This window comes from Blennius ocellaris (assembly GCF_963422515.1).
Source record: "Blennius ocellaris genome assembly, chromosome: 20".
Lineage (NCBI taxonomy): Eukaryota > Metazoa > Chordata > Actinopteri > Blenniiformes > Blenniidae > Blennius > Blennius ocellaris.
The window spans coordinates 3,531,906-3,665,259 of NC_137669.1; the positions used below are offsets into that span (position 1 = coordinate 3,531,906).

The following is a 133,354-nucleotide window of genomic DNA, read 5'->3' on the forward strand; positions in this document are numbered from 1 at the left end:
TGTGAAATTCTGTCCTGTAATCATTTTCCTAACGTAAATACAGCCTTTCTCCACAAGTGTGCGGCTGCTTGAGGCCAACCCGACCCCGCCATCAACCCCACCGCCATCAGCCCCACCCCCACCCCCCACCTCCACCACCATCAGCCCCACCCCCACCCCCCAACTCCACCACCATCAGCCCCACCCCCACCCCCCACCTCCACCACCATCAGCCCCACCCCCACCCCCCACCTCCACCACCATCAGCCCCACAGGGTGGCTCCGCTGCGGCTCTGACAGCGGACAGTCCAGGCAGTCGCCAAGAAGCCAACTCCTTTTCTTCAACACTTCAGAAGGGTGCAGCCTGAGAGAAGAAAGACGGAGAGAGAGAGAGAGAGAGAGAGAGAGAGAGAGAGAGAGAGAGAGAGAGAGAGAGAGAGAGAGAGAGAGAGAGAGAGGAAAAAAAGAGGGACAAAAATATCCAGAAAGTTGGGCCTATAATTGGCTGCATGCTTTTTATATGTGCGAGCACAACCCTGTCGAGAAGAGAAGCCACCTCGTCCCCCCCTGTGAAACCCAACACTCCCCCCCCACTTTTTTCTTTCCCTCCCAGTTCCCTCCCTCTCTTCATCACACAAGGTTGCTGAATCTCACCTCAGTTCACTTTGTAACACCACCGTACACTGGATTGTCATCCGCCCCTCCCGGATTGCTCCATAAACCTGCTCCTTGCCGGCCCGCAGGAGCGACTTTACTTTGGAGGGGGGGGGATTATTTGAGCCTGATAACGATGTCTCCACGGTGCTGATTGGAGGTGTGAGGGCTGGAGGCTGAGGACGAGACACCTCTGGAGAAACCGAGTGAGCGAGTGAGTGACAGGCCAGGTAAGACAGACGAAAAGACAATCGACAAACAACCACTTGCTCTTTGAAATCTCTGAGGTACTTAGAAAGTCTTGAAGAAACTCGTTCGGTTTTAAATTGTTTGGCATTTTCTTCCTCCTTCACCCACTTGTTTCGTCTTCCTCTCTTTTTCTCATCTTCTTGGGTTGCGCTTGGAGGAAAAAAAAGACGAAAAAAAAGAACAGTCTGTTTTTCTCATTTTGGGGAATGATAAACGCGGAGCTTCTGTTTTTGACATCCACATCCTGGTCCCAGGTCTGCCATTGAGACAGGAAGTGGAAATGGGCCCCGGTGATACAGAGGTGCAGTTTGTAAGGAATCTGGCCTCGGGTTCGCATGTTGACAGAGACGAGCCAGCTTGCGTTTAGCTTCTCCCTCGGATACTGTGTCTGCTCGTAAAACCGCGGATTAGCCGCGGCGCAGGAGCTGGAAGCGGCAGCGCAGCACATTTAAATGCAATCAGTGATGAAAGAGAGACTAATTGGAATATGTTCGACTTGTGCAAAGTTGGGTAAAGAGGATTACGAGCATGAATTCAAATCTTGTTCGGCTGCTTTCATCGGGTGGCTGAGATGGGTTTTTTTTTTTTTTCTTGCACTGAAGTGCTTGCTGGGTTGCATTTCTACGATTTTAAAAGCACACTAATTGGGGCAATTAGAGCGATTCAGAGAGCGTGCCTATTCTGCTTATTAATAGCTACAGTGAGACTAAGTCGTGGAAACAGCCCAGTGGAGAATCAGATAGGGAAATTAGTGTCTGGAGGCTAAAGCACTTTGCCATTACCCTCAGTAAATAATGCATTCTCTATTTCACAGAGTACACATGGGGAACTACAGTGAGAAGGCTGTTGGTTTCGAAAAGTTTCCCCCTTTATAACCTTAAGAAATAGTTTTATGTTTAAATTATGTTTTTTGTGCTAATTGCATATATTAATCCCAATAATTCTCAACATAAGACTTTTAAAAGCCCCCTGAAATTTTTTATTTGATGTTTTGAGCATCAATTATTACCTTTTTAGGCTTTAATTTTAAGGGTTGGACAAGAAGAGTGGGGAAAAAATGGTCATTAAAGACATACTTAGCTTAGCTTAGCATAATGAGCTTGACTCTTTGAATGCAGCAATACCCACATACCAATATTTATCCTCTTGAGCTCTCATATTAGTAAATTATCTGTTGTTAGTTTATAAGGAGAAGTGTGTAGTAGTGAGAATTTTTGGAATTAAAGGTGTTACTGTAGCTTGTGGATCTAGACAGCAGAGGCTAGCATAATGTATGATGATTAGCTGAGGTTTGAACCTTTAACACTGGTATGGAAGCTGGATATCAACCAATGAAATATTTTCTCTTTAAAGCATGGCAAATGGAAACTCCACAATTTAAAACAATTTAATGTTAAAATCGATTCAACAATTTCACAATAGCTTTCAATACAAACATGAGCAGTTTTGGAGAATGAAGCATTTGTAGGATGTGTTTCTTACCAGGGAAATAGTTGTATCCCGCCAGTCATAAACTGTGAATGCTAATTAGCTCTTAAACTGGGCCTGAGATCCTGTTAGCCAACAAAACCAAATCATGCGTTGATTTCTTATACATTCCTTACACCTGCTAAAACAAGGCTTTGTCACACATAGAGAAGATTGGCAAATGGCGAAACACATATTAGATCAAAACTTCAGATTGTCACTCACCACCCGGTGTTGTCGACATTAAACATCACTGTTTTCTTTATGTATCGTTTCATATTGAGTCAATCATAATGTGTGAACCAAGCAGGTGAGGCCATCAACTATTTAAATACTTAAATAAAGGGAAATAGAAACAAGTTTCTATCTGTTGTTGGGTCACATGATAATTAGCTGGTTACTTAATAAGGAACTAAACTAAATATATTAATAGTGTTGTGGTCAAGACCACTAAACCCGAGATTGGGTCAAGATCAAGACCAGAGCATCTGAAGACCAAGACAAGCCCAAGATTATCACAATGTGGTTCCTGACCGCTCTCGGGTGCAGGTAACAAAACAAACCAAACCAAACCAAATGAATGTCTTGTAGCTTCCTTACATTGTCCAAATGTTTCAAACTTGGAGGAAAAATATGCTTTGAAAAAAGTTTGTTATGTTTGAAGAACATTTTACAACTAAAGCCAATTTATTAATATTATTTGAACCATTATCCTCAAACTTCTCTGCCTCGGTTACAAGTTCAGCACGTTGAGCACAGACACTCCCAGTATCTTAGTAGATATGATTTTATTCCATCTGCCATAAAAATGGAAAATGTTATCAATGTGTTTCAATGTGCAATAAAAAAATTTTTAGTTTCCCAAGCAAGAACGTCTTTCGTATGAGCATTTCTATGTATTGATAAATCAGGTCTGTGCTTAACATGCTGCCAAATGTACTTTTCAGTCAAAACGTTGCCGTGTGAACGGGGACTCATTCTGAACAATAACATAAGTGAAGTCTTTCATAAACTTGAAATATAAGACACATAATTTGAAACTATCTAAGGCAGTGACTGTCGGTAAAGATCTCTTCAGGTCAGGACATATAATTGCTTCCCAGGTTTTGCACGACTCAAACTTTCCTGCACCGCCCCCCGTTGACCCCCCGCAGGCAGGATGAGCCGGTGTTATGGCTACGGTCAGTCACACATCAGGCATCACAACCACCGGTGTACAAAACAGAGCAGGACTAGGTTTGTGTTTATAAGGCAGCACTGTCTGGAGTGACAAGCCTCATGAATGAATCCGGCACAGACAGATGAGTGTTTTGAGGCGAGATCGGGCCTGTTCAGATTTCGCTTGAGCAGTTCAATCATAGGAATACATGTGAGATTCAATTTAAAAAGAAAAAAAGAAAGAAAGAAAAGCCCACTGTGGAGGAATCCGACTGTAAACTGCTCACTCCTGACGTTCTTTTACAATCTTGTGGGTGGAGATGCTGAAGGAAAAAAACTGTCTGGCAGCAAGTTTCCAGCAAACTCTGGTGAGTCGATTGTTCACATGCTGCAGAGAGACGTTGCATTATCAAATAACGGCTTCAATTATCACATCCAATAGAAAATCTGGACAATAGAGCTTGAGAATTCACCTTGCTGGAGCCCAAGTCACTTCATGCATATAAAGTTTCTCGTGCAATTTCAATTCAGATTTCCACCCTGATTTACTCAAATGAAGAGAATCTCCACTCGAATCATTTGGTAGACGAACTATGTTGATGTTTTCTTTGCCTTTCCAGACTGGGCAGCTTGATGGTGGTAATAAGATAAACAAAACAGACCCAGGCTGAGATGGAGTTACGACTGGGCTTCAGGGTGTCCCTGGTCTTGGTAATCCTGGCCTTGACTCTTTCCAGTGAGACAGTGGAAGCGCAGAGGGCAGGTAGGAGCCATCAAATCAAACACATCAAAACAATATCAGTTTGAAAGCTTGTGCGTGACTAAATCATCCCTTCATCCATCTTGCAGGCTGTAAGAATGTCCACTATGACCTGGCGTTTATTCTGGATACCTCGTCCAGCGTGGGGAAGGAGAATTTCGAGAAGATTAGGCAGTGGGTGGCCAACCTGGTCGAGTCTTTTGACGTAGCGCCCGACAAGACGAGAGTGGCAGTGGTCCGGTACAGCGACAGACCCACCATTGAGTTCAACCTGGGGCGACACAGGACCCTGGAAGACGTAAAGAGAGCGGCTCGCAACATACGCTACCTGGGCGGAAACACCATGACTGGCGACGCCATCAGCTACACAACCAACAACATCTTCACGGAGCGAAACGGAGCGCGGCCCACAGCCAGAGGGATTCAGAGAGTGGCCATCCTCCTCACGGATGGCCGAAGCCAGGATTACGTTCTGGAGCCCTCGAAGGCGGCTGCCAAGGCCGGCATCAGGATGTTCGCCGTGGGCATTGGGGAGGCCCTGAAGGTGGAGCTGGAGGAGATCGGCGCCGAGCCGAAGAACGCCCACGTCTTCCACGTGACGGACTTCAACGCCATCGACAAGATCAGGGGCAGGCTGAGGAGGCGGCTGTGTGAGAGTAAGTCCCTGGTTGAGGCTCATGGCCAAAACGTCGCTCGCACTTCTTTTTGAAGTCCATTTAAAGAGGCTGCCTCACCCTCAGCATGCACTTAATCAAATTAGACTCTTATTTTAACCTCGAACCGCCGTGCGGAGGAAAGACCCTGACCACCAAACCCCACCCCGACCACAAGTAGCTGCACATGCTGCGCTCTGCTATCATGACTCCGTTTCATTGAATATGAAGTGTGTGAAGGGGGCTGTTTAAAAAAATAAAAAAAATTGGGGCTTGTAAATGATAAGTTTCCTATAACCAAGGCATATCTGTGGTGGAGCTGCTTTTGTGACTCCTCTGTTGCAGAGGCGTTTAGCACTGGAAAGCCTGTCTTATTCTGACCTCAGTGGTTTCTTTCCACTGGTGCACTTTGAAGAACTCCTTCAACACGAGCACACAGCCTTAGAAAGTACATCGACGGTCAAATAAATTAGCTGAAAACGACTAGAAAATAAACAAAAGTTCCAACAGCTTCCACGCCGTCCGGTCGCTGAGCGCGGAGAAAAGGGGGAGTGTCTCTGCGCGTGTTTACGTGGAGAAGATGGATGCTTTGCACGCCAACGCATGAAATTCCTGCCTAAAATTAGCCGTACAGGAAAGAAAAGGATGCCACGAGTCTTCACCACCAACATTAAATACAGAAATGGGGATGACATGATTACACGGTGCGATCAAAGATGAGCAAGCACCCAACTTCTACTTCAACCTGGCTTGTAAGTTTTTGGCTTGTAAGTAAGTCTCGCAGGGCAAAACCAGAGGTTCCTGTCGAAACCAAGTGTGTGCTCAGTCTCTAAAATGGCTTTACAGCTCACCAAGGGCACATCCGCTCACAGTCACACGCCTCTTGTGCTTTAAAAGACGCTTGTAGAATCATTTTAAGGTTCCCGAACTGTGACCTTGCTCCTTGACTCTTCAGACCTTCAATCTGCCAGCCAGCAATGCAGTGCGGCTGTGCTCCGAGGAACAAGCTGTGCAGCGAGTGTGTAGACTTGAACTGACCGAAAGGCTAAATTTACTTTGAAAGAAAAGAGAGAGAGAGAAAAAAAAGCTACTTCTTGTGTTTTCTTTTTCTAATCTCCAAAATCTCCACGGGTGAAGTCTCCAAGTCAGCACAACTGGCTCCCTGAGCGACGCAAGAAGTTATTTTCACCCAGAAAATTATAGCTGTGATATTTCAAGTGGGTCCGAACAGCCCGCTTCATGTTTTCACCTTTTAATCTGCAGGTTTAAAAATGGACGCTATGTGTGGCCTCACCTTGTGGCATCTCGCACTTGACCCGACGTGACCCTGGAGACCAACAACCAGCACCTGGGGCAGGTTTTAAAAAAGCAGTCATAATGGTGAAAGACAGGGAGTGGAGGGATTAAACAATTACCGAGGTGTGCAACGCTGAAACTTCTGCCAATGCTTTGAACCTGACGTTCATTTTCAAAGGTTTTTACGCTGCTTCCAATTTAGATCGCAGCCGGATCCTTAAATTATAGCTTCAGGGCCACAAGTGCAGGGAGGAGCGCGGCTATCGAGCATGCTAACGCCACCTTTAAAAAAAAAAAACCATGACGCACTTCATCTCATTCACACAAATGCAATAACTACTTGATGCACCGGCTTCACAAGGAACAAAAAACCCAAGAATCTTTCTTTTATTTCAACAATATCATCTATACCTACATTTATGATATAAAAATTGTTATTGCCACTTTCTACCAAAAAACCCCTTTGAAATGAGACAATACAGCTTATGAAGCTTATATAATTTTGATGTTCGTACAAAAACTGCATCTTGTGTTTATTTTATAAAGTATTTATAGATTCAATTAAAAATAATTACATCTTTAGGTTTTGTGGACATTTGTTTTACTACTTTGTAAATGATTTGCTTGTGAGTATTTTTTCATTTTCTATTCTTTTAGCGTTTTTAGCCATTTGAAGCACTTGAGTGACTGTGTCCATTTTTCTCGTGCAGAAACTTAAGGCCTGCAGGTTCAGTCTGGACCCCATGTTATATTATGAATCTGCGAAAAACCTGACACGCATGTGTTTGTTCTAATATAAAAGTCTATCTTGCTGCGCCGTCCAATACAATAACCTGCACCGACAGAAATGCACGTTGACTTTGTGAGAAGCATCTTGATCAAGGTAAAGCAAAACCAAAAATCCCAACATGTCCAGGAAGAAAACAAAATCACAGAGACAGAAGACAGGAAAACAAAATCATGTTTGTTGATGTAAATGTAGCCTCCAAGACAAAATTCAAATTCTCCAACAGAGTGAAGGAAAAGAGAAAAAGACGACAGCAGAATATCTTTCTTTGTTCACTTTCTTCATATTTAATTCTCACGAGGCTCGAAAATGTTGAGAGATTTAAAACATTTGTTTTAATAACAATGATATGTCCTTTCACATAATTCCACATAAACAATTAATGAGACAAACTATAGAAAAACATATTCACCTCTTTGTCACTCTATGATAATTAACTTTAATGCTTCATTTGCACAACATTTCCAGTGAAAACACATCATTTTTGCATTTTCATTTCAGAAAAGTACAGCAAGTAGCACAACACATTTTTGAAAATGATGTCCAATGATGAAAAGGAGTTGGACGCCACTGTTTTGGTATTTTAGTCATGTGACCTGTTAATCAATAATTTGAGCTGTTCAGTTTATTTCAGTAATTGTAGAATATCAGCCATTTTAGTGGTTTTAACTTAAAGATTTCGGCTTCTTTTCCAGTCATTTTTGCTATTTTAACACTTTTCTCTCCCCACTATGTCAGTCTTACTTGGGCAAGTCATTCTTGGCTTTTTTTAAAAGTTCTTTATCCCTTTTCATACATGTTTTCGAAGACATTTTCAAAAATAGTGATACAAATTCCAGAAAGCTTGAGGGAGCCACTGCAGAGAGTCTGAAGGTTTAACACCGATTAATATGGTCAAGAACACGGAGATCCAGTTAAAATTAGATCTAAAGCAGAGAGAAATGAGACAGGATTATTTCTTTGAAAAAAATAAAATAAAGAAGAAAAAAAGTATTGAAACGCTCACAAGTTAAATCAATCTCTTAGATTTTCTCATTAAGCGTGTCGGCTTGTGTCCACTGAAGTCGTCGTCACAATCAACAATCAACACCACAGAGGATCAAAGCCTTCCTGATGTGATGATTTATTTTTATTTTTTTCACGGTGGTGATTTAAGAAAATTGCAGGGTTTGATAACAGTCGTTTGGCACATACTTGATCTACGAGGGACGTTGGACTGTCTCACTGGGATATTTTGAGCCACGGATGATATTTAGGAGTGGCAGTTGGGCAAATTGCTGGGCTAATAATAGACTTAATGAGTAGTTCCTCCAACAGATTGATTTAATGATGACGGGATCCTGACACACTCCACTGGTTTCAATCATCGTTCCCTTTTCAGTTGTAAAATGAAAGCAAGTGAACAGATCACACGGATTTGTATAGATGGTTTGAAAAGTGGGAATTTATTTAGGGGAATACTGCAACCTGCTGCATTAGGTCATTTTAAACTGAAAGTAACTGTAATCTCATGAAGAAATCTTACTTTATGTTCTGAAAAAGAACAACATCCCCATTGGATTTTTGCTCAAAACCAGACAATTGTTCTTTATTGTGCTTACAGTGCTATTGGGTTACATGTATTATGTAAAAGTTTAGCTTTATTTGCATTGTTAACTGAATGCTTGTTTTAGAATACAAACATTTTCTCAGAAACGTATGATGATGATATTTTGACTTCTGAAAAAGAATACATTCGGCCACGTTTACACTTTTGAAGTGACATAATTGTTTTTGCCTGTTTGTTTCAGAAATGTTTCACATGTAGACGACTTTGTGAAAACAATGTCAGTTTACATTGAAACTTCAGAACCACTGAAAACAGTCTATGTCATGAGTAAGTGCTGTTGTTTGTAATTGTAATGAAGCCACACACACACACACACAGGCACTGACATTTACAGACAGAAAGTTGGATTGTTATTTCTGGTGACTCGTAACTATAAAACCTGAACATGTACTGGAGGCCATTCTTGTTACCGTACAGCTACTGAGCATGTGCAGAAGAACAATTTACTACGGCCGTGGTGCGCATGCACAGTAGCAGTGTTTCAGAAAAGTTGCTTTCCACTTGTTTCCACGGAAACGGAGTCAGAGCTTTTTCAAAGAGTCCCACCTCAAAGACACCCGAAACACAAACTTTATTCAAAGATGCCTTATGATTCATGTAATCAAAGCCTGCCTCCAATGTATGGATGGAAAATGTGATATGTGATTTAAAAAAAAAATTATAATAATAATCTGATTCACAAACCTGCTTATGATGAGTTAAACATATCTACCAACAAGTTGAACTTAAATATACAAGTTAAAGTTAAAAAATAATGAAGACTGGGCTTTTGTCCCAAGAATTTTAGGATTGGATGTAAAAAGACAACTTGTTTAAAAAAAAAAAAAAAAAAGTCCCCAAAAGAAACACATCCAGTACGTTGATTCTTTAATTGTTTACTTAAGAATTAACCATAAACCTTCAAAACACTTTCTTTCAGAGTTATAGATACAGTATGTTTGAAGAGACCGCCTCATCAGAACCCCGTCATTACTTTCTGTACGAACAATGTAAATAAACATGTGATGGTTGAGTTAATTTAAGGCCTTAAAACCAAATGAGGTGTTTCTTTGATGAGGGCTGGTTCAACTGAAGGCTTCCTTCAAACACCTACAAACATGTGTTCTGCTTCAGAGACGTTCCAGGATCTGACAGACGGATCCTTCACAGCCTCGCCGACATTCACAACACGAAATAATCACAACAGTGTGTTTGACTTACGCAACATGGCAGCCAGCATCCAGACAACACACCCCGTCGATCATGATCCACCAGAGGAAAACACCTTGAAACAAGAGGATTGGTTTTCTGAAATAATCACAAATAACCCTGATAAATGTTTATCTTTTAACCCAAATGACAGCTCTTCGTTGCATCTGTCATAACTACCACGACCACCAGAGGGCTCTCGTCATCTTACTATGTGTGTCTCGTGATTGTTATAGTGTCCTTTTCAATTATTTATTTTTAAACTAATCCAAAAACAAGCCAAAAACCTTGACATTGAATATCAATGATCAAACCCTGAGAATAAAGCAATTGGTCCCCATGTGTCAAATTATCATTATACATACATTTATTCCCTGGTGTGCTTGTCATATGATTTGCTGATGATGAAGTTTAATAGGAAAAGCAGTGCTGATAAACTTCCTCCTATGGGAAACATGGAAGTTCTTGCTGCAGTTCTCGCCAATCCAATCAATCATTGTTAAAACATTCCCCTAAAAATTCACTGTGACGCTGGAGGACGAGTTCGGGAATCACCTAGATGACCTGAATCACTACAATCTCTCCAAAGAAAACATTGTAGTCATCAACATCTGCACTAGTTATTTAGATATTTCAACATGGAAATAGACCGACAGACCAGTGAAATGATTCAGGCAAAGCGTAAGTCTGTCATTCTCCATTAAGTCCACAGACGTCACAACCAAGAAGAATTCCACGTATTATTTACTGCTACGAGAACCATAAATAAAAATCACAACCTTCTAGGCTACAATCTTGTTTTTGTACTCAAAGTAAAACAACTCTCTCAAGATGTGATTCATATTGAGTCAACATTTACATCTATTAAATTAAGCAGTGTCACTGCTGCATTCTTCAATTCTGAAGTGGGCACCTTGATACAAATAGAAAAATACTACGCCTGCCAATGAAAACTCAGCCTGAAGGTGTTGCCTTTCCCACTGTCATCGCCTTCACTGAAATACGCGCCTGTGGAAATATAAAACTGCTGGTGGTGGGGACCTGCCCGGCCTTACTACGTGCTGCTGGGGGAACCTCAGCCATCGTCACCCGTTCACACACTGGGGGGGTCCCTCCTGACCGCGGTTGCCAGACCCTGTTAAAAAAAAACAAAAAACAAAAACAAGCATTAAGGTTTCTGAAAACAAGAGGATATAGAAATGAAAAACTAACCAGCCTGATTTCAAAAGGGACTTGCTGAGTATCTTGAGTCCTTTAAAACACTTATCTAAAAATAATATTTGCAAATCAAATTCAGGCCTCATTATTACATTTTCATTTTCGCTTCAACGTCAACGATGTCTGTTTACATGGAAACGGCAAAAAGGCTGTATACAGTGTAGTTAGCATGTTGGGCCACAAGTTGGCGCTGTTGGGTGTTTCAGTGATGAAAACACAAACATGTGCGCAACTGGACTCTCAACTATCAAAGTGACCTCTATATGAGAAGAAGATCTATTAACTACAACTGTGGTGTGCATGAGTCCAGCAGAGTCCCCGAAAGGTTGTGAATCCTCCGTCTACATGGAGCGTTTTCAAAAAGTCGTGTCTTTAGTGGCTCCGAGCCTGATTGTCCCATAAACCCCCAAAACGCCATGCAACGTTTCCGTTTTCACATCTGAATGTTGTCGTGTAAACGGAGCCTCAGACTCTTGTATGAAACACTTTAAATCCACAAAGACCTCTGTTAGTTACACCCAATTTCCCTTTTCCAGGACTTTAAACCAATATTTCTCGCTTTGAGTTCCAACTCTTCACCAAAACGCACAGCAGAAGTAACTTAAGCATTTTTATTCAGGCACGTCTTGGAACCATTGCAGAGACTGTGCAATATCCCATTTTGAGTTAAAAATAATCAAAGTGAAATAAAATGGTGTGTAAATGTATATTTTGCCCAGTTTGATCCTGACATTTCTCATTGAAAGGTGAGAAGAAGAAAAACTCTGAATTCAAATTACAATAAAGTACGTTGATTTACTCTGGAACCAATTCAATGTCACTGGTTTCAATGAAAATCAAAAATATCTTGTTGAGGGGAAAGCAATTCAAAATTTGAAGCAAAGAAAAAAAGACCACAAACACATAAAACAACTATTAAGCCACTAATATTTGCATGTTTTGTTTTTTTCATACAAAAAACCCCCTAAATTTCAGTCCACAAAATGTGGTTTGATAATCTCAATGTCAACGACAAGATTGCCATGAGGATGTCTGAACTTTTTGCTGCTGACTTAGCATAATCACATATTCCCTTTCCTGTGTCTCACTGAACTGAACGACTGTCCTTTCTCCTCAGACGTCCTGTGTCCAAACATGAAGGTCCAGCCGGATCGCTTCCAGCCCAACAGCAGCAGTTATGGTCTGGAAGAGGTTCCAGGTATGTACAAACCTGCTGCTCTGCCAACGGCGTCACGCAGCGCCGGCTATATCCGGAAACCCCAAAGCTTTTAATACACTTAAGCAGACAGAATCATATGTTTTACATGCTTTGTGTTGGGAGCGCTCCCGCACAGTTCTTCTCTCTGTCAGATGCTTTCAGAGTGTTTTCAGACAGGAAGTTGCCACTTTTCATGTTGAAAGCTGATTCACTTTCTCTGAGTGTTAATGTACATCCATTTCTATGTTCTCCTGAAAAAGCTAATCCATTATACTTAAAAGATGTTTGACACTTTGAAAATCCCACATATTTAACTTCACATTTTGCGACAGATACGTCACGTGTGCGACTTGTGTTCATAGTTTATCTGCTGTGACACCGGATGCTGCTAAAGCTGCGCTTGTTTTTAATGTTTGTGCAAAATTGTTTGAAATTTACAATCACAAAAGCTGGAGCAGAGGCTTGATGCTTCTCGTCATACTGCCACCTACAGGTCTGGCATGCTCATAGGAGCTCTTAACCATATTTAAATACATTTTGAAAACGATCTGATGTAAACAATTTTATTTTTGAAGCAATGTTTAAACTGCATGTAAAAGTGTTCTGAAAGTTGACAGTGACCCGTAGTGGCCTTGCAACTTGCTCGCCTGTCCAGACAAAGACTTACCGTTGTCATGGCTGCATCTGCGTGTGGTCTCATTACAAAAACAACCAACAGCGCCAACTCGTGGCCACGCATGCTAGCTACATCATTTTCAGAATTTCTGCCAGTGTCACCAGACATCGTCTTCAGAATGTTGCCTCGTGAAACAATAAAAGGAAAAACAATGAATTTTGACTGAAACGTCACGTAAACTGAGCCTTAGTTGTAATTAATGATCAGTGTTTTTATGAGAAGCAGGTAGAAGATCACAAGACAGAGTATCAATGTTTTCTTACAGCCTCGACTCAGAACACAATTCTGAAAATGTCAGCAGATTGTTTTGTTTGCGTCTGAAGCACATTACTAATCACTTGATGGTTTTATTTCATGCATTCCAAAGCTGCCGTGTTAAAAGCTTCTTTTTTCTTTTTTTTTTACTCAGAAGTCTTGAATAGCGTTTATCCAGAAAGGTCGGATGTTGTTATAAGAGTGTCTTTTGGGGGATCTGAGTTCCTGTCTGTGTCTCCCACCCACATCCATCACTCTGAGAGAAAAAACAGATGCATTGGCACGGCTGCTCGGACTCCTGCTATGATCAAGTTCAAGCAGAAAGAGATGTCGGCGCGATGGATCTGTGTGTTTTAGCCCCGTGGAAGGAGATGTTGACTCCTTTTAAGCTTGACTGGCACAGAGAAAGCTGATATTTTGGTTCCTGAAAGCACGATACTAGGATTTTGCCTGTCACTACACAGGCAGATTGATTGGCAAAATAGATTCAATTTGTCTCTGGGTTCTAAATAAGTGTAGTTGTTCACTGATAAATTGATCGAAATGCATCGGAAAAGTAAGAAAATCAACATTTGAAGAGTTTTCCCTGAAGCCAGAACGATCAAAGCTTCTTGCTTTCGCCTGTTTTACCTCGAGTTTATGTTCGTGTCACCAGGGTGCCGCAGGACGGTGCAGCAGAAGGAACAGGTTTTCCGATCTATGACAGCTCGCACGCGTAGACAAACAAACACATCTCCCCTGTGGGCAATTTGGAGTTTCCACTTCATCCAACTTAACTGTCTTGGACCGGATGAGGAAACCAAAGCAGCTGGAGGAAAAACTACAGGCAAAAACATATGGACTCTATAGAGAAAGACCCCAAAGAAGAAGTCAGTCGAAAACCTTCAAGCACCGTAAAGTCACGGCCTCGTGAGAAATGAAGGAAGATAGCTTTGGAACGAGCGTAAATGTCTACGTGAGGTTCAACCTGTGGTGAAGTTGGTTTGGTGTAATGTAATTGCGATGACTTCAAATGAACAAATAAAATGTTTTGATAAATATCAGTGGGAGGTCATACAATTACAGTTAGAACATGTCAAATGAACATTTCAAAAGATCAGACATTCTTCAGACAATATGTACCATGTTGCTATTGTGCACGTTTTGGTATTTTTCTGACATTTAAAAGGCCTTAGTTCAATGAAAATAGCCTATGGCTCTATAATCCGATCAGTTCTGACTTCTGGTGGCCATAATCATAAAAACAAAAACAAACGTGGAGAGGCAGGATAGGGGGCATCGAAAAGAGAAAGTCCATTTTAGTGTCTGTTTTTTTTTGCATGTATATAAATTCATTCTAAAAATACAAATGATTTACTTGTAAATTGAATATTAAATACCTATAGAAGGGGTGGGCACCATGCGACTCTTTACTCTGTATTAGCTCCCAGAAGCTTTCACAAAATCTTGTCTTCATTATATTTGCTCACCATCTTTCAAAACAACTGATGCATCCTGATAAAAGAAAGCGAGAATCGCTGAAATGACCAGAATTGCATAAAATGACTATAAAAGGAAAAAGAGCCAAAATTGAATTTACAAACAGCAGAAATAAGAGTCAAGTAGACGAAATCAACGGCAACTGCTAAAATCACCAAACTGGCCAACAAGCTGTCAAAACTTGTCAAGTAAAACCACCAGTAAAACAGCTAAAATTGCCAGAAACTGCAAAATCAACTAAAAATACATTAAATCACCAGAAATTGCACAACAAGCTAAAACTGCTGGCTGCAATGGCTTAAACTGGTTAAAAAAAAACTTGAAACATGTAAAACCACTAAAATGGCTAAAAATGGATAGGCAAGTTAATACAGCTTAAAGAGTTGTTACAAGTAAAACTGCTAAAGTGGCTAAACCACTTAAAATGGCTAACAAAACAAAAACTAGAAACTGTTCAAATAACTAAAAGAGTAAAAACAAATAAAATGACAAAAAACAGCAAAAAACTGTTAAACTTAAAATGCCTAAAACTGTTAAAATGCATAAAATCACAATGAAGGGTGAAATAATAATAATAAAAAGGCTAAAATACATAAAAGTGCTACACCAACAAGTACCAGCCAAAGAAATGAAAATAGCCAAAATGGCGAAAAGATTCATAATAAATAAAACTGCTAAAATGGCAAAAAGTCACATCGCCCCAAAAACAAAACAAAAAACAAAGGCTAAAACAGGCACTACAGAAGGAAAAGAGCTTAAATGACATCTCCAGAATTAATAGATGTAAATCAAGATGCATTTTCTTTAATATAAAACCTCATGAACAGTTTTATCCTTGATTTTAAGGTTGAACAAGTTTGTGGCTCCAGATGAATTTTATTTGGTGGAAATGGTGAAAACCTCCTGAAAGTTGCAGACTCCTATCTTGTACAGTCAGAGTCTGCTAATGAAGAGGAACATTTATATTTATCATATGTTTAACAGTTGCTTGTATTTGAGTTGAAGTAACTTTTCAGTGTAATTTCAGCTCTGAGTTGAAGAGAAGTCCTTCGTGACCCAAGACGACGGCGTCACTCTGCATTTTCACACCCTGGTCGCTGAGCAAGTGCTAATTATGTGGTTTCCCTCTCTGCTGCAGCAGACATTAGAACATACTGTCGATACGTCAGAGAGTCAGTCCGCTGAGCTGCAAGCACTTGTGTTTGTTATTCTTGGTTCCGTCCAAAACTCCAAAAGAGTCTCTGGGAAATGAAACAAGGATCGGCTATCTGCTATTGTGGAGCCGACCATAAATACAGTGCAGGCCGGTTTGTATCTCTTGTACATTTAGCTCCCAGCGCCACAAATGAGACGGCGCTCTCGCGGGGCTCCTCTAATCTTTTCAAACCCTTCATTCAGATGGCTAATTCAGTGGATTTCTGTTTTTCGTGGGGTTCACGGACCACCAGCAGATCGCCAAGACGCGAGGGAAACTATTGTTGATTCCTTGTAGCTTCAGTGTCTCGCGTCAGACGGTGGCAAAGTGGGAAAGACGTGTCCAAACCCCGCTGTGGGTCCCACTTAGACCGGGTTAGAATGTTATCAAACAGCGGTTTGAGGTTTGAAGCTTCATGACGGGACAAATACGATTTGGGAGTTTCCAAGCTTGCGGGTTCACTTCGGCACGTACGTTGTCAGAGTCCCTCTGGAGTAAGTGAGACAAACGGTGTTTATCGTGGTTCTGCCAGCGATCCTGCTCAGAATCAGACTCTCTTTGAGGAAATGTCAAGACCGTTCAGAACTGATTACCATTTGACAGGCAAGAGATCTACGGTTTGTCGCAGACGCCCACTTATCATGAGCCGTCTAGTCGGACCCCCGGGGGTGGGGGAGGGGGGAGGGGGGTAGCGGGGGAGGGGTGGGTGTCTCAAAACCTCCTCACCGTTATCTGCAGTGCAAATGCTGCCGTCTGCCTCAATCAAAAGAACGCTGCTCCTCCTCAGTCGCTGAACTCATCTGGCTCTCGCCACTAAACACGGGCCCTTCTGTCATTTTTTTTTTCGGCCGTCCAAAATAACTTTTTTTTTCTTCTTCTTCTTCTTCTCTGGGGTTGATTATACGCTCGCCACTGCCAGTGCAAATTACAGCCCTGCAGTGGGATTGGGCCCCAGCAGAGGCCACAGAGGAGTTTGCTCAGCGACACGAGCCTGGCGACTGAAGGGAGGAAGGCCAGTAAATCTGCGACGTCGTCCTCCAACAGCCGAGGACAGAGTTCACCATTCCTCCGTTTTTTGTCATTCACTAGAAAATAAAACAAAAACAAACACCTGGATGACGGTACAGAGTGGAAAGCTGGCAGGCTTCATCCATAAACATCAATATTTCACGTTTTAGGGATCCGAGCTTAAATGCATGTTGCAGGTTCAATTCTCTATCTGTCTTCTTGTCGAAGTGTTCTTGAGCAAGGCACGGAAGACCAAATGGATGGATTCGGCGCCGTGCATGGCAGCCACCTTCTCTGGTGTGTGAGAATGTGTGAATGTGATTACCGATGTAAAGCTCTTTGGGGACTGCTTACGCTTTGGAAAAGCTTCATATAAGTGAACTCCATTTACCATTTTAGTCATTTTAAATGTTGTTTCGAGTCCTAATTTTAGGTGATTTTAATAAGCTTTTGCTTTACGCTGTAAAAAAGGGCATTCAAAATATAAGGGTAGGGAATAATCTTATGTTATGTTCTTCTTTAAATCTTTAGCGTTTTACTTTGAGGAACTCTGGACTTCACAGCTAAAAGTGTCTCTGTTTTGCGTTTCATTGCCATCTTGCTATGGTGTTGGAAGACGAACTACCATTTGTTTTTCCTTTATTCTTTTAAGCTTTTTTTTGTACTTTTGCGTTTGTTTGCAGTTTTTCTAACATCAACATCAGATATCAGATGGATTACGTTGCTTTAATATTGTCCTGTCGCTTGTGTTTTAAGTCATTTGTAGCTTTTTGGAGAAGACTCTGTGGCCCCCTGGTGGTCAGATTATGTGCAAGTGCTAGAATGAAGCTTATGATCTTTGCTGTAAACACCAGTTCCTCACATTGATTGTGATTGTGAACAAGATTATATATATATATATTAAAAAAAACAAACCTTATTAGGCTCAAAATAAATGAACCCTGCTACATCTGGAGCCTGTAAAGAAACGGCACCTTCTCTTGATTGGCAGAGAAATAATCACAAAAAAAAAAAAAAAGCACACGGCCGACACAAAGTGTGTTTCCTCTCAATGCTTTTTGCGAACTCACCAACCAGCTCATACCAACCCTGGACGGTGCCGAGTGTAGAAAATAGCCCGCTGTGGCGAACAGTCCATCTGAGACACTTTACTGACAGACCGCGTATCAGCGGCGGATGTCTGGCGGGCCGATCCTCTCCATTTTGCATTCTGTTATGACGCCTTTCTGTTTTTAATGTTATTTTTTGCTCTGGAGCTAATGGGAGTGTGTGTGTGGGTGGGGGGGGGGGGGGGGGTGGTTCTTTGGCCTGCTTACCACCTGTTTCCAGGCTGCTTTTAAAAACATCCACTCAGCTTTGGCCGGACTCTCACATTACCACCTTAATGCCCCACTTTCCTCTCTGAACGATGACTGCACTAGTGCTAATATCACTGCCGGAAACATTACATTACTGAGATTTTTTTTTTTTTTTTTTGGTCTGTAGTCGTGCCGTTGGCCTCCTGGAGAGCTCCATCCGATCCAGGCTATAGAACCATCAGTTCTTTAGCTGTTTCTGGTGCTGCACATACAGCTGGCATCGCCATAGCGACAGCACTTGTTTGTTGTACTAGGGAGTGTCCCGTCTAAACCGCCTAAATATGGTCTGTGGTCACACCACTTCAAATCGCATGCTGCAGGGCAGCGTACGCACACACGTGCACACATGCTCAGACTCGCACCAGTAAGTCGTCCCCCCCCCCCCCCCCCCCTCTACTCTGGAAGCAAATCTAAGAAATATTTAATGGCCCAACAAATGGCTTTATTGTCCAGTCACATGATGATTTTTTTAAATCTCTCCCTGCGAAAAGCCGCAAAAGCAGTGGCAGCTGGGTGTGGTGGGACTGACCCAGTTAAATCTCAGTGTCCCCTTAGAAATCTTGCAAAAACACACCATGGGCCCCGTAACTGGATAACTGAGTTTCTATGTCTGTGAGCACATGTGTTAAGGTTCCTTATTGCAAACAGGGATGAGAGAAAAAATCAGTGGCTGTGAGAGAAATATAGGAGGTTCAAGACAAAGGGTTTATAAACAATGTGATGGAGGAAGTGATGTAGCAGCTGCGCCAAATGGGTGAAAATTATACAACAGACCAAGGCTGATGTGTTCTACTGTGGAATGGAAAAGAGAACTCCTTGTCTATATGTCAGAAAACTCATCATAAAAATGAGGCACCAACCAATAAACTGGTGTCTTTAACATAAAACGACCTTCATGGTAGCAGAAACTTACCTGTTCTGCAACTTCTCTCCACAAACAATTTATTTTTCACGAAAGCATCAATGCCTCCAAGAAGATAAAACAAAAAAAGTATCTTGACTCCTGCTGAGTTCCTTTTTCTTTGAGAAGTTTGGAATATTTTATGGCAACTGGCTCCTGAGACACCACAGGTGGACGGCAGTCAACCCTTAAGACATCTACACCTGGTGACGGAGAGACAGAGACAATGAAGGCTCAGCCATGGCTGGCACATAACTACGTGTTTTCTTTCTTTCAATAATCCACCTGAATGATTTCCCCGTGTTGCCCCAGGGTTCGACCTGATGGACTACTTCAATGTGCGACAGATTCTGGGGACCAGAGATGACGACGGTCAAAGTGCGTACGTTCGTCTTGGCACCATGCCCATTGTGCAGCAGACAGAGTAAGTGACAATGCAATTTCTTACCAATACTTTAATGTACTTTATTATACTAGAAAAATCACCCTTGATGATCCTGATGAACGACAGTGATTTCCAACTTGGGTGTCTTATTAAAAACAAACAGAAGAAAAAACACAGAAAAAAGCTTTTTAATACCAAGAGACGACTAGAAACTGTGCATTAGTTTTATTTGTAAGGTTCCTGCTTGTGTGTTTTCTAGAATATTGGCGGCACTGAATTGTTTTAGTAAATCATTTATGGGAAATTGAGTCTAGAGCCTTTGTTAGGCCATATTTAATGTTTTCCAATTAAAATTAACAGCTTTGGACAACTGTTTCCACGGCAACCGTGCTTGGAACCACTGAAAATGCAACTTTTTGGGAAACGCTGCTAATACACAGAAGCACCACGGCCATAGCAAACAGTTCTTCTTTACATGCGCAGTCGATGGACAATAAAAACAATTCCTACAAATTTTGCTGCTATGGTGGAGCTGAGTGGAATTATTCTGTTAATACATTTTGGACAACAGTCAATGCTGCCATCACCAATGGAGACCAGGACAAAGTTGCATTCAGCAGGTTTTTATTGGTGTCTTCAGTCGTCACATTCCTGCTTTTTACTTGACTCCATATGTTTGTAAAAGTCAGCTGCTGTATAAAAGCTACCCACCACAATAATCCCATGAGCTCATTGCGTTGTTGTGGAAGTTATGGAAGTGCAACGAGTTCACTGAAAAGAAAATAGGCTGCCTCATTAAAGCCGACTCACAAAAGTCTGGGTTGCCGTCCGAAGATGTTCTGGTGATGATTGAAGGTGGGAGGGACCAAAACAAAGGAGGGAAATATGACAAATGGAAAAGAGAGTGATTACATTTCATGAAATGTTGAATGAAAAGCAGATAGTATAGTGTACTGTAGTATGGTATGGTATGGTATGGTATGGTATGGTATGGTATGGTATGCATATCCTTATTTCAAAAAATATTTTCAAAAGAAAATGATGCCATTTATAATAAATTTAAAAGACAATGATACAATATGTTTGTAGCAACAATAATGTGGCATTGAGAAGAAAGAAAAACTGAACAAATACTATATTAATGTTATTAATACTCAAGACAATACTAACAACAACAACCACAAAAACAATAATAATAATATTAATAGTCAATAATTACTCATCAATCATTTCAAAAAGAAATAGACGAAAGGAACTTTCTTATTTCGCCCTCCTCATATTCAAGGATCAGTTTACTAAAAGCCCATTTACACGAAAATGTTTCATATGAAAATACATCGACGTTGTGCTTTCTGTTCTGCTGAAAAACAAAGATGTTGTCACGTCTCGATGACATTAAAGCCTGCATGGCTTTTAACTTTTTAAATATTAGATAAAAAGTGAAGCGATGGTGTTCAGGCCCAGTGGCTCCCGTTCTAATCTATGGCAGCTTCTTTCCACCTGTCTGACCAAACTTTTCTACAGGACAACCATCTGCTCAGATTAGTAGGTGATGAGCCACACCAGAAGTGGCTCTATTCTTTTACAGCTCTATTGCATACCAACATCACCTTTGTGATCAAATTACAAAAAAAAAAAAAAAACAAGGGAGAAAGTCTTTGTTGTGGTGTTTTGTGGATTGTCTTCTGGTGGTGTTGTTCTGCTGAGGGCGAAGAAAAAAAAACAGTGGGTAGAAACAGAGCGGTTGGTAAGTAAAGCCTGTGTTTAATTCAGGGTTTCTACATTAATATTTAAACTGTTCTGCAGCCACTGCAACTGTGTTTATCACATCCTGTACACAGAATAAAAGTCAGTGTTACCAAAGTGTTTTCTTTCCACAGGGAGGTGTTTCCTCAAGGCCTGCCTGATGAATATGCCTTTGTGACGACGTTCAAGTTCAGAAAAACCTCAAGACGTGAAGATTGGTACCTCTGGCAGGTTTTTGACAAATATGGAATCCCACAGGTGCGTCAGTCCAGTGGAAATACTAAGAATTATATGATTTTATGGTCAAAATGGACTTGGCTAACTTGCTCTTTAATTTGTTCCACTGGAAGGAGTGTGACAAACAGGCAACCAAGACATTTGATTTGAGCGATTTATTTACACATTGTCAAAATGAACCCTCACAGTTGTTCTTTAACACAATATTTCTGGTAATATGATTATCGCTGTCCTACTTCTAACCCACCAGGTGTCCATCCGTCTGGACGGAGAGAACAAAGCAGTGGAGTACAACGCTGTCGGACTTACCAAAGACGCCGTCAGAGCTGTGTTCAAGAACGCCGAGGTCGACAACTTGTTTGACCGCAACTGGCACAAGATCGCCATGAGCGTGGAGGCCAAGTCTGTGTCTCTGTACCTGGACTGCAAACACATCCAGACCCTGCCCATCGAGGACAGGGAGGACATCGACATCCAAGGGAAGACGGTCATCGGGAAGAGGCTCTACGACAGCGTCCCCATTGATGTGAGCTTTTTAAACCCAACCGCAGACATGGGGCGTTTTCTCCAATTTGCTTTATTGACACGTGTTACATCCGCATTTTTTGCAGTTCGACCTCCAGAGGATGATGATTTACTGCGACTCCAAGCACGCCGAGCTTGAGACCTGCTGCGATCTACCAACGGGACCTGTGAGTATTTTTCCTACATTAAACACGGGGGCCACAGCTTTCTAAAGACTGTATTATCATTGCTGTTGTGTTATGTGTTTAGAATAATGGTTATCGACAAGTAAAACCCACGAATAGGTCAGAAAACCAAAGGTGGAAGGGAAGGGAAATAGAGGCTTGGAGGTTTTTGTGTGTTGTGCATAGGGATAAATATCGGTCCATTGAGTTTCATTTGATGGAAGGTCACAGAAACGGACCAATGGAGCAGTAGCAGATTAGAAGTGAATGACAAACACGGAATGACCTCAAAGTGATAAGCCTTTAACTCTAGAGTCACCGAAATAACGATCCAACTTGGTCGTCCGTCCTGATGAATATCCCTGTATTCACCATTATTCTTGTTTATAGCGTATTGTTCTCGACACGCATGTTTGTGTGGCTTCTTTTCAAAAACAACCAACAGCACTAGCCTGTGGCCAGGCGTGGTAACTACATTCTGCTCAGTGTTTCTGCCGTTTCCATGTCAATGGACGGACATTGTTTTCAAAACACTGCAAATCATTTCCAAAACCAGAGCAGCAAAGCAATGTTTTTTCACTTTAAACTTCATGTGGTTCTGGGTCTTACAGTAAATTGATTTCTCTCATGTCGCGCTGTTCAACCTTCAGCAGCGCCGAAAGCGTTTTAAACTGTTACTCACATTCACCCACACATTGATGGGGCTCAATCCATCCATGGGCAGCAGATGGGGAATTTAATTTGCAACCTCCTGATTGATAGACCAGCCTTGTTTCCCTGTTGATCTTCAAAAGAGTCTAAACATAGGGGGTTATTTCCTCAACCTTGTGTTTCAGTGCCCGAGGAAGGTGGTGACGGAGGCGCCCCCTGTGGCGATCCCCACCCCGACCCCCACCAGCGTGGAGCAGAAGAGGGGCCCTCAGGCCAACTGCTCGTGTCCCGCAGGAACAAAGGTAGAACCAGGCTGCTGCTGTCGCTGTGCTCCCCCCCATTACTCCCACAGATGAGTGGGGATGCTTTTCTTTAACGGCTCTCAATAGGTAGATGTTTCTTTCTTCTTCCCTGGCAGGGGGACATCGGTGCGCCCGGTGTCGCCGGTCCTCGGGGCGAAAAGGTCGTCTAACGTTACCTTTCAGTTCAGCTTTGTGTTTGTGACAAAGACTCCCAGCTTCATTTGTGTGGCTTTTTTTTTTTTTTTTTTGAACATGTGTACTTTTACAGGGTGAGACTGGTCCTCAAGGTGCTAATGGACAGCCGGGCATCAGAGGAGAGAAAGGAGAGACTGTATGGAAACGTCCACATTCACACCATCCACACATAGAAATAGAATCAGCTCACAGATACTGTGTTCAAGTTACTTGACATCAGATGCAAAGCTTTTCTCTTTGAAGTAATCCATCAAACAAAGATGTTGTTTGACACTGCATGCCTTCCAGCTGCTCTACTTCTCATCCCGCCTCGATAATAATTGATCCTCATCGATTGATTATTTGCAGGGCAAAGTAGTCTCTGTCAGAGGAGACAGAGGTGAGAAGGTAAGTAAACCTGCTCCTCCTCCTCCGCTCTGCATGTGCGATCTGCCCGCATTTCATTCTTTATGCATGTTGGGAAAACGTTCGGATCTGCTTTGTGGGCTCAATAATCCTACTCCCAGAAGTTAGGGCCTTAAAACTAAACAAAAGTGCTTAATACTCATTATTGAATTAATTTCATTGACACATTATGACATGTTTAGGCTCAAAAACGTACATAAGTGATATTATTGTATAAAATGTTTGGAATAGATTTACTGCCGTGCCAGTCTGTACGATAAAATCCATTCCCTCAACTGAAACTTAATAAGTAAATGCCTGTATGCAACAAATACAATAGAATACAACTGTCCCAACTGTTTTGGAACTTTAGTCCACCTTCCCTTGTTGTTTATCCATTTTATCCTCTATTTTGAGTGGACTCTGTCAGAAAGACAGTTTACCACAGATCAGTCCATTAGCTTCATGACGTCTTTCTTCTCCTCACTGCTGGACGAACCAAAAAAACAAAAAAAACCAGCCACTTTGACATCAGCACATTAAAACAAACTTTAATGTGCCCCGTCCCTGTTGCTTTTTTCTATTTCTTGCTTCCTGCTCGAGGCTCAGTCTTCAGCCTGCTTTGCCACAGAATGCAGCCTAAACCTGATGACCTAAGTCAACTTAAAGCAGCAGTTAAAAATGGCCACTTTGGTCATCGAGTACGTATGTGGAGAAAGTGAAATCATCCCTCTCCGATTGCCCCTAATTGCATCTTGAACAGAACAGAACTACAACCATCTGCCCTGTTAGTGTTTTTATTGTAGATGAAGCCTGTTTTTTTGTTGGTTTTTTTTGTCGGGTGCGTCCTCCTAATCTCTGCAATGAAGGACATGACGGTGGTTAATGAGATATGAGGCTAAAATAATCTTCTGGAACTTGTAAAGTGGTTTCTTGAGGAGAGGGGAAGGCCTGCGGTGGTTTTTTAACCATGTAATTTACCAGCCGTTACTGTTTGCTTGGACCAGCTTGCAAATCCTGTGGGATTCAATGAGCAAAAGAGGATGACTTCAAGTGTATGAACCAACAACACAACAGGAAGTCCTTCAGATTCAAGACTCAACAACCTTCTGTTCCCGTCAGAAGTCATTAGTAGGAGAAGAAACTGAACTGGAAACAATCACAAGCTGCCACATTCAAACACTTGTCGTATCCATCAAATAATTTGTGGAATCAGAGCATCGGGGGAATAACAATGGCTGCCGAGTACAACACCAGTACCACGAGTTGCAATAACCTGCAAACGCTTCAAATTTACAGAAGGGATTTCTATCTTCATATGGTTAAAGCATAGCTCTACAATATGAGGTCTTACCTCGACATAAATACCAGGGTTTTGCACGCAGACCATCTGAGAATACATGGGGACTGAGAAATCAGATTTTCACATTTGTTCATATTAAAACTGCATCAAACTCCATGTTAACAGCGTCCCAATGCAGAAAGATGCCATTCAACTGCCATTCAAAAATATTTTGCACATTCACTATATTACACCAGGTTATAGTTGGACCAGGACGACTTTTAGGAGATTGGAAGACAGGAAGCAGCCTAAGCACAGAAAGAAATGGCAAATCTGTCTTCAATACATTCAATGTAATTTCATATTCAGATTGAAATGGGTGGAACTTTATGACAGTCGCTCAGAGCCACCTCTGAAGCTTTAGCCACCTTTTGATATTTTTTCTTAGCAACAAAAGAAACTATTTTCTAAGCATCTATTGGGTTTATGTATGTGAGCCCTACTTTTCTTTTGTTTTAACACACATTTATTCAGCTTTCTCAACAAATTTTGGACTTTTTGTGGTTGCTATGGCGTTGCTATGGTGTTGCTACTGACGCTGTCAACAACAAATCGGAACCTTGTTTATGTCACACTTTTGTGTTCTGTGTGTAACTTGCACGTCTCATTGTGATTCCAATAATTCATCTCTAACATTTGGTCTTCCACCTTCATTCGTCACCAATGTGTACTTAACACGTCTTCCCGTGACGCTACCAGGATGTTCCTCTGACAGCACGCCATCGCCGCCGGTCCCGGGCCCCCCCTGCATGCCGGAGCGTCACCAAACCTTCCGACTAAACACGTCTTTTCTGTTTTCAGGGTGATAGGGGCAGCATAGGATTGTCTGGTGCTCCTGGACAAAAAGGAGAGAAGGTGTGATCCCAGAGAAGTGGAGTTCTCTCGCCCTCCCTTCGTCTTTTAATGGTATTAATCGTACGTTTCTCGTCGTCCGACAGGGACTTGGCGGTGTGCCGGGTATCGATGGCCTGCAGGGTGATAAAGGAGACCAAGTAAGAAACAATGCAACTTCAAAACATCGACTTTGTAATGTGGAAAAATGTGCAAAAATGTGGATGCTCTCTTCCTCATTAGGGTGAAGCAGGACTGCCTGGTGATCAAGGGCTGCCCGGTCCAGCTGGACTGAAGGTAGGCTGAGGCCACCGTCCAGCGTTTAATCCATCCATGAGCCAATGCACAGTCTCTTGAATCCATGTCAAAGGGATTTTTAGATAAATTGCAGGCAGCAATACAGAGGGAAAAAAATAATAATAAATGAGAGTCTTTAGTCATTCTGGTTTTGGCGCTGCGCTCAGAGACGCATTGGTTCTGTTAAGAGGTTGTGTATGTACATTTATTTTCTGGACAATTACCTCTCAGCTTGATATTGATTTCCTGGGGGAAGCAGGGGAAGTTTGGTCGAGTCTCCTGTTGGATGAAGCAGCAGCAAGCGAAAAGAGCCAGGAAGTGGAGGGTTGGCGGTGGTGCTGGGGGGGTCAATGCTGCTGCTGCTGCTGCTGCTGCTGCTGCTGCTGCTGCTGCTGCTGCTGCTGCTGCTGCTGGCTCGCATTGAGCTAACAGACTGTGACAAGCTGCCGGAGCCACGACTGGAGAGAATGATTGCCCCCTTTTGATGCAACATCGGAAGTGTTTGGGAAAAAAGCTCACCGAAAAGCTTGTAGCTGCGTAAATACAGTGGGGATGGAAAAGCAGCGAGAGGAACAAAATAAATAAATGTTTGTTTGCTATCGTATTATTAATGTGAAACATTAATGAAATAAAATATCGTTTAGATATTTTTTTTCTTCATTTACAACTTGCTTTGTTTTGTTTTATTGAACAGGGACATACATTTGATTCCCCTTTATTGCTCATAAATGAATAAATGATAACTCAGAACAGATTAACGACTGCTTTAAGCTAGCCAACATGTTAGCAACTGCAAATTAAAACTTTTAAACTTAGCCTGCTAGCTGTTTGAAGAGCTTTTTTTTTTCCCTTGACATTTTTCTTTAAGTTAAGCCAGAATGCTTTCAGCCCTGATTACCAGATTTCAGTTTTGTTTTTGCAAAGATGCCATCAGTAACACTATTACCAAATTCAAGCATCCCAGAGTTCAGTGGACTTGTGGCGTCAGCATCACAGTATTGCTCTTGTTAATCTGTAATCTGTAGTCAGTTTGGAAGAAGAGTGAAATAAGTACATTTTCAAGCTTCTTTTGAGTAGTTTGGTACCATAATATTACTTTACCAATATTTCACACTGTAATCAAAGCTTCTTTGAAGCAATTATTAATATTAAACTTTTTTGGTGAAGTATTTCAAGGATTGCGCAACTCACATGTGGTCCAATACCCATCAGCATCCATTATAACATTAAGACCACCTGCCTACTAATAATGTAGATCCACTTTGCTACCGACGCTGTCCTGATACCGTGACCTTTGGCCTCTATCAGTCGTCTGACAGTGTCTACAGATCTGCTATTTAGTGCCAGATAAAGTCCGAGGAGTTATAGTTTAGGTTTCATTTAGAGCTCATGGATCATTTAGCTTTGGCCGGCCATTGTTTTTCCTTCCTTAGAGACCTTTTTGACAGATACTGACCACTGCAGACAGGAAACGCCCATCAACAGCTGCAGTTCTGGAGATGCTCGGCCCCAGTTATTGCGCTGCAGTTTGTTTTTTGTCAAACTTGCATAAATCGATGGGGTTGATCGTGTTTCCTGTTTTTAAAGCAGCAGTGACCAGACAAAATGTTAATTCGTTGCCTAACAAGTGTCATGATGAGAGACAATCAATGTTGTTCACTTCTTATTGGCTATAATGTAAATATTCTCCAGCTCCACTTAGAAAACTAGATGAATTTGCCATCACAGACCCTATTAAGGCATTTTCTCTTGAAACGTATAATTTCGCATTTATAGGGCAATGTTTTGAAATTGAAGTCTGTTTACACAGAAACAGTAGAAAGATTGAAAATAATTACCATTATCGTCAGGGTGAGCTATTCCAGTGGCTCTGAGTACCGTTGTCATGTGCACGGGGTCGCATGCATGAAATCATGTATAGACGGTGTGCTCACACTTTGTGTGAAAATAGTAGGAAATTACCATTTACAGTAGATTGTGGCCTGGGATCGGTCCTGTTTTAATTAAGCCACATCATTAAACTTCTACATGACTACTCTGACATCTGATTCTATTTTCAATGGTTTACAACAAAATAAGGCTAATTAATGAAAATTGCTTCTGCTCGGGAGCAAAAATTGACTGAACCAAAGAAACAAAGACAGAAAAATTCTTGTGCTTATTATGGATTTCTTTATGTGGCCTTCAGTGTAAAAGCCTCTGGTTTAAAACCTCTGTAGCGTCTGTAGTTGATTATCTAAACGCATGAATATTATTAGTGTAGATATTCATATTAATTTATCCCAGGGGCTGGGATCAATCAAACATAAGGACAGATAGATAGATAGATAGATAGATAGATAGATAGATAGATAGATAGATAGATAGATAGATAGATAGATAGACCAGCCCACAAACCACCAAGCAAATTGTTAAAAATATTAAGGAAGACAATGATTTTGAAGACGGTGCTGAGATATCAGTGATGCGACCTCGAAAGCTAATGAAGTAGCATTGGCCTCAGAGCCATGTTGTCATGTATTTTGCATCAGAATGTTTCATTAAAATTGGCTTCATGTTGACATTGTAGTCTTTTTCTGTAGTAATTGTTTAGTTTCTATGAAAATACAGACCTTTTCATCTGGATAATGTGCTATTTTACTGGTCTGACCCACTGAATATAAAAAGTGGGATCCATGTGGCCTCTGAGCTAAAATGCCTGCTATATTCTGAAAAATAAATGCAGAGTGTCATGGCTCAAAAAAAAATTAAAGTAAGATCAGAGGTCAAAGTTCTCCCATTCCTGTGGTGGTGTGTGTGGGGGAGGGGGGGGGGGTGTCTCACCACCAACAGCTGTCATTTATTATTTGGGGGAGGTTCAGGTTTCTTTCTTGCAGTGATTCAGGTCTGACTCAGCAGCTTCCACTTGACCCACGGTAAACCGCCGAGTCAGCAACATCGGCTCTCTACTGAGATTCTAATAAAAGCTGTTTGTTGTCTGTCATGAAGGGAATTCAAGGAGACGCAGGAGGTCCTGGTGCACCTGGACTACATGGCGCCATTGTGAGTATCAACCATCAATACGTTCTCGTAAACATTCATTGTGAGGCTAGTTTTGTTAATCATTCAATAACGATGCCGTGTTTTACTCGATAGGGTGATGGTGGGGTAAAAGGTGAAAAAGGAACATCAGGACCCAGAGTAAGTCTTTCACTTTCCACATAAACTAACCTGAAGCATGTTTGCTACAAGTACTAATATTCACCTGTTGCTGATAGTCCGTGTTGATTGACAGGTGGGAGGAACCCCTTCACTCTCACGGAACATGTTTCCCCAGCATGTCCTGGGGTTTGACCCAGCAGAGCTTATACAGCAAAATCGTGTTTATGGGGTTAACTTCATACAGAGAAAGAGTGGGACCCTTTCTTCTGAGAACTGAGGGGCGTAATTGCGCAAACAGATGTTGGCTTTCCTCGATTCACTCCGCTCACTTCCTGTCTGGACTGGCGTGGGGGCGTTCGAGGCTACAATGCATCTCACTCAGGTCTCGCAGGACCTTCTGTTGATGTCTGGAGCGAAACACGTTATTACCTCTTTTATCAGTCTGGCGATGTCGGGTGGCCAAAGGAGGTTATATCCAGGCGTCAGGAGCGGTTGTCCACTCGAGTTTCATGAAGTATCTTGATGATTACTTTGAACTTGAAAAAAAAAAAAAAAGACTAGAACCAACGGCTACAAGCACTTTTACAGTCTGCAGAGTGTCAGAGGACTTTAACAGGTGTTGTGTATGACTATAAACATGGAAGCAGGACATGGATGAGTTGTGCAGATGGGTTGAGGATGTGGAGCAGGTTGTAGAAACACTCAGACATCCTGATGCCAGGTTCAGAGCTGTCTCACAGCCACTCACTCATCCTGAAGTCATTTCCTGGACTGGAAAAGTACTTTTCTCAGTAAAGTGTTAACATGAGTGGACGGCTTAGAGGAGTAATTCAGACGACGACCAACTCTAAAGATTTGGTGATGTTGATAGGTTAAACATTAGTCCAATTGTCAATCATTCTGGTGATATATGACGTAAGCCCGTCGTACGTGCTCGTCCCTGCGCGCAGTTCACTCCACATGGTTCTCATCATGCCGGTGGCCGACCCGACGCATTATTCTCGGACATTTTTACACAGTTTCACCCCCTCTGGTGCAAATCTTCTTGTAAAGTGAGCTTATGTGAGCGATGCCGACTTGTGACTTGTCAACAGAGCGTGCACGAGGAGAACTGGGCTCGTGCACGTCTCTCGCACGCGTTTTAGTAGGCGTTCCGTCTCGGGAGCAGGTACAGCGTTGCGCATGCGCATTTTTTTTCAAACGGTGGAGAGGGCGGTTCTTTCCTAAAATTCCTGAAAATCCTCCTGTATACCTTTAACAAAAGCGACTACAGGTATGGACAGATGACATAATTGGATTACAAGTCTCAGGAGACTCTCTGGAAGCCGCCATGTTGTTGTTCTTGTTCTTGTCCATTTTCCATTTTCATGTGCAGAAGAACTATTTACTACAGTCATGGGGCACATGCACAACCTTTCTGCCTTTTCCATGGAGACGAGACACGTGTTTCCAAAAGTTCCACCTTGAGTTTTCAGTGGCAATGTTGTCGTTTAAACGGACACTCAAAACACTGCCAAAGTTTTCGGCCTTCACTTGAAAATATTGTGTAAACTGGGCCTTTTTTAAATCATGCGTGTCTTAAAATCTTCTGTACAAACACTGGAGTGAAGACAGCGAGGTCTAAAATGAAACATTTTTATCCACCGCACACTTTAAGAAGAAACTGGTCAAAGAATGTGAAGGCTCCAGACCTACGATCCAGTGTTATGTTGAAGTCGGTTTCACACTCATAGTGATGCTGTAGCTCAAAGTCACAGAGATTAAAAGGTACAAGTACATAAGACATATAGTACAGGGATTATTTCAAATCTTTACCTTCTCAACAGAATCTTCAGTCACTACTTTTTTAGTTGTAAAAAAAAAAAATTAAAAATAAAAAGTCGGTTTTATGTATTTTTAAAAAGGAAAAGAGAAATTTATTTTTTTTTTCATATGAGGAAAGTAAACTAAAACCATAAAAAGATGAGATGATGTCATGGAGGGAAAAAATTACATAAATCGCTTCAAGATTCTCACTTTTCATGTGTAAAAGTTAAATTTTACTCATGAAGATTGAATTATGTGTATGAAATTTATTTCAAAATGTCAAGAGATTCTATCTAATAGTTTTTGTTCCTGTAGTGAAGAAACATCAAATTCATTTTCACAGACAAGGAGTTGCCTTTTAAAGGTCTGGCTGTAGCTGTAACATTAAATAACAATAAAATAGGTTTGAAATTATCGCTTCAATTATTGTCTTTATTTGTTTGTATGCAAAAAAAATTAAAATATTTTGGCTTCGACCCACATTTTAACTTCCAAAGTGAATTACAGAGACACATATCAATTAATTCTATTCTGTTGTGAAGCTTTCTATCTTTTAAATTGTTGTAGAATTTGATCTTTTTCTCTGTGGCTGAATTTCATAAACCTCTCTGTGTTTTGTGACATAAATCTATATTACTTAACACTGCTTCAAAACACAGATGTGCTGTTTTAGTCTCTCTGAAGCTTGTATTTACTTTTCATCTAACATTGAACGGCGCTCTGTGGATCAGTGTTTTTCTTCCGGGACATGTTGAGATTTTATTGTCGATCTATTTCATCACTTGTTAGAAAACCACCAAAAGGTAAACATGGCTTTTTTAATTTCAGGCCTTTGTGGTCGCAGAGTCAACATGTATTTCCGTAGATGCAGATTATTGTCACTTCACAGAGTGTACAAGCATAACATTTAATTTCAAGGCAATTACATGCATTTCAAGCCTCTGTGAGACACTAAAACTGACATGGCCAGCCAAGAGCTTGACACACATGGGATGTAGATTTTTTTTCTTCTTTTCTATCACAATGTGGATCTGAAAGGGAAATGAGAAGTGTCCTAAAGTGCATTTCACTGATAAAATCACGTTTTCAAGTGAAAATGGAAAAGTTGTTGCGTCTTGGGCGTCTGTCTTACTGTACTGTACTGGGAGCCACTCAAAATGCATTTTCTATGAAAACACATCCAAAGAAGGAATTTTTCGAAAACACTGACACCATCTCCCTGGAAACAGGGGGGGGGGGGGGAACACAACTTTTTGAAAAGGCTGCTCATGTGCACCACGGCTGTAGTAAATCACTCATCTGCACATGCCCAGTGGATGGACAATAACGTCTGCCTCCAGAGTGTCACGACTCCCAGTAAATATTCTCCTGGGACTCGGTAGTTTTATTGTTGACAAAATTGTTTGTTCACTTTTGACATCAGATGACGTATCAATAGACAAAACCCCCCCCCCCAAAAAACTATGTTTATTGCCACCTATTAAGTCAAACACATGTTGAGGGATTTTGACCAAATATGGCAGATTGACAGATAATGTGCAACGTAGGAAGGTGATGGGACTTTAAGAGAGCTCAGGATTATATTCTGGGTGCTATCTCGCTATACTCTTCAATTATTGTTTTTTTCTCAGGTGAATTGATTTTGTGCTCTTGTGACACAAGTTGCTGTTTCCATGTGTTTCAGGGTGAACCAGGTCTGGATGGATTTCCTGGAAAACCTGGCGTTTCTGGGAAAGATGTAAGTCTTGATTTCTTGGTCTTTTAAAGCAATCTGTTTTCATAATTTGTTCCTAACCTGTATTTCTATTTCTTGTCCTATTTTTTCTCCCACAGGGTCTGAGAGGACTCACTGGAGCACCAGGGCCAAGTGGAATCAAAGGTGGCAAGGTAAGACGGCTGATCTCTGTTGATCTGCCCACAAAACTGCATGATTGCACAATAGAAGACACTCGAGCGAGACAGTAGAGTGAGATACTAGAGCGAGGCCATGGCCTTGAGCATGAAGGAACGCAGCGATCCAATCATGTCAGAAAGGTATTATCAGACCCCGTCTGCTCGCTCCAGACATTCCTCAGTCCCCGCCGCTCCGCTGAAGCCCGCCCACTCATTTCTCTGAGAAAATAATATGCGCAGATCATTCTTCTGCCTGTAATTACGCACTTTGACGACTCTCCCTGTGGCGCACACCCAGGCCACGCCCCTCACAACCGTCATGGCGCCCAGTCCACATGTTTCACTTTCCTTTAACCCACAATGAGCGCACACATTTTAACATGAATTATGGTGGAATCATTACCACAGTGCCCAAGGAGAGGGAGGGAGGGAGGGAGGGAGGAGTTTATTTTGAAAGTCGTCTAATGACGGGGTGTTTCACCTTTGTTGTGTGAACTGTGTCGCAGGGCGAGCAAGGCCTTCCCGGACTACCTGGGGATGTGGTGAGTACCAGAAATACACCAGGAGACTGGAAGCATTATATTTGAAGCAATTACAGGCTTGTGTGGTGAAGAGACTGGAGCTAACATGATGGGCGGCTGTTAAAGAAGTGATTACTGTTCATTTCCTGTGTTTTAAACTGAATTGTTGTGATTATAGATGCAGGTAACAATTGTATTCATGGTTTTAATTCCAGGTGCAAAAAGATGGTTTGAGGGGTGAAAAGGTGAGTAAATGTCCTCAAACAATTATATCAGTAGGTTTCTACAATAAATTTGAATATTTGTCAAATCTCTACAGTGATGTTGCATAACTGATTATTTATGGTTCAAAACTAAAAATTTACACGTTTTGCTTGTTTGTAAAAATATAACACAAAAGAACAAATACTTATAGACGGCAGTCACTGAAAACACAACTTTTTGAAAAGAACTCCAACTTCGTATAAATGGGGGAAAGTTTTATATTTAAGTCAATCATAATAATCCAACTTTGCCATCTGTCTATACGAACAGCTGCATACTTAATTACAAAAACAGACAACAGCCCCCACTAGTGCTATTTACATGGATCTCAGTGTTTCTGCAGTTTCCATGTAAATGAACATCGTTTTCAAAACATTTCTGTGGAAACGCCAAACGTTTCTTTAACAAAAATGCAAAGTCAATGAGTTTTCACTTGAAAGTTGTCATGAACCCTTAGTCACTGCAACAATTTCGTCAAAGCACTTCCAGGCTTTTGTCATCACGGTGAACCAAGCAAGTAGGCTAGTTGAATTCCTACAATGCCATTTAATCGACAAGTAATTGATTATTACGATGTATATTAACACAGTTAAAAACAATACGTTTCAGTGAACAACAATCGAGCTGTCGTCTCACTTCATCTGCGAGTTAGCTTTCGTATTAGTTGAAGCTTTTCACCTTGTTGCTAAATCAAAAAGTGCTGAATCATTATTGCGCTAGCTTGAAGGTAGCATTAGCTTGTATCAACAGTAATAGATGCGATTCAAAGATTTGCATGACTTCTGAAAGGCTTTTCTTTTTTTTTTAACCTTTGAATACGTCTCATATCAGCTTTTTGGTCACTGAATATCCTGATTCATGAACAGTAGTTTTGATCGTACGGCAGATCAGAGTGAATACTCAACACATTAAGTTGGATCTTTTTAAAACCAAAAATGCGAAATGCATTTAGGCACTATTTACAACATTTTTGTGTTTTCTTTCTGGAAAGGTTTTGTGTTTACACAACAACATTTTAAAACAAAAAGATGAGCCTGTACAGCCACTAGTAAGAACTGGAGCGCATCCACTGTAGCAGCATTTTTCGAAAAGCATTTTCTTTTATTTCCATGGACACAGAACATTGGAATGTTTTCAAAAGTTCTACCTGGGGAGCAGTTTTCAAAAAGTTCCATTCTCAGTGGCTCCAAGCACCAAACACAATCCAAGTTTTCCTTTTTCACTTTGAGTAAATAAACTGAGCCTAAATTGTGCTTCATTGTTCCACTGCAGAACCAAGAAAGTTATTGTTGTTGTTTAGTTTGTTTTAACGGTGAAGCAGCTTTTTCTGCTCTTACACTGATAAAAAAAAGAGGGAAAAAAACCCCCAAAACTCCATAGAATATGTAAATGAAGGTTGAAAACGCAGAACTATAGATTGAATTGCAGATTCAGTTTTAATGTTTTGTGTTTGTTCCAATGCAATTTCAGTAATGTCCATTATTCGCTCTTAAATTTTTAAAAAGCCTTCTTTAAAAGTTTGTTTTGACATTTTCTTTTTAATTATTCTGTGGAATTGCACCGGGAAGCCCTTTGATTAGCCTGAATTGTTCCATATAAACAAAGTGTCCTTTCCTCTGCATTGCAGGTCAAATAAAACAGGTATTAACTATATATTAAAGTGTTTGACCTGTTTCAGGGACAAGCCGGACTGTCGGGGCCTCCGGGACCTGAAGGCCCCCCAGGGGCTCCTGTGAGTAATCCACATTTATCTCTTCCACCACGTTTCCTCTTTCCTCCTGTTTGGCGTTTGATATTTAGATGTTGTTAAACAAACAAACTACTTTCTCTTCAGGGTCCCCCGGGTGTTCAAGGCCTACCTGGTGAGCCTGGAGAGTTTGGCCAGCGGGTAAGAACTTCAGTTTGATGTGAGACTGTCCGGATGAGGCTGATGTGAATGTCCCATGAAATACTGAAACACAGCAAGCTGCTGAAATCCATCATTCTTACTTTGCTGCGACGTTAGGGAAGCAATATCAGTGTTTGAATGTCTCTTTTATGAAAAATATATACGACTGATTGCTTATAGTGCATCATGCTTCCCTCAGGCAAAGTATTGTTTGATTGTAAAAGTTGAATTATTCCGTCTAACAGGTTTTTTGGATGGGCCCTCAATAAGCTCAACCTCAATACCTTCAAGTACTCTATGCATTGAGCTGCTGTACCCTTGGGTTGGGGTCATCAAGTGTCTAGGTCAGGGGAGGCCACCTCGCGGTTCGTAAATTCATTAACTGAAATCATTGCCTAAATAGTTCTCGTATGAAACTCAGAGTTCTGATTTTCTTAAGTTGTACACAAATGCATCACTCAGAGCACTGTGCCAGGATGTGTTGTCAAAGTTTAACACAGACCCTGCCTGACCAGGGTGATAATGATGGGAACAGTAAAGGAACGACACACTCCACAGTATTAACACTCTCCACAGCTTTAGAACCCTCGACAGCATTAACACACTCCACAGCATTAACACACTCGACAATGTTAGATCCCTCCACAGCGTTAGAACTCTCCACAGCATTAACACCCTCCACAGTGTAAAAACACATTCCACACTGTTAACACACTCCACAGCATTAGAACCCTTCACAGCATTAACACAGCGTTAATGCACTCCACAGCGTTAGAACCCTCCACAGCAGGGGTGGGGAACCCTGGTCCTCGAGAGTCACAGTCCTGCATGTCTTAGATGTTTCCCTGCTCAAACACACCTGAGTTTTCATGATTGACAACGAGCCACTAATTGCTGTCAGCTGTGTCGGTGTGAGGACACAGAAACCGTGCAGGACTGCAGCTCTCGAGGATCAGGGTTCCCCACCCCACAGCGTTAACATACCCCACACCGTTAACATACCCCACACCGTTAACACACTCTACAGCATTAACACACTCCACAGCGTTAACACACCCCACAGCATTAGAACCCTCTACAGCATTAACACATTCTACAGCATTAACACACTCTATGGCATTAACACACTATATAGCATTAACATACTCCACAGCATTAACACAATCCACAGCGTTAACACACCCCACAGCATTAGAACCCTCTACAGCATTAACACACTCTACAGCATAAACACACTCCACAGCGTTAGAAACCTCTACAGCATTAACACACTCCACAGTGTTAACACACTCCACAGTGTTAGAACCCTCTATGGCATTAACACACCCCACAACATTAGAACCCTCTACAGCATTAACACATTCTACAGCATTAACACACTCCACAGCGTTAACACACTCCACAGTGTTAGAACCCTCTACAGCATTAACACACTCTACGGCATTAACACACTCCACAGCGTTAACACACTCCACAGTGGAACACACTCCACAGCGTTAACACACTCCACAGTGGAACACACTCCACAGCGTTAACACACTCCACAGTGGAACACACTCCACAGCGTGAACACACTCCACAGTGGAACACACTCCACAGCGTGAACACACTCCACAGCATTAACACACTCCACAGCGCTAACACACTCCACAGCCGGTGCTACAGTGTATTTGGCAGGTTGGGCTGGTTCGAGCCACAGTAGCAAGTAAACAAAGGCTCAGGTGCGTGTTGCCTCATCAACACAAAGCCCCGCCTCCTTCCCATCGGTGTGAGGCAGGCAATATGCTACCAGCAGGACAAACATTGTTCTCAATGAGCAGCTGCCAAAGCGAGAAGAAATACCACAAAAATACCTGATAACCAGCCTGGAATTCACTGTGTCACCAGAATCACTGCAGCTTTGGTCTCACTACAACTGTCGTACCTGTTGGAGCTTTTCAGCAGTTTGCAGACGGTCCCTGAACATTATTGTGGCTGAGGGTGAACTTATTCCTGTTAATGCTGTAAATCCAGGCCTTGTGACTACTTTCTGACTCTCGTGTTTCCATATGGAAATGTATCAAATGTTATGTGTGTATTTTCACTTTGTCATTTCGTGTCTGTGAAAGAGAGTTTGTTTAAAAGTCCACATGATGCGGCTCCTTGTCGTGCTGTTGTCATTTTTGAGTCTCTTGGTCTGGAACTGGTTTCCCCCCCAATGATTTTCAAACAAGCAGCTAAAAACTGAAGCACATTGGAAAAACTGTTAAAGCTGCTGTGAACAAGTCTCTCATTAGCGGTAATCGAAGGTTTATACGACTCCCAGATCAGCAGTTCGCTGATTTATTAGTAGGAGAAACTCTGTTTGTTCTCCGTGTTGTAGCTGTCTGCTAAAAGTCCTCTTCTCATGCTCATCCCTCGTTCCTCCCTCCGTCTTCATCCTCCCGTTGCGCGACGGAGTGTAATTAAAACCGACGCTCCGCTCTCGCATAATTTGCTCTTTCAAAACATTAGCAAAAAGATGGCGATTTCCTGCGGGAGCGATTAACTCCTCATTAGTGCTGCGCGGCAATCTACTTTTTGCAGCGGAGCCAAAACCCCCGGGGCCCGCGGAGGGAAGACCTCTTTACCACCTGAACTCCTCGGCGAAAAAGTCACAAACGCAAAAAGGAAACATGTCAAACTTCACCTTAATCCTGAACATTTCTACTGGGAATGCAAAGATAAATCTGAATAATATATAAACCCAGGAAGTTTCCAGTTTCACCCTGTGAGGCTTGACTGATGCAGACTTTAGGTCATTTGCTCCATTGTGACTTCACGCCTCCATTTTTAACCCCGCGTCTGTTGTCTTGCAGGGAAAGAAAGGTGAAAGTGGACTTCCAGGAGTCGACGGCCTCCCCGGACCTCCGGTAACAACTATGTCCATTCTTTAATTACCATGAAATGCATCAATAGGTTGGGGGGTTTTTTTGGAAAGAGAAAAAAAGAGGTATATACTTGAAATTAGTTTAGTTCTTGTTATAGTTTATGTTTTCCCTACAGGTTTTTTTTTTTTTTTTTGCACTTTTCCCGTGTAATAAAAGTGTGATACAGTATCTTATGTAGTTAAGAGGAAATTATCCATAATCTTTTCCTGTGTGTTGCTGCCCCCTGGTGGACGGAAGGTCATATTGTTCTATATAATCGGAGCATTTGTTGCACTATAATTATCTGTAAAGTAAAATTCATCTAAATCAGCATAAATACAGTGAAGCTAATATTAGAAATATGCAATTCTATATACTGAATACGATTCTGCTGAAATTAATACTAATATATTTTATAATCCACCACAACAAGTTCATATGTTTTCGTAGAGCTGCCGCTTGAAATAACCTTAAGTTTAATACATTTTTTAACCATCTGTGTTAAATGAAAACTACAAAACACACAGTCTGCAGCTGCATTGACTTGATTGCTCCTTCTGTAGTCTCGTGCACAGATCCAGACGTCTGGAGTGGTCAGGGTTGAATTTACTGCTGCAGTGGCTCCCTCTAGTGGTTGAACACTAGTACTGAATAGTTCAGTGGATAGAGAATGATGGGGGTGCAATGACGTTTCAAATTCAAAGGGTTAAAAACGTCCAATTTGTTTAATCTTTTCAGGGTCCTCAGGGTCCGTCGGGCTCTGCAGGAGCACGGGGACACCCCGGGCCTCCTGTAAGTCACCACAACACTCAAATCTTTATCTGATATTTTTCTTAAACTTCTTCTTTTGACTGTTTTTTTTTTTTTTTCCTCAATCGTCTCTGCCTCCATCCAGGGTCTCCCTGGTGAAATTGGATTTTCAGGCAAACCCGGAGAGTCTGGGAAGCCTGTGAGTCGACCTTCAGCAGGAATAAAACCTCCACATCATGTTCCGGTCTGTTCTGGTCACTAAATGTCAGTTTTTGTCTTGAAGGGTCTTCCAGGTAAAGACGGTCTTGATGGACTTTCTGGAAACGACGGCGCCACGGTCAGTGACCGCACACTCTGTCTAAGACTCTTTCAACATGGGGAAGCCTTCAGAATAATGTTGAACACCTTAAAGAATATAACTCCTGTTAATAAACTTTAGTTTGCATATTTTTATTCCTTTTTTTTTTTAAATCAGATTTTATCAGATGTCTTACATTTGTTGGTCACTTTTGGAAATCTCATCAACTATTTAATAATGTTTGATGAACAATTCTAGATTTTGAGTTTTCTGTTCTGTTTTTACTTGCTTTTATAGTTAAAAATTACATTTCAAGGTCTAAAACCTTATACATTTTATTTTTTATTTATTTTTAACTCTATTGACATTTAGTAGCTTAAATTTCATCATTTTTGATTTCCTTAAAAATCGAGTTTATTCTCAGAAATCTGAATTTGAACAGTATTTATTCATTATTTAAAATGTTGACTTTCTAAAATAATTTTGACTCTTTTTAAGGCCTTTTTGAAAATGTTCTTAAGACTTTTTGCTCAAAACCTTTGACTCTTTTTACTATCATTTTGTTTTCCTTGTTTTGATTCTCCCCATGTGTACCTTGAGTACAGATTGAGAACAGTAGTTTCTGGGTTTGTTCTGTGTTGACATTCAGTACGTGGTGATGATTGAAAGGTTTTTCTCGTGGTTCTCTGAAGGGGCCTCGGGGAGAACGTGGATCTGATGGTTTCCCCGGAAAAACTGGAACCAAGGTACGGCCCCGGGATCAAACACACTGAACTGAACCACAGCGTGAAGGTGGTGGTTGAGTTTGTGTGGTTTTCTTCTTCTTCAGGGTGACGACGGACCTCCAGGACCAAGAGGACCTCCTGGGGAGAGAGTGAGTTCACCGCTTTCTCTTCTTCTTCTTTTCACGTGTGGACGTGTGTTTGAGAGGGAGCGAAGAGGACGATTTAATTCACTGAAGGAAAAAAAAGCGGTTTTGTTGTGTGTGTCTTTCTTTTTTTCACAACTGTGTGTTTTGTATGATAATTTTGATGGATTGTTAGTTTAGTTTAAACTTAGTTCGTTGGTGTTTTTTGTGAATTTTTCCGTGTCTCGTGGCCCGGATGGCGTCCTCTGAGGCGTCTCCCGTGTCTCTGAGACATGGATTCCGGTTGGCGTCTCAGCCCAGCTCCACCGTGGAGCAGGTGCTGCAGGTGGTTGGGGAGAAGGGGGGATATGAGAACACCACCTACGCTTCTCGTATGAATAAAGCATTGGTGGGTTTTATTCAAGGACGCAAAGTTTGCGGCTGATCTTGTTGAAAGCGGAGTTGTTATAAATGACGAGTTTATTCAAGTGTCCCCGCTGGCCGTACCGTCCACACGGATCCCCGTGTCCGGAGTCCCGCCGTTCATCTCCAGTGAGGCTCTGGAGCGAGAACTGAGGAGGTTCGCCAGTAGTTTCCGTCCTGTTGGTCTGAGCTGCAAGGACCCAAAGCTGAAACATGTCCCGTCTCTGCGGAGACAGGCGTTCATGTTCCTGGACTCTGTGACTCAGACACTGGATGTGTCTTTCCGTGTGAAGCATGAGGAGGGTGTCTACATGGTGTACGCAACCTCTGGGAGTTTTAAATGCTTTGAGTGTGGAGAGCTGGGACATCAAATGATCGCATGTCCGTGGCGGCATAACGCTGCGAGAAACGTGTGGGAAAAAATGAACCAACATAAAATGCAGGAAAAGCTAAAGCTGGTACTGATGAACAGGTGAGGACTGATGGGGAGCAGTGTGTTGAGATGGAGGAGGAACTGCAGACCCTGAGTGAGTCCAGTTGCTCTGCTGTCTGACCAGAGGACGAGGTTGACTCTGACACTGCATCACTTGCAGGCATTGTCTCTCAGAGCAATGATATTTACTTCTTGGATGAGATCAATGAGTTTCTGAAGGACTGTTTTGGTCGGCAGGTTGACATGGGGAGTTATTTTCCCAGTGCAGAAAAGTTCGTCCAGACTGTCGGCGCTCTTCAGAAATCAGTCAGCACAGAAGTGCTGGATGAGAAAAAGCGCTATCGTTTGAGAAAACATGCCACTGCAGTTAAAAATTCTTTAAAGGGCCGTAAAAGGGCAAAAAAGATGACATTTTCAAAATAACTATTATGATCATACTTCACGGGGGGGTTTTCTTTGTCTGTTCTGTGTTTTCCTCTCCTCCTCTGATGGCCTTGACAGTCGCCTCACTAAATATAAAAGGAGGTAGAAGTGCACAGAAAAGGGGTTTGTTGATGGACACGATCAGACAGAAAACGATAGATGTAGTCTTTTTCCAGGAGACCCACAGTGACGCCCTGATGGAAACAGACTGGGGTTTGTGGTGGAAAGGTCAGCAGGTACTGAGTCACGGCTCCAATCTTAGTGCTGGATCTGTTTTTCTCCTCATCTTAACGTAAAGATTTTATCAAGTTTAGAAATAGAAAAAGGTAGACTTTTAATGGTCACAGTGAAAATTGATGATTTAAGCTTTTGCTTCATTAATGTGTATGCACCGAATGGTGGTGCAGAGCGGTTATATCTTTTTAGAAAAATGAAGGCTGTGGTGACGAACATTGGTCAAGGTGAGACTGTAGTGATGGGAGGAGACTGGAACTGTTGTCCAGTCGATGGCGTGGACAGGACAGGAGCAGAACCCCACCCCCAGTCCTCCCACTTCCTCTCTCAGCTGGTGACGGAGGCTGACCTGGTGGATGTGTGCAGGAATAAACACTCTTCTGACGTACAGTTTCCGTGGGTCAAAGGATTGGATGGTCGAATCAGTGCAGCCAGGTTAGATCGATTTAATATGTCTGCCTCTTTTCTCACTTGTGTGGTAAACTGCCACATTGTCCCTGCTGGTTTTACGGATCACCGTCTAGTTTTAGCAGAGCTGTTTTGATCTGGTAAAAGAAAAACAGTTAAAATTCTCACAAAAATTTAAATCAATTAAAAGCTTAACAAAAAGAGACTGTTTTTGGAAGTACTGGGCAGGAAAACAGTGTTTTTCTTCTCTCAGTCAGTGGTGGGAGGTGGGGAAGGGCCAGATCAGAAGTTTCTGCCAGCAGTACACATCCTTTTCCACAGCCAAGGTTTGGAGGGCTGTTGAAGAGTTGGAAGCAGAAATCAGTGGACTGTAGAATGTTTCCGACACTGGCTTGCTGCTCTCAAAACAGCAACAACTGAAGTCTCTTCTTCAGGACAGAGCCAAAGGAGCCTTGGTCCGAGCCAGGCTCAGAACTCTGAGGGACATGGATGCTCCTACATCCTTCTTCTTCACCTTGGAGACATCGGAGGCTCAGGGGAGAAAGATGGTGTGTCTCCGACTGCCTGATGGGCGGCTGACCTCTGACCCAGCTGAGATGAGGAGGCATGCTGGGAACTTCTACACAGACCTGTTTGGAGCAGAGGACTGTGACGGGGATGCTGCTGCTGAGCTGCTGCAGGATCTTCCTCAGCGGAGTCCAGAGGACCGTCAGGTTCTGAGCTCAGGCCTCTCTTTGGAGGAACTGAGTGCTGCAGTGTCACAGATGGCCTCTGAGGGAAGTCCATCAAGGCCTGGAGACTTCCCAGAGTTCTACAAACATTTCTGGAGCCTGCTCAGAGGGGACCTGCTGCACGTTGATAGAGACTCTTTTAAGAATGGGACTCTTCCTGCCACCGTGCGGTGATCTCCCTGCTGCCGAAGAAGGGGATGTGACCCTGTTGAAGAACTGGAGGCCTTTAGCTCTTCTATGCACGGACTATAACATGTTGTCAAAAGCTCTGTCTAACAAACTAAAAGTTCTTATTGACTTATTAATTAGCAGAGAACAATCTTATTGTGTCCCCGACAGGTCAATACATGATCATTTGTTTCTAATGAGACATTTTTGTGTGCTGCAAATTGTACAACTTGAACTCTGCCATTATTTCCTTTGATCAAGAGAAAGCCTTTGATCGTGTTGAAACACTGCAGGCGTTTGGGGTTGGACAAACATTTGTGGCTTGGATAAAGTTGTTGTACAGCCAAGCATCATGTGTGATTAAGGTGGAGGGACGATTAAGCTGTCCTGAACCTGTCCATAGAGGCATCCGGCAGGGTTGTCCCATCTCAGGCCAGCTGTACAGTATGGCTGTTGAGTCACTGCTGCGCAGACTGAAGAACCAGCTGAAGGGTCTGTGTCTGCCAACGTTAGCTGCTGAGTCCAATGTGATTGTGTCGGCTTACGTGGATGACATGTTTTTGTAGCAGGACAGTTTAGCTCTGTATGAAAAAGCCTCTTCAGCCAGAGTGAACTGGGGAAGAGTGAGGCGTGTTTGGTGGGACGCTGGAGTCTTCAGGACACTCCTGACCTCCCTGGAAGTCTCAAGTGAGGGACCACAGGCATAAAAGCCTTGGGTCTGTGGTTGGGAAATGAGGACAGAGAGAAACAAAGCTGGGAGGGGGTGCTGGATCAGGTGCAGGTTGTCTAAATGGAAATGGGTGCTACCACAGCTGTCCTACAGGGGAAGGACTCTTATAGCCAACAATCTGGTCGCCTCGTCTCTGTGGCACAAAGTCAAAGTCCTGGTCCCTCCTGGAAAGACTGCAGAAAGTTCTGGTGGATTTTTTTTGGACTGGCCGACACTGGGTGTGAGCGTCGGTCCTGTATCTGCCCCCCTCTGCCCTGTGGCAGAGGGGGGCAGGGCCTCAGACACCATCTCCAGAACTGTGGCCTTCAGACTGCAGGCTTTACAGAGGCTCGTCTGTCTGGACGCCACTGGCACAGCTGTTCCTGAGGAAGGCTGGGAGACTCGGACTTGATAAACAATTATTTCTGACAAACACAGCTGAATGGGACCTTTCTGGACCGAGTCCTTTCTACATGTCGATGATGGAGGCATGGAGGACTCTGAACATCTCCCGTCCGGACGCCAAGCCTGAGCCGTGTGTCTTTGAGGAGCCTCTGCTCCACAACTGCCTGATCCCCACCGCAGCCTTCTCCTCAGCCAGCTCATCCATACAGGGATCATAAAGGTGGGCCGTCTGGCTCGGACAGCCACGCAGCAGCTGACGGAGATGATGGGGGTTCGGTCCAGCAGAGTGGTCCAGCGCCTGGTGGAGGAGGTGTGGTGGTCTTTTCCTGCTCCTCTTCGTTCCTTTGCACAAGACAAGAGTCGTGCTGACCAGTGGAGTCGAGGAGAAACTACTGACCATTACAACTACCAGACTGGGCCTCTTCCAATCCTGCCCTGGGAAGGAGCTGGACAGCAGCTGTGTGAATCTGCAGGCGCTGGCTGGAGTGAGGGAGTCGAGGTGGACTGATTTGTTTGGTGGGGATTCTTCCCCTAAGGCAGGGGTCTCAAACTCCGGTGCTCGAGGGCCGCAGCCCTGCAGGATTTGCATGTGTTCCTGCTTCCACACAGCTGATTGCAATGAGCAGCTCGTTGTCTGGCTTTGTCCTCAATGTGGTGATGAACCATCAGGACATTCAGGGGAAAGATTGATAGATACAAAGAACAAATTAAGTTTTCTTTGACACAAAATGAGATCAACAAAATAAACTCAAAATATCTAACAACTGAGATGTTAACTCAACAAACTTACCTCCCAAAATGAGCCACTCGAGAGGATATATAGTGACCGGGTAAAACCAATTAAGACACAAGGGGGAAACAAATGACGATGCACAAACTAATGATGGGGAAACTACAGAACCTAAACGAAACCCCCCTCTGCTCTGGCAAGAGATGGTAGGGCCAACTGCTTGGAACAGCATCTGGTCTGTTGCCCCGCCAATCAGCACAGTAACTCAGAATAGAAAAACATAATTAATACAACAGAAATGTGGCAAACAATAGTCTTTCAGTGTGAAAACGTGTGCATTTCATTTAAACAATGTACGACTGGAAAGATTAATTATAAATAAAGGGAATAAATCAAGTGTGGTGTGAATATGAAATGTTTGGGGTGTGTCTGCAAACAAGGAAGTGAGGTGAGGTGAGTGAAGGCGTCACCTTCAGCCTTCACTGTGTGGACTCGTCCGTCACAATGAGCAAAACTTTCTATTTGGCGAAGCAGGAAGAACCAGGTCTCAGGTGTTGGTTTTACTGATCCTCTGCATGTTTTTAAAGGTCTGATCACTGCTCACCTGAGGGTGGAACACAGTTTTTATAAACTCACAAAAGACTTGACTGGTTTTATTTCAGTGTGGGGAATCAGGCAGGTCCGGTGGTCACGTAGTGAGGGGGACTGTCTGATCGGGAACTTTTTATATTCTATGTGATCTTGTGTTGAGTTTATAGCCCATCACAGTGTGTGACCTGCTTGTGGTTCCACGCTGTGTGATTGTCTGCAAACCATTGTTTTCCTCTGTGAGGAGGGATAAACATGGTTTTCATTGATTTTTGTGCTTGTTAAATAAAGGTTTTTTCAAGTCTTCTTCTTCTACTGGAGGTTTAGGAAACACGATGACGTTCTCTTACAAGCTCTGGCAGAACATGCAAACTCAGGTTGAGCGTATAATGTCAGATTCTTCTACAACGAATAAAGACAAACACGAATCAAGAAAACATTAAAATACAAAGTGATTCATAATTTCACAAATATGATTTTGTTAGAATTTTGACAAAAAATTTTTTTTAAGACTTATGCCATTTTTGTTCATGAACATTTTTGACTCTATTCAAAGAATTTTGGCCTTTTTTTGTTAAGAATTTTGACTTTTCTCTTCTTCTCTAAAAGTCAAACTTCTCTAGAAGTTTGACTTTTTTAAAACAACTGACATTTTTCAAAGAATTCTGTTGGTTAATAATGTTTTTTTCCTTACAATTTTTACTTGATTTAAGGAATTTGTCACAGTTTGAAGAAATCTTTCTTTTTTGTTAAAAGTACAGGATTAAAAGAAAAAAGTCAGAATTCTATTAAAAAAAGGCTCAATTCTGAGTGTTTCTGAAAATTTACAAAAAAAACCCCCAATGTTGGCTTTTGAAAAACTAAATTATAATTTTGAGTTTTTGCAAAAATATTGGCATTATAAGTAGATTTTATTGTGCTTTTTTGTATTGATTGATATTTTGTCAACATGAAGGGTTGAGAATGAATGAATGAATGAAAGAAAGATAAATGAAGAGCTGGACTGGATGTGCTTTCAGGGGGAGTCGGGTTCTGGAGGACAGCCCGGTGCAGACGGAACCAGAGGAGACAGAGGAGTCCCGGTCAGTGATTTGATCATTAAGTTGCTGTGACGCCACATTCAGACTCATTAACGACGCCTCAGTCGCCCTGCTCATTATTCACAGACATGATCTGTCTGTCCTTCAGGGGGAGAGGGGGCCGGCGGGCCCACTGGGGTCGAAGGGTGAAAAGGGCGACAAGGTAAATAACGCGGCGGCTTGTCGTTCTTCAGAAGACAGAGGTTTCTCTGCAGACTGAACAAAGTGTCTCTTGCCTCAGGGGGAAGTCGGAGCCAGAGGACTGCCTGGCATTCCGGGGAATGTAAGGAAGGCTGATTGACCGTCTGCCCACCTATTTTCTCTTTCCAGCACAAATTACAGACGTGATTTTTGATTTATTGTTGGTTTCACCTGTCGGTTGCTGTGAGGTCACCTGAGACTGAAGCACGGACACACTTCATGGTATTCCTTTGTCCTCACAGGTTGCCAATGTCATCCCCGAGCCTGGAGAACCGGTGAGCTTCTTTGGAAAGTTCATTGGAACTCTTTCAAATTGTTGGATACACTTAATGATCTGACTTGTCCTTGACTTCAGGGGACGCCCGGAGCGAAGGGAGAGAAAGGAGACCAAGGAAAACCAGGAGAATTGGTGACTTTCTTATTATTTACTTCTTGTTTTTTTCAGTGATCCTATTCTCCAGCTGTTCAACTCTTCCTCTTGGTCTCGTTGGTCCAGAAACCTTCTCATCAAAGTTTCTAGCTTTATCTTGATTTTCATCCATTAGAATATTGGATCCTAGGAGCTGCATTCAGAATCTGCTGTGTCTGTGTGAGCTGGTCTGGCTCCGCCCACACACGCCCATCTTGGGAAGAGGAGGAAGTACTTCTTCCTCTCGTGGCGCCATGTGCCAGAGCAGAGCTGGGAAATCTTTAAGAAGTTAATTTAGCCTAATGTGATGTTTTCAAAGGTAACTCAAATCTGCAATACAGCCAGAGAGCCACTAGGTGGCAGGAGAGATTTGAAAGTCCTGCAGGTACAAAGCACAGAACTGAGAAGATTTAGTGAAGCGTGTTTGGATCTTATGGGGCAGATTTCTGCAGCAGGTTCCTGCAGTGGCTCCATGAAGCTTTCATCAAATATGATGGGGATATACGACCCCCCCCCCCTTTTTTTTTTTTTTTGGAATCGTATCTCCTGAACAAAAAAGTTCTGAAAATAAAAATTGCTTAAATTGTCCAAAATTGCTCAAAATGACTTGAAATGACTAAAAAGAGTAAAAAATGCTGAAATAATTAGAAATCGTAGACAAAATAGCACAAATCACTGCCCCAAAAAGTGAAATGCATCCATGCTGGATTTCACTCACTGCAAGTTTGTAGGTTTTGTATATTTGAGCATTTATCTACATTAGACATAGAGAAAATACAAATGTTATCAAATATGCTCAGTTGAACCACATTTGAACATTAAATGCAATTTATCTTTAATTATTGTTGAACTCAATCTATTTTAAGGTAAAAATGGTCATTTTGATTCAGTTTGATTGAGATATTGTGGTTATTATGATGCTGATTGACCTGATGAGTGGTGAATTTCTCGTCAAGTTAAATCTGCTTTAAATTTAATTTAATTAACTCTACTCATGAGTTTTTAACTGTGTGTTTTCTGCAGGGTCCCAGAGGTTTACCCGGTGAGCAGGGTTTTAAAGGTCAAACCGGGCTTCCAGTAAGTATCACGACTCTAAAGTAACGCTTCATAGTATTTCTGCTTTACTTGTGTTATTATTGACGCTATTTGGTAGAAAACTGACCTCTTTTCATTATTTCTGCTTTTTTTTTCCACTCAAAACTTCACACAATCTTTGATTTTGACTCTCAAACCCATTTCCTGAGTACATATATGACTGTGTAGAGTTTAAAAAAAGCTGTAGTACCAATATAAGTGCAGTATATTGTAAATACGTTGCTTATATATCATATATGTCATAGTTTGTTCTGTTTTCTGTATTTTCTGTGGTATTTTTCCCCACAAAATGCTAATAAAGTAGATGTATGCTAATAATATAATATAATATAATATAAAAGTTGGATTCAATTTACCACAATTTATTTAAAAAAATGTGGTAAATTGTAGAAATAAGTATAATTGGGTGATTATCAAGGTAAAAACACCCAGCATTTGTGATTTACAGTCATTTTCTCTTAAAGATCTTTTCTGCTGTTTATCCTCTGTTGGGGTTTAAAGTCTTGTGGGTTTTTTTTAGGGCGGGATGAACTTTGGTAAACTGAACAGTTACTATTAAACTTGCTTTTTGCAGAACATTTTAATAATTTAAATCACTTAAAATAAGGAAAATAAAAGATTGTAGCAAATTCTGCCACTCTGGACTTTTAATTATGGATCAAAACACTTCGTTATGTTTGAGGAGATTTCCTTTAATTGCAAGGAGAATTTTAATATAATTTAAAGGTATTAGTCTCAGCATGACAGCTTATTTCATGTTTCTGTAAATAATATTATTTTGTCATTGCTACAGTGAGAAATTCGGAATAAAATGGTGCTTAAAGAAGAATATTCTTATTTTAGCCGTCAGTTTTTAGTGTATTTTGAAGGTTAACCATTATTTAAAAAAAATGATAATAATATTAGCCTTATATTAACATAAGAGACACACAATCACTCAGACATATTCATTGTTCATTCTCTTTTTTTAACTTCTAATAAGACCATTTCTATTGTTTATTTTACCCTTAAATTTAGAATTTCTTACGATTGCAATGGATTTCTCCCTCATTATTTGGATTTCAATGCAATTTCTATCCTCACAATTTCTAGTATTTAATGAAGGTAGTCAATAAGAATAGTATACTTGTTATTTCAGGCTTATAAACTATTTATTGTAATACCTTCTATACTTTCTGCAAAATAATTTACTCTTTTTCCCCCCCCAATTTTGTCAGATTTCTTTTTTATTACTCAATTCTTTTGTTGTCACTACTACTATCATTTCACTAGACTGTTAAACAAGTCTTAGAATATTATTACAATACTACATGTTAAGGTTAGTTATTATACTTTAATTTGCAGCACATTTGATTGGGTGTTTTAATTCCAGGGTACGAAGGGCGAGACCGGCCTCACGGGAGAGACGGGGCGCGTCGGAGACCCCGTAAGTGTCTTATCTTTCATTTCCAAACACTAAAATCTTAGATTTATTTGTGCTCTAAGTGGACGCCACTGTGATGTCTCCCACAGGGCCCCCCCGGCCTGGCCGGCCCCCCAGGGGCCCGCGGACTCCCAGGCAACGTGGTGCGTCTCTGCTTCTTTAATGAGCTTCGAATCGTTGATCTTCATGTCTGATTGATGCGTTGTGGTGCTGGTCTGCAGGGAATCCCGGGGATCATCGGGCCTCCTGGTCCAGCTGGACTCCGAGGAGAGAAGGTCAGTCTGGTCTTCTTTTAAAATTATTTTTGAAAACTAAAAAAAAAAATTCCTTCTGAACCAGTGGAGAAAATAAACAAATCAGCCCTGAATGTAGTCCGTTATTGTTTTTCATTGTCGTGCAGCAGCAGCCACATATAGGAGTTTCACACTCTCACACACACACACACACACACACACACACACACACACACACACACTCACACACTGAGTCAAATTTAACCCCGTCATTTCAATTCTCCTGCTGAAACTTATCGATGACGTGACGCACATCATTTCACATCATATTAGTCATAATGTGGAGGCCACAGACACTTAACAGGCAGAAAAAGTGGGATTTTTTGTTGTTGTTGTTGTTTTTTTGTTGTTTTTTTAATCTGGTCTGTACTTTCAGGGTGAAACGGGTAAATCGGGACCACCAGGGCCTCAAGGCCCAGCTGGAGATCCCGGTTCAATGGGCCAACCCGGACCAACTGGGAAGGGGAAAGACGGGCAAAACGTGAGACTTCTTTCAGAACTTTGCAAATATGCGCATCAAATATGTTTCCATTGATCTTAATAAGAGCAAAACCGACAGTCGTGGATAATGTCTTCATAACGTTTCCTCCTAAATTTACGCCAGAGGTCACATCATGGCCGCCCTCAAGAGGCCCATTTCAGCTATAGAAGTCTCAATTGTAAAGACTTCCTAACATCGTGGTGCGTTCATCTCCAGTTATATGAATGTCATGAAGGCATTCATGTCATAATATGCTGTTCTGTTATTATAACATGAGGGTTTTTTAATGTAGGGTGAAGAAACACGTCACAAATCATAGGAAATAATTATAATAATAATAAAAAATATGTGTGTGTGTGTGTGTGTGTGTGTGTGATGAAGAACAACCCATTTACAGGTCCATGTAGTTACATATACAAGAAAGTAAACCCTCGTTTCCACGACAGCGTTTCCAGTGAAAACGCATCACTTTCGCATTTTCGTTTCCGAGAAGTTTTCCGTTTCCACGGCGACATCAAGAAAACGATGTCCGGTTCACGATCGTCAAACCTAAACAAGCAGGCTTGTAGTTCGATGAATGGGAAAATAAAAAGTGCTATGAAATGTTGATTGAGTCATGATGGTTTCAGAAGGATGTTTGATGTATTTTCTCATTTGAATTGGATCGTTCACACATCTGACTCAATAGAAATCTCCTTTTCTCACCTGTCGCGTTAAATGTTGAAGACGTATTGAATAACCTTCCATCTGATTGGTTCCCTCGGTTGTTACTTGGCAGCTATTGAGATTAACTTAACATGAAAACGACAGTATTTTCAGCATTTATGATGGACATCGTTTTCAAAACGTTGTCGCGTAAACACAAAGCTTGTCAGATACAAAAACGCAGACAGGATGCATTTTCACGTGAACAAGTTGTAAATAACATGCAGACATAAAGCATAAATCTGTGTTTTGGGGTATTTTCTGCCGCCCCACGTGAGAAATTACAGAGAAGTTCTTGTAACAGACTTCTGCTCAGCAGTTGCATTTAACTGATAGAAGTCTGTTTTCATCACCATCATCATCATCATCATCATCATGGGAATCATCAGGAAGTCATTTGTCAGCTCCACACATGTTCTGCTTGTAAACATCCCCTCGCCTGTTGAAGCGCAGCCGAGCGCCAGCAGCCGTACAGCCGGGAGGAAATGATGCTGACTCCACACTTTTCCCTCCGTGTGCTGCTGCTGCTGCTGCTGCTGCTCCACGTGTCGCTTCATCATTATTCACCACCGACAGACATGTGGCCAACCTGCTGACGAGGCAGGCGCAAACAGGAAACAGGTTTTAAAAGACATATACTGCGTTGAAGGGGCACAACAGGTTGCGGCTCCCAGAGGGTTTGAGTTTAGTCTTTTCCAGAGCCAGGTGAAGCCCTGAGGCCTGGCGCTGCAGCTGTGTGCAACCTTTCCCACAGAACCTAGCAGGTCTGTGGTGGGAGGACTTTTGCTTTTGCCATAGAAAGTCCTGGAAATATTTAAGATAGAGGTATAAAAAAAAAAAAATGGTGCACAACCGCAGATCTATGGTAGATGGCGAGAAGCCCAATCTTCCTCTTGTTTCAAAGGTTAGACTTTCTCTCGTGGTCTCCGATCCTTCATGCGCTCATAACATTTCCCACCGGCCAAAGAAATGCAGACAAGCATCCATGGTGGTAAGAAACCTGATTTGTGTTAGAAAATATTTGGAAAGAATAAAGGAAACAAAATCGCAAAATTATTGGCAGACAGATGGGACGACCACGTCAATGCAGTTTCAGAACGGTCTTTGGCTCCAACAATAGCTCCATAGGTATATAGATATTTAGATTTTAAAGCAAATTCCTCTTAGTGAAGCATAACACTGTTGCTCACAAGCAGTTATTTGGTGTGGAGACTTTGTTGGGGTTCAAAGCTAATTTTATTTATTTCATTGATTAGTTTATTTGGACGGGACGGTGCATATTAATGAACAGGCCATCTCTTCACCAGGTTACTGCGAATATGCCGGATCCGTTGTCCCACATGAAAACCATACAAGGTTACGAACATATAAAAAGTATACAATCATTTACAAGCAATATGGTAAAACAAAGACAAAGATGATGAAATAATTCTTCCTAAAAACCTACGATAAAGTGCAAATATTAATATAGCATAATATATAACATAGTATCAGTTTTCGGTTGTAGTGTGGTTTTTTTGTGTTGTTTTTTTTTTTTTGGGGGGGGGGGGCTAAAGTATAAAGTGCATGATTGTCACAAGTTTGTTTGTTGATCAGCCATATCTTCTACTGTTTTTTATTTTTTTTATTTTAAGCCGACAAAGATGGAGCTTTCAGGGAAAACTGGAGATATCCAGTAGTATTCTAGTTTGTGCAACCTTCAACAGAAAAAGCATTCTGGGCAAACCAGAGCTTTGTAATAGTAATAGCACAATCACCTCTGGTTGTTGACCTGGGATTAGTAAGACTTTCTTTTTTTTTTGGCTCAAATCCCTCGGGGGCGCTGGGACCATCCCATGCATGAAGAATACCAGTTCCATGGCTCTTGGTTTTATTTGGATATATTAGAGAATCTCAGAATGTTCTCCCAAAAGTACATTTTGCAAGATAGGGACTTGAATTTCTAACGTTTGGACAGAAGTGCCCTCGGGGCTCCTGTACATTGCACACAGAGGTCAGAGGCACCAGTTCACAAGGTTTTTATAAAGCAATGAATTCGTCAAATCAATCGAAGCTGTAGGTGGAGGTCTGGAGAGCGGTAGGAGTCGGGGGGGGGGGGGGGGGGGGGGGGGGGGCTGTGGATCAGTGAGGGGAAGGAGGGTGGCTGTGTTCTCCCAGGGTCACGAATGAGAAACTTGCAGAGGTGGCAGATGATTGGAGCTCTGAACCAGCTGAAGTGTGTTTTCACCTCTGCTGTGTGTTGATATGAGGAGAGCGTCTCTCCAGGGGTCCGGACTTGGCTGAATACACTCAGTGGTGCAGCCAGTAAGGGATCATTACTGTATGTTCCCTAGAGTCCATCGCCCTGCAGGTCTGACTGATCTGTTGGTGAGAGGAAAGGTTCTACTCTAAAGAACACGACCAGGTCTGTGCTGGGTTGTGTTTTCAAGATTCCTTTTTAAGAATCAAGGACTTTTTCTCTCATGATGTTCAAAGCACGAGACTGGTACCCAATGGCAGGTGTATGATGGGTAGGATTTGGTTACAGTGGCCACTTGGGGGCCTCAAGCCCTTGTTCAGTCCGATTCCAGAATTCCTTTCACACGTCGAAGAAAATCGTAATAAGACACCTTGTGGAATCTAGAGCAGAGCTGTTCAACTACCCAGTGACTGTCACTGTCAGATCAGATAGGCTTTCTTTCTTCTTTCTTTCTTTCTTTCTTTCTTGTTTTTTTTGAGCGGGGAGAATGGTACGGACTAGCTGGAACCAGCAGATGGCGGTAGTGCTACTTCACGAATACCAACTGCTATTGAACCAAAGTGAAGAAGCAGAAGAGGAAACAGTCATTAGGGATGAAAAAGCTGCTGATCAGAGAGAGAGAGGGAAACAGTCATCAGGAACAACGAGAGCAGGGGGGAAATATGGTGGTAATGCAGCTTTATGGATGCAAACTGCCATTAAACCCAAAAGAAAAAGAAGCTTCGCTGTCAAACACATCAGATCTACAAGTTTTCATTGTGACAATGTGGGGGGCTGATTGAGGGGGTTTTGTTCACCGTGAAACAACATGAAACAGCTGCTGAGGTGGGAACTGGTAGGTGCATGAAGGGTAGACTCTACCTGGAATATGTGTTGCTTCCCGGTGACGATCAGGTTCAGAAGGATGAATGTAGAAGGGACATTGGATTCGGTGCAGGGGAGTTTATTCAGACGAACAGTCAGCAATGCCACAGCACAATCAGACAGACACATCGTGGACATCAACACAGAATGGACAACAGACACGGACAGACTTTGTAGGGGGACACACAGATGCAGGCGTCGGACAGGGAGCCGTTGTTAGATCGACAACACAACCCATCCTCCAAGTCAGAGGTGTCGGCCAATCAACAGGCAGCGATACCAAACTGGGGGAGACGCACGGACTGCTGCAAATACCTCAGTTAATATATTATAAAGATGTCTCAGGACAAAGGGCTTAATATTTCCCACTACACCTGGGACCTTAAAGGATTTGGAACGCCCCTCTCCAGAAAACCCAGAAGTTTTCAAGGAGACCGGCGACGACAGTTGCTTTGCCAAGACACAACAGAAATGTTTAGACAGTTGAGGCGACAGCACTAAACTCTTCATCGCTCAAACCACATTTAAATAATTCATTTAATCAGTGGTGACCGATGCTTTTGTGTGTGATTACAGGGAGAACCAGGACCACAAGGAATCCAAGGATCCCCAGGCCCAAAGGTGAGACGTTGCAGTGGTTTTCTCCACGTCATGCACAGGTGTTCTTTTGTTGAATTTTTTTCTTCACACAGATGATTAAAACAATTCATTTTGGTTCAAAGCAGCAATAAAAAAAAAAAAAAAAGCAATTTTCTGTGCCCACTGCTCTGTGACCGGTTGTGAGGAGCTTGTGGGGGGGGGGGGGGGGGAGGTTCTGGATTTATGGTGTCGAGTCACTCACCCCCATCCCTAATCCGTTTTCTCTCCTGAGTACCAAAATGTCAACTTTAGATGGGATTTCTTTACTTTTTAGCGTCATCATAGAATAAAAGTGTTATTTCTGGGATCAGCGGTCATTGATAATGACTCTCAGGCGAACATTACGCCTCGACTGGTGTTATTTGACAAGCAGGATGGTGGAGTAAACTTTTTGTTTTCCCGTCTCAGGGCCTCCCGGGGTCTCAAGGAGAACCAGGCTTACCAGGAGACAGGGGCCATGAAGGAGAAGGCAAAGTGGGACCACCGGTATGAAACGTCATGCAGAGTCACACTTGTTGTTCGTACCAAATAAGAACTGTTGTCTATTTGACAATGTTTTGTTTACAGGGTGTTCCGGGGAAAGCTGGTGAACCTGGATCTGCGGTAAATATCTCAGACAAAGGAAGATGTGGAATCTGTATTTGAGTTTGTGAGTCTGATGTCCATGTCTGGGTTTCAGGGTTTAAGGGGTCCAGCAGGGGTCGCTGGTCCTCAAGGCCCGGCGGGACACAATGTAAGGACTCTAAACATGAACATACTATTCAACCCTTGTTTTGGGTAATAATCATGTCTAGTATATGGTGCTAAGTGTTTCCTTCTTTTGGCTCCAAATGCAGGGTCTGCCTGGAAGGCCTGGGGAGAAGGGATCACCTGGAGAGCCTGTGAGTACATATGTAGTAGCAGAGTAACCGGTACTGTGGTGGGCGTATCCACCACTGGGCTCTAAATATGGTACTGTTGGTACCTCATGGTACCTGACACACACCAATGCGTCTTTTAGTTGAGATCTGATCTAATTATTCAGCTGATTGGGAATTGGAGAATGTCGCTCCATACCTTTCTTGAGCTATTTGTTGTGATAAAAATTCAATGTACATAAACGGTCTCATCCACCCATTCTTACATACAATGGTTCACACACTCACAGTCATTTGGCTGCTTAGTGAGTATTTGAGGGGGTTAAATGTTCAAGACCACATGGACAGGTGCAGATTGTGGACGGAACCACCAAACGGTGCCTCAGCCATTCTGGAGGGGTGGGAAACAATGTAGATAGAAAGAACCAGCAGGTGGCAGTAATGTAGCTATGAGTGCAAACTGTCATTAAACCCAAAAGAAGAAGAAGAAGAAGCTGTTGTGCTTCCTCACCATCATATGTCTGCTCACACTAACAGAACCCACAGGCTGCTCCGGTTCAAACTCGGCAGACATGAGACCAAAATCTCTTGGTCTTCGTGTGTCTCTGATATTTTCATGACTTCTTTGATTCTGATTGGTTCCCTCCTGTATCGTCTCTCTGCAGGGGAAGGCAGCAGACCTCTCTGACCTCAACCTGAAGGTGGGAACGCATCTCTACTCATCTTCACTCATTTAAAAAAAAGAAAGAAGATACCTTGATGACTAACATGTACCGTCTGTAGGACGTCTGCTCAGACTGCCCCGCCGGCCCACCCGGACCCCCGGGACTCCCGGGACTTCCAGGAGATAAAGGACACACGGGGCCTCCTGGGAAAAGCGGCCAGGACGGATACCAAGTAGGACACAGTCATTACCGCCTCGCCGTTATTCAGAACGGCTTCGCTTCTCCCGTAACGTGGAGTCCATTAGAGCTGACCGAGCTGGTTGTTAACAGAGTGTGGTACAATGTGTGTCTCCGGCGTGTCGGGCCTCCGTGAGGCCTGCGGTCCGGGGTTTAGTCGTCATCAGTCACGGTGGCGGTGACGGATGCTCCGGCTCCGGCTGCGTCATTAGCTCGGCTCCCTCTTGGGCCAGCAGAGAACGATTAGGACCCGGTGACGCCGCTCGGCGCCGTCTGGCTGGACAGAGACTGATGGTCCGCCGTGTCATTACAGGGCCCGCCGGGAGCAGCCGGACCTCAAGGACCCCCCGGAGCCGACGGAGGGAAGGCGAGTCTGCACTGTTTTCACTCCCATAGGCGGGAGCTAATTAGTCGCTTCTGTCAGCATCGTTTGTATCTGTGTGTTTGTTTACATGACCCGGTTCAGGTGAGAGCAGGGCCGTAAACTTCTGAAGTCATATTTCAAAAGCTGTGCTGATTTCTCTATGAACTTCTCAGGGTTTTTATTTTTCTTGTGTCACAAACCTTCACAGCTGAAGACGTCTGTCTTGAAACATGACATGTCATACAGTCTTTCTGCCCTCTTCATTTCAGGGTGTAAAAGGTGATCGTGGACCTGCTGGAGGCCCTGGAGAGAAAGGCGATAAGGTATGGACTCAACACTCCTCATTACCGTTTATGATTTACGAATAAATCCCCAAAAACCGCAAAGAAAATGTCACATACAAAGCTGAGAGGCTCCTCATGGAGGGGAGCAAAGGAGCTCAGCGTCTGTTGCCATGGAGACGCTCTCTGCTCAGTGTTTCCTGACCTACCGAGCATCAATATGTGCTAATGGCTATCATGCTAGCAATGCTACCTCAGTTCCAAAAACAAAACGTGGTGAAGGTCTGCACTGTACCGAGTGCAGTTCTAGTTTTTAATGTTCACGATCAAATATTAAATTTTAAGTTCAAAATGGTAAAAATTGACCGAAATACCTTGAAGAATGAGGGAAATTAATAAACTATCTCAGAGATGTCCGTTTAAGTGTCCTTACATCTGCTAACGTTAACAAGCTCAAGTCCATTTACTAAATAGTCATGTAATACCTGTTTGGAGCACAAGGTGGTGCACTGAGTCATTTGAGAATCTAACTTTTGTCATCCAACAAGATTTATATGCCTACTTTTGATGTTTAAAATTCTTGAAAATACATATGTTGATAATTATTTGAAGTAATTTGTCAACTGAAAGTGTAAAATACATAGCGAAATGACGTCACATGCTTAAAACCACAATTGTAAAAGTGCAAGCTAAAGAAAATGATAGAAAATATTGTTTATGTAAAAGAGGTGGGATTTGATAACTTGTCCTTCTTTCCACACCTTTTAGGCCAGGATACCTAATTATATTGTTCTGCTGTAATTGTTCACTGTTTGTGTGGTGGATTATGTTTTGTTATGAGGTGTGCACTGGACGGATATTGATATTTAGCACGTCCAAAATTTTTATTTTAGATTAAATTAAATCTAATTCATGCATTGTAATAGTTCAATGCAGTATGTCATACCTAACTTTTGTACCCATTCGCAGTATGAAAGCATAAGGAGACTTAATAAATTTTCCAGTGTTTGTGATCTCACAGTTTGTAATTATTAAATGAACATCTTTACGGTGTCATCAGATGAATGTATATTACACTGGATTTATTAAAAAGAAAAAGAAGAAGAAAAGGGAAGGCTCAATCTCTTCCAGATTTGTAATGCCATTTTGTGCCAACCATGCGAGGTCGTGAGCAAGCCTGGTATTTTTTCATGGGTACTTAATCCAACAAGAAAATAAATTTGAACTAACTAAACAAACGACCAATAAACTCAGCAGACTGTTGCGTCGACTCACCAGCGTTGTCAAATACACTGAAGTGACCAAATAGAACTTTCACAGATCGTATAAAAGACTTTTTTTTAATGCAGTTTATGCTTGACATCCATGAGACATGGATGTAATTTTAATCAGTATTCCGTGTGTGAACAGGGTCACCCCGGACCCCCGGGCCACCCGGGTCCTGCTGGATTACTGGGAACTCCTGTAAGTTTCTGGCCGGACGTTCACTTTCACATCTTCACAATATTTAAGCTTTTTCTAAATGGGGCTCGTTTGTCGGGGGAGAAGTCTCACGGCGAAGCTTTCTATTTCTGTCGACCTCCGCTGACACTGTCTCTCCTCTCTACAGGGTACCGACGGACAGCCCGGCTCCGCGGGTCCCCCGGGGCCCCCCGGAGAAAAGGTCAGGCTGCACTCGGAGTACTTCCCCCCTCAGAAAACGTATTACCCTTGTGTCATTATTGTACAGGCCTCGTCCCCCTGGCATGTAGGGCAGCCGGCCTGCGCTGTAATAGCAGCTATTAATCATTTTCCTATGGTGACTGTGACCCGTTTGTCTGTTTGTTTGTTTGTTTGTTTGTTTCCGCCAGGGCAAAGAGGGTCTCAAAGGAATCCAGGGACCACCAGGTCTCCCCGGCTTGATAGTAAGAAAAGACATGCATGAATGAACAAACACTTCCTGCTGACGGGGTTCTGGTGACCCGGGGATAATCCATTTCCCTGTTGTGCAGGGCCAGCCTGGGAAAATGGGAAAAGATGGCCGAGCAGGTGAAACAGGAGAACCTGTAAGTAGATTGAAATAACCCAAAGAGCAGTTTCATTTAAAAAATAAAAAAACAAAACAACCACCCTGTACTGTAAGTGAATCAGTCCTGACACTTTCACTGTTTTCATGCAGGGCAAGCAAGGTGAACCTGGACTCCCAGGCAACCCTGGACTCCGGGGACTTCCTGTAAGTAACACTGTCTGATAGAAAAAGCTCACGCTCTGCAAGTTACTGCCACTGATGTTCTGTCGCTGATTTTCTGTCGCTGCGCAGGGTTTTAAGGGCCACAGAGGAGAACCTGGACCTCCAGGATCGAAGGTCAGTCTGTTCACGTTTCAGAAACACAAAGTACAGTGAAGTGCTATTGTTTCCACCATTTTCCTGCCTGATGAGCTTCAGCCTCATCGAGAAAACGCAGTGATTTTGTGATAATAAATCTGCTGATGCAACCACAACAGAGGCATTAAATGCAGTATTTAACTGGAAGGACGTGAAGTGTCTTTTTATCGTGGTGTTCGATCCCTCAACCTGTGTTCAGCATACCAAGACCCTATTCTCAATTTGTTCGATGATCTTTTTGCAGAAAAACGTCATTCTTGTATGGGCCTGTGGTGTTAAAGCTCTGTCTGTCTGTCTCTCTCTCTCTCTCACTCTCTATCCATCCATTAATGGACTGAAAACACAATTGTTTGTCACCAAAGTGGAACTTTTGGAAAATGCTACATCTCCACGTGTAGGAATAAGCCAGATAATTTTGTTTGACCTGGTTTCCATGGCGCGTTTTAGAAAAGTTGGGTTTTCAGTGGCTCCGGGCCTCGTTGTTAAACGGACGGCCAAAACCCAACGGAAGGTTTTCAGGTGAAAATGTGTAAACAGAGCCTGAAATGGGCAGATAAAGATGCTCTGATAATAATTTATGACAAAATGTCAAGTTGTTTCGGGGAGGGCGTCCCTCTGTGCTCCCTCTCTTCCCTGATTGTTGTCAGCTGTGCCTCTTTTCTCTCTCTGTGTATCAGAGTGGCCAGTTCAGGTGTTCTGCTTTACACAGGTAGTACACAAAACACCTCTAATTTCAAATCTATATAATCTGTATACAGTGTTTTCCCATTTTTAAGACAGCGATGTTAAGTGATCCAAAGATCACTTTCCATAGTTTTATTTGATTTATTTAAACCGGCGAGTCCCAATGAGACAGCAGGGTCACTTTTCCAGCTGCATATTCCATCAATTCAACATTATAAAATATACAGTGATAATTTTAGAAAGTCTAAAGATGATAAACTGGCAAGGAAGTGAGGCAGTTGCCCCTTCCACTAGAATCTGCCTCCTATTTATCTTCATAATGACTTGCATGTTTTACTTCTGTTTGTTTCAATACTTTCTTCTGTTTTGGATAATCTTTGGTTGAAGAGTTTCTCTTCTTTCTGAATCCTGACAAGATCAGAAGGAACTTTATTGATCAAGGAAATTAAAACAGTTTCGGCGAGCGAAAACAGCTCCGTATCCTCGCTGCAGGAAAGAAATCCGTCGCCACGTCCTGTTTGCTTTGCTGCGCTCCGATGGCGAGATATTGTCTGACACCTGCACCCCCCCCCCGCCATTTCCTCCTCCAGGAACATCCTTGGAGGAGCCAATAGCATGGCTCATTACAGAAGGACCATCCCTTCGACTCCACCAACACTGCAGACCACCACTTATTAAAGAAGCTGTAATGTGTTGCCATAGACACTGAGAGCCACTCTAATTAACGCCACTGCAGCCCAGGAAATTGAAAGTTGACACACACAATGAGACGTGCACACTTTGCCCCTCGGCACACTGCGATAATGTCCAAATTAATTTTGTGATCTACTCGGTTGGAGTTTGATTCTAAGGTATTCGCTGGCGAGAACACAGAGGGATGAACTCAGGCCTGAAGGTTTTATTTAATCAGTGTGTTCTTGTCACACAGGGAGAAGATGGCAAGTCCGGATCACCTGGACGAGACGGCAAACCTGGAAAAGAGGTATACTTGAACATATTTGGATAATTTTACATTCTCCAACCGCAAACAGTTGAGCAACTTTAAAGGTCCCATATCATTCAAAATTCACTTTATACATTTTGAACAGCAATATATGTCTTCATAGCCTATATGAGACTCCAGAACTGAAGGAAGTCTGTCATGTCACTTGCTCCACCTTTCAGTCTGCTCATACAGGTGATTTAGAGATTTTCCCTTCATGACATCATCTAGGGAAATAGAATATTATGGAATAGAACTTTGTTTATATATCACCTTTCCCAGACATAAGTCGCAAGGTTAAAAATAGTACAAAAAAAAGAAAAACAGAGATATGATTATTAAGGTATAGAGTAAACTTGTTATACAAAAGAGTAAGAATGAGCAGCTGCGGGTCAAAGGCCTGCCTGAATAAAAATGTATTTCACTGCTTCATAAAGGAGCCACAAGAGTCGACACATCTTAGCTGGAGTGGAAGAGTTTCCACAGCTTTGGTGCTGCAGCGTAAATGCACAATCACGACAGACTTTGAGCTTGGTGTGTGGGACCGTAAGCAACATTTGTTGGCCAGACCTAAGCGCTCTTTATGGGGCATATGGGTTGGAAATATAAAATGGTGTTTGGCCATTGTGACGGAGCAACGCCGTCAGTAACAGGGCAGCGGCACACTGTCACACACGCACGCTCATACACACCCTGCGGTGCGCAGGTACACCCTAACATACACGTCACACCCCTTTCCTCACGCCCCTACGTACTGCACATCAAGTCATTCAAGTAGCTCATCGCCCTCTTTCTCCAACTGTTAGCATAGCCAGACAGGGGTGCACACCTGACTGCTGTGGTTTACCTGCACACACATTCACACATTCACACATACACACAGGGAAGCTTACCGTGACATGACGCCTCAGAGTAGTGGAGAGCTAAGACGGGGCGGAGCTAACTCCATGACTATGTACCACACCCGCACGGAGGTATGGTCATGTGATCGCGAGGTACTTTGGAATAATTATTCATTTTTCTTTTTGAATGGAATTATTTGCTGTGGAAAATGTTTTTGCTTACTTTAGAAGAGAAATTGAGGATCCGTTTAAAAAAAGGTGGTGAATATTTATTGTCATGGATTTGATTGGCTAGGAGAAGTCATCCCATGCCCGGGGGAGGGGCTTACCCTTTAAAAGCAGGGTGAGAAACTGTATTAGAGGGTCTTGCCGGGCAAATCAAGTAAAGATAGCGAGATTGAGACTGGGGCATTGTGGGCTTGCAGCATATTTAAAGATCGTTGGTAAACACCCTGATGGACTGTGTGAGTGTGGTCAGCTTGAGACAGTACCTCATGTACTGTTTACTTGTTCCCTGCACTCTGCTGAAAGACAGGTTCTATACAGACGGTTAACAGATCTCTCGTTATCAGTGTTTTCAATCAAGTCATTATTTTCTTCAGGAGCGAGCTCGCGCTTGATAGATAAAGCAGTTATAACCTTCCTTCTCTCCACCAACACGTACTCAAGAATCTAAAGTAAAGCAGTGTGCCACCCTGAACGGTAGAGGCAGCATTACACTTATGTTAGTGTACAGCCTGCCGGAACCTAAAGAAGAAGAAGAAGAAGTATTAGAGAGTCTGTCCCTGCAGGTGCTACTGGTAGCAACGGGCCACAGGAAACTCCTGAAAATTGGGAGCCAGTGAAAGGAGGAGAGGACGGGGTAATGTGGGCTCTCCGGGTTGTTCCTGTTAAAGACGTGCAGCTGCATGTTGGACGGTTTGAAGGCGGTTTAAAGACGACTGATTCAAACGGGTAAAAAGGACATTACAATAGTCTAAACGAGAAGAGATTGAAGCATGTAAACTCATCTCCAGCTCCACCTTGGATACCATTCCTTTTAGTTTGCCGATGTTACGCAGGTGGAAAAAACAGGAAGGTGTCAACAGGCTGACATGGCTGTCGAGTGACAGACTGGTCAAAAGACACACCCAGGTTATGGAGGCAGGGTTCTATATAATCATTTAATGGCCCGAATCCATTTTTGGGGGGCAAGTATGAGAGCCTCTGTTTTGCTTGAGTATAGCTGAAGGTAATTGTCAGTCGTCCAAGTTTTAACGGCCTGCAAACAGTCATTTCAAATGGAGGGTTTATTGCTCTCTTCAGGATTAAAAGAATAAAAGAAGCACTCCCTCTGACAGTGGATATTCCCTTTGACTCACACTTTGAGCTCTGCCCACAAAAATTAAGAGCAGCACCAGTTTTTTCTCTTCGCAAACGCTACATGGAGTAGGCGTGGACAGACACAGCTCGTTAGCATTTACAGGTACAGACACAGAAACAGCCTGTTCTCAGTAGAGCCACTGGAGGGACCAAGAACACTTTCAGTGCATTGTTGCTGGACCTCTGACGACTATGTACAGGTGTTGAAAAACTGTATGATATGGGACCTTTAACAAGAACGGTCCAAACTGTGGAAACCATACTGCATAGTTTGTGCTTTTGACAAATGAAATCAAAGCTCAACCACCTTTAGAGCAAAATGTCTAAAAGCCTTTAGTAGCAATTCCAAACTCCACGGTGTGTGTTTGTTTCATTGTTCCTGTAAATGTGCCACTCTTTTAAATCACCTCAATCACTTTTATGGTTTTTATAAAAATATATTTAAGTCCTTTACTTCTTCATCTCATGTTATTTATAGATAGATAGATAGATTCTTCACCTATGCACATATAGAAGGACAGGCTAATTGAAATCTATCAACATTTATATATCAAGGTGAAATAATCTCTGTCCAAAACATCTTCCAACACATTTCTGTTCCTGATCTAATCATATGTTTGTTTGGTTTTTTTTTTTACTCTGCAAACTCTTCCTGGAGATTTCCTTTCTGACCCATTTTATCTCCTTCGTGTTTCAACATGACTGTTCAATTCCGGCTGATTTAATTCATACTGGGACTATTTAAACCAACACTCCAGTTCTATATTTGATCAGTCAAATGCAGAAAAAAACCCACTACAACACCCTCTTGAGAAAGAAAAAAACTGTCTTTTAACTCAGAGAAAAACCTCCAAATGAACTCAGTGTTGCTCTGCTTCCTACAACACACACACACACACACACACACACACACACACAGAGCAGTTGTGTGCAGGTATCCAGCCTGTGGTCAAGTCGTGTGGCCGGAGAAGGAAGGAGCTGCAGGGCAGCAAAGGCTTGTCGCTGCTTGTTAAGGCCACAGAATCTTGGATTTATTTTCTTCCTCATGACAGTGAGACAACCATGAGAGTTAAATCCAAGACCAAGTAGAGCCCGTATTGTTGCTACTGACGTTTTTAATAGACGCAAATCAAGACTGTGTAGCCGTGTAAACGTTAATAGACATTTTTAAATGTTTTTCATAAAATAATATTGTCACAATCAACCAGAGTTTTTGAGACTATATAAGACAGGGTTGAAAAACACAAAGCTACAATCCGGCCACCAAAATCACCAAGAAAACTTAAAATAAATTCACAGAAAACATACATTTTTCAACAAATAACTGAACAGAAGCAGACAAAACACAGATCCGAGCTCAGATATCGGCGATGCTGCCATGAAAGCTGGCGACCTCGTTGCTATGAAACCAGCCTCAGATCCACACTGTCAGGCTGAGTTGATCACATTGTGCATATTATAACAGCTATGGGAGAGGTTTTGGGGACATTTCACTGCATTTTGCACCAGAAGGTTCCATTAAATTATTGGCTTCAGTAGTAATTGTTTGGTTTTTGTGAAAATATTTAGTTTGATCAGGTCTACTCAAAGAAAAACATCAAGGTCTAATCCAGTCTATTTTCACCACATTACCTTCATTCATAACCGTCATGATAACAAGCAGTTTTATCTCTTATTAAGCTCCTGCTTTTGTCCGGCTACATGAGGATGGAGACACTGTGTTTTCATTGGCTCCTTGCAGCATCGTCATGTAAATGGACACCCAAAATAAAACCCAATGAAACTTTTCAGTTTCCACTTGTATTTGAGGATGTCTGCCGAACTCGATTCCCCGATGCATTGAAGTTTAGTGTTACAAAGTTTGGGGGCAAACCAAAAATGAAAACTGGCACAATTTAAGATTTTTTTTTCCATTGCATGAATACATATGTGCTTCATATATTTTAGATCTTTGACAATAATTTCTGCTGTTGCCTGGAACCAGTTTGAGGTTTATAGATAAAAAACGAGCTGTCCTGCCCTTTCACCGCCTCACATCTCCACACGGTGTCAAAGAAGCTGTTATTTCCCCTTCCTGTTCGTCACGTGGAAGACTCAAAACTCTCCTGTTTGGACTTAAATGCTGCTGCGTTTCCATTCCCTCATTTGTCTGCTGCGGCGCTCGCACTTCACAAAGCTCCATTGTTCCCGGCCTCGTTCTCGGACGCGAGGTTTAAAACACAACGTTGTCGCTGCTGCATGAGAATCTGAGAATATGAAGAATGTACACCCACTTCTATCTCAACTTCACGATGGACTGCATTCTTAAAATAAATACACAGAGTAAAATTGTTGTGTCTGAACATGAGATGATTGTTTCTGGTGTGCTTGCAGGGCTTGAAGGGACCTGCTGGTCCTGATGGGTTACTGGGACCAAGAGGAGAGCCGGTAAGTCCAAACCAATCACTGATTGACTTCCCTGGATCCACTGAAAGACATAAAGATCTGGATATAAATCGTCACTAGCTTTGCTTTGTTCCTCTCATTTCTTTTTATCCTTATCAGCTCGTTGTTTGTTTGTTTGTTTGTTTGATTTGCCTTTCACAGGGTAAACCTGGTGAACCAGGACCTGCAGGGAAGTCGGGTCTCCCTGGAACGCCGGTAAGTTACCCGTTTCCACTGGACATAACCCTGAATGTCTGGTTCTGCTTTGGCAAAATCCCAAAGGTTAACATTAAATCTAGCTATGCATAAAGGATGGAACCGCACCTGGATATATATATATAAGGTATATGCGCCGTCACATCGATCGAACCTTTGGTTCGGTTGATGATCTGATCCATTCAGGTCTGTTTGTGACCTCTTAGGGTTCAGCTTTCAAAGAATACTTATGATACTTCGTTTCCAGACTATAAGTCAGAATTTTCTCATATATTTTGTGTTTCTTACTGGATTTACCGAGTTAAGAAAGTCATATTTATTTTTTTTGTAGCCATCATGATGCATGTGATCAAACATTTTGGAACATAAAACAGTTTTACATATTTTCAAACAAGTAAGATGCTGAAAGCAAATGAAACATTTTCAAGAATTTACCAAAAATGGTCAGTTGCCCAGAAACAGCTAAAAAAGAGGCAACATGTAGAATTGTTTTGGTTATTTTTAAGGTAGAGAGGCTGAATTAATATTAACTGCTTATAATTACCATGTTTTCCAGATTATAAGTCTATTTTTTAATGATTTATGTCAACATATACCGGTACATACCATCTAAGGCCACTAGGTGGCACTGCCTATTAACAGAATGTTGCTACAGCAACAGAGAAAACCCTCTGTATATTACTGATAGTTCAAGCATGATGTTGCCAAAAAGAAATGTTATTTATAATGGAGCTGGAGGAACAAATCCACAGATGGTTCTAGAACAACAGCTACTGTGTGAGAATGATCAACACTGCAGTTACATCTGGACAAGGAGAATATATTATAGTTATTTTCCTTTTAATGGCACTTTTTTTTTGAAAGATGCAATTTATAATCCATACAATGCGGTCATTTCCCATCTGTGACTGTGGAACAACTTGTAGCTCTTGCTGGGATGAAAATACTAGAAGTTGACAGCTGACTCAGCGTTCCACCGTCAGATTTACACACACAAAGCAGACGGAAAATAATCAAAACTTTGTGAGCGATAACAGAGTGAGCAGCTCCTCTGTGTGGGGATGTGACCGCAGGCAAGAGGATGGAAGATTTCTCCCAGAAATGAGCTGCCAGACTGTGATGCTGGATGGGAGTAAATGTCTGCGTGACCTGAGAAAGCTCATGGTTTCCCCCAGAGGCAGCTGGGATTGAGAGGAGCTGACCAGGAAACTGCCTGCAGGGGAGGGGGAAGAAAAAAAAAACAAAAAAAAAACTTCTAGTGCAGGGAGGGAATCAGTCTACCGTTGCAGAGGAGCGAGGTGTATAATTTGGTTTTTGACTTTCATGAGCTCATCTGCAGCCAAATGCCTGTGCTGAGGTGAGAAAAGGTCTGAGTCATCTGGAGGTACAAACGGGTTCAAATGAGGATCAGGAGGGTTTTTTTGAATTATGTATCAGGAGGGGACTGATATTTAAATTAAAAAAAAATTAAATAAACATTTGCGCCAGTCAAGGTTGTTTGAAAGATGTCAGCCTGATAAGCCACGATACCAGACTGAAGATGAATGCGTGTGGCTCGGTGGTCAAAGATGAAGATGGAAGAGAAGTTGGTGAAATAACAAAAAATTGCAGTTTATTTGGGTTCTAATGTCTCAGGTACAAACGAAATGTTCCACCTTTAAGGAGCAGTTCATGTCGTCAATGCTCAAAGACAAAAAGACATTCTGCTGAAGCATCTGCTCATGACTTTAAAACTTTAAGATGTCAAACATAAAGCCATGTGAGCCGCAACTGGCCTGAGAGATACTCCAAACCCACAAACCCCTCACTAAAATGTCAAAGAAAACATGTCTTTTTTTCCACAAATATCTCAGTGGAGACGTCACTGATGCTGCCATGAAAGCTAAGCAAGCAATAGCTGGAAAACCTCAGAGCCTGAATGTGGTCAGGGTGAGTTTGTAAAAACACACATTAGGGTACTAATTTACCGATCCGGCCCACTCGAGATGAGATTAGACCCCTTAACTAAAATGTGTCTTAGACTCCTGCCTTAAGAGACGCAAGCAGGAGTTCGTCATCCAATGAAACCAGAGTTAAACTGTTTGAAAAATGATCAAATTATTAAATGACGGATTGACGGCATCTCCCTGATGTGCCCTGCCTTTACCTACAGCCCCACAGAGCCCACTGGGATCCTAATCCGACAGAAGTTGGGTGGATGGATGGACAATAAGACGTCTTGAGTTCATCATGAACAGGAAGCATCACAGATCTGGGGTTGTCTGATCAAAAGATGACATTTGGGCCGAGGTCTTTTTACTTGTAGAAACCGCAAAATCAGCACGTTTACCTAATTTCTGGCTTCAAAACATGAAGTCGTCTCCGAAAATAGACAAAATATGGGAAATCAACAAAGTTCCTGATAAATCATTGGCGTTCAAACAGAAAAATAACTGCTGGCCGTTCCTCTCTCTAGAATTTTTGTCACTGATATTTTTGGAATTTACTTGCTTGATTGTGTTTCTCAACAAGTTGATAATTTTGCTCACCAGCAGCCACCAGAAACTGTTTAAAGCACCACCGTGTGGTGGGACCTAAAAGTGCAATGTAGTTAGTTTTATGCTCGCTTTATGTATTGTATTGTTTTATTCTACTCTCATATATCGTATTTTCCAGGATCCAAGAGAAAACCTTGTATCTGAAAAGCCTGATGACATAAAAAACACATTTTGTTTTCAATGTGCAGCTGTAATTGCGCCGCTGATCATCCCGTTGTTCCAGAACTTTCTATGAATTTGTTCTACACTTCTTGTTGTCACGCTTTTCGCACTCTCTACTTTTGTCCACTCCCTCACCAGTTTCTCACGCGCTGACGTTTTTTTTCTCGTCAATTTTTACTTGAAATTCTGTCGATTATTGTCGTGTTTTTGGTGTCATTATTCTTGCTCTGTCAGGCAAATACTGTCGTAATGGTGGCTCTTCTGTGGTGCTCTAGCAGCATATTGTTGCCGTACAGTGCCACCTTGTGGTATATACTAAACATTTGGACATAAGTTGCATGACTGGCCAAACAACAACAAAACACTTATGAATTATAGTACATAAAATACGGTGATTGTATTTTGAAGCCCAATTAAAAATGAACCTTTGGCCTCTGGGTCGGTTTGGACACCGCCATGCTAAAGTCAAAGATCAGCTCGTGCTGTAATCCCATTTTACACCACAAGATGGTGTTTTAAGTCAGTCTAGCTGATACAAACTCATGAAATATGATATTTAAAGATTTTTTTGGTCACAAGTAACAGTTTGAACATTGAACTGGGGAGAGATGAGCACAACAATTTCCCACTGGTGTCACTTGAAGCTTTGCTCATCAGGTGAAATCCTGGGAGGTTTTAAATGATTCAATTGTGCAAACTAAAAACTACCATTCAGCTGCTCTTATGATGCTTGTGAATGACTGGCGAAACCTACAATAAACAAACTTTTCCAGGTAAATAGGTCATTTCAAGAACTGTGTTCTGTATTTGTCTTTATATTTCCAAGCACTGGCTCCAAGCAGGATTTTGTGTCTAACTTAATGGAATAAAAAAAACAGGACTGAAGTCAGTTTTAGTGGAAGATTGAGGAACAATATCTTATTTACTATGCCGCACGTTTCAGTGAAATCAATCAACATGAGGAGATTCTTGTGTACGAGGAAGGAATTTAAAACCAAGCTTTACAGAGAAATATATTAGGAATATCCTGATATTGTTGATCCAGCAGAAAAGAAGAAGTGAAACACTGCCTTCACCACGCAAGCTTTATTAAATTCCTCCAGTCTGCGGCTGCTCTAACCAGCTTGTCTTCAGGCCCCACATGTCTCTCTTGTAAATATGAATTTTAATCTCTCCAAGCTGGCATGTCCCACCACAACATTGGTTTATGGGATGTTGTTTTTTCGTATCCAGGGCATTTCTGCGCGCTGAATCGGGACTGCAGCTAAATGTTAATCTGACCCAATCCTCGGCAATGAGCTTTTAGAATACAAGTACAGTCTGATGCCACGTGTGTGCCATGTGACGGGCCGCCATGTTTCTGCTGTCATTCAGGGTGTCAGGGGAGACAAAGGAGAGTCTGGCAACCCGGGATTACCAGGCTTTAGCGGACCTAAAGGCCCCGCGGTGAGTGCGCTTTTGGGTTTTTTATTCATATTTTGCTTTGAAGATTACATGTAGTTTAAAAAAAAAAACATGAACAGCTGCCAATATATGGTCTTTTTTTTAAATAAATTTTTTATAGGGTCCACCTGGTCCCGTCGGCCCAGAAGGAAAACAGGTACAAATCTACACTGATGACTTATGATTTGATGTTTGTAATGTGGACCTGGAGGAGATTTGATGCTCACCTCTGTGTTTTGTAGGGAATGCCAGGCAGAATTGGCGATCGTGGAAATAAAGGAGATAAGGTGAGAACTTTGGATATAAATTCCGGTCATCGGTATACAACATTATACAGGCTAACATGTCCAGACGGTATATTCTATTTAAATCCATGCACTTTTATATAGAGTTTCCAGAGTTTGCAGCTATAACCGCTTCTTGCCACTCTTGAAAGGATTGCCACAAGAGTGTTTCTTTGGAGAATTAAGTCCATTCCTTCTTTTAACGAGACGGCCTGGTTCACAGTCTGTTCCAGTTCATAGCAAAGGTGCTGCTTCGGGTTGATGGTTTGGGTTCTTTCATGGTAAATTCACCAATTTATTGCTTTGTGTGCTGGGGACAGAATAGTGCTGGAAGGGAGAAGCCAAATTGTCTCGTATATAAGTTTTATCCACCCGTGGCAAAGATTCAGATTTTGTGAAATCCTGAAAAGATCCTCATAATAATAAGTGTTACCTTTTAACATTCAACCAGATTCTTCCTCAAGTTATGTTTTCCACTCTTATCTTTATAATAATATTATTTGTAGTTTTTTTTTTCAGATTTCAACAGTTTATAGGAAAGGACCACTTATTGAAAGAAAATGATACGAAGTAGATTTATTTTCATCAAGCACTTGGAAATAAAAGTCAATATGCAATGTCAAGATTTTTTTTTTCATCGTGCACTTTTAGAGAAAAGTCAAAATACAATGTTGAGAATAAAGTGGAAACGTCTCTTGTCCTTCTGAATACTAAATACTATATTCATATAATGTCACGGTTCACACTCAGACTCAGGTGCGGACAGAAACCAGGGATACTCTGAGTACTTTATTAAAGGACGTGACAATGAACACAAACCAGAAACACAAACAAGCAGAACTCCAAGAGCCAGAATTACGGACTTTGTCCAGAAACAACAAACTAAACCCATCCAAACAGAACTCCAGAACAAACAGATACACTACACAGACTAAGGAACCACCCCAAACAAACTATAAGGACCCAGCGGGAGAGTGAGGGAGAATACAGCCTGGTATGAAGTGGCGCGAGATGAATTGCGTGGTCGACACTGGAGACCACAGGAGGCGGCGTGTGCTGCAGCCTGAAGGACAGATGTCGGTAGTGAAGGCCAAATGAAGCTTCATGAACCACTTTCTATATGTTTTGAAGCCACTAGATGGCACTGTCTGTTCAGTAAATGTTTGAAAACACCTTTTATTGACAGTCTTTCAGCCTCTATCTTCAAACCAAGAGTTCCACCTGGTGGAGTCAGAAAATACAGACAGTGGTTCATGAATCTTCACTGAAGCTTCATTTGTCATCACTAGTTGTCAGGGAGTCTTGTGCTGAAGCCGTCGGAATGGGCCAATGAGCAGAGTCACATTTGCCCCGTCTCCACCGCACAAAAAGTGCCGGCCTAGACCAGTTTAAACCGCTCCGGTTCGGTTCGCGTGTCACCACAGGAATGCGGCCTGGACCGCTCCAAAGGTGGCCGCTTTTCCGCTCCCCTTCTGTTGGGGTGCCGGGGACCATGGAACAGGTCTGAGTTTGAGGAGCCGTTTGCTGATTGGTCAGTGATTTACTACACGCCCTCAATATTTTAATGTGTCGGCTGAAGCCTCTGCTGTCAGTGTGGTCAGCTTTGCACTGGTTTTTTTTTTAATTCCTTTTCTTTAGGGCTCAACTTTAGTGTTTGTCATGAAAGAGCGGACTTGAGGCAGGGGGAGACCGGGGCTCGGGACTTTGCATCGCGTTGGAGCTTTCATTTTGCAGCATAGTGCTCGCCGTGGCATGGGAGCCTTGAGCTTTCGGCTCCGGCGCTGATCGCGGTCGGGCAGCTCCGCTTCCCAGAGGCGGTCAGCGGCGCTATATCGCGGGGACGGACCGCGGCAGTGATTAAGAGGAACTCGGCGCCTCCGTGTTCCAGCGCTGTGCTGCCAGACCGCAATCAGCGCCAAAGTGGAGTGGCTGCTCCTGCATTTGAGCAGAAAGCTCCAGACTCCCGTGTCTGTGCCTCAGCCAACCGGGGCGAATGCTCCGGCCACTTGCCCTGCACCTGAGCGCTCGAGTGCGGGGCAAGTGGCCGGAGCGTTCACTCTCTCACAACAAACACGGAAGTTGCGGCTGGAACGCTGCCGCTGCAAAAAATAACAGTTAACTAAACAACAAAGTGGAGGATGTAAACAACACAGGATTCATAAGATCTAGATCTGACGACTTTCTTTTCTGTTGTAATGTCATATCTGCGGAGCTCTTAAGCCCCGCCCACTTTTTAAGCTCCTCTCTGCGGTGTAAACGGGTACCAGAGCCGAGCTCCAGCTTTGCTTTGCCGTACCGCTCCGCTCCGTCCCCACACTTTTGTGCGGTGGAAACGGGGCTATACAGGAGCTCGGTGCAGCAGGGTGGGTTCAGAACTGCACAGAGGAGAGACTGACTTAACACAGGACAAAACAGACTGAGGCGAGACAAGGCAAGGCAGAGTACCGCTAACGGTAGGTAGTTTTACGGTCCGACGCCGAGTCTTCATCTGATGCCAGCTTTATAGGGAGAGAGGTGCATGTTGAGTGAAGCCACACCCTGCCGCAGGTGAGAGCACTCAGGAAATCAGTACTGCACTCCTCCACACCTCACACAGCATGCAGCACACACCCACCTAGGAAAAAGGAAAGGAGGGAGGGGGAAGGGAACAAATGCTGCCACTTGGCAGAGCCAGAAGTGGAGGTCATGACATATACAGTAGAATGAATAAAGCCAGTAAGGAGAGCGAAGGAGAGCTACACAGTCTCTTCAAACACTGATATTTACACAGTGTTTGGGCTAAAAGAGGAAGGATTTCTTTGGTACTAAAGCCGATTCTGATGTACAAATTCACCAGTTCTCCGAAATGTTTTTGCAGGCAGTTTGATGAAGCAGGCATGTGCGCTGGATATTTCAACTGTTTTTTTTTTTTTCAAAGTGCATGATGAGAAAAAAAAAGGATTTGAGTGGCCCGAATACTCTTCCGTAATTTTAAAACCTTTTTATATCTCAATGGTTGATATTTAGTGTCATGAGTGTCTCCCAAGTGGGATTTTGGAGCCGTGTTGTGGCCATTTAAACTTAAAAATATCAATCACAGTCCAGAATACAAACATGATTACAAAAAACAGTTTGTCTTCCTAAAAAGAAATCTGCTACAGGTTGTGATGGAATTTCAAGAAAAATTACATTTGATATTTATTTGCCGAATTTGTCAAAAATATAATATTGGCTCACATCATGTTTAGTTGTACCATTTTTCCATTGTTGTATTGTATTTTGGAAGCAGTGTAGACTAACCTGAATCGAAGAGGAACCCTCCCTCTCGGAGCTGTTTGTGTTCTGGAGTTGTGACGTCACGTCACTGTTGTCCTCCGCTCCAGGGAGACCATGGGACAAAAGGAGATAAAGGACAATCAGGAGAGTCAGGAATTCCCGGGAACCCGGGACCCCCGGGGAGGAAGGGCCACACGGGGATGATGGGCATGTCGGGACCACCAGGAGAAATGGGGGCCCCGGGGCCGCAGGGATCTTCAGGAAACCCCGGACAGCCCGGCCCCAGGGTGAGTTCTGTCTGTGGGGTTAGATTTTGGTTTGCTGGCGGCGGCAGATGGTTCAGGAGGATTGCTTAATAATTCAGCTTCTCGTTAACGTCCGTGTGACTTCAGGGAGAGTCGGTGTCACTGGAGCAGATGAGGCGGCTCATCCAGGAGGAGCTGGCCAAACAATTAGACGGTGAGGATTGAAGATTTGAGTTTTTTCCGCCTTCTTTTTTTGGATCAATGAAGTTTGAAAATAACTTTTGTCCTTGTTTCCAGCCAAAATGGCTTACCTCATGGCTCAGATCCAGCCAGCCCATGTGAAGAGCACCATGGGACGCCCAGGACCCCCGGGCCCGCCCGGTAAGGAAGGAAACTCCGGGCGACCCGGGTCCCCCGGAGAACCCGGGATGCCTGGACAAAATGGAGGCGAGGGACCCAGAGGACCTATGGGCCAGAAGGGTACGGCAAAGATCTAGAGGAGGCGGAACTCTGCACTTTGTTACTTTCCGATATAACAAAAGTTTCTATCCATTCTCAGCTTTATCCAGCTCAATGATATATTTAAAGTTGTCTAAAAAAAATAAAGGAATTTTCGGTGATGAATAGATACAAATATTAAAAATGGAAGTATTAAATATAGGAAATCCCTTATATTGTGTGTATTTTCAAGGAATTAAGCTATTTTTTAATCAAATTTGCATACCTACTGCAGTAATTCAAAATGGCTATTTGAATTTCTTTTCGAGGTCTGTCCTCAAGGTTTTGAGTAATCCTGTTAGTCATCCATTGCTAAAAACCAACCAACCAACCAACGACTCAGTCAGTCAGCCAGCCAACCAACCAACCAGTCAGCCAACTAACAAACGAACTTGTCAGTCAGAGGACCAACCTACCAACCAACTAGTCAGCAAACCAACCAATCAACCTACTAGCCAACCAACCAACTTGTCAGTCAACCAACCAATAAACCTACTAGCCAACCAACCAACCAACCAACCAACTAACCAACCAACCAATGAACTAACCTTTTAGCCAATCAACCAACCAACCAACCAACCAACCAACCAACCAACCAACCAACCAACTAACCAACTTGTCAGTCAACCAAGCAACCAACTAACCAACTTGTTAGCCAACCAACCAACCAAGCAACTAACTTGTTAGCAAACCAACCAACTTATGAGCCCGCAAATCCACCAACCAACCAACGTATGAACCAACCAACCAACCAACCAACCAACCAACCAACTAACCAACTTGTCAGTCAACCAAGCAACCAACTAACCAACTTGTTAGCCAACCAACCAACCAAGCAACTAACTTGTTAGCAAACCAACCAACTTATGAGCCCGCAAATCCACCAACCAACCAACGTATGAACCAACCAACCAACCAACCAACCAACCAACCAACCAACTAACCAACTTGTCAGTCAACCAAGCAACCAACTAACCAACTTGTTAGCCAACCAACCAACCAAGCAACTAACTTGTTAGCAAACCAACCAACTTATGAGCCCGCAAATCCACCAACCAACCAACGTATGAACCCACCAACCAACCAACCAACCAACCAACCAACCAACCAACCAACCAACCAACCAACCAGCCAGCCAAAAGCAATGCCAGTGTTTCCCTGTGCTCCCTGTTCCCTGTTCTTCACCATGCTGGATCTCACAACGCGGCTCCATTCATTTACCTGACGTTCAGTTCATTCCTGCCACTGTGGTGTTGTAGAGATAGTGAGATTATAATATCATCCGCTGCACTCCACCTTGTTAATGGCTGCTGCTGAAGATAGAAACCCCTTTACGATCCTGTTTCACTACTAACTCACCCCCCTACTGACAGGAAGAGGAAATCTGGAAATGAGAGCATTACTGTGGTGAATTCAGCTCGAGGAAAATCACACCAAGACCTTCTTTTTCTTGACTTTCCTCCGGTCTCCAGGATTAATGAGAAAATAATGTGCAGAAATGTGACTGACTGTTCTTGTCTTCTTAGGCGAGAAAGGATCAACGGGTGAAAAGGGAGAACCAGGTGTTGGAGACAGAGGAGAACAAGGCCCTTCTGGTCCTATAGGTAACTACCACTCACTCTGACAGGCTCTTTAGTATTCTATACTGAAAACATTCTATACTAGTATTCTATACTGCAATGTACTAGTCAGTGCGCCTACCAAGAGGAGTCAGGTAATGACCTGAGTGCATATATACGGACTTCACTGTGAACTCGTTTTCAGGTCAGATGAGACAGAAACAGGGACTTTTGACATTACATGAGAGGCAGATCCAAACAACATGACCTTCAACACAACGTGTTCAGCTTGAGGCTTTTTGGAAGCAGCACAAGTCCGTGAGGTCTTGTAAGGCCTGCAAAGGGAGACAGAGCAGTGAATGTTGCAAAACAGAGAAGATCCAATCTATAAGAAAACTATCACACAAGAAGGTTTTATGATAATATATTTACTGTTATTGATCTATTGGCTAAAATCAAAGATGAAAATATATTTTTTTTAATGTCTTTTCATCTCTAATCGGTCTTCTTGCTGCTCCAGGTCCAGCAGGTCTCCCCGGTTACGGTAAAGACGGGAGCCCAGGACAAGCCGGCGCCCAGGGCGAGCCGGGGAACCCCGGCCCCCACGGTCAGCCCGGCCCCCCCGGCCCCACGGGCCAGTGCGACCCCACCCAGTGCGCCTACTACGCCAGCCTGGCGCAGAGACCCCACACCAAAAATGTCAAGGGGACTTAAAGGGACCCAGCGGACCTGGCTGTATTTATGAACTCGGTGGTGTCGGTCTGAATCAAGAACTTCCTCTTTTTTTTCTTTTCGTTTTCATTGTTGGTACCAAAGCTTCGGATGGATGCGCAGCGTGGGACTTTTTTTTTTTACTAAGGGGGCAGCTAAAGAGTTTTTCTCCTCCTCACGTGCATGCTTCCTGTAAATACATAGAGGGAGATTAATGAGGACGCCCCCCCCCCCCCCAACCCCACCCACACTCTCCCCCTGTATCGGGAGGGGGGGGAAATGTGTGTGGGGGGGTGTCCGATAAACGGTATCGTTTCATCAGTAATTATCTCCAAAGTTCAGCCGGGCGATTTCCTGCCATCCTCACATTGTCCTGCAGTCCCTGTCATCACTCGCTCCGTCATCCTCCTGGCAGGGATCCTCACAATCAACAGACTTATCTGTTTTACTGTCAGTGGCAGGAAATGGGGGGAGGGGGGAGGGGGGGTGCTGTGTGGGAGGAGCGTCCAATGCGCTCCTGCAGGAAGTGATGAATCGACCATAATTAGTCCTTTCTCATCTGGGTGAGCTCCAACAGGCTCCACAGTGAACGCTCACCCGTATGTAACGTTCAGCTAATGCTAATGCTAATGCTAATGCGCCAGCCGTGAGTTCACTTTGCACTCAGTTTGTCTTTGGTCCAATCTCAGTCTGTAATTCCCTACATTTTCAGCCTCTGTTGTGTTTCAGTGTTCAATTAGTTTTTCACTTTGGGGGCTGAAAACGACACGCTGGATTCATCGGGGCAGGCCGGGCTGCAGCGAGCTCAGTGGGCTGAAACCCATTTTCTTTTCTCATAATTTCATTTATGCATCAGGCTCTTTAAAAACACTTTTATGGGCTAAGATTAATCAAAAAAAGGTAAACTGGCTAATATTGGTAAAATAGCAAAAATTCTTCAATTTGCTCAGATGTCACAAAAATTGCTAAAACAAATTAAATCAGTGGGCTCAATGACATAAATCGCTAAAACCAACTAAGAAGAGTACAAACTTCTAATGTTGCTTAAATTGCTGAAAGAAAAAGTTTGCTAAAATAGGTAAACTACCTAAAACAGCATAACCCACGTAAATGCAATGTTTATAGCCAAACTATATGAACCGCTTCATGTTCGCTGCTTTTGAATTTCAAAGTCACCTGAGCAATTCTATTTTGTTGAAAGCAATAGAAACGACTCTTTAGGTCTTGAATGTTGCAGAATCCTGGGATAAATGTTTCGCTTGCTAACTGAAGTGGCGACACCTTCGTCAATAAAAACTAAATCAAATCTGTCATTCTTCTTTTTGAGCACATTTTTAAAGGTAATACATAAATAGATGTGGTACTTTTAATGTTTCTGATTTTAGAAGATACCTGAAGAGATATGACTCCATAAATAGATTACAAACCCCAGACTGCAAATGATTAAAACCAGAGTACAATCTGTGCCATGCCGAGCAATTTGCTCATGCTTCACCTAACACATGTTTCCTAAAGTAAAAGAAAGGAAATGTCACTGTTGCATTTGAGCATTTCAAGTTTACTAAATCATCAGCTTCTCTGGTAATTGCAGCTTTTTCTCCATCTCTCCTCAAAATGCTGCTCTTTTCTTGCCATATTCTCTGAACGTTTCGCCTCCTTTTCATTTAGGTTTATTAAGTGGAGGCGGAGGAGTTAAAAAACACATTGCTTTACTTTATTTGCCCAACATGGAAGCTCAAATATTGGAGACCTGTTTTCTTTTATTGATGACCAAAGCCACTGATCTTGTGAAAGACGCTTTGCCTCAGGTCCATCAGGAACTAATTACGCTTCCCAACCTCATGCACACTTGTTCATCTGGAGCCTGTTCAGTGTCTTTTTGTGTTGCATTCATCAAAACATGAACTAACACATTAGCGTTCTCACAAAACAAAAGAAAAAGGTGCAGAATCGTAGAACGAGGGAAGAAATACTTTCCCCTGTCGCTCAGGTTACATGATGGTCGGTCACTCGTGAAGAATGTGAAGTTGTGACTCAGTCTTGAAGATGGCACGAAGTGAAAAATGAGTTTGACGAGTATTTATGGGGTTGCTTTGGATGCAGTCGTTGTTTGATGCTTTAGTGGTTTTTACCAAACGTCTTCAGTCAACTTGGCCAACTGCCTATTTAGCTAACGTGACTTCACTTCTCAATGCCCACAGTCCTTCAGACCTTAATTGTCAGTCTGTCAGATTTCTGTCTGAACTTTGTGGCCTATAATCCAAGTTTACCACAACTGAGTTTCTGCTCCTGGATTATTTACATATCCTGCAGTGAGCATTAGCAATTACACCATTTTACCATCGAACTTGCATAGTTACACAATTTCTATGCATGATATTACCACAGCGTGTGAAATCTCTGAAATTCAGTGACCACCTGCTAGCCTAGAAAGCTAGTTTGCACATTAGCAGTCTTTTCTTGTAGGAATATTTAGTTTTAAGCTACGATATAATACATCCTTCCTTCAAAGTAGCTTCACGCCTGGAGAAATCCAAATTCCCAATGTCCTCAGAACCGCAATCGGCCTTTTCTGTGTACATGTTACATCTGTTAGCTGCGCCTATATTTGCTGTCGATGTTACCATTTGGTTGTGTAAATGCTTGTTATAGTTACGCCAGCAGACTCTGCATCACAGGGTGGGAGGGAGTGTTACATTTCACACACAGGCCAGATTTTAGTTATTTTTAAGTTATATCGCTAAATTATTCAAGATTTGAACAAGCGTGTTTGAATGCATCTATTAGAATTTATTAACCCTTTACCCATGTTTTCCTGATAAATTGGTGCTAAATATTCAAAAATAGTAGCATATTGTAAGTATTGGAAAGACACCTGTACTGTATTGTATAATAAAGACTGGAACCAATTCATTTTATAAAAATGGCTTTTGCTTTGTTTTTGATGACCGTGGTTGTCCGAGACAAATTGAACCAGCATTTAAAAGACAAAGTGTATTTTAAGAGACGCAGCTTCGCTCAATCATGCATCTGAAGCCTTCTCTCGCCTGCCATTCCTCAGGTTTAATGTCTGGAAGCACGCCGTGGAAATGGAGTGCCAGCCTTTGGCTGAATCAGATTTTACGAAGCTTGGAGCGCACGTCTTAAAATCCATTGTCTGCAAGCCGTGATAAGATCTATTAAATCAAAGGGACGTCTGTGGGATGGCCGCTCGGTTAGCTCCTTGCCAGTCGCTCCCTCAAAGGTCATGTTTGATCTGAGAAGGTGTTTGTTCTGAGCGGACAGAGGTGGGCTGTTGACTCTCCCCATTCGTAACCAGGCAACTGTGAAATGCCCTCCTCCGGCTGCATTATATCCATAACAACCCTCATGCAGGCATGTTAATGGTCCTTTATGAAAATATGTGTCTCCTCGTAGGTTCCCCAATCGCAGAACTAACCACACTTCTGTTGTCAAACGCTGAGCTGCACGATGTTTCAGGTCCAGCTTAATAAATCTGCTCATTTTTCTTTTTCTTTTTTTCTTTTTCACATTTTTACTTAAATGCAGTCATAATAAAAAAAGTAACAATAACAACAAAGAGGCCGTCCACACAATAATGCCAGTTCACATAAACAAGCTGTTTTTGGCCGATCATCTATACGAGGCAGCGTTTTAAAGTGTGAAAACAGGTTTTTTTAAACACGGGTCCCAGAGTGGGGAAATTCTAAAACCCCGGCATGTGTCATCCACGCATGTGTCATCCCCCCCCCCACCATGGTCCACAATGTCACCTAATAACAACAATCAAGCACCAGCGGACCTGCAGAAGCTACTGACGCTAGCAGCAGGGGGAGCCGGGACCATAGACCTACAGAACTAGAGCTATATAGAATTTTAGAGCAAGAGTCTAGTTCTTATTTTCTATGTGCTCCATCTCTTCTTTTGCATTTTTTGGTGTTTGGTGAGTCACAGCACCCCTAAAGGCCTGACATGTGTACTACATGCCCTGAAGCCTGGTGTTGAGACGTGATCAAAGTGAGGTGTGGACGCTCTTCCTCCAGAGTGTCATGACACCTGGGACATATTCTCCTGGGACTTGGTAGTTTTTTTTATACCACATTGTTCTCTGCACACCTTACCAAAATAAGCAACAGCACCGACTCGTGGCTCAACATGACAACTACATTGCGTTCAGCGTTTCTGCCACTTATCATAAAAGGAACATGTTTTTCAAAACGTTGTAAAAATGCTAAACTTTTCTGAAAACCACAATACAAAATGTCTTTTTCACCTGAAATGTTGTTGTCTTAACAGTTTCTTAGACTTATCACACATGAACTAAAATATTTCAAGGATTTTTTTATTCAGTTCTGTACAATTTTTAGATTTAGTCATGAAAATCTAAAACACAGTATTTTGTCCTGTTTCTTAGGTTGTAGCTATTATCATCACAATCAAATAAAATATTAAAAAAAAGATTGAAATGTTTCAGCTTTTTCAAGAGGGAAATAACTGTCCAAACACTTAATTCTATAATAAATGTTCTCATTTGGTCAGGTAACTATTTTCCTCAGGTAAGGGTCTTAATATTTAGATATCATGGTGGTTGAAGTTATAATAATCTGCATTACGTCAATGATCACGCCATAAAAGTAAAGTTGTCTTTGTGTGTGTGTGGAGATTCCCTCGTCATGAGACAACAATTCCAAAACATACAAACTTTATTACAACAATCAAGATTCTTAAAATGACAAAGTCAAGGAAACAAAATGATGATCCTAAAATAAAGAGCACAACGTGTGTCATCAAGTTGCATGTTTTGAGAATTCAGTGGACAGAGTGGTTGGTTACTTGGTTCAACTGGATTTAAGATCTATCTTGAGTGGAAGCATGAGAGGGATGAAGGACTGAATGCAGTTCTAATGACGAACAGTATATTGGTATCGGACAGCTCGTGGACCTGTTGGCCCGTCGTCAGCCAGAGGGCGCCGCGTCAGCAACGATGATTTAGCTCTCTTTAAAGATCACGTACAAGATAACGCGTCTTTTCAGTTCTCTACAAAGGCGCCTCGTCTCCGTTTTCCCATTTCATCAGACAGTGGATCCAATGGAAGCCCCCGAAGATCACCAAAGCTGGGCTCGTGGGACAAAATAACCCTTGGAAGCTGGTCACTGGCAGGGTGAGGTCTGGACTGTGTCAAAAGGATGGACCCTCTCATTTGTGTTTGTAGCTGGGAGACTTCTTTCCACTGACCATGTAGAGAGGAGGGAATCTGCCTATACATGTTGACGGGTCACAAAGGCCGGGTGGTCCCGAGGGCCCCCTCGGTCCGGCTGCTCCCGGAGCGCCGGGGCTTCCTGGATCACCTCGTTCTCCAGCTTTGCCATCCTTGCCAATGCCAGGAGCGCCGTCGGCACCTGAGGAGCATTTATAAAAGCTTACTATGGGTGGTGCAAGATTTGTGTCTTTGACTCAAGTTGTGTTTACTGCATGCAGTTGACAGGGAAAATGGCTTTGCACATTAAGGATATAATGAAGAGGAAGAGGGTTGATGGGAACAATGGGGATAATCAAACATTGGTGAAGAAGAGTAGAATTAGAAGAGGAGTACAACTTCTGTCGTGGCAAAGCCCAATATCCAATGCCTCTGGTTCGACTGGTGATGAATTTGCTTACCTTGAACCTAAGTATCTCCAGGTTCAGAGGACCTTCTCACCTATGGAATTGCCTTCTTGCTCCACCTCCTTACGCACTTCACTGCCACTTTATCAAGTAATTGACTACTATCTACCACATATATATGTACCTAAGTATTTCTAAATAAAGCACTCTGGAATAAATATCATTGATCGCAGTTATTGTGTAGATACCTACCTCAGTAGCTACCAACCAATTTATCAACAATGTGCAGTACCACATTTCCTTACTACCTTCCTACCGACCTGTGAACTTCTTCACATCACTTGTTACCACTTTACCCGGTTACTACCCTGGTTACTTACCTACCTCCGTACCTACCTATAAAAAGGAAAGTACCTAGCTACCTCGCTAAGGTAAGGTACCTGCCTACCTACTGACTGAACTAATCTACAGAAATTCCATTCCTTTCTACAGACATACCTTCACCCCAACCAACCTCCTCGCCAACTTAATACCTACCTGCCTACTTAATGCAAAGTACCTACCCACCTACTTACCTGCATCCCTAAAGGAACCAACCTACCTAATGTAAATTACCTCCCTACATAGCCCCATCCATCCATCTTCCTTTATGGGTAATGGTCGTGTTGAAAGAGGAGTAAAATATCACAGACGCATGCTCAGACATCTTCAAGAGCGTTAACAACTACATGTTGTGCTCTAATTATGACAAGACTGCAGCCTTACCTGGTGCACCTGGCGCTCCTGGGCTGCCTTTAATCCCCACGCCGTCCTCTCCCGTGTCCCCCTTGTCTCCCTTCTCCCCGGCTTCACCTGCAGAGCAGCAGATTAATGTAGAGATCAAATGGAGAGGCACAGTGTGGCACAGTGTGTTCTCACAGTTTTGGGTGTGTAATTGGAAGATTTAATGACTTCACAGTGACTCGGCTCTGTTTAGTGAATCATTGATTGTTTAATATTATGCATGGGTGAGTCTCTCCCTTCCACACTGTGCTCTGTTTTAGCTTTTGTTTGCTGTGGAAGTATGAAGACAGTGGCTGGCTGCTTCGGCTGACAGCGTTGTTTTCTCTACAGGCCTCATTTAATATCTTTTCAGTGCAGTCGCTGTGAGTTGCGTCTGGAAGCTCCACAGAACAATAAAGGAAAAGCCTGGATGCTGTCACGCTATCACAGCGCGGTGCTGCTGAAGCTCACACAGGAAGGCGGAGTGAATCAAAATGTGTTCTGGAGTCAGCTGGAATTGACGGCTCTGGTTATCTGAGCTAAGCTGCACTGACCTTTTTTACCCGGTGCACCCGGAAGTCCAAAGAAGCCCGGGTGGCCTTTGGCACCGGCCGGCCCCGGAGGTCCAGCTGCTCCCGCTGCTCCAGCGTCTCCTGGGGCTCCAGGAGGCCCCACCGGCCCAGGGGTACCAGGGGCACCGATGGCTGCAGGCTTCTTCAAAAGCGCTTTCATAAACTCTGTTAATTGCTCTGGATAGTCAAACAACAAAAAGACAAGTCAGATGAATGTGATGCTTTCTGGTCTACTCAAAGAAGAGTGTTGTGTTCATGTCAGAATGAAGAAACTGCACCTTCAACGACGGCCGAGCACATCTCCCGAAGTTTTTCGTCCGTCACTTTTGGGCCCTGTGAATTCAAAAAGATTAATATTACAGAGTCACTACTATTTGATGCTGCAGGGACTTGAACACTATCAGATTTTCCTGAAAGACAAATGAAAATACAAACTAATCTGGAAACTTGAAAGCCTGGAACCTAAAATCACACAGCACTATTCCTCTATCTGTCAGTGAAGTAACAATATTTAAGGTCAGTTCAGACCTCAGAACTGGTAAGGGACTCAATAAATACTATAATGTGAAGAAAAAAGAAATGAAATGCTCTAAAACTTGCAGTGTGTGGTTCCCTATAGAAAACTGCCGACTATTGCTATTGAGTACAAAGAACTGATCTATACCGTCCTAACAAGAGAAATATTCATATTCTGTTGTGTTGACCAATGACACACCCGCACTAAAGTTGAACAACATAATTCTTGGATGGTAATCACATAAATAAAAAAATTTCAATCAAACTCTTTGCTGTGGAAAAGAGACTCTTTAGGTCCATCAACTGGACACCATCTGACCCAAGAGCTCAACCAGTTTATCGACAAACATCACAAAAGGTTCTAATAGAAAGATTACCAACTTTTTGAATCTGAGACTTTTTTTCAAGGGTGTCAAGAAACATAAAGAACTTTTTTGGTACAAACTTGTTCAGTATGAATCAAAGTACAATTCCAGATTGTGCAACCTTGACAGTTTTTTTTTATTACAGATCATTCCATCAGGTATGTATTTTTGTTTTATTAAAGCTATCTGGTTTGGATTGGTTTGAGTAACCCATTGTAAACCTCTGGCATGAGAAAACTGGCATCTCTTCTTACAGGTACACCTCTTGGGCCTGGTGGTCCAGGAATTCCCGTTTCGCCCTCCAGTCCCCGTGCTCCCATTGGCCCAGCTAAACCCTCGTGTCCCGGCTGTCCCGGTCTGCCATCAATGCCCGCATCTCCTCTTTTGCCTTTGTCTCCTTTCTGATTGAAGAAACACAAATCGAAGAAATACACTGCCTGTAAGCTTGCAGTTACAAATGGTAACAATAATCTTTCAGCCTGGAGATGATTACCGGTCCTTGAATTCCAGAAACACCGGGTGGGCCCTAAAACACACAGACATCAGTCAGATTGGTCTTTTGAAACCACTAACAGATAAAGGTGTTTAGCTGCATTCACTGAAGTGTGTTTAAAACCTGATCTCCCTTGACTCCTGGATCTCCCGATGCACCTGTGTCCCCCTGTTGGACAAAAAAAGACCAAAATGGAGGGTGAGTCTATCAGAGTACCTGTGAAAGTTCATTATCAAATTGACTTTGAATGATTCAAGTTCTTACTTGACTTCCTTTTTGTCCCTCTGGTCCAATAGGTCCCTACACAACAAACACACAACAAACACACAACACATCAAAACCTTCATCATAGTGGAAAACTCAAATGAAAACCAGTAGAACTCCAGGTTTGTCTCACCTGATCGCCTTTGTGCCCAGTATGTCCCTTAAGTCCTTTAAGACCCATAACACCTTTATCGCCTTTGTCACCCTGGAAACACATTGATTATATTCTTCACACCTGAGATGAGACATGGCTGACGCTAACAAACAAGACTCCTTTGTTGGACCAACTGAATCCACTTCTTTTACCCTTTTACAGGTCAAATTAGCATTTTGTAAGCAGACGTTCTCTCAGGTGCTTGAAACCAAACACCGTCTAAGAATGACTTGTGTCTACTGTCTGGAACATAAAGCTTTTATGAAGCCTGAAGTCAAACCAGGACGTTAAGATTTCTCTCCACAGTTCTGCTCCACAGAACAAAAGGAGAATATTCATGAAGAAACAAAGGATTCATTCAATTCAACTTTGGACAAACAGTCAAAAAGTCTCGCCTGGAGTCCTTGTGGCCCTTCAGGTCCCACTGGGCCTTGTTTTCCTGTTTCTCCCTGTGAAATTGAAATTGTGTTCGACTTATCAGTAACTTTTCAACCGCTTTTTTTTTTTTTTTTTAAGAAAAATGTGAAGTCATGGTTGAAGTACGAACTCACAGTCGCTCCCTTATTTCCTTGTTTTCCATCTTCTCCATCTTTTCCAGGCTCGCCCTACATGGAAACGAACAAGTCTGGCTGGGAATACGACTAGAAAAGTATCCTTCACAGCAAAAGGCAAATTAATGAGTATAAATAGATTGTGCAAGGTGGGGTTGTGGAGGGGGTCTCACGGTTTTTCCAGGAAGTCCCACGGGTCCGACGGGTCCCTCAGCGCCAGTTTCACCCTATATCCTCGGCAGAAATGGCACAGAGTTACTCTGAATCCCCTCTCCACAGTTCTGTCGGAGGAATCTGCTGCAATAACATTTCAGAATATGCTGAGAGGACATGGCTCATTAGGCAGGAGACTCTTCCAATTACCTTATCACCGGGGGGTCCTGCTACTCCCTGCTTGCCTGGAAGGCCCTAGGAGCAATAACATACAAAATGAAAATAAATCAAGAAGGTGACTTTGCTTTATGTCCTGCTCTGTGCAAAGGAGAAGGATTTGTATTTCCAGTAAGAAGCTCCAAACGTGCACCAACTGGTCATCATATAGTGACGAATGCTTCACGCCATGTTCGTCCTACAGTGGACAATAATGTCCACTCTGCTTGACGTTTCTAGTGGAAATGAACTGTTTTGGTTTCAAAACAGTTTTGACACCAAAAAAGTGACAAAAGTTTCCTGTTTTCACTTGAAAACGTTGACATGTAAACGGGCTCTTGGTCTCCTTGTTTGAACAACTTATAGAGTCAAAAGCTTGAAGTTCTGGCAGCAGGAACCCCTGAGGAGGTAAAGTCGGTCTGCGGGGACGGGGAGATAGACCATATCTGTCAAATCAATAACTACATTAATGCTGGCACCAACAGATTCCCATCAGAGGACTGATGATTATCCACATAATGTCAAAGAAAATGAGACCCATTACTTTGTTGTCCAGTTCTATTTGTAAGAAACTTCAGCAGAGGACAACAATCTGTTTAGATCTTTCTTTCTTTTTTTTTAGCAATCTATCCCACAGTAGCTGGCTTCTCACTAATGATCTAATGCTGGTTCACTGCACCTCCTTCTTCTGGCTTCTTACAGCATCACTGCAGAAATGTACTTTCTCATCGAGGCTTTTAACTGTGACTAACTGACTCTCAGGCCGGCGCTTCAGTCACCCACAATCTTCTGTTTTCCACTCATCATCTTCCTGATTAAAACCTATAAATTCTTCTGACAAACACATGGATTGATGTGTTCATTCAGAAAAACTGCAATATAAGCAGTTAAAGTGGCTTTAATACGAGGAATGACAGCCTATCTCACACTTAAATACAAACACATATCAAAATACTCTCTTTCTTCCAATGCCTCGGCTCGAAGTGAAATTTTCTTGGCAATTCAAGCCACATTTGTGTCTTCTAGCTTAGTAAATTAACATTCCCCTGGTTCACCCTGGTTGTTTGACTGTACTGCAGTTTCATTACTTCTTCCAGTGAAACCCAAGGCTTTTATTAGTGTAAACATGCAGTTCGACTTACAGGAATACCCACAATCCCCCGGACACCGGCAGCTCCAGGAGTACCTGATTCACCCTGTTGATGATGAGCACAGTTTATATCAACAAGCATAAACCAATAAGATTATACAGACGTAAAGTGGAGATACGTTTTAATAACCTTTGATGAACTGTAGATTAAAAATAATATCAAACAACTGAAACAGTGGGGCCAGAATTTTTTGGGAACGTTCGCGTGCATAAGCTACTCTGGTAATGAGAATAAACAATTAAATAAAGAAATACTGAGTCATAGGATGAAGAAGGTAAATTATGCATCAATGTCACTTGAGCCATTTGTATCAATTGAATTGATACATTTTATTTCTGTCAATTTAATGAACATATGCTTGTTGATTAAAATGAGATATGTATAATTAAGTGTTTGATTTTATTCTGGGCCGCAGATGATGAGAATAGGTGGCGCTTTAGGACCATCAGTCGCCAGTCTGGTTTTGACTCTGGTGGTCGTTTCTTCTAAAAGGCAGAATTAACGAACTATCGGATTTTATGAATCACAAGTTTAGAAAACTCGGACACTGTCGCTCTAAAGGTAGAAGGTCACACAGGTTCTAATGAGGTAATAACTTGTCCTGCCTGTAATTGAACCAAACCTTCAATCAGAACAAAAGTCAGGTTATGTTTTCACTGGCATGAAGCCAGTTTGGATGAACATTGCCCACAATTTTTATAATAGGAGTTTTTAACTTTGGGAAATTTTCAAAAATTAGCAGCTGATGCTGCAATCGAGAACCAAAATGGAATCATTAGTAAAACATGCCTTTCTTTAAGTTTTGCTCATCAGTGTCATTCATGTTATTGTTTATTTTTCGATTCATATAAAAATCCACTTCAGAAGTCAAGAGATGACTTTTAGAATCACTCTTCAAAGTTTATTCTATCAATGATCCGCATATTATTTCATCTTAATCCTTTACAGTTGTAGACTAATTTATGCCAGTTTCTTGTAGAACCATTCAGCCAACGTAGCTTTGAAACTACAAGTGAGTATTAATGTGCATGTTGTTTGTTAGCAGATGTTAGATTATTTATTTCACCGTATGTAATTAGAATAAAAAAATGTATTGTGTGGACGTTACAGGTCACCTTGGCGCCATCAATACCAGGAAGTCCATCCAAACCATCTGAGCCGGGTTCTCCCTGAAAACACACAATGAACCTTCGTTTTAACCAGGTGAGTCCAAATGATCGTTTGAAAGGAAGGCCAGGCCAAGACAGCAGCAGCAAACATGCTTGTAAAAGGAACCAACAATTGAAAAAAAAAGAAAGATGAAATAAAAAGAAAAAAGAAAAATATTGAGGGAAAAATGTTTGAGTAGAAAACACAGACCGGAAAATATAAATGGAGAAAAACAAAAAAGAAAAATCTGAACCAAGCAAACTGAATAATACATTAGTGAATAAACTAAAAATATATATTAAAAATATTCATGCAAAATAAAGGAGAAAAAAAAATCCACCCCGAAAACCATGTGCCAGAAAAACAAAATATCCTAGAACAATGAGAATACTCACAACTTCTCCTCTCTCCCCTTGAGGACCTTTTTCTCCTTGAGGTCCCACACCTCCCTGATCCACAACAAGGAAATCTCAGGAGTTCAAAACTTTTTTCTTTTAATATATACTTTGTTTGAGTTTTTTCCTGAGCTGAAACGTTCCACCTACATCATCACCCTTCGGTCCTGGTAAACCCTGGCGGCCTCGGATTCCCTCCACGCCCTGAGAGAAGACGTTCAGTTAGTTGCATCAGGTCACGTGTCAAAAGCCACTGTAAGTAGTAATCAAACTACTCACAGGAGCTCCGGGTGGGCCCGTGGGTCCGGGGACGCCGTTGAAACCAGGAGGACCCTGTGGACACGACACAAGTCAGTAATTATATAATGTCACAGTCCTGCAGAGATCAACGCAGTGAACACATACTCGATCTCCCTTCTCTCCAGTGCTGCCAGGGAAGCCAATAGGCCCTCTTTGTCCCTAAAAGGACAAAAACAAACAAACAAACAAGAACCAACAACAGACATTGTGAAGACACAGTCTTTAAAACTACACCCTCAGAGCTCATTCAGTTTTCTCACATCATCTCCCATGCGACCCGGTGGCCCCTCAGGGCCCGGCTCTCCAGCGTCTCCCTGTGAACATAGCGAGGATTATTGCATTGTGACAACGTGAGCAAATCAAGTTGTGGGATTAACAGGATGCATTCAAATTGTTCACGTGCATTCGGCCCCAGCATACTGGAACTGCAGTTTGTTTAAGTGTTGACGCACCTTCTCCCCATCGACTCCGTCTTTTCCAGGCTCACCTGCCACACCTTTGTGTCCCTGGAGGGAAAATGTTAACTGTATTAAGTTGAAACAAAAAACACAGCATACGCTAACGAGAGACTTCCTTTTAGATATTTCTACTCCTGATAACTACTGTAAGCACGCAAAATGTAAAGAACTCACATCCAGAATACCCAGAAAACCAAAACTTTACAAAACAATGCAGATCGGGTGTAAACAATCCCCCCCAGAACGCTGCCACCTTATGATCACAACGTGCAGAAACACAGTAGTCGTCTGCATAAAGTGCAGCACCGACGTCCAGCAGGATTTCCAGATACCGTCTCAAGAATTATTCTAATTTCCTTCAAGAACATAGGATGTCAGGTGTTTGTCTCAGATTGTGCAAAACACTAGAAGGAGTATGAGCCAATTGGTTATTTGTCAAATGTATCATTAAAAGATGTTTTTGGTGTTTTACCACCTCTAAGGTCTTTCATTGAATCTCTTCTGTGGCTCTCTGTTTTCCTACAGCTTTCACTTTGGGGTAGATCACTTATCATATTGTGTTCCCTTTATTTTAATCCAATTAAATTTAGACGTATTTGCTGTTTGATTACTTTGTGGTAAAACTTTGTGATAACCGTTTCTGTGCTCCATCAAAACAAACTCAAACAAACAAAGAAATGATTCCATTTCCAAAGTCCGCATTTGAATCATCCTGATCACCTGCAAAGTATCTGCAACTGAAAATCTACTGGTAGCTTGTTTTATGCAAGTTCTTGACACCTGTTGTGGTTTAACACAAACATCAATCCATTAATTAATTGAATGAACTTGAAAATTGTCATTCATAAAACTTGATTTAGCCCACATGTTGTGTTTCACACGAACTGAATGACTGAATGAGTGATCAAGTGAATGGACTGACGGACTGACCAACCGACTACCGGTAATTAACAGGTTGCATAAACATTTTGGAGTAACTGTTTAAAAAATTTTTTTCAGAAATGCATATAACAAATTGTACGTATATTGATAAGTAAGTTTGAAGTTTGAAGGTTTGATGAAAAATGCATCTGCGACGCCAAATATTGTCCACCAATACTCTTTAATTTCCAACAGAAACCAGATCAGTCCTGTTTGTCCATCCTCTCAGGATCCCTGCAGAGCGGCCCCTCCACCACCTCCACCTCCTCCACCTCCACACACATCTTCTTCCTCACATATTGTAGCGTCATTCTTGCCTGTAAAGACTAAACCGTAAAGCCTAGTTTGCTGCTGCTTTATGTTCAAAACTGGCTGAACAAGACTCACCTTCATCCCTGGAAGCCCGGCCAAGCCCTGGGGTCCAGCGGGGCAGGCGGCCGGACACTGTGAACACACACACACACACACACACACACACACACACACACACACACACACACACACACACACACACACACACACACACACACGCACAGAGTTAATAGACCCCTGTGATTCAGTCGGATCCTAAATGCACCGTCACCACTCCAATCTGCTCATGCATCCAGAAAAACCATTTGGCAGCGTTTGAGACCATAAAACACTCACAGCTTCCCCACTTCCCTCGCTGCTGGCACCAGCCGGTCCCTAAAACACAGCAGAGCGACATCTAAAACCATCCCGAGGGGCTTTAGATGTTCACATGAATCCACCGCAGAGACGTTTGAAAGTGTGAAAAGGGACTGAAACGTTAATGCAAAGAGGAGAAACGTGCAAGAGTTCACACGAAGAGGATTCATTCTCATGAAGCGGATGAAGATGCACCTGTAGAGCCTGTGGTTGACATGCAGCAGGTGGTTCGGTCAGTGTGGCTGGCGATATGGAAATAATCCATGAGGAAACCTTCAGTCATTTCTAAATATGTGTTTAATTTAAAATATGTATGTTGAAACTAGAAGCCAAATCTATTAAAACGCTTGTTTCCCGAAACTTGGCGACAGTGATGGTTTTAACATTTTATATACTGTGATATGTCATTAAAAGAAGAGTGAACAGGTTCAACTCAGTGAACTGGGTGAGTTTGACATACGTTAATATGTGTTGAATATATTGTAACACATTATCAGTAACAATCAAAAATTGGTGTGACACATTCAATCAATAGTTTCTGAAACAACTAATAATATTTATGATCACTTTTTATTCCCAAATTCACATTTTTTTTTTGTTTTTTAAGATTTGAAGAGTCAAGTCTGAATCATTATCTAATTGAATTCCCTGTGATGAAATGTATTTCCAAACAAACAAAAACTTTTGAGATGAATAATGAATGAAATGCAGAAATGTGTGCAGGCATCCAGCAAGAAACCATAGAAAAGTGCAAGAAACCATAGATTAGTACATGCAAAGGGAAGTTCTTGTGCCCGTGTTCACAAAGCATCCTGAGGCTCAAGGAAGCTCGTAGTGACGTCACTCTTAAAAAAAAAAAATCTTAGGATTCTTCCACTTTTAAGATTTTTCTTAGAAATTTCTCTTCCTAAGATAAAAGTAATTCACAAAGCATCTTAAACCGTAAGAGAGGAAAACCACTAAAAGGAGTGAGGAGGACTTTTAAGAAGCCTAAAAGTTTCTTAAACAGACAAGATGATGGAAAGACAAAGAGAAAGGAAAGATGTTCTCTTTAGTGACGCTACCGGCTCGGTACAGGAATAATGTTTGTTGTGGACGTCATCAGGGATTGAAGGCACTGCTCTTCTGTCCAGTTAATCTTTCTTGTCCTCTTTTTTTGGTTTCCATTCCATTTGTTATTTTCATCATTCTGCCAAATCAAATCTCTTTTTAAAGGAGCTCCACCAATCACAGGAGCTGGTGACCGCTGTGTCTGCACCCACCGTTAATATCAAATATATTAAATGGTCAAAATAACCAGCGTGGACAGAAACGATAACAATAATCAAATCAATATAATAAATGTGAACACTGTAAGTTTAATCATTTTTAAGATTTATACAAATTAATAAATTTTTCTGAGTTTTGTCCTCATTGACATAAAATAATGTTCACGATGAAACATTTTTAAAACAGTTCAAGATATTTGATTGGTTAATTTTACTCTCCATTCATTACTAGCAAAGAGGCTTTTTTTCTGTCTCCCTTTCTCTAACAACCAATCAGCTTTCAGCAGACTGCATCACCCATAGCAACGGAGTCAACCACGCCTCCTCACTAAGATAAAGGTTGCTGTCAACTCCTTGCTAAGAGTTACTCTGAGACACTTCCTGAATCACTTTCAAGCTAGGACTTTCTAGATTAAGTCAGGAGCTCGGAGACGCTGTGTGAACATTGGCACTGGAGGTTAGGTGAGGTTTGGTTCTTACCACGGGCCCTGGTGGTCCCGGAGGACCGGGAGGTCCTGCTGTTCCTGGGGAGCCTCTGGGTCCCGGCGAACCCTGCAGTTCAGTTCAGGAGGAGGAAAATATCAGTCCCACTCCACATGAATAGATTCTGAAACTTGAGACTTTTTTTTTTATATCCTTTTCTGAACTCTAAATCCAAAGACCAAGACACTGACCTACATGCTGCTGTTTTTATAATATGGCTGCTTTAAAAGAAGGCACAAATCAAGAGAATATCCACTTTTCCGACCACCAAACTGCTGGCAACAAGTCAAAAGCATCGATTGCAAAACTCCAAGACACAGAATTTTACAAAATCTGACAATCAGAATGTATTTAATGGAAAATCTTGCAGCAAAGGTAAGATGAAAAACAGCAAAGGTTTGGTTAAATGTTGGGAAAAATCTGGGCGAAGGATAAAAGCAGGACATTTCTCATTATTTAATATTGCGAGTGAAGGTACGGTTTTACATTTGGTTTACAAAATGATAAGGATACCAAGAAAAATCTTCTCCTACGTAAAAGTCAAGTTATTGGTATTTTAATTCAAATTGCATGAAATTACCGAGGATGGTTTGTCTTTATCGAAGGGTGGTTCCATTAAATTTTAAAAGTGAATGGGTCAAAGGTCAAGGTCACCAAAAGATCCAAATTATATTTTTGTCATAACACGGGCAGTTTTAATCCGACTGATGTCAAGCCAATGCCAAAATATTCCGTTTTAATCCCTTATCCCCCGATATGCCACATGATGCAGTGACGTCATCCTGGGTAATGTTTGGGGTCAAAGGTCGGGGGGGGGGTCACATGGAAATTCTAAAATGTGTGTCAAACAGTGATAAAATGAATTATTTCAAATGACCGTGACAGATGATGGAAGCAGTGGTGTAGTGCATTAAATAACCTTGTAATCCACTGGTTTCTATGGTGACAAATGTGTTGGTGAAGGTCTGCGTTCTACTAGTCGAACCTAGTTTAAGAGGTGTTTGATCTGTGGAATTTATCTTCTATTTCACTCTACATTTTTTATTAACTAAACGTGTTCTGACCTCAGGTCCGATGTTTCCCTCGTCTCCTGGAATTCCTGGTTTCCCCGGAGCTCCCTGTCAGACACATCAGGCAACAGATTATATTGAAAGCTCAGCATTATTACATTTGTGCGAGAGGAAAACAAAACAAAACTGCAACAACCACATACAGCAGGTCCTTCACTTGTCGGGCCCTGAGGAAAAAACAACGGTAAATGATTAGCATGTACACATATATCAAATACTGGCATTGCTGCTGTTAGGATTCTACTCACAGGAGGACCTGGAGCTCCAGGAAAGCCAGGAAGTCCCTGCAAATACAACAGAGTTAGTAATATGTTTGTGTTTATGGATTTTAAAAGAAGAGTTGTCCAAGTTGTTGAAAACAAATCATTAATTACACTTATTAGCTATTAAAAAAAAAAAAGAAGTAACAATTTAGTATGTTTTTTTAGCTTGTCTAAAGAGAGGTTCCGTAGTTGTACTGATGCTCCATGTTACAAAAATATTTTTGGAGGAAGACGCTCTATAGTCTGGATGTGAGCGCTTTGTGAAGGAAACAGAACTGTGAAAGATAATGTGTATAAAAAGTGGCTGAGATCAATGACTAACATGAAGGCCCCACCACAGTGGATTCAAGTGACAATGGAAAACCTTCATTGGGTATTTGTTGACCGTTACCATGACAATGGCCACTGAAATAGAACTTTTTGAAAACCCTGCATTTAATTCGCACAGAAACATTTTCAAGACATGTCCATGGGATTTCGACACCTTTCTGAAATGACAACATGCTTTTACTTTACGTTGCCATGCAACCGGAGCCTCACTTTAACTTGACTGTACTGTTTCTTCATGATGCATGTTTTACAACATTGCTTATGACTGAATTTCTCTCTGTTAAAAGCACTTAGAAAAGGGCTGTGTTGTATGTGGTGTGATAGAAATCAAGTTGAATTGACAGATAGATCAATGTCTACTCACTCTCTCTCCTACCGGCCCCCGGGGCCCCATTAGACCTGGAGAACCCTGCAGGTGACGAGCACATAGTCACAACACAATGTCACACTCTACATGCTCACACATACGAATGTGATTCATTTTGAAACCAAAAACAATTTTTTTTTTCATATTTTTGTGTTCTATGGGAAAATGGTGGAGAATGTGTCAGAAGATGATTCCTACACTAGATCCTGGAAGGCCGGACAGGCCTCTCTGTCCAGGAAGGCCGATCTCTCCCTGCTCCCCTTTGCTGCCCTGAGAAACAGACACAACAGGGGGGAAAAAAAAGAGAAGCTTTATCTTCTTTCCTGGATCTCAATGTCTCGATGTGCTGTTGCTAAGAAACGGTGGAGGCAGAAGCTGGTCAACATTGATTCAATGAAAGGTGGACTGCTCTTGATGTTCCTTAGTTCCGCCCCGAGACAAGCGTGTGTGATAACGGACGGACCGGACGGGGAAGCGGCCACAGCAAACCACGTGCTCGTCCAGTCTGGACTCTGCTTCGGTCTGCGGTGGTCGTTACACACTTTGACGTGGTTTTATCCTTCCGTATAAATACATTTAGTAGATCTATTCATCCATCCATGACTAGATAAAAGTAGCAGGAACAAGAGCAAATATAGACATGAACACGGGGGAATGACACACAGTCCACATCCAGGTCAACTGCCTTTATTCATATATTAAGTTTGGTGATCACATGATTTTGTTTTAGAATTTGAAAGAACACAAGATCAGACAATATCTTGCAAAATCAAAATAGTTTGAACAATTATTTTGATCCGGATCACCACCAAAGTCTAATGGGTTCTTCCAAAATACAGCTGTGTACCAATTTGTATTCGTTTTTGAGATATCTCTTTAAACAAACAGACAAATAAATGTGGATGATTTTATAACCTTCTTAGTGGAGGTAACTTGAACAAGTCAAGGGCTCAACACAATTCTTTTTGCATTATGTGATAAGAGGAGTGGAGTTTCAGCTTACGGCTGCCTAACTTCAAGATTTTCGTCAATTCTGTTCAGTTCAGTTTTTATTTGTGTCACCACAGTGTTGAAGCTACGTACAAATCATACAGAAAATACACATACCAGGCATACAAAAACACTTATGGCAAAGTTCATTTTACATACAGTACAGTGTCCTGGAACAGCATCGGTAGTAGCAACGAAATAGAATCGTAAAATAAAGAAAGATACTTCGACTCCAACAAGCTATCAGCTATAAAAATAAAAAAAAACATTGGTAAAGTACTATCAGTGTATCGAGTTCCTGTGTGCTGAAGCCACAAATGAAATGAGGTAGAACTCGTCCTACACTCCTGAATTCAGAAGGGAAATGGCTTCAGAGACAAAGGAAGCCATGGGTGACATTTGCCCGTTATAAACTGTGTAAAACAACTTGAGACAACATCAATGGTGAAAATGTACCATCTTCAATAAGTTCCAATTCAGCAGTGTTGATTATGAACTCACTGAAATGATTGGAATCACTTCTCACTTTGACAGGTGAAACCCTGCCTCCCCTCCCTTGTAGCTTTTTACCAAGACATTAAGGAACACGAGCTTTAATGTGTCTCGAACATGGAATTCAAATGTCTTATCTGATTTCTTTCACTTTTGCTTGACAAAACCAAAAACAACATAACTCGAGTAAGACGACTAAAATTCTTAATGAATAAAATCATTCAAGCAAGTAGCAAAACACCAGGCTGCAAGTCGAGCAAAGCTTTGAAGTTTTTAACATTAATGATACTAATACCAATCAATAATAATAGAGTATCATAAGGTGACGAATTCCCTGCAGGTAATCTGTCTTTCTCAGTCCATCATAAAATCTACCAGAGTCTACTCTCCCTGGGAGGTTCACAGTAGACACAGAGCGATGGGTTTGTGAAGAAGAGTAATTTCTGGAAATATTAGAATTTGATGTCAAGTTTATACAGCGTTAGACACGTCTGGTTTAGGACTGTGCAGCTGCTGGAACAAAGACACCGAGTGAATCATTTCCCAGAGGTATCATTCGACAAACAAAGAAATGCAAAGGCAGAGCGAGGGAGTGTGGAGGGGGTAAATCAACAGCCTGCAGGTATTTTAATACTTACAGGAGTGCCTGGACTGCCGGTAGACCCTGGAAGACCCTGGGGAGGCAGAAAAAGAAGAAACTGTCAGCGAAAGCAGAGGACTTCTCAGTCTCTGGAGCTTACAGTCCTGTCGTTCAGGAAACTAAAGGAATGGATTTTCATGTGTGGAAGTGAGAGAAATCCACTTGGTTACAGAATTGTGGCGGAAAAATTTGAGAAATTTTCTTCTGTTTTTGTGTCTTAAAGGGGTCATATTATGCAAAATTTATTTTCTAAAGGTTTTACAACATTAATAATTGTCCCCAGACCTGGAACGACGCCCCAGAAGTGAAGACAGTGTGTCCTCTCTCTCCCTGGATTGTTTCAGTTTATAAAAAGTGTGTTGCCCCAACCAGCCAATCAGAACTCAAACCCTATATCGTGTCATCAGGGGTTTAGCCAATCACAATGAAGGTAGGCTCCTCTCTTTGACTCCTCCCACAATCAGGCAGCTTTGCTCTGGCACATGGCACCACGAGAGGAAGTACTTCCTCCTCTTCCCAAGACAGCTCACACAGACACAGCAGATTCTGAATGCAGCTCCTATGATCCAATATTCAAATGGATGAAAATCAAGGAAACTAGAAACTTTGAATACGAGGTTTCTGGACCAACAAGAACATGTGGGAGAGTTGAACAGCTGGAGAATAGGACTCCTTTAAAGTCTGACAATTTGTAGTCAGAACCAAGACCTGGTTGTGGTTTTCCCTCAGTCTCCCCATGTGTTTTGGTTTTGTTATTTGTGTTCTTTTTTCATGTCATGTTTATATTGCATAATCTTAGTTGTCCAGGTCAGAACTACCTCAAATCAATGGAAGCAGGTCAACTGGTATTGGAAGAAGTTTCGCTCATTATTTCAGTGGCTTTCTTCAGACAGACATCTGCCAGCAAGGATCACGGAGCTGCTGTATCTGCTGACATGCATAAAGGGTTTGAGTCTGTTTGGATTTGCTGACGCAGTAAATCCTTAATACAATAAAATCCTATTAAAATTTGGGGAAATCATTTTACTGTATTACTTTCTAGAGTGTAAAGCCCCCAGAAGCCTTGTTTAGATCCAATGTACTTCAGTGGCAACACAACAGATCCTAACTGTTAACCGTAATCTAACATACGTTTGGATTTTAATATTTGATGATTGAGGGGAACTAATCAATCCTGTTTTCAATGTACTTCAACTTCAACTTGTATGCTTTAGGGGTGTTTTTACATCAGCTCCATGGCGGTTTTGGAGCAGGAATTGGTGACATTGACTGGAATATACTTACGTCTCTTCCATCTCTGCCATTTTCTCCAGGGGCCCCTCTGGGGCCTTCTGGCCCAGGAGCTCCTGGGGGGCCTTGGACCGACTTGTCAGGCTGAGGGCAAATAAACAGATGTCAAACAAGACATAACCCAATTAAGTCAGGATTACTTGGAAATCATTTAAAAGAATGGATCTGGAATTCCAATGATCAAAATAAGTAATTAAAGAGATTATAACATTATGTATTTGCTTTGTAAAAGGCTGCAATTTTTCAGATATTTCACGCGTAATCGACAATATTTCTTTTTCAGCATGACAAAAAGCAAATTTGGAAATTTCTTTACACTATATTTTCTCCATGTGAAAAACAGGATTTCAACTTTTCTGTGTGGCATTTTTGATTAAGATGGTTCAATAGTTGTTGTTTTTTTTTATTACCTTAAGCTTAATGTAAAACAATAAAAACATTCTCCCAATTGATCAAGGGTACAATCAGTGGATTGTCTCCAGCACAGGAATGTCCCGTTACACATTCCACAGCTGAAATACAGCAAGCTAATCAAGTTTTCATTGTAAATCAGCAGAAAATCAATAGAACTTTATGGATGCACCTATATCAAGACCAGTATTGGGTATCGGGTACTGCATGGAGTTCTCATACTGTTGAAAGATCCCCAATACATCCTGGTGAGTTTTATGTGACATCACCAGCAGGTACGTAAAAGAATATGAACTATGTGACCGGTATGGAGGTACTTTAATATTAATGAGAACGACTGGCAGACTGTAAATTATGTTCTCTATCAAGAGGACGACAAAGCTCCTTCATACAACAGCAGCAACTTAATCAGCCGCAACATTTGGACCAGCAGAGTTCGGCCGATGTGCTCAGGGATCCAGGAGGAATTTACTCCGAGCTATGCTACATGCTACATGCTAAAGGGTTTCTGGACTCACACGCAAGTGAGGCTCTCAGCTCCACATGATTACAGTATGACTGATACGCTCATTAACTGTGAGCTGGAGCGAGTGGTGGAACACAGCGAGCTCGGTGGCTCGGTGCACAGTCTGGAGTATGACTAGAAAGGCGCTACACGCTGTCCTACGTCTGTCGACCAGCCTTTTGAACGTAGCATCGACACAGGGGACGCAGAGGAGGTTCATGGTAAGGCATGTCGTTTGTGAATGGAACATGAATTGAGAAATACTTATATCGAGAAGTAGCTTCAGGCAAGTACTCGTTTCAAAAAAGTGATATCGGTGCATCCATAAACTTTACAGATGTAATGGCATCTGTGATTAATTCATTAAAACCTATTTTTAACAGCTACATAGGATTCTGCAGCGCTCCTTTTAAACTGGCAAGTTTTGTACTAATTTGGATAAAAAATGTGAGATTTTGATGGATTGTCTGCTGTCAATGCTCAATGTTTGACAATCTCTCACATTATTTGATTAAATTACTGTAAAACACTCCATATGTATGTTTTATTGGCAGGTTCTTAGTGAGATTTTAATCTGTATTTTTCGTTTCGACTTCAACATCGTTAGCAGTGTTATGATCAAACTCGTAGAGTTGCAAATACATTCATGATTTGTCTGTGTGTTATGTTGACTTTACGCTTATTCTGTCCTTCTTTGTAGAAATGATTGAATCTGGTAACAGCAAAAAAACAAAACCACCAAATAGGAACAAGCAATGAGGCAATTAGGCAATCGAAGCAACTGAAATAGATTATTGGCTTTGAATCAAAAAGCAAAATAAAAAAAAAGAAAGAAAGGTAAGAGTAGAAAGGGATAAATACCTCAGCATTGGCATACATCTGAAGAAGCAAGAGAAATCAGATAAAAGGGAGAGTTAGTGATAGTAGTCACACCACCCCTCACCAAAAAGTGCCAGCAGAAGCGCACCAGTGTCATCGTCACAGTCGTGAGTAAAATCATGCTGTCATTGAAGTTTACAGCCCCACATACACAAGAGTCGCACTCCCACCATGTTAGCCTGGAATCGAATAGAGTGCACCCGGCCAGGAAATGCTTCTGTCTGCAGGGGGGGGACAATCATTTCCATTCTCATACAAGTGATTTCATGGAAACTCTCCTTCTCCCTTTTTAATCCTAATTCAATGCACTGGAAGGTTTTTATTTAGTTTTTTTTTAGTTAGTTTTTTTAAACCAGAGAAGGAGATGTGAGACAGCAGAGTGGCACTTCCATTGTGAACAAGTATTTCTCAGAGGCTGACAGCTCATTAATTGTACCACTGCTGCACAGAAATAAAAGATATTATTCACTCGTGGATGTCATACACTATGGCAAAGCCCGGCAAATGATGTATTTCATTACAGGATGAAGGAGAGAACCATCAACTTGACAGAAAAATTTAATATCCTGTGCTATTTGTGGTAATCCTGCAGAAAAACTATGTAAAATCATCTATTCATGGTCAAACGTCGTCTCTGATTTCAGATTCTCGTGTTCAATGTGATGATTTGGCGACAAACACTCCGATGGGGAAACTGGTTCTCTGAGGATGAAATGTTGGCAAAAGCAGTAAAAAAACAAAATAAAAAAAACAAGCATATGGGACAGAGTTTACATATAAACTCAAAAGGATTAAATAGGAAGCATGTTTCCAGCAGGAAGATCGATCCTTCAACACCACGTTTGTACGACAGGGTATCAAGGGAAAACATTTTTGTGTTTTTGTTTCAAATAAGTTTTTCCTTTCCACAACGTTTTTCAAAATAATGCCCGCTTCAACACTCAAATGGCAGAAACACTGAAAAGGATGTAGTTTGCTTGCCAGACTACAAGTTGGCACTGTTGGTTGTTTTTACAATATTTATGTAGACGTTGACAATGAGACAATGACAGCCTTAACATTGCATTTAGCTCATTACTGGACACAATTGGATTTTCACAGAAGGTGAATGAACTCACTCATTATCTTAATCACACGCTTCATCTTGTCCTCGCATTAACTGGATTTATAGCCTCTGAAAATAAACTGAAATAAAAGAGATATTTATCAGACAATGCTGCTACATTTAATTTGAATCACCTGTAATAATCCAACTTCATTGTCTGTCCATACGCATGTCTATGTACTCGCCATGATTCATGTTTATAATGTATTGTTCTCTGTGAACGTGTGTGTGTGTGCGTGCGTGCGTGCGTGCGTGCATGTGTGTTTACAACCCAGCGCCAACTAGTGGCACGACATGAAAACTACATCATTTTCATCATTTCTACGTTGCTGTCTACATGTAAACTCTAAACCTTTCTAAAACGAAAATGCAAAATTGATGCATCTTCACTTGTTTTCACTTGAAGACACACTTGAAATTAAATAACCACATGTGACATGTTAGCAAAGTCTCGTGATTCCTGTCAGGAGGCAGTTATCTGTTGTTGTGGATGTAAACTATGGTCTAAAACTTTAAATATAATCAGAAAGAGCTGGCTTGAAAACAACTTTCAGGGATGTGTCATAATGTTTTCTGACTTTTCGACAAACTGGAATGATGCTGTTCGTTTTTTTCCAAGAAGGGATGCGAGTTAGAAATCCCAAATTACTAGATAGCCAGAACTAAAAGTTTGGGAATTTCATCTGGAGATGTGGAAGCACATTTGACTAATATGCGTCAAACTTAAATTTTCAACTAAGAATAGTGATTTCTTATATATACTGTCAGGTACATGACTTGATATTAAATTGTGTGACTGTTCTTATTAGTGCTTTTCACCTTATTATCTATTATCTATCTCTTAGTCAATGTTGCAATGCTAGAAAATTCCCATAGAGGGAATAATAAAGTGTGCTCGATGCCTTCATTGAATTTTAATTCTTCCTATTGACTAATTTTCTTCTGCTTTATTCAGTACCGCGACTTCACAGTTTATTTGTTCCCATGTGCAGAAACGCTGCTCTTGTTGTTTTCATTTTGCAAGAGCGATCGACTGGCACGCTCAACCTCAAGTAGCAATTGTCTTCTGTTGTGAATTTAAATGCAACCACAAACCCCGCTGGCACCGTGCTCGCTATGCAGGTCGGTTTTCTGATCCCACTCTTTTAATAGGATCACACTTCCTCTGTTTTCCTCCAACTTGAACAGTTAGCTGATTAGGGTTTGTGTTTTGGCAAAGCTTTCAATGAGATCATATCTGTCCAAGCAGCTCTGCCTCCAAGATATGTTTGTGCAAATAAGACTCCAAATTAAAAAAAAAAGAAGAATAAATACGAAGCAAAGGAAAGTTGTAAAATCGTCCGACTTGAACTGCAACCTTGAAGCTGAAAGTGCCTGGCAGAGTAGTTGGTTACACTTGTGCAAATCTGTTTCAGTGATTCTGCTGCTTTGGCCTCCGCGGCATGCTGGGAGCTCTGGAATCTGAATTTCAAACAAAAACCACAGCAGGTCTGAGTCCTTGTTAATGTACCTCAGTGGCGGGCAGCTCGTTGCAGCTCTCTCGCTGGGCTCTCTTCGGGTCACAGTGGATCAGCATCCACTGGAGCTCGAACTGGAAAGAGACATTCACGTTAGCGCACCAACAAAACTGGGCTTATGTGTCGCACGTGACGGGGAGAACGGGGCGTCTAAAGGCTTCGTCTTGGTGCAGTCACATCTTTGTACTTCGGAATCGTTGCCCTCTATTCGGGTTGTTGAGCTCCATTTTACAACCAGTGCAATTTTCCCGAGGGGATTACGTTATTCCTTTCCCCCCCGAGCTGGAACCCCGCTGAGCAGCTTTGCTGTGACAGCAGCACTTTAGAATTAGAGCAAAGCTCAGCACTCACATAAACCTGAACATGTTCTGTACGCCCATTTCCCCTCCCCACGTGATTAAACGCCGCAGGCTCACCACTACGGAGGCGTTGGGATCGGTGTCCAGCCGGCCGATGAGCGTGTCGCCCTCGGTGTTGATGGGGCCTTTGCCCTTGATGGGTTTCTGGTCGACGGGCTGGCAGTCCACGTACAGGGTGACCTGGTCGCGCTCCACGCCGATCATCACCTTGTGCCACTTGGTGTTGAAGAGCACCGAGAGGCCGGGGAAGGTGACGGTCTGCAGGTTCCCGTCGGCGCCCATCAGGAAGTACTCCAGAGCCTGCTGGTCGCCGTTGAGCCGCAGGCCGGCCTGCTTGTAGCCGTCTTCGTCCACGACCTGCCAGACGTTCCACACCTTGTTCACGCTGCTCTTGATCATGCGGAACGTGACCATGAAAGAGTACTCGTCTGGGAAGCCACGAGGAAAGTTCAGCCTGAGGAGGGACAGCATCTGTTGATTATGCAGGGCTTTTCAACTTTAGCATCCAATGGTACTGTTATGTTGTTTGACACGATCCGTCATTTTCACATACGCACTATAAACTGGAGTGAAACCTTTTTGAAATAAAGGCCTTCCAGAATGCAGGATTTTTAAAAAAGTACTCTGTTCTTTATCTCACTGAAAACAGGAAAAAGGCAGCTTTTCTGCATCATTAGGTACTAAACATGCACACTATCGTCATAGTAAATAGTGGCGGAACCAAGAGGTGTTTTTTGTTTTCCTACTCGCTTTTAAATTGACCAGCATTTCTCCAACAAAGTGTATATTTACTACCTTTTACTACTCCATCATCTGGATTAAATGCAGAGACACGTCTTACAGACACTAAGTGGAAGATTACATTTTCAGTTTAAAGGAGCTTGATTGTTTACATCGTACTCTTGTTTTACATCTGCATGCGTGTGTGGGTGGCTGTATACAATAACAGCAATCTTTACTATTGCTGGTGTTTCTGTGGGTGTTCTTTTCAAAATGTTGTCCGAACACAAAACGTTTCTGAAACGCAAAAATAATCACATTTCCAGCCCATCGTTGCAATATAAATAAAGTCTTAAGAGTTAAGTGCATTGCCCAAAGACCTTTTGACACATGGAGACTGTGAGGTGTGGGATTAAACCTCGGATTTAGAGCAGCCTGCGATGGTTTTAAAACTGTGGGGCAGTCGAGTGGCTGCAGCAGCAGGAAAAGTCCTTGGTTCAGGAAAAGGCTGTTTCTCAGCATGATTTAATTTTTCTTTTGAGACGAAAACATGAACAGTGTAACTGGGATTATATCTCTAACTAGATGGTAAAACCAATACATATTAAGCCCAACAAGTCCATTGGGGACACCCAATGTCCCTCTGGGACACATAATCCCAGAATCGAGCGCCTCACTCAACTGCATCTCAAAAACAAAGGCAAAGGTAGAAAGGTTCACTCAGAAAGGTTCTCAATGCAGCATTTACTGTAAATGAAAAACCGTCCTCAGCTGGGAATCACTACATGCAGCAACTCCAAACTCCAGCTTGTCGAAGCAATTATAAAAACTAATTCACCTTTAATATTATGTAGAAGAAACCATACATCAACAAAAGAGAGAGAGATACTGCTGTTTAAAGTGTACTTCTTTAGTCTAAACTGCTACATTTCAAATTGTCTTTTTGAAATCATGTCTTCAAGGTTAAAAAGGAGAGCAGCCATTGATGCTAATATATCAGTACATAATATCAGTCTTATTCAGTAAATCCAGAAAGTACTCAAATAATACAACACAGAAAAAAAAAGAGCAGCTACGAAACAGCACTTTGCTAAACAGTCGCTAGAAGTCAAGCAAGAATTTCAAGTTGAAAGTATCTCAAATTATTTCGTATTAAAACTTTATTTGTCATTTATATTTTAAACTGGACTGAATGTCGACTTTTCCATTCAGTATCGAGTCTGTGCGATTCATGCATGACTGGGTTTGAAACATTTGACAAGTCTTTTCATTCATCTGGGACTTGAGTCTAATGTCTAATAAGCACTACTCAGCAAAACTCTCATCAAATCAAGCAGGAGATGTGGATAAAAATAACTGAGCCTTGTCATCATCGTCTTTTTGAGATTGAAATTGTGTGCCTCTGTGAAAGATGGGACTTTAAAGCGTACCGTTAAAGCGCAAATGAGAGTCTTAACGCATAAATCAGTTTCAACATGCAACCCGGCTTTGCATCTGTTTTTAATGAGACGGATTCTCACTAGGTGGTGGACGGACGCTGCAGCCGGACTTTTACCGTCTTGTAAAAGGATCAAGGTGCGCCAATAAATAAAGTAGTTTCCTGTAAGCCAGTAAAAACATAGGAGGACCTCTCTCCTCTGCCTCAGGTGACAGTGACTCAAGTATGTGTTGCATTTGCCCTGCAGAAAGGAAAATAAGAGGGAGGTTTGGGGGGGGGACTTCAAAGTGCGGGCAGAGCCACCAGGCTGGCAGAGGGGGAATAAACACGTATTTACATGCAGTGTGACAGGCCAGGCGCAGGGTGCCAGCCGCTTACGTAACGGCCTCGGAGGGAAAAGATGAGCCAAAACCAAGTGGAGCAGGCACACTGTGGAACACCGGGAGACAACTCCGGTTATGTAAGGTCAGCATACTGCATACTGAGGTTGGATACTCGCTGCAGAACTCTCTGGATATCAAGTCTTTGACGAAATGAATTGGGAGCTGAAAATGTCCTTTAATGTCGGCAAGCTGCCTTCTTAAGTACAGAGGATCAGTTCATTCACCAGAAGCCTATTTGGAAAAGACTAAAAAGGGCAAGAAAGGAGAGAAATCTTTCAAGTTCTCTTTTGGAATTTTGAGCAAATACAAAACAAACAAAATAGGAAATGCAGGCAGAGAATGATACGTGATGAACATTAACAATAGAAAGTATGCCGACAATCGTATCGAGAGATGATGAAAGGATTGTTATTATGGCAACGCTCAAGTATAAAACTACCAAATCCCAGAGAAATATGTTTAAGAATGTTGTGGTGGTGGACCAGAGTATCTACAAATTCCCATGTTCAGTTGAACTCTTTCATTGAGACAGATTTCTATACTCATAAAGCCTATGTCCAAGAGAAATGGTGTCTATTTCTACTGCCTTTAAAAAGTCACAAATCTTTTTGAGAACAGTCCTCAAATACCTTTTAACACCAGCGATGAGTTAAATATCCAACATTTCAGCGATTGGTTGAGGAAAAACTTGTGATTAAGTCTTCATTAAAGGTAAAATCAAGAATAAAGTCAAAGAGAAGCAATAATAAGAAACAGGACTTTAATGGAGAAATGTATATTGTTAAATGAAGGTAAATCACGAGTATAAAACAGTCAAAAAGAGCAGCTGTGGTCGGGTTTCTCTCCAGGGGCCACACCTTATTGTGGCCGCCGGGCGCCCGAGTGCATTAATCCCTCCTGGTTTGTGCTGCTTAATTACAAAGTAGGGAAAATCTTCACAGGAAACCTGTGCTGTTGTCAGCACATGTTGTTTTATGTTTATTCTAAACCTTTTAAGGGGCCCCTGCCGCGACAATAAATCATTACCAAAATGCACACAGAGACTTCACTTTTCTCTTCAAATGAGGTCCTGCTTTTTCACCCCCCCCCCCCCCCTCCCCCCCACCCTCAAACACACAAATACTTCTCCTCTGTGTCTATGGGATGCCAAATCGGTCCAGGCATGTTCTTCCTCTACCAATTATACGCTGCTAACATCTGCGCTGGACCTGTAATAATGCAACACCTGCACGGCGGAAAACACTCAACATTTGTGTGTGTGTGTGTTTTATTTAATCTGTTTTGCCTTTAAAAGAGCCTCTACTGTACTTACATGGTTGGAATTTGGAAGTTGGCCTCCTTGTCGAGGCGGTAAGCCACCTGGAGGGGAGTGGAGCCGTCCACCTTCCTCACGCCTTTCAGGGGAATCACGTCCAGCTGGAACTGGGTGATCAGATCGAAACCTGGCGGGACAGGAACACCGTGTACGTGCAGAAATTCGGTTAAATGATCGATCACTGGATCATCTCTACCGCTTCGTAGGCTTTTAACTAAATCTCTGATGATTGACACGACCAACACTGGGTTTTTATCGGTTCGGTTACTTTTAGGAAATCATAACGGTGAAATATTAAAACTGTGTGATTTGTGTCATGGTGGTAAATAAACAAAACACAAAACTACTTTGTTCATTTTGGAAATCACTATGAAATACACAGTGTATGTTACAGTAATGATGCAGAAGAACAGTGTTGCTATTTGGTGAGTCAAATCAAGTAACAGTGATTATCATTCATGTTGCAAATTTGTCGATGACCTTAAACAAAGTTTGAATGTAAATCTATTTGGACACCTGACACCTAAAACAGATATTTGTGTGCAACCAGTAAAAGCAGATGTGTGATTGTGATTAGTTTGATCATGATTAGTAATACATTTTCATGTAAATACATCTAAGAAAATATATAAACAAATGATTTAACGTAATGGAAGAAAAGTCCAGAGAGATGGATGAATAGATAAGTTTCACATTAAAAAAAACCCAACAAAAACATAATTTTTTCAGACCATTTTTGTTTCTTTTGTTATCCTTTCAATAATTGTACTTAAATAACCCCGCCTGTAAGGAATCAACATCCATTAATCCAAAAATAGCCAACAGTTGAAACGGTTTTTTTCCCTTGCTTTACTGTCCTCACACCTGGAGAAACAACATGGAACACTGTCGAGGCAGAAAAACAGAAACAGCGGTGACTTGATGAAACCGCAGTGCAGAATGTGCACAGATGTGCTGAAGGAGCGAACACAACTCAACAGTGGTGAGCAATTAACAATCTTGCTGAGTTCGACTTGAAATTCTGTAAAACTCACGTGGAATGTTTTATTTGCCTTGTTTGAAACCATGAAGGTGTCTCCAGGCGCTCTGCAGCCCACCCTGTGCCACTAATTAAACCCCCCACCTTTCCTTTCTCTCTATTAAGGACTTTTCAAGGCTTCAGACCTGCGGTTTTTAACTTGTACTCTTCAGTGAGCGTCGAGTGTCCCAGAGAGGCTTTTACCTGGAAGGTCATCTTGTCCGCTCCTCATGGGCGGGCAGACGGTGTCGCCGTCCAGTCGGTTCAGATCCAGCTCTGGCGAGACGGAGACACAAAAACAACAGTCGCTCTCTGCTTGGGTTTGACAAACGCAATATGTTCCCGGTCAGTTGTCATGCAGACGGCGTTCCCGGGGAGACGGCGACAAGGGAAACGCAAGGTCTTTAATGTCAGAGTGGATTAATGTCGGGATGCGACCTGGTGCATTTTTAATGCGACGCTCTCTTTGCTGTGCTCCGACATCGCCAAGCGTGAACACAAACTCCTGGACGTGGTGTCGGGGATCCATAATGCAGAGCTTCACCTGATCTTTCACACGGAACCTTTCACACTTAAAACAATCTCAACGGCTGCCAATGCCCCGGGCAACTTGTGGCTCATTTTGCCACAACAGACTCGATGATTCTGCAGCTTTTTATAAAGTGGTTTATTTAGATTTATTTATTTATTTATATTTTGTGTGTGAAGATTATAATTTTTAGCCTGGTTAATTGATAAATACACCAATAAAACCCGTATTAATATACATTTTTTAAACTAAAATCAGTGTCATCTGATAAAGCCAATCACTGCAGCGCCTGCATTAACCATTGAACTTACTACTTCCTGTTATGACGATCGCATTTTACCTGGTGACTGTGTAACTTACTAATAGTAATGAAACGTGGAGCGCTTTTTGCAAAAACAAATAAATAAATAAAAGTGATAAAATCCCTGATCCCTTCGCTCTACACCACAACAACCGACATATCGTTTTATGGTGAGTGATGATTATTGTCTATTTGGTGTTTGAGATCTGAACTCCTGGTTTCTCTATGCAGTGTTTATTAGTGTCATTCCATCGTTGAACCACATATTTTTCTTCCAGTGGAGGTTTTTGGTGACTGGCAGCAGGAGTCAGGGTCTTTGTGTTTGATGAAAACTTGTGTGTTTTCCTTCCTTGTTCTGTCGAGGCTCCATCAGTGACATTCTTGTGTTAAAGTGGTGATTTTAAGGCTTGAAAACCTTTCATTCTTTTCACTTTAGCTAAATATCTTACGTATTTTGTCGCATAATATTGTTTTAAATAGCAGAGCTTTTACTGTTTGTGCACGACTGTCGCATATCGTTGACGCTCCAGCATAAAATAAACTAGAGACCCCTGAATTCCACAGCGCTGTCACTGAAAGGTTGAGCTTCTCCAGAGCACCTGCAAAAAGAAAACATCTCTGGCGCCACCACTGACTGAGATCAAGATCAAAATACCAACGATGGAATTAGAAATCAAGTTGGTCCACAGCTGTCAGATTTCTGATATTCTTCACTCAGATCTTGGTTTATGCTTTCGATACACAAGCATCTGGTGTCCCACAGGGAACTGTTGTGGGACCACTGACAAAACGAAAATGAGCACAGCATTTCAAAAAACAGTGGTCTGAAGAGTTGTGCAAACAATCTGATCAGAGCATCATGTGCTGTCTAAATCACTGGAATGGTACAAAATGATAGCGGGTATGACTTTGAACAAAATCTGGAATTTTTTTTTTATATTCATTTCAAATGATCACAAAGGATAATCTGAAATGGTTTAAATGGATTTCAATGATTTTCACCTCACTGGTTAAAAGAGAGTTAAAGTACTGTTATCAACTTTTACTTGTTTCTTGCAATTGTAAATATTTTCCTTGCTTTCTTTCCCTTTTCAAAATTTTCTAATTGTTTAAGATGTTCTAGGTTGCTTTTAGCTATTTTAAGATACTTCATTAATTTAATCAATTTCACCATTGCATTTGTTTGAAATTTTACCCTTTTAAACATTTCTTTATTTCTTTTTATCGACTTCATACACTTTTGTTGTTTTATGTCCTTCAGATATTTTAGCTGCTTTAATTTTTCTGAATATTTTTGACATTATTGACTATTTTTTCTTTTTTGTAGGATTTTTGTTTTCCCATTTTTCATTTCTTCCAGTGGCAGCTGTTTGATCTGTTTTAGACCATTTTAACAATCTTTAACATTTTATAGCCAGTTATAGCCTGGTATGCAAATAAACCCAAAAAATGAGATAAAAAAGTTTATTCATATATAATTTTGTGAAAGCTTTAGTAAGCCACTAAGGAGCTAAATGAAGCAACTGGCTCTAGAAGCACGGGCTGCAGACTCTTGTTGTATTCTGATACCTTCCATCTGAAACACCACGACTTTCTACAGAAATGTGAGTGGGTTTTTTTCAATTTTATGGCTGAACGGTGGACGAAAGCCTTTTTCATATCAGACATCAAGCTACTCAATGAATATCCCCCAATTGGCGGTGGACTTCTGTACACAATCTCACTTCTGTAACGTGACTTTTAATTTGCAAATTCTGTGACTAATCCCATGCGAGGTCATACCTGTCTGATTCCATCCAATAAGCCTGAAAGCTGAATTTGAATGAATTAAATAACATTTGTAAATATGATTAAAAGTTTCTTTCTTCACAATGTTTTTTTTTTTTTCATTCTATTGACAAAATCTTGAGGTTTAATTAAAGAAGTGCTCGGAAAACACTGCAAATTGCAACTTGTGACTTTCTGCGTTATTTCAGTAGAGGGCGCTATACCAATGTCCCAGATATTGCTGAAGGACAAGCCACTGAAGGTCTTGTAAACAGTGTGTGAAACGGGGATGGTGGGGACAGCCAGAGGGGCTCCCCGAGTCATTAACCTGAGTCAGCTTATTAACGGGCAACAGCGCAAACGCAACACATCTGGAAGCCGTTCCAGCGTCCCGCATAAACTGCTGAGAGACGAGATAAAGTGGTGAGACGGTATTTATAATCCCACATTCACCACCGCTAAACACTTTATCTGACGGTGCATGTGGGCCTCGAGTTGTAAAAGTTACGGCCTGCCGCAGCATTACGCCTCACAAAGCCCGTCGTTAGCGCAGCGAGCTGGAGATGAACCTCAGTCAAGACGTCACGTGGAGAGGCATGTGTGCGCCGCCGGTAATTGGGCGCGTTTTCACGAAAGCGTCGCACTTACTGTGTGTGGCGCCCCCGCTTTGTTTGTCCATGTCATAAATCCCCCCCCCCCCCCCCCCCCCCAAAAAAAATGGGTTTGTTGTGATTATCCCTGAGGGGCAGTTTAATCTGATTTAATCCCACGACGGCGCGCCTGCTATTTCTGTCCTCCTGGTTTAATAAAGGGAACGACCCAGCAGCAGTCAGCCGACATTAACCCTCTTTGTGTTTACAAGACAAACATCCATGGAGAGGGTGATGTGGCGCGGCGTGGCGGTGCAATGTGCGGCCCTCTGATTGTGTCTTGACTTACGTCCGAGCGCCGGGGCGAGGAGGGCGAACAGCAGAGCCACACAGGCGGGGGGGCAGGCTGACATCGCCGCACAGCTGGGTGGCTTTCTGTTGGAGAATGTTGGAGAAAGTCAGTATCCCGCCATGCGTCTCATTCTCCTCCACAAGTTTCTTTGTCCAAATCAATACAGCACAGCGGGGATGACATTTTACACTTAGCAGGCGACCTTGGGCTCTTCCTCGATGATTGAAAGGCAAGAAAGAGTTGACACTGTCGCTTCCAGGAAACAACATACTGCATCAAGTGTATTAAAAACAAAAAAAACAAAAAAAAATTCTCAAAGAGTCAAGCCTTTGAATCAGATATGAACATTTTACTGCACTTGACTGGATTTGTATTGCTGGTGATTGAATATATACATTAAGAAGCTACCTATATATCAATATTTCAAGATCTATACTATCTGTGACCACGAGATGTCACTGTACAGCAACAGAATGCTGTTACAGCATCACCCGAAAATATTTTATGCATTTTTTTGATGGATGCAACTTGTTCGTCCAGACATTTTTCCTTTTTAAAATATAAAAAATTACAACAGCAATAGTAATTAAAACGTTTGTTTCCGAGCTCTAGACTGTTTTCTATGACTACTAAAGCAGCTATTTATTAGATTTGTTTTATTGCCTCAAGACAAATGGTTTGTAAATGAATCTATGAATACAGTCATTTACAGTAATATCAGGTTATTTTCTGATTTAAAAATGTGTACAGTTGTCCCTCACTGTAGCGCGGTTGGTTTAAAAATGGCTGCAATACTTTAAGCTTTAAAGCTTTCTAAATGGCCTGTTGGTGCATCTAGTGATTAATGCAAGGTGGTCAAGCTTTTTACACATGTGAATCTGTCGTCACTAATTTTAAACATTTCTTGCTCCTGGTTTAGAACAAGCCAATCAAGGTCATGTTAACCTTTGTATCAGCATGTGAAATCATAATTCCTTTGGATCTCTATAACATCAGCCAGTTTCCAGAAGTTAAAGGCTTTCAATGTCTTTAACTGTCATTATTTGTTAGGAAATAATCTGCAAGCTCCCTGTTTCACTGTCATCTATAACAATGGTGTCAAACATAAGTCCTGTGGGCTGAAACTGGTCCTCAAGGGGCTCTAATCCAACCAAACCTACAAGCAAATGGTTTAAGTTGAGATATCAGATTGAAAATGAGCCTCAAAGCCATGTTGTCAGAGTGAGTTTGTAAAAACATTCAAAAAAACAACATGTATAGGAAGTTTTTGGGTTTGTTTTTACATTTCATTGTATTATGCCCCAGAAAGTATCATTAAAAGTGGTTGTATTTTGAGGTCGTAGCAACTTTTGGTCATAATTGTCTGATTTCGTGAAAATATAGATATTTTTCATAATGTATATACTCGATGCCACAACAAATCAAATCTTTAGAGTTTAAATATAAAGGTGATTATCCAACTATTTCACCGGTCCAATCCACTCCAGGTGAAATTGGGCCGTATGAAGCCCTTCAACTAAAAGGATTCTGACACCCCTGGTTCCTAAACGGGCCAATGTAGAAACGAGGATGGTTAAGTAACGTGTGTGGGGAAGGTGACTGCAGACTGGGAAAGCTCCGTACAAAATGAATCATCTGATAGTTGGATGAGTCATTTTCTGGAAGGTTGTTGCTCCACACAAAGCATTCGAGCGTTTCACATCCACACACTAAACTGTGACAGCGGAGGTTGTATTCCTCCAGCGCCTCATTGAATATAACGGTCTTTCGCCGCAGTTTTTGAGTGCGACTCCATTTTGACACCGTGTTCACATGTGTTGCCACAACTTCCTGTGTGTGTGTGCATGTATGTGCGTGATCGGAGTTGTGAGAGCCCTACACAGCATTTCCATCGTGTAGGGCCGACAGCGACGGTCCGGACTATTTTCCAAAGACGGGGGTTGTAGCTCTTCAATCAGACAGACGGGTGAGGCAGGGGGAGGCGTTACTGAGGCCACAACCTATCTCCAGTGTGACAACTGTGAGCAGTGTGTGTGTGTGTGTGTGTGTGTGTACTGCTGGAGGAATGACTAATGGCTGAGTCAGCAAGGTCTGTTAAGAGGAGGAGCCCGTCTCTAAAGTTATGCCCTTCACGTTAAAAGAGCATCTTCAGAGGCCCGCTGGGATTGGCTGTCTGCTCTCAGCCTCCAGTTCATCTCTGACTCGGACTCCAAACACTCTGACAGTAATGAAATGTGATGCAAGGGAAGCTTTCACAAATAGGACTGCATGGTAATTTCAGATAATCAGGCTTTTTGTTAGAGACTCAGCAGAGATCTATTTGAAATAGTTCGATTAATTGAGTCCGAGCTCCTATTTTGTCATGATACCAAACAAGATGCTCATTAAAAAGCATTGAGTGATCGGCCAGAGAACAACACTCTATAAATATTAACAATAATTATAACACAGACATTCATATGGACTCATGACCAAGTTGGATTGTTTTTCAGATGAGTGAGGACTATTAAACCAACCAAGTCCCAGGAGAATATTGTCTGGGAGTCACGACACTCTGGAGGCTGCCATGTTTGTTATTGTGCAGTTGCTCATGCATGCGCAGTAACAGCATCTTCAAATTGTTGCAGTTTCCTCTGTTTTCATGGCGAGGGAGTGGCAGGGTTTTGAAAAAGTGCCATTTTCCCCTGTTTGTACCAAAAGAAAAAAGAAAAAATGTATTTACCAATTGACCAACAGTAGATCTCTGCCTCAAACTGGCATATGAAGAGATGCTGGCTGTTCAATTTTAATAAACTCATCGATTCATTGAATTCATAATGGGAACAATAATGGTCACTGGTTATTTTCCGTTCTCAAGTAACTGGAAAAAGTCATCACTTCTCAAGACTGAGGGATATGGCAATAGTGTCCAACACAATGTAAAAGAGAGAGAGAAGACTGATTGCTGGTAAAAGGAGCTGCCCTATATTGATCACCTCATCAGATGAGCAGATATGCAAATGAATCAACGGCAGAAGTTTGTCCAGAGAGGCCTTGACCCCGCCCTCAAGAAATGATTTGTTGAGACAATTTTCAGTTTGGTAAATCCTCAAACTTGACACTCGATTTCCATTCAGACCAACAAGTAAACAGCTAATTTGCTGGCGATGCCACAGTAAGAGCTTGATATCTGCTTGTGTTCCATTGCATCAAAGGACATCTTTGTCAACATTACAAGTACTTCTTCTTTACACTAAAACCAAATGAAAAAAAATAATGAGCTGTAACCTTTTGTGAGTATTTTCACTGTTCTGTCATTGATTTGACTGTGTGCAGCCACCGAACGCATCTTCAACTTGTTGGTATGAAGTGAAAACATTCATTTTAAATGTCTGATGAAATAATCCAATCAAAGTCTGTCAGTTACACTAAAATGAAGTCAGAGTTTGTTCTAGTTCTGCCTTGAGCTCGGATCACAGTTCACATTATCTCAGTTCTGTTGAGCAACTGGACAATGTCAGCCGGCCAGGCAACAGACGCAACACAAATGCTGTCAGTTTAATAAAAACTGAATGACTTAGGTTCAACAAGGTGTTTTACATTGGGGCGACAGACACTGGTTGGTTTGAATCCACTCTAGGATTCATTACCAATTTGATCTTCTTAAAATATACAGTGACCGAATGACTCTGCACAACAGGCGACCGTATCTGTCTGTGGGCTCGCGGACGTCCATCCGTTGCAGAGTGGATGCATTTGAACATCTCAACTCTCATTCCCTCCTCATTTTGATCCAGTTGTTTTAAAACGGACGCCTGCAGTGACGTGGACGAGGCATCAATGTCATCATCTGACTCTTGGAAAGACGGTTCGAGGCAGGCAGCTCTGATTGAGTTTTCTCTCTCTTTTGTTTTGTTTGAAGGTCTTCTAACCTAAGCAGTCAATACGCTGGTATTGGGTGTCTGACTATATTTAGCCTGTTTCTATAGATCCACAACCACTGTGATGAAAAGAGTGGGTAAGGGGAAAGGGAAAAAAAATCAATAACTTGCTTCATATGGTTCGGTCCAGGTAATATCTAGTCTTAAAGGCAACAAAAAAGGTCTTTTCTTCTCAGCTTTCAGACGTTGTGGCTATAAATAATAGCATGGAAGGTCCTTGAAGACTGACAGCAGTTCTGATGGATAGCGTCAGAAGCAAGTGCTGTGTTATTACTAACATGAAACATAAACCATTATTACATTTACTGTAATATGTGTAAAATGTGCCTTCGGTGAGAATATGTGGTCTGTGGTTGCGTTGCTGCATTTAACCTGGCAGAGTTCAAAAGGGAAAGACTGTGAACTCAAGATGAGAAGGTTAAAAAAAAAGAAAAAATCCCCCATATACTCCTTCGGTGTTATAAATCAGAGATATGAATTAGGTAATGACATGCCATGGTCTTTGATTCCCGACATCCATCAACATTTGATGGGACTTCCCCCTCGTTCGCTGCCACCCATGTTGTGATGTCACCTCAGCGCTCCCACAATGCTGCAGGCTGGCCAACAACTCCTGGCACCACTTCCTGCTCGCCCATCTGTCTTAATTACACCCTGAATGGGATCAACTTGCCGTTGATCACGGAGCAATTGGCCGTATGGTGCGGTCACATTGATTGACCACACGCGGTCCGCACGCGATCCCGGCGCGGGAAACGTGCGGACGAAGACCCGAAGCTAACGACGGCGGGGTCAAGATATGAAGTCTGAATGGAAACAGTGAAGGATGGAAGCTTAAGAGGCTTCAGTTTGTGGAGATTGAGAGGAGATTTACAGGCTGCGTGTGCAAGAGTGGGTCACATTTAATGACCAGCTTGTTTAATCTATGCTCAGATGGATGTTAGTGCTCACATGAACCAAGGGAAGAGTAAATGTTTCTCTAAATGAGGGTTAAAAATAGGTCAGGTGAAAGAAAAACAAGATAGGAAAAGGGCTTGAGATGAATTAAACCCAAGGCGACACATTTACCTCTTGGAACCAGAGCTGGTGAAGGCCATGTTTGGCTCCCTTCCTGAGGCGGGAGGCAGCAGCGAGGCGGCGAGGCGGCGAGGCGAGGTTCAGGAGCAGAAGGAGCCGCGGACGTCAGATTTCCCTCCCTGAAGTCAGTCCCTACCTGCGCATGTTTGAGGACCGACTGAGGAGCAGCGCTGAGGGGACGCTCAGGCATTTCCCGGGGAAACACATAAAAAGTTTGTCCAATGGCTTCCCATTGGCCAGGGCTTCCTCTGGGGGAGGAGGCCACCAGATTTTTATTGCCGACACTTAAAAAGATGCAAGAAGCCCATAGACCTCGGCGTGCACACCTCCGCCTGCTTCTTCTTCTTTTTCTTTTACGGTGCCTCCTAATGACATGTGGCGGCTGTGTGTAATTCTCCTCATAATTATCGTCAGGATAGGGAAGAAGCATGCAGCCAGTGATGAAATGTGGATTTCGTAATCACGTGGGCTCATCAGGATCCCTGCAAAATGCCTGTTAGCCCACCGTGTTGACAAGGAGAACAGCGTGTCATTACCTGGAAGGGCCCTGGGCAGACACGCCGGTTATGTATCCTGCACGTTATGTAAATGATCTCTGGCTGTTTGATGTGCTGCTTTGGGAGATTTCAGGGCTCGATCCGGGCAACGTTTGGGCCGGGAGTGTCGCTCCTCGCGGCTCTGACTCTCTCTGGCTCGCACAGATGTGCTGACATTTCCCAGGTACCACTTTCCTCAGATCCTCCCCAGAAAAAAAAAAAAAGTCGACTCCAGCAGAGCTGCTTTGAAGTGACGGCAGCCACTTTGCCCGGGTAGCACAAGTCTCTCTGAAGCGAATGTCACTTTTTGTGTTTGCAAAGCAGGATTGTGCCACAGCCGCTGTGAAGGAAATGCGAAGCCATTTCGCCGTCCAAAGAAATCCAGAGACGGTGGGAGGTTGTGTAAAATGCAAATATGAGAGAATACCTTCTGTTTAATTGAAAACAGAACAGACCTTCACCAACGCCACATTTGTTTGCGGAAATGAATTTGCATCGCTAGCATATTAGTCGTTATCTCATGTCGATGCTAACTAGCTAGGTCACTATGTGAAACACTGAGCAGGGACCGTCTCCATGGCAACAGCCGATCCTGTTTATAGGATAACGTTTCCAGTGAAAAATGCAACACTTTTGCATTTTCGTTTCTGAAAAGCTTCATGTTCACATGACGTTTTGACCGTTCACACAGAAACGGCACAAACGCTGAAAACGATGTAGTGGTAGTATTATTAAAACAAACAACAGCCCCTAGTGGCCATATGACATTACTACACTGTTTTTATAAATGTTGCCATGTAAACATAAAGCTTTTCTGTAACAAAACGGAAAACGGTTTTCGTTATCATGTAATCAGGGCCTAAATCTACTATTGATAACATCAGAACCTGCGAAGCATCCAGCACTTCCTGTCTCTCCTAACAGGCTCCTGAACCACAGCCTGATAGCAAGCCATGATTGCAAAAGATTTTACAGGAAACTTCAAACCAAGTGGTATTTTGAAAACCTTATAATAATTCTTAGCTGATGCGTTGTCTTTATATTATTTTCAGAATGCAGTTTTTCTCTCTTACATCCTGTTTGGTTCAGAATGGGCCAACTTTGACATTTGATAGCAGTAAAGATTCTCTAAATATAAATATCTCACCTCTCAAGTTAGCAAAAAATACACGAAAAAAGGACAAATTCAAGAAAATACTGGCTCTATTTTGTAGAGGTCATTTTTGTGCCTGTTGCTGTTGAGCAATTATTTCTTAAATCGAAAAAAATTTGGCATTGAACTTTCAAGTTTCCTCTTACAAAGTGTTATTTTGTGTTAAAAGATTATTCAGAAACAAGTGTTATAAAGTCTATTAAAAAAAAATGTAATCAATCATCAAATAATTTTTCAATTTTTAAAGTCAAACTGGAAATTCATGTTTTAAATTGATGTGTGAAGATATTTTTAACTGTGGCCAAACGTGATCTGGAGAGCATGTAAGGCTTAAATTAAATCAAATAAAAGCAGAGACAAGAAAGAAAGGACTTATTTCAGTGGTATAATTTGTGTCACAACCACAATATATGTTTGTATGAGAGGCTGTTTTCCTTTTGTATTTCATTTGTGTTCACTCTTATTGATCCTGGCAGGGGCCTGTCCTCGTGTATGATATTATATAGGTGATCAATACTCTCATAGACAGCTGATACTCTGCAGCTTACTACAACCAACAACATAAAGGTCAAGGATAAACTCATGGCTGCTGTATCATGTTGCATGAATTGATTGTTGGCCTGTCGGAGCTGTATGGAGAACACGATACCGTGGGAGGATCATGTGTCCGGATAATTGAGAGCTCCTGCTTTTCAGTGAGCGGCGGCGGCGGCGGCGGCAGCGCAGGGGAGGGAGAGAGAAAACAGCTTGTGATTAATCATCCACGAGGTCTAGCGCATGACCAGGCAGACTTGTGACCTGGGCTCCCGTCGGCCGCCGCCCTGCAGGCAAGGCGACGACACAACTGAGTCTGCAGAGGCTCAGTAACAAGAGGCGCTTCAGGAGACATGTCTGCCAGCTTTATGAGAAAACACATGCTCATTCCACTTTTTCTAAAAGAAAAAAAATGTCTGGAGCTACAAAACACATTTTAAAATAAGGATGAAAAAGTTCCTAAAACTGTTACTCATAACAATATAATAGTGGCAATCAATACTGTTTCATTACTAAAAACCACTATTAAGAACCATTTCATTACAGTTAAAGCTGTTTTAACTTTTATTTTACCTTTTGTAGGGACTTTTTTTGGTTATTTTGGTGGTTTTAACTCTTTGCTCACAATGTGAGGAAAGCCTTTTTAGTAATTGTAGACTTTCAAGTAATTGTTTTTATTGTGATTTAGCTATTTTAAAACTTTTTGATACGTTTAAGAGAAATTCTATCTTTTTTGTATATTATGTATAACTCGTCAAGCCATTTTAGCATTTTATTTTTGTTGTTGTTTTAGTTAAATTAGCTGTTTGGTTTGTTTTTTGTTTCTGTTTGGACGATTTCAGTGATTTCTGTTGTTTTAGGCCCCGCTTATGCAACATGGAATGGGACATTTTTTGTTGAAACTGAAAACACAACTCTTTAAAAAAATACACAAAGAATACTCAGATTCTGTTACCGTCAAAACGGGGAAAAAACGCAACTCTTCTGCGCATGTGCAGAAGAGTTGTTCTTCTGCACATGCGGCAGTCGATGGATAACAACAGCCACCATTGTTTATAATCATAGAGTTTTGTGCGAATGTGTGTGTGGTTCCATTACAAAAACAAACAACAGCACCCCCAAGTGGCCAGACATGACAACTACACCGTTTTCAGCATTTCTGCCGTATCCTTGGACGTTATTTTCAAAATGTTGCTGTAAATGCAAGACATTTTTCAAACAAAAATGTATAGTGGTGATTTAGTTGTGTTAGCCATTGTGACTCCTAATTTCAAGCATTTTGGATATTTTTGCTTTGTTTTCAAGTGTTTTTAGTCATTTTTTCTCGTTTCACTGCATCAAGCTATTTAACCTTTTTAAGTTGGCTGTAGAATTTCTCTTTCTTTGCGACCTTAACTCAGCATATATTACATAGGATTCTAGGAAAGCTTCAAAGAGCCACGGCAATGGGGCTACAAAGCGACATGTTGCAGGTTTGTTTTTGACCAGAAGCATTAAATTGCATTTTGTAATTTTTGTGGCAAAAGCACTCCAATCTTCTTCAGGCAACGTTGGTAACAGAACATAATTGTAACTGCATCAGGAGTCTCAAAGAGCGTTTATACAACGGTATTCATAGACTAACTTCTGAAAACAGAGTTTTACAAAGGGCTTTAACAAGAAAGTAATCACAAACAAATTTGCATTTATAATGAAATTATCGGAGTGGCTCGAGGGAATATTAAAAAACAGGTATTAAATGCCAGCAGCAGTTAATAGGAACTTCTTAAAAGTGAGATTTAAAGTTTAAGATTCAAGTTTTATAAGGCAGTTAGAGAGTCAGAGTCTCACCTTCACAAGGTATTTCCAAAGAAACAACAAGGGATTTGGCAACCACCTGGCTGGAACATTTTGCTATGTAATTTATGTTTTACTAATTTTACTGAATCTCTGTTGCTCTTCTTTCCCCCACAGTTTTGGTTCGAGGTCAGCTCTCATTTTGTCACATTTCTTTTAAATTAGAAAACGTCTTCCATCAACACGTCCAACTCCCGGGTTTCACAATCATCCTGTGCTTCATCCAGACGTTCCACAGTCAACACAAGCCAACGGACACGGAATCGATATCGGTTTCAGCGGATCGTTATTGTTTAAACAAAATCTACTGTGCCCTACGGTAATCCTCATTTGAATACTCAAGTTGTATAGTTTATTGTTATTTAGTGTTGTGGTCAAGAAGACCGGCTAGCTTACGGCCTAGCTTGTCCATTAGCATGCGCGCAAACATTGTCCGATTGAGCGGAAATTTGGTAGGTGGCCTAAGAGGGGTGCTGCGATCATGAGTCACTAGCTAATTAGCTGGTTTCGACGCCGTTTTTTTCAAAATAAAAGTCTTTTTTTTTTTTTACTTAAAAAATTATTATTAACCGTTCATAGCCACCCCACCGACGGGCAGTCTTTTGCGAGGTCCCGTCCAATGCTGCTTGCAGCTTTAATTGTTGTTTAGTGTCGTGGTCAAGAAGACCGAAGCCGAGACCGAGTCAGGACCAAGACCAGAGCATCCCAAGGCCGAGACTTTAAGGGTCTAAAACTGAGTCACACCCTTGAAAAGGTGGTTTTAAGAACAGTCTTGAGACCAAAACTATTATTCTTAATTGAACTCTTGTTAAATACAAGCAAACTGAAAGCAAAATCTTGAGTGTGTGATATATCTCATTTCACACAGGAATCAGCGAGTAATGTGCAAAGTCTGATATTGGAGTGTGTGAAAATGCATGTCCTTGCTGCGTAACCTCTCTGAAATTAATGGCAGGTTCTTTATTCGCAGACTATATGGTCACCTGGGCTCTGGCAGCTGCCTTTATTCAAAAAAATAGAAAAAAAAGAAAAGGAAAGAAAGAAGCGAAGAGGAAAAAAAAAATCAATAGTGCTTCCCTCTTAATCAAGAGTGCTGGAGCTCATGGCAGAAAGCCATGAGAGAAAAGCAGCAATTGACTTTGGGTTTTAAAGCAGAAGGTGAAACTCTTGAACGCAGGAAGAAAAAAAAAAAAAAAACAGCCGTTAACTTAGCCAATCAGAGGCACAGAAGAAGAACAAACCAGAATGAGGGAACGGAATCGACCGACTGCCCACAACAGATAAGAACAGTTACCAAACCAGCAGCTTATGTGTCATAGACATTTTTATTCATTTGTTACATAATGGCTCCACCCCTGCCTCTCATCTCTAAAGTGATTAGTCCAGTGAGGAGTTCTTTAACCAGGACAGATGGCATTTTAATTGCACTACCTGACTGCCAGGAAACAAATGGAACGGCAGTTACTTTGTGGGTTTATTGTGTCCTCGATAAGAAAAAACAAATAATAATACTAATGCCTTCAGAAATTGCCACTGCTACATTCTTCAGATTATCTAAATGAGTGAAAAGATAAGTGAAAAGATTATACTTCCACGAGATGGTACATCACGTCCTGTACCAGCAGGTGCTCATTGTCAGAAGGCCTCTCATCACAGGCGTATTTACAGTAATAAGACGTACGTAACATTTAGGTCGGATCCCGTTGCACCAGTTTGGGGACCGAGTTCAAATGTTTGAAGCACATTTGAATGTTTCGTTGATCCCATAGATGTACCTCACTACCTCGGACTTTACTGGGCAAACAACCATGTTTGTGTACTTTCCCATGATTCGCATTCACAGAAGAAAAAGAAAAAAATAGAAAACACACATGGAAGTCCCTTGTGTAGGATTGTTACAGTTTTGAGAGAATGTTGACTAACAAAACATTGCTTTAATGTTTACATATATTCAAATCTTACCTGAGTTCGTCCATGAACTCACAATATTGATTTTTTTAATATGTGATTATATACTCAATCATAGTACTATTGAAACATGACGATAGTCACATTAACAACTTTTTATTAGTCATTACTGCTATTTCAGTTAGAAATATGTTGAACGTTGACCATTTTTAAGCAACAGCTCATAAAATATACAAGATCTTAGTGAGTTTTAAAATGATTTATATGGTTTTGTCAATTCACCATAATTCCTTTCGACACTCTTATCTTGGTCTCTGTGTACATATTCCATTAAATTATCTACTGTCATGCTTTACAGTCTATATACTGATTTTTCTTTCACTTTTTCTTATTTTAAGCTATCCATTGATTGATTACTTAGTGCTTAATGCTAGAAATAAATTGCTTCTGGAGTTAATATACCAATATAACTCTATTCTATGAGACATAATTTAACCATAAGCAACAGACACATAAGTACACAGATAGATAGGTATCCCATTTGGTCAGTCATAAAAAGTCATAATTTCATCATGAACACACACACATACACACACACACACACACACACACACACACTGGGCCTGCCCCCTGGATCACGTGTGTATTATTGCATTAATGCTTTGTTTGCTCGCTCTTTTGGTTGCTCGGTGTGGTAATTTCCCACTGCACGGTTCACTTCAGCTTTTAAAGGAGCAGGCTCTGACGTCAAAACACACACACACACACACACACACACACACACACACACTCCCCTCCTTTAATCAAACTATCCGAAGCGTGTGTGTGTGTGTGTGTTTGTGCGTAAAAAGCTGGGACGCACCCGGACAGGAGGCGCGACAAAGAGAGAGAGAGAGAGAGAGAGAGGATGAGAGAGACCGAGCGAGAGAGAGAGGAGGGGGGACTGCAGAACATGCAGGGTCTGGATGAGTAACCATGGCAACAGCAGCAGCAGCAGGAGAAGCGGCGGTATAAACATTGCGAGGAGCCGCGCATCCGTCCGCAAGCAGCAATCTGCTCCGGCTGGACGCTGCCGGAGCCGCCAATCCCCTCTGCCGACATCAACACATCCCTGCAAAGGTGAGGTCGTCTTCTCCTACATGTGACACCCTCCTGCTCCCCTTCATCCTCCTCCTCCTCCTCCTCCTCCTCTTCATAATCCTCCTGCTGGATGCTAGTTGTTGTGTGCACGGGAGCATGCCGCTGTTTGTAATGTGCAGACTGTAGGTTTCTGACTCAGGCTGGGTTTGGAAAGAAGAGGTGTCAGAGCTCAAGTTTGGATTTGGAAAAAAAAAAAAAAAAACCAATGAAAAGCTTGTATGTTCAAGCTGCAGTCAGATCTTATGAAGCCTGACAAACTACAGTGTGAACCTCAGTGTTGGTGATCAAATAGTGCCAGATCATGACGCAGGGTTAAACAGATCGCTCATGCGATGTAAACATCTCAGGGAAAACCACAAGACTGCGCCGGACATAAAGCCCCGGTTCTCATTGTACTTTGTGTGAGGAGGAGAGAGGACGAGTAACAAAGTCATACAGAGTTGTGAATGCAGAATTCTCCCCTCGCTCTCGCTCTCTCAAAGTCGAGCTCCCTCTCTTTTGTCCTGGCCTCTGCGGGGATTCAGCATTGTCTTTAAACTCAGGAGCTTTTCACATCAATGCTGGATTATGTCATCACATGACTGCAGGAGCAGAGAAACCGATAAAAAAACAAAGCTTGTTTCCAGCGACTTTAATGTGGCGGATCTTAATATTCTGCAAACAACAACCTCGTCCTTTGTCATATTATTTCGGGAGGCTACAGCCCCCCTTCTTATGTGTTATTGTGTGAGGCTTTACGCAGGATGCTAATGAATGGAACATTGCCCGAGATTAATTTCCGGCCACACACACACACACACACACACACACACACACACACACACACACACACACACACACACACACGATGACTCTGTGTCACAATGACACCAAAATGCTGGCTAAAATCTGCTCCCGCCACACGCACATCCCCCCTTCCTGCTTAACATTGAGAGTGGACATGTCAGTCAGAGATCCCAGCTGAGCTGACACCAACGGGGGTGGTGGTGGTGTTGGGGGGGGTGGAGGGGGGGGGGGTGGAGGGGCAGTTGTCCAAGGAGGAGCGGCCAGCAGGAGAAGGAGGAGGTGCTTTAAGGACAACCAGCAGCTTCATTTCTCTCCTTAAGGTGGTGGACATATTGCAAACTTTCTACCAGCATCTTTATTATATGTCTGTCTGTGTGTGTGTGTGTGTGTGTGTGTGTGTGTGTGTGTGTGTGTGTGTGTGTGTGTGTGTGTGTGTGTGTGTGTGTGTGTGTGTGTGTGTGTGTGTGTGTGTGTGTGTGTGTGTGTGTGTGTGTGTGTGTGAGAGAGAGAGAGAGAGAGAGAGAGCGAGAGAGAGAGAGCGAGACAGAGAGTCAGAGAGGGAGTGTGTGTTTATGGTCCGCATTAAATAGTAATCAGACAGCAGATGGCTGTTTTGTAATGATTAGTGCTTAATGATTTGCTGCGAGTGGAAAAGCAGAGGAAAAGCAGAGTTTGTGAAAAGTGCACGGGCTGTAGATTTGCTCCAGGTCGTTCACGGACTGTGAAGCAAGGCATCGTGTCAACACAACACGCACACATGCATGTTGTGTTAGAGGTGGTAGAAGATAGAGCTGACCTGATTCTAGGCCTTTAAACAAACCCTCAACCTAACTAACACTAACCCTCGAATCCTGGCATTCTACTTGTAACTCAGGAATACTAGCCCTCAAGTCCTAACCCAGACCCTTTAACCCTAACATTCAACCTCATCCTCGCTCTCTCATCCTAGCATTCTAATACTAACCCTCCATTATTAACCATAACCCTCCAAGATTAACCCTAATCCTCACACTGTAGCCTGAACCCCCTAACCCTAACCCATAATTCCCCAAACATATCCTTTAATCCTAACCCGAGAGCCAATCCTAACCCTCTAACCCTGAAACCCTGAATTCTAACCATGAAACCTAAAACTCCTAATCATCTAACCTAACCCTCCAACTCTAATCCTCTAACTCTAACCCTCTAACTCTAACTCTTTAACTTTAAGCCTCTAACTCTAACCCTTTAACTCTAAACCTCTCACTCTAACCCTCTAACTCTAACCCTCTCACTCTAACTCTTTAACTTTAAACCTCTCACTCTAACCCTTTAACTCTAACCCTCTACCTCTAACACCCTAATCCTAATCCTCTAACTCTAACCTCTAATTCTCACCCTCCAACCCTCTAACTCTAATCCTCTAACACTAAACCTCTAGTTCTAACGCTCTCACTCTAACCCTCTAACTCTAACCCTCTAACGCTTTAACTCTAAACCTCTCACTCTAACCCTCTAACTCTAACCATTTAACTCTAAACCTCTCACTCTAACCCTCTATCTCTAACCCTCTAACTCGAAACCATTAACTCTAACCCTCTATCTCTAACCCTCTATCTCTAAACCTCTCACTCTAAACCTCTAACTCTAACCCTCTAACTCTCACCATTTAACTCTAAACCTCTCACTCTAACCCTCTATCTCTAAACCTCTTACTCTATACCTCTAACTCTAACCCTTTAACTCTAACCCTCTACTCCTAATCCTAAACCTAGGACCTAGATGTAATTCTAAACCTTTATAGAACAGGGTCTTTTTTTACATTAAGGTTTACATCAAAACACCAGAAACATTCCACTTTGGCAGAAAAAAGATGTCTAACTTTAGGACTAGTTTGATGTTCAAACTACGTATTTTCAGGTTTTACGAACACAAAGCAAAACAATGCTCCAAAACAGCATTTTTTCTTTAGATTTGTCAAACCTCTTGAAAAACCATGAGTAAATTTAAAGTCAATAAATGATAGTTCACAACAAGTGGTGAAGCTCGACTTAGGAAATTCACGATAAGCAGGAGCTTTCTGATTGATGACAATATGCAGACGAGTGTAACGCCGTCGTACCTCTTCATCATCCGTGACCATCACTGTCATCCTCATCAAAGCAAACACACTGCGCCCCCCCCTGATGACTGACGGCTGTGTGTCTTTTGAAGCTGCCCGCGTGGGCCGCCTCGCTCACTCCATTCATTTATTGATGAATTTTCCAAAGAATAATCTGTCCTCCCGGGCTGAGAATGCATATTACTGCAAGTCCCCATTTAATCAAGTACGAGCTGTTCGTTCCCCGCTGAGTGTCAGAGGCTGCACATCACCAGGACCAGGGCCTGGAGGAGGCAGCTTTGGGGGAAATCTAACCATCCCATTGTGATGACTGCTGTCACATGGCGCAATGCTGAGTCAGCGAAAACAGAGAAGACAACTCCGTCATGTCTTGTTTCTTTGTGGTGGTTGCAGCAGGAGTGGCTGAGTTGCCAGATTGGACATGTTTCCACTCAATAGGGTTTGTTTTAAACCCCCCAAATCACACAATGATTCAGAAACTTACCACTGACCCCCCCCAACCTGGACAATTCCAAACACTGCACTTTTAGATGTCCTGTGTGTATCATACTTTATTCACCATATTAGTCGGTGCAATAATAACTTCCAATCCAATTACTGCCAATGTTATTGTAGAATGTGGTCATTGTTATCACCTGGTTTCTGTAGAATTGTTCCTGTTGTTGTTTGGACTATTTATTATTATCGTTCATATTCTTTTTATTACTCTCCCACTTGATGCTGCAACAATGAAAATGCCCCCATTGTGGGACGAATAAAGGTTTTTCACCCAACCAGTCAACCAATTAAAAAAATTAAAATTTCAAAGAAAACAAAAAACAGGTATAGTATAGAAAACCAGTAATGGAATAATGGCCAGTGATGTCAGATTTTGGGCCATTTTGAATGTAATAAAGTCAATACCATAATCAGTAGTCAATATTGTACAAACTACATACTATTTTTCATTAGCAATCTACACAAAACCTGCAAAAAAGATTTTATTTCCAACAAATAATAATAATAATAATAATAATAATAATAATAATCCTTTTTTATATAGTATTGGCTCAGATATGCTATTATACCACTGGCATATTGTTACATAATGGGCTTTATTACATTGATACCTGATACTGGGATACTAGCTATTAAAACTACTAAAACGTTTGCCAGTTGCCATTATTACATTATCGGTTGCTACAAAAAAGAAAGAGATGTGAAAAACCTCAACAAACTGCTGAGTCCTTTCACTGATATTACTACTTCATCTATTATAAGATGAGAGAGAATCTATGCCAGTCATCAGTTTTAACAAGTGTCACTTTAAAATGCAGTTGTCAATGTCGATTTTTTTTAATTAAAGGACAATCTCCAGAACGTGCAAGGAATGCATCCCAGAGCATTGGATAAAATAATACCTTCACAACATGATGAAGAAAGAAAGAAAAAGTAAAGATCCAACTTGGTTTTTCCTTGATTTTGTTAGTTATTTCAACATTTTAAATGTTTGAGCTGCATTTTAAAGAAAAATATTAAATAATTTCCATTTTATTTCTATAGCAGACTTTCTGTAGGAGGGATTCAAATCCTGGTTCTGCTTCTGTATGACAAATGTCCCTGGTATAAAGATGATATTTATTTAAAAGTCAGCTGTATCGTCATTCTAATGTCATATGGAAGTGCAACAAAATTCCAGAAGTGTAAAAACAGGGCAATGAAACATCATGTGCAGCCACACGCTTCATGTTGACATTGGATCACTATTGGTTGGTTGCTGTGATGCCAAAATCAGAATAAAACAGGCTGTGTTGGCTGTTTGTTTACATAATTGCACTCTTGTTACAATAAGAAGAGAAAGCCTGTTGGTATTTTGCTTTTATGTGAAGCTTTCTGAGGTCATGTTGTGTTTCTTGATTTCCCATGTGGTGAATTTAATGTTTCTGACAAGATTGTGATTTTAGTTGGTTTGTATTGACTCCAGGCAGGTTTTATCTCATGTTTGTGCTGGAAACTGTCTGTCAGATCTGGCAATAAGCATAATGTTTACCTGTATTTGTTTGTGAGCAACAGTACTGTTTGTTGTCATGCACTTTCAGGCACAAAATCTATTATATTCGGAAAAAAACTCCCTATCGACTTGGAAAAATCTGCAAAATATCTGCGAATCGTTCCGTCACCACAATAAACATGCTGCAAAAGACTGAACTGAACTGCTATGATGTATATTTCAATGTGGCCGATCAGATGGAAAACTCCTGCAATAGACTGTCATGATCGCTTTAATACTTCTGACTTCACAGGCCAAATATTCAAAGCACAAAACTCAAAGACAGACTGCTCTGCTTCTGCGATGCTACTGGTGGGAACTGTAGAAAAAAACCTCCAAAAAACCCTAAAATAAACATGTACTTGCATCCGGTTAGAGTTGCAACCAGTAAGAGACAGTTCACAGTGATTTGGAAGTAAAACAGAAAGACCTCAGGAACACACACTGAAGGGTTTCTTCAGTCAGCACAAGTTATATCAGGCTTGTATATATCCTGCAGCACCCACAATCTACAAATCTATCGATTTGTCAATCCCACAAGATTCTAGCGCCAACTATGGATGAAGGCAACGTACATCCTGCATATCAGTCCACCACAGGGTGAACACAGACAGGAATGACCACCGAACGCACTCACGCTCACTCCTACGAGTAACTTGGGCTGTTTACATGAGAACGATGGACTGGAAGTGGCATCACTTTTGTTACAAAAAGGTTCACGTAGGCTGTGTGTTGCCTTCATCTATAATCAGGAAACAATCATTTGTACACAAACAAACATTGCAGTTTGCATGCCAGGCCACTCGTCAGTGCAATGTAATGTAATGTGCAGTACCAAATAAATATTGAAGCAGATTTAAGCCATCTTCCTTCGTTGGTCTATATGTGCTGTATGAAAGAAATGTACCGTATGCAGATGAAGGTGTCGTAAATGTTGAAGAAGCTTTCACATGTGCTGAAGAAGTATTTCTTGCAATCATAGTGAAAGTGAACAAAATGTGTGTTTTCCGAGTTCTTGCAGAGATATGCTGGAAGAACATTTTTGTAAACTTGCATTGTGGTTGCAAATTAAAATCTAAAGTACAACAATGGTTTGCTTGACAACTATGTTGTGCAGGAGGGAATTGGAGTAATGAGAAGACAAAAAAACACTTTTTGGATTGTCTATTCAAATCACCATTTTTATAAAGGAAATAAAGGAGAAATCTGACCTTCTTTTGAAGTTTTGTGAATGAATATTATACATTGTTGCCCTGAAATAAAGGAGAAACATTGGGAGTTATTGGATTTACAGGTTAATATGCCACGAAACCTGACCTCACGATGCGCCTGGACTAAGATGAGTTTGACTCCCTTGTTCCAGATGCTTGGCAAAGTTCCTCCAATTCACTTTATGGGTCCAAGTTAAAGCAATGAGTGATTCTCTGCCAACTGTGAAGACACCCAGCCACCCTCTCCTCCCAGATAAAATTTTAGCAATCAGAAAGGACATGTCGGAATTATTTCTCCGCTCGTAAAGATGTGACAAATTGTACCTGACTGTCTGCTCCATCTGGATATTCCAGACTTTTCATGAGACGGCTGGGAGAAGTATGTGACCCTCTGTCCCAGCGACATCCCAACAAAACTGGAACGTCACGCCGTAAAACATAAAACATTGATGTCATACATTTTTGTAATTTGCTTCAGAAATATGGTGCTTTTACAAGGCAAGCTTTTGAAAATGATGTATGGTTACATGGAAACGGCAGAAGCACTGACGTTGGTGTTGGTGCTTGTTAGTAGTTTTTGTAATCAAGCCACAAACACCTGTGCGTCTCGAGAACAAAGTGCTATAAATATCAAGACATTCAAGTACACAGACACTTGTGTGGAGGGACGACCAAATTGGGTCACTGTTACGGGTGACTGTCAACTATAAAACTACCAAGTTCCAGGAGAATATGAAGTGGGAGTCATGATGCTCTGGGTGGAAACGTGGTTGGTACTGTCAATCTACTGAGCATGTGCAGAAGAACCATTCACTATGGCCAAGGTGAGCATGTGTAGTAGCGGCGTTTCCAAAAACATGCATTTTACCTCGTTTCTATGGAGACAGAGCGAGTTCAACGAATTTGCGATTTTCACTTGATTGTGCAATGTAAATGTTTTCTTTCTCCCACAGAGTTAATGTAGCATTTAGTGCATGATTAGAAAAAATCATCTTGAATGACTATTTTTACTGTATTAATTATAAACAAAAATGGAACTCACGTAGAACGACAAAAAATGCTGTCATATAAAACAATAGCCAAATTATGTCGCTCATATTACAAAGACAGTCTTCTGAGCTTACGAAGTTATATATTTCCACTCAGTCTCAGCTGTAAATCTGCCTCATAATGAGTTCACATGCTCTCCAATAAAGGGCCCAACAATTAAGGCAGTGGGAGTTGTAGCTGCAGTTTGCTTTAACTTTTGTTTTTTTAGTTGCAGCAAATCAGGTGGTGACGATGCCCCTGTGTCGCGACACCGGTACAATAAAGCGGCACGTCTACATAAATCTCAGCCAGTTAAATAAAGACGACTGCTTTTCAAGGCAGGTCGGCCTGCGCCGCACGTTTCCCTGCTGAAAAACAGCAACGACACTGTTGAGTCCTCCTAAAGCAAGAATACACGCCTGAGGATTATATTTCAAAGCATTTATTGAGGGAATCATTTCATCCACCTTGATGTAAACACTCAGTCTTTTTTTATTTATTTTTTAGGGCTTTAGGGTTTAGAGCACGAGTGTCAAACATTCAGCTCGCTTTACTTTGATTTTCATCATTTGAATAAGTGTATTGAAGTGATAATCACAACAAACTGAGACCCAGGGTGAGATTAGTGATGAAGCCTTGCAGCCTGTAGGCATTGAGCTTCAGCAGTGTAAAGAAAAAAAAAAATGATGGGGATCAGGGGGAAGCCTTTTCAGAGTGATATATTTCCCTTAAATGCAGCCTGCATGAAAACTGGGTGACATGGTACTTGTGGTTGCAGCTTGTTCTGCTCGCTTCAGCTAGATTTAAGGTGTGTGCCAAAGAGGCAACGTGGAGCTGGTTGGAGACGCGTCGTGTCTCGTCTGGAATAAGTCAGACGTGTTTGCTGAGGTTACAGTTCATTCTTCTGTGACACTTGTGAAAAGCATTACAGTTCTTGTGAAAGAGGGACAGTGGATGAGAGCAGTGGTGTTTAAAGTTCCTCAGGGGAAAATGAAAGATGAAGGAGCCAGTTTTAGTTGTTGATGTATGTCACTAATACGCTGTCGAAACCTTCCTGAAGGAAATTCATCATGACAGTTCATACAAACGCGTATTTCCAGCATTTAAATTTCACAGATCACTGACATTGTTGATGTCTTGCGGTCAAAGAAACTCCGGAAGATTCCCGAGGTATCTTGTCTCAAGAACCCGTTTTTCCACTCGATCTGGCCAGATCTCGATTTGCATTAGACAAATAATTAACGACGCGTTTCACAACATTGAAGACTATTTTTGTAGCGGAAATATTCTTTCTTTGAGAAAGCCTGGATTTTCTTCGGGTTGAATCGGTCAAACGTTGCTGCCGCCACGCCATCTTTGATGGCAGATTTCCCAAGATGCCGTCGGTCAGTGAAACATGAAGACATTTTGATGTTTTGTTTGTAAACATCTGGACTTTGGGGTGAAAGATTTGGGAAACTGCAGGTTGGAAATGAGTGGAACTGAGTGGTCATGGTCTTGTTTTGGTGTTTAGGTTTATTCTCTGTGTAGAAGTGATTCCTTTAATTAGAAGTTTATTATAAAAAAAAAAATTGCAGTAATAGAGTAGTAATTAGCATCCGGTATGAAGAAGTCAAAAAGCTTACTTTAGCAGTTTGACTAAAAGAGCTGGTTCGTTGTAAAAGATGTTGACCATGATGGATCTTAAGTTTTGCTTTTCTGGAATTCCTAATCAGTCTGAGGTCGTGTGACGTCCTGGTGTGTATTTATTATTAAGAAACATTTCCTGTTTCAGAGCCCAGTGTTTCAAACGAACCTGTTCTTTGTTGATGCTGGAGAAAAGTAACCCCTCAAGAACGCCCATATATGACAAAGGCAGCATACACTGTCAGTGTAATGTGACCCAATTCCATTTTTTTTTTTTTTTTTTGCTCTTATGTGGC

General features: G+C 41.9%; 2 protein-coding genes across 3 annotated transcripts; one reads left to right on the forward strand and one right to left on the reverse strand.

Moving 5' to 3' along the window:
* The first annotated feature begins 696 nt into the window (after positions 1-696).
* Positions 697-80,406, forward strand: col22a1 (collagen, type XXII, alpha 1). Of its 2 annotated transcripts, XM_080515757.1 has the most exons (65): positions 697-863; positions 4,128-4,270; positions 4,357-4,923; positions 12,136-12,216; positions 19,401-19,512; positions 21,354-21,477; positions 21,707-21,982; positions 22,068-22,148; positions 22,982-23,098; positions 23,215-23,259; positions 23,367-23,429; positions 23,642-23,680; positions 25,821-25,874; positions 25,958-26,011; positions 26,094-26,147; positions 29,136-29,189; positions 29,283-29,327; positions 32,779-32,832; positions 32,928-32,981; positions 33,494-33,529; positions 33,724-33,753; positions 35,451-35,504; positions 35,607-35,660; positions 38,498-38,551; positions 39,287-39,340; positions 39,444-39,497; positions 39,582-39,635; positions 40,289-40,342; positions 40,426-40,470; positions 46,715-46,777; positions 46,884-46,937; positions 47,016-47,057; positions 47,218-47,250; positions 47,331-47,384; positions 48,408-48,461; positions 49,852-49,905; positions 49,992-50,045; positions 50,124-50,177; positions 50,572-50,676; positions 55,061-55,105; positions 55,532-55,609; positions 55,691-55,726; positions 55,803-55,856; positions 55,960-56,004; positions 56,646-56,681; positions 56,764-56,877; positions 57,196-57,249; positions 57,516-57,569; positions 58,938-58,991; positions 59,137-59,190; positions 59,378-59,431; positions 59,519-59,572; positions 59,686-59,739; positions 59,827-59,871; positions 61,505-61,558; positions 66,136-66,189; positions 66,349-66,402; positions 70,476-70,547; positions 70,666-70,701; positions 70,787-70,831; positions 74,191-74,370; positions 74,476-74,542; positions 74,626-74,808; positions 76,353-76,430; positions 76,906-80,406. In XM_080515757.1, exons 2-65 carry the CDS (start codon positions 4,180-4,182, stop codon positions 77,097-77,099), a joined length of 4,869 nt encoding a protein of 1,622 aa, XP_080371883.1. In that variant the 5' UTR covers positions 697-863; positions 4,128-4,179; the 3' UTR covers positions 77,100-80,406. The 2 variants fall into 2 exon arrangements, with proteins under 2 accessions (XP_080371883.1, XP_080371884.1); XM_080515758.1 differs by lacking the exons at positions 23,215-23,259; positions 23,367-23,429; positions 23,642-23,680; positions 25,821-25,874.
* Positions 80,407-81,573: 1,167 nt separating this feature from the next.
* On the reverse strand, positions 81,574-117,298 carry col9a1c (collagen, type IX, alpha 1c). The gene is made up of 37 exons (XM_080515765.1): positions 117,161-117,298; positions 112,170-112,255; positions 108,838-108,909; positions 107,613-107,742; positions 103,817-104,213; positions 103,394-103,474; positions 98,978-99,067; positions 97,692-97,727; positions 95,770-95,841; positions 95,569-95,613; positions 94,860-94,895; positions 94,755-94,778; positions 94,606-94,659; positions 93,539-93,610; positions 91,770-91,808; positions 91,509-91,565; positions 90,195-90,248; positions 90,003-90,056; positions 89,848-89,901; positions 89,722-89,775; positions 89,593-89,646; positions 89,443-89,496; positions 89,014-89,067; positions 87,890-87,943; positions 86,742-86,786; positions 86,552-86,605; positions 86,379-86,432; positions 86,223-86,276; positions 85,807-85,878; positions 85,674-85,709; positions 85,533-85,577; positions 85,410-85,442; positions 85,171-85,317; positions 84,314-84,368; positions 84,018-84,212; positions 83,467-83,553; positions 81,574-82,496 (listed from the first exon to the last, which is right to left on the reverse strand). Exons 1-37 carry the CDS (start codon positions 117,187-117,189, stop codon positions 82,294-82,296), a joined length of 2,832 nt encoding a protein of 943 aa, XP_080371891.1. The 5' UTR covers positions 117,190-117,298; the 3' UTR covers positions 81,574-82,293.
* Positions 117,299-133,354: the final 16,056 nt, after the last annotated feature.

What these genes read in the sequence shown, in the direction of transcription:
- col22a1 (XM_080515757.1), top strand. Translation starts at nt 4,180, where the DNA reads ATGGAGTTACGACTGGGCTTCAGGGTGTCCCTGGTCTTGGTAATCCTG. An exon ending in CCGGTCCTCGGGGCGAAAAG is followed by an intron (nt 23,260 to 23,366) that starts GTCGTCTAACGT and finishes GTACTTTTACAG; the next exon opens with GGTGAGACTGGTCCTCAAGG. An exon ending in CAGGTCTCCCCGGCTTGATA is followed by an intron (nt 59,432 to 59,518) that starts GTAAGAAAAGAC and finishes CCTGTTGTGCAG; the next exon opens with GGCCAGCCTGGGAAAATGGG.
- col9a1c (XM_080515765.1), bottom strand. Translation starts at nt 117,189, where the DNA reads ATGGCCTTCACCAGCTCTGGTTCCAAGAG. An exon ending in CTGGAGCTCCAGGTCCTCCT is followed by an intron (nt 94,779 to 94,859) that starts GTGAGTAGAATC and finishes TTTTTTCCTCAG; the next exon opens with GGCCCGACAAGTGAAGGACC. An exon ending in GGGGGATTGTGGGTATTCCT is followed by an intron (nt 86,787 to 87,889) that starts GTAAGTCGAACT and finishes TATTGCTCCTAG; the next exon opens with GGCCTTCCAGGCAAGCAGGG.